This window comes from Bombina bombina, chromosome 5 (assembly GCF_027579735.1).
Source record: "Bombina bombina isolate aBomBom1 chromosome 5, aBomBom1.pri, whole genome shotgun sequence".
Classification (NCBI taxonomy): domain Eukaryota; kingdom Metazoa; phylum Chordata; class Amphibia; order Anura; family Bombinatoridae; genus Bombina; species Bombina bombina.
The window spans coordinates 1,002,018,778-1,002,162,956 of NC_069503.1; positions in this window are offsets into that span (position 1 = coordinate 1,002,018,778).

Here is a 144,179-nt window from a genome sequence, read left to right on the forward strand (position 1 = left end):
ACCCGATCGTATTCAATCGGTTTGAATTGCAGCGATGTCTGTCCGTCTTCTCAGAGCAGGCAGACAAGTTATGGAGCAGCGGTCTTTAGTCCGCTGCTCCATAACTTGTGTTTCTGGCGAGTCTGAAGGCTCACTAGAAACACGGGCCCTCAAGCTTCATACGGAGCTTGATAAATGGGCCCCAATGCATGCATTGCGTTTTGTATGAATGTAAGTGGTTGTGCCTGTGCTCACCTCTCTAATTCATAGAGGCCTATTTATTAAAGGTCTGTCGGACCTGATCCGACAGTGTGGATCATGTCCGACAGACCTCGCTGAATGCGGAGAGCAATACACTCTCCGCATTCAGCATTGCACCAGCAGCTCTTGTGAACTGCTGGTGCAACACCACCCCCTTCAGATTTGCGGTCAATCGGCCGCTAGCAGGGGGTGTCAATCAACCCGATCGTATTCAATCGGTTTGAATTGCAGCTATGTCTGTCCGTCTTTTCAGAGTAGGCAGACAGGTTATGGAGCAGCGGTCTTTAGTCCGCTGCTCCATAACTTGTGTTTCTGGCGAGTCTGAAGGCTCACCAGAAACACGGGCCCTCAAGCTTCATACGGAGCTTGATAAATGGGCCCCAATGCATGCATTGCGTTTTGTATGAATGTAAGTGGCTGTGCCTGTGCTCACCTCTCTAATTCATAGAGGCCTATTTATTAAAGGTCTGTCGGACCTGATCCGACATTGTGGATCAGGTCCGACAGACCTCGCTGAATCCATATTCAGCATTGCACTAGCAGCTCTTGTGAGCTGCTGATGCAACGCCTCCCCCTGCAGATTCGCAGCAAATCGGCCGCCAGCAGGGGGGGTGTCAATCAACCCAATCATACTCGATCGGGTTGAATTGTGGCGATCTCTGTCCGCTTCATCTGAGCAGGCGGACAGGTTATGGAACAGCGGTCTAAAAAATCCAGAAACACGGGCCCTCAAGCTCCATTCAGAGCTTGATAAATGGACCTCATAGTATGAAATTCAGCCATTCCTCGACACACGTGTGCTCTGGATGCATAGATCATTAGTAAATACTGACTTACCCTACTCACAGCACAAAGGCACAGATATAAATAGAGGTAACCTGCCACCTAGTGCCCTCCCATAACTGTGCATTTATGATAGCACCGCATCAACATTTTTCATATCAGATCAGGGTCTTCTGCATTTTGTGATTTTTCAATTAATACAGGAAGAGAAAGAAGGAAGGAAGAAAAAAAAAATGAAGAGAGAAGAAAAAAAAAAGAAAGGAAGAGAGAGAGAATTAAGGAAGGAAGGAAGGAAGGAAGGAAGGAAAGAAAATTGGAGAGAGAGACAGGGGGGGCAGAGAAAAAGAGAGAGTGAAAAAAACTGTTCTTTCATGTGTTAAATCTAGAAAGAGTTGGATAGTTATACTTTCAATTATTAAAGTAATATCTCCATAATTGTTCGGAAATTATTTTATCCTTGTGTGAAATTGTGTGTGAAAAAGAATAATGAGCTATTGAACTAAATTTTAAATTGGTGACAGGCATTAAAAGCAGTAAAAACAGCTGCCCAGCAGAGATAAGAGTTATGATTTTAATCCTTTTACTTATGTAAATATGAATATGATAAATGTTGCCCTCAGAATGAGCATTATTTTGTCCATCCATAACTAAGTATTTATACATTGTAATAGGCTAAACTTAATGTAGCTTCATATCTGCTTTCTCATAAGAATTTTTATTGAAATTTTATCTAAAAAAGATTGCAGATCAAAACAGCATATCCAAGATAGTTACAGTAAGACACGGTCTGACAGATTACTGAAAATGTAAACAGCCCAGGAGTCAGAACTTTTCCAGTTTCTCTATAAACACATAATTCTGCATACATCATATATGCCAGTAACACACACAAACAGTGAATTAACCTTTTATGTTCCAGTAAATTAAATACAATAGTGCTTTAACCCTTGGTTGCCCGAACACATCTGAAAAAGTATTGCCTAGCAACAGACTCACAGCAGTGATTTAACCTCTTGACTGCCCAGCCCACAAGCAACAGTCAGTGACTTTTTGATTGTTTAGTTTACATTTGGATCCAGAGAGGCCATTCATCTGTATGGTAATCTGCCAATGCCATGCACAGGAAGTTTATAATAAGGCGGGGATACTTTGTCCTTCTGCCCCTGCTTCCTCCATACCAGTATTATTTATGTCCCCTTAAAGGGACATGCCAGTCAAAATATAAATGCACATAGATTTATTGTATCTTTGAAAAGAAACATATTTTCAATATACATGTATTGGCAAAAATGCTTCTATTAAGAGTTAACCACCTGTATTCCTTTTACCTGTTTGCTGTGATGTGATGTTTTAAACAGAAGAATAAAGATTTGTTTTTTACGCATACAAGGAATTGACTGCTGCCTCATCTTTTGGATACTATCTATTAAGAGTTATCAGTGTTTTTTTTTTTGCTAACATTTTTCTCTGCACATGCATGTGAGGCATAGCTAGATATTTTCACTGCACCCACATTTTAAATACTGCAGCTGCTTAGAGCATCAGTGGGACTTGTATCATGTCAGCAATTAACAAATTGAGTCGTAACCAGATGGTACAAGCACCTTAGGCTCTCCGAACAAGTGTTGTGTTTAAAATGCTGGTGCACGGTGCATACTTAAATACTCTTTTCAAACAGCTATGGCTTTTATTAGAAGCATTTTTGCTAATGCATGTATATTACAAAAATACTTCTATTCAAAACAGAAATGCACTCATGTGGTTTCCAATTTTGGCTGGAATATCCCTTTAAAAGCCTAGGACTGCCAGAACAACAAAATAGTGACATTTCATTTTCAAATCACTGCCCTATACATATATTGCAGGGACTGTGAATACAAGAATACTTGTGAATACCTGTAAAAGCTGCAGCTTTTGAAATGTTGGCATAACAGCACCATTCAAACAGTCAGGAATAGAATTAACCTTTTAAACCTTTGGCTACCAAGGTAAAATATGTATTAGTATTTCTCTCTTGAAGCCAAGTAGTTAACCTGATTTTACACTGCTTCATAACTTTCTAATTTAAAGGGGGAAACAAAGTTTACGTCATTGTATTTCAATATCCAACATTAATATACCAAAGAACATGGTAACTGGTTCCAATATGAAAAGAAAATTCAGAAGGAAAAAAGCTTATACAAATTCAGGTAACCATGCCAGAATGTGCTTGAGAGCAGACCACATGAGGTAAGAATTGTGACCCCACAGCTTACAGAAGGCATTGGAACTGAATGCAGGTGATTACATGCAAGGCAATGTTTGTTTTTCCTGTGGCCACTAGAAGACAGACAGATAACTGCACATAATGGGGCCGAATTATCAAGCTCTGAATGGAGCTTTATGTCTCTGTATCCGGGCGAGCCCTCAGGCTCGCTGAAAACAGTAGTTATGAAGCAGCAGTTTAAAGACCCCTGCTCCATAACTTGTCCGCTGCCTCTGAGGCTGCGTTCTTCAATCTGCTCGATCCTATACAATCGGGCAGATTGACACCCCCTGCTAAGGATTGGCCGCCAATCTGCAGGGGGCAGCATTGCACAAGCAGTTCACAAGAACGCATATGCTGTCTGCATTTATCGATGTGCGGCGGACATGAATACGCTACATCGTATCATGTCCGTCCGCACTTTATTAAATCGGCCCCATTGCATCTTTGCAGCCTATCAGAGACACTTGTTGAGTGGAGCTTACCTTGGCTACATTTGTTGTATCTAGGATGACAATTTCTTTCAAAATAATATATTCGGATACAATACTATATAGATGACATAACAGTAATTTGGAATAAAGAGGAGGAACAGCACATTCATTTAAAGGACCAGTAAATACAATAGATTTGAATAATGAACACATGCATGATAAAAAGACAATGCAATAGCACTTAATCTAAACCTCAAATGAATAGTGATTTTTTTTCTGACAAATTTCAGTTATCTCCACTCCTCCTGTATCATGTGAAAGCCATCAACCAATAACAAATGCATATATGTATATTCTGTGACTCAAAAAGTGTAAATATAAAAAGACTGCACGTTTTGTTAATGGGAGTAAATTGGAAAGTTGCTGATCTATCTGAATCATGAAAGTTTAATTTTGACTTGTGTCAAAATTAAATTGTGACTTTAATGACATATTTGAATAAAACATTTTTTACCAGGCATCACGATAAAAAAGATTTTCTTAATATGACATTGTTAAACTCCTTTTCCATAAATTAACTGTCTGACACCAATGAACATGTTGATGCTAGAAATGCACACAATTCAGTTTGGATAAATTATATTTATTGTGGTTAAAATTATAAACGTACGACAAAGAATCAAAATTCGTACAACCAAAACCTTTATAATACCAATAATTGCAGTAGAAGAAACTTACGGCTAGATTACGAGTTGTGCGTTAAGCTGAAAAAGCAGCGTTAACAGGTCCTAACGCTGCTTTTTCACTACCGCTGCTATTACGAGTATTGCAGGTTTAGGGGCACCGCACACTTCTTTGGCCTTACCGCAAACCGACTTACGTAAACTTCGCAAACCCTTTTTTCTATGGGACTTCCATAGCGCTGGTATTATGAGTCTGTCCTGGGAGGCCAAAAAGTGAAGGGTACACCCTCTACCTCCAAGATTCCTAACGCATTCTAAAGTCAGTAGTTATGAGTTTTACACTACAACGCTGTAGCATGAAACTCATAACTAAAGTGCTAAAAAGTACACTAACACCCATAAACTACCTATTAACTCCTAAACCAAGGCCCTCCCGCATCGCAAACACCATAAAAAAAATTTAAACCCCTAATCTGCCACTCCGGACATCGCGCCACAATAATAAACATATTAACCCCTAAACTGCCGCATTCCCGCCTCGCAAACACTAGTTAAATATTATTAATCCCTAATCTGCCACCCCCTTACATCACCACCACCTACATTATACTTATTAACCCCTAATCTGCCATCCCCAACGTCGCCGCCACTATATTAAATGTATTAACCCCTAAATCTAAGTCTAACCCTAACACCCCCTAACTTAAATATAATTTAAATAAATCTAAAGAAAATTACTATAATTAACTAAATTATTTCTATTTAAAACTAAATACTTACCTATAAAATAAACCCTAAAATAGCTACAATATAACTAATAGTTACATTGTAGCTAGCTTAGGGTTTATTTTTATTTTAAAGGCAAGTTTGTATTTATTTTAACTAGGTAGAATAGTTATTAAATAGTTAATAGTTTTGGGGCATTGCCCCAAAGTAATCAGCTCTTTTACCTGTAAAAAAAAATACAAACAACCCCACCAACAGTAAAACCCACCACCCACACAACCAACCCCCCAAATAAAATACTAACTAAAAAAAACTAAGCTCCCCATTGCCCTGAAAAGGGCATTTGGGTGGGCATTGCCCTTAAAAGGGCATTTAGCTCTATTACAGCCCAAAGCCCTAACCTAAAAAATAAACCCACCCAATACACCCTTAAAAAAACCTAACACTAACCCCCTGAAGATCGACTTACTGTTCTGAAGACCAAACATCAATCCCCAAGGAAGCGGTCTTTATCTATTCGACACGGAGCGGGTCCATCTTCAAGACATCCGACGCGGAGCATCCTCTTCATCCGGAGTCTTCTTACTGAATGAAGGTTCCTTTAAATGATGTCATCCAAGATGGCGTCCCTTAGATCAGCCATTCGGAATTAAGGTAGAAAAAATCCTATTGGCTGATGCAATCAGCCAATAGGATTGAAGTTCAATCCTATTGGTGGATCCAATCAGCCAATAGGATTGAGCTTGCATTCTATTGGCTGATTGGAAATTTAATATAGTGGCGGCGACGTTGGGGGTAGCAGATCAGGGGTTAATAAGTGTAGGTAGGTTGCGGTGACATTGGAGGCGGCAGATTAGGGGTTAATAAATATAATCTAGGAGGTGGTGATGTTGGGGGCAGCAGATTAGGGGTTAATAAGTATAATGTAGGTGGCTGCGGAGTCCAGAGTGGCAGATTAGGGTTAATAAGAATAATGTAGGTGTTGGCGATGTCGGGACGGCAGATTAGGTGTTAAAGGGACTGTCTACACCAGAATTTGTATTGTTTTAAAAGATAGATAATCCCTTTATTACCCATTCCCCAGTTTTGCATAACCAACAAAGTTATAATAATATACTTTTAACCTCTGTGATTATCTTGTATCTAAGCCTCTGCAAACTGCCCCTTTATTTCAGTTCTTTTGACAGACTTGCAGTTTAGCCAATCAGTGCCTGCTCCCAGATAACTTCAGATTGAGCTCGCATTCTATTTGCTGATCGGAACAGCCAATAGAATGCAAGCTCAATCTGATTGGCTGATTGGATCAGCCAATCTGATTGAACTTCAATCTGATTGGCTGATTCAATCAGCCAATCAGATTTTTCCTACCTTAATTCCGATTGGCTGATAGAATCCTATCAGCCAATCAGAATTGAAGGGACGCCATCTTGGATGACATCACTTAAAGGTACCGTCATTCGACGTTAGTCGTCGGGAAGAAGAGGATGGCTCCGCATCGGCTCGTCTGAAGATGGCTCCGCTCCAGATGGATGAAGATTGAAGACGCCGCTTGGATGAAGACTTCAATCGGATGGAAGACCTCTTCAGTGCCCCTTGGATGATGACTTCAATCGGATTGAAGACTTCTTCAGCGCCCCTTGGATGATGACTTCTGCCGCTCCGGATCTCTTCTTCAGTTCCATCGGTGGGTCGGCTGGCTGAAGACGGCTAAAGGTAGGATGATCTTCAGGGGGGTAGTGTTAGTTTTATTTAAGGTGGGTTTGGGTTAGAGTAGGGGTATGTGGGTGGTGGGTTTTAATGTTGGGGGGTTGTATTTTTATTTTACAGGCAAAAGAGCTGTTTTCTTTGGGGCATGCCCCGCAAAAGGCCCTTTTAAGGGCTGGTAAGGTAATAGAGCTGGTAACTTTTTAATGTAGAATAGGGTAGGGCATTTTTTTATTTTGGGGGGCTTTGTTATTTTATTAGGGGGCTTAGATTAGGTGTAAGTAGCTTAAAATGGTTGTAATATTTTTGAAATGTTTGTAACTTATTTTTTTTATTTTTTGTAACTTAGCTTTTTTAATTTTTTGTACTTTAGTTAGTTTATTTAATTGTATTTAATTGTAGTTATTTGTAGCTAATTTATTTAATTAATTTAATGATAGTGTAGTGTTAGGTTTAATTGTAACTTAGGTTAGGATTTATTTTACAGGTAATTTTGTATTTCTTTTAGCTAGGTAGTTATAAAATAGTTAATAACTATTTAATAACTATTCTACCTAGTTAAAATAAATACAAAGTTACCTGTAAAATAAATATAAATCCTAAAATAGCTACAATGTAATTATTAATTACATTGTAGCTATCTTAGGGTTTATTTTACAGGTAAGTATTTAGTTTTAAATAGGATTAATTTATTAAAGTATAGTGTAGTGTTAGGTGTAATTGTAACTTAGGTTAGTTTTTATTTTACAGGTACATTTCTCTTTATTTTAACTAGGTAGCTATTAAATAGTAAATAACTATTTAATAGCTATTATACCTAGTTAAAATAAATTGAAAGTTGCCTGTAAAATAAAAATAAATCCTAAGATAGCTACAATATAATTATTATTTATATTGTAGCTATATTAGGGTTTATTTTAAAGGTAAGTATTTAGTTTTAAATAGGATTAATTTAGTTAATAAGATAAATATTATTTAGATGTATTTAATTAATATTTAGGTTAGGGGGGTGTTAGGGTTAGGGTTAGACTTAGGTTTAGGGGTTAATAATTTTATTACAGTGGCGGCGGTGTAGGGGGGCAGGATAGGGGTTAATAAGTTTAATATAGGTGGCAGTGGGGTCCGGGAGCGACAGTTTAGGGGTTAATACATATATTATAGTTGCGGCGGGGATCGGGAGCGGCGGTTTAGGGGGTAATACATATATTATAGTTGCGGCGGGGTCCGGGAGCGGCGGTTTAGGGGTTAATACATATATTATAGTTGCAGCGGGGTCCGGGAGCGGCAGTTTAGGGGGTAATACATATATTATAGTTGCGGCGGGGACCGGGAGTGGCGGTTTAGGGGGTAATACATATATTATAGTTGCGGCGGGGTCCGGAAGCGGCGGTTTAGGGGATAATACATATATTATAGTTGCGGCGGGGACCAGGAGCGGTGGTTTAGGGGTTAATACATATATAATAGTTGCGGCGGGGACCGGGAGCAGCGGTTTAGGGGTTAACATATTTATTATAGTGGCAATGGGCTCCGGGAGCGGCGATTTAGGGGGTAATACATTTATTTAGTTGCAGCGGTGTAGGGGGGACAGATTAGGGGTGTTTAGACTCGGGGTACATGTTAGGGTGTTAGGTGTAGACAGCTCCCATAGGAATCAATGGGATATCTGGCAGCAGCGAACATGAACTTTCGCTATGGTCAGACTCCCATTGAAAAGTGCCGAGCGTACCTGCTAGTTTTTGATAACTAGCAAAAGTAGTCAGATTGTGCCGAACTTGTGTGCGGAACATCTGGAGTGACGTAAGAATCGATCTGTGTCGGACTGAGTCCGGCGGATCGAAGCTTACGTCACAAAATTCTTCTTTTGCCGGTGTGTAGGGCTTGATAACTAAGGCAAATCAGCCTCGCCACAAATACGCTGTGGAATTCCAGCGTATTTGAGGTTGATGGCTTGATAACTAGAGGCCTCAGGCTCTTAACCTAACCTCAAAGTTTTAGATATATACTGATTTCAACAGATTCCCCTGGCTCCTGTTTGTATAATCTGTCTTTTCATATGCAGTGAAGAGGGGAGGGGGGAGAGGGTCGACTTTCAGCCCCTTTCAGTCGGTGTCCCAGCCTAACCTCATCAACAGTGCTAAACTGGGAGTTCTAAGTAAGTTTTTAAATTTTAAAAGGTTTTATACTGCATTTGTATATCAGTATATGTGCATATTCTTATTTATAGTAGGGTCCTATTACATGCAGTTTTATGAAAATTGGTGTATACTGTCCCTTTAATTGTATGTGTTTTCTGTTCTTCTCAAATCCTTTCTACATTAAGGGCTATGTGAAAACAAAAAGCCTGTCCCATGGGACTTTAGAACTTTTTATAAAAACCTCCTTGTATGAAGTTATAGTGGCAGGAATTTTTCACACTATAAGGTATTTTCCAAATGTGTTCACGAGCAATTATGCACCTCTTTATCTCATACACACTCTTCCTCTATTCTCAGACCACTTAAATTTATGTCAAATTCAAGTCACTTAACCTTAGTTTTAGTCTGACATTCTATGCCTCAGCAGCCAAGATCTAACATAAGATGTAAAGGGTTTAGTTTCAATCTCTAGTGGCAAACATACTTGAGATTATGGAACATTCTGGAAATAATTAGTGAGGAATATAGATATTAGATAGCATTCAGATAGCATTCTTTGTTAGCCACTTTTTGGTCTTCCTTTCAAACTAACTGTTTTCATCTGTCAAATGATTGGATATTTTGTTATGTCATTTTGAAAATCTAAAAAAAAGATCACTATATTTTTTTAATGAAACTATCTGGTTATATGGTAAATTTATTTAATATTAGTATAGTATTAGTATTGGTATTTATTAGCATTTAAGGCCTACTGAGCTAATACATTGGTTGCATTTCTTTCACATTCTACATATTAATTTCTATCTTAAAGGTATGTCGGTAAATTACATTGTATGAAAAGCAAGGAACAGTTAGGGAGAAAATGAATCTGGTTTTTAAGAATAACCAAGTAGTGAAGTGTAATCCCTTGGTTTCATCACAGAGTGCTTTATGACTGTGTAATGGTCTTTGGGTGAACTCTTACATCTTTTCTTCAGTCATGTTGTCTCTGATATAGTACAGCCCCGGAGTGCAGCATCAGCACATGAATTGCCAACCAAATGGCTGTTTACTGTCTGTAATCAAATCATCATGGTAAACTTAACATCCAATGCTCTTGTTGTGCATAATATAGAGCTAACTTGATAACGTAAATAAACTCTGGCTGTTTAGAGAAAGGACCTCGCCAGTCCATCAACATGTTTAGAGGAAATTGTTCCAACAAACTGACTGAGGTGGACATTTGCTAAATGAGTCATCATCTATAACCGATTTAAAACATCTAATCCAATGAAAAACAAATAATGTGCTGTGTTTGGCAATGTCAAAAGCATATTGGTTTCAAATCTTGCACTGAGAACACATAATCCCATAAATCATATTGCATTGTTATGTTGTAATTTGTTAGGCTGAGCTGAAAGAGAGTCTGCTCTGAAGGATATTACTCCTACTATCTCTGTTCTTTGTCCATCTCAAAAGAAGCCACATGTCACATTTGACAGTTATATTTATTTCCATGGAGTCTTAGTAATAATAACAAAATATTTTAACTGGGCTACCTTAGATTGATTACAGATTATGCAAAGCATTTAGCTCCAAAAATTAAACACATAACGTGAATTGGTTTGATGTTCAAATTCTTCCCAACTCATCAAAATCATTAGTTGATCTTAGAGGTCCATGATTTTTTTTATCATCTTCTCAATGGCATCTACCAAACAACATCAGCCTCTATTACTGTTCATCAGAATTTCTGAGTGTTTTCTAAGCCAATAGAAAAGCCATCATTCAAATTGGTAGATTCTCTGGAATTATGTATGCAATATAACAATAGAATATAATAAAGGGAAAGAAAATGTTAATACAAAAACAAGATTTTTGTTATATATTACTTTTAATATGTATTTATATGTGTGATATACTATATTTCTAATATATTTTTCATGTGCTTTACATAATTTTATTCTAGCCCTAACACTTTACTTCAGGTCTCCAATCACACTAAATTTTTTAGCTCTGTTAAGTGTTGAGCTCCCTATGAGTAATGCTAGCACAACTGCGCTATCAATTGAAGGTATAGGACTTGCTAAAAAAACAACTGCTGCACTAACATTCTCTGCTAAAATGAATTTACCATTGACTTGGAATACCAGATTGTGTTCTATTCCTAGTGTATGGCTGCATTATGGATAGCGCACCCTGTGATACCAATAGTGCTCCGCTTGTAATCTGGACCTTAATCTTTCTTAATGTGGTAAGGTAATCATTGCCATTGTTAATGAGAAGAAACAACGGCCTAGATTTAGAGTTGGGCTGTAGCCGTCAAAACCAGCGTTAGAGGCTCCTAATGCTGGTTTTTACCGCCCGCTGGTATTTGGAGTCAGTCAGGAAAGGGTCTAACGCTCACTTTGCAGCCGCGACTTTTCCATACCGCAGATCCCCTTACGCCAATTGCGTATCCTATCTTTTCAATAGGATCTTTCTAACGCTGGTATTTAGAGTCGTGGCTGAAGTGAGCGTTAGAAATCTAACGACAAAACTCCAGCCGCAGAAAAAAGTCAGTAGTTAAGAGCTTTCTGGGCTAACGCCGGTTTATAAAGCTCTTAACTACTGTGCTCTAAAGTACACTAAGACCCATAAACTACCTATGTACCCCTAAACCGAGGTCCCCCCACATCGCCGTCTTTATTAAAAATTTTAACCCCTAATCTGCCGCTCCGTACACCACCGCCAGCTACGTTATCCCTATGTACCCCTAATCTGCTGCCCCTAACATCGCCGACCCCTATATTATATTTATTAACCCCTAATCTGCCGTCCCCGCTATCGCTGACACCTGCATATTTTTTTAACCCCTAATCTGCCGCTCCGTAAACCGCTGCCAGCTACATTATCCCTATGTACCCCTAATCTGCTGCCCCTAACACCGCCGACCCCTATATTATATTTATTAACCACTAATCTGCCGCCCCCAACGTCGCCTCCACCTACCTACAATTATTAACCCCTAATCTGCCGACCGGATCTCACCGCTACTATAATAAATGTATTAACCCCTAAAGCTAAGTCTAACCCTAACCCTAACACCCCCCTAAATTAAATATAATTTAAATCTAACGAAATAAATTAACTCTTATTAAATAACTTATTCCTATTTAAAGCTAAATACTTACCTGTAAAATAAACCCTAATATAGCTACAATATAAATAATAATTATATTATAGCTATTTTAGGATTAATATTTATTTTACAGGCAACCTTGTAATTATTTTAACCAGGTACAATAGCTATTAAATAGTTAATAACTATTAAATAGTTACCTAGTTAAAATAATTACAAAATTACCTGTAAAATAAATCCTAACCTAAGTTACAATTAAACCTAACACTACACTATCAATAAATTAATTAAATACAATATCTACAAATAAATACAATGAAATAAACTAACTAAAGTACAAAAAAAAAAAAGAACTAAGTTACAAAAAATAAAAAAATATTTACAAACATTAGAAAAATATTACAACAATTTTAAACTAATTACACCTACTCTAAGCCCCCTAATAAAATAACAAAGACCCCCAAAATAAAAAAATGCCCTACCCTATTCTAAATTTAAAAAGTTCAAAGCTCTTTTACCTTACCAGCCCTGACAAGGGCCCTTTGCGGGGCATGCCCCAAAGAATTCAGCTCTTTTGCCTGTAAAAAAAACACATACAATACCCCCCCCAACATTACAACCCACCACCCACATACCCCTAATCTAACCCAAACCCCCCTTAAATAGACCTAACACTAAGCCCCTGAAGATCTTCCTACCTTATCTTCACCTCGCCGGGTATCACACCGATCCGTCCTGGCTCCGATGTCTTGATCCAAGCCCAAGCGGGGGGCTGAAGATGTCCATGATCCGGCTGAAGTCTTCATCCAAGCGGGAGCTGAAGAGGTCCATGATCCAGCTGAAGTCTTCTATCAATGGCATCTTCAATCTTCTTTCTTCCGGATCCATGTTCATCCCGCCGACGCGGAACATCCATCTTCACCGACGACTTCCCGACGAATGACGGTTCCTTTAAGGGACGTCATCCAAGATGGCGTCCCTCGAATTCCGATTGGCTGATAGGATTCTATCAGCCAATCGGAATTAAGGTAGGAAAATTATGATTGGCTGATGGAATCAGCCAATCAGAATCAAGTTCAATCCGATTGGCTGATCCGATCAGCCAATCAGATTGAGCTCGCATTCTATTGGCTGATCGGAACAGCCAATAGAATGCGAGCTCAATCTGATTGGCTGGTTTGGGTTAGATTAGGGGTATGTGGGTGGTGGGTTGTAATGTTGGGGGGGGTATTGTATGTGTTTTTTTTACAGGCAAAAGAGCTGAATTCTTTGGGGCATGCCCCGCAAAGGGCCCTTTTCAGGGCTGGTAAGGTAAAAGAGCTTTGAAATTTTTTAATTTAGAATAGGGTAGGGCATTTTTTTATTTTGGGGGTCTTTGTTATTTTATTAGGGGGCTTAGAGTAGGTGTAATTAGTTTAAAATTGTTGTAATATTTTTCTGTTTGTAAATATTTTTTTATTTTTTGTAACTTAGTTCTTTTTTTTTTTTGTACTTTAGTTAGTTTATTTCATTGTATTTATTTGTAGATATTGTATTTAATTAATTTATTGATAGTGTAGTGTTAGATTTAATTGTAGGTAATTGTAGGTAGTTTATTTAATTTATTTATTGATAGTGTAGTGTTAGGTTTAGTTGTAACTTAGGTTAGGATTTATTTTAGTGGTAATTTTGTAATTATTTTAACTAGGTAACTATTTAATAGTTATTAACTATTTGATAGCTATTGTACCTGGTTAAAATAATTACAAAGTTGCCTGTAAAATAAATATTAATCCTAAAATAGCTACAATATAATTATTATTTATATTATATATATTATATTAGGGTTTATTTTACAGGTAAGTATTTAGCTTTAAATAGGAATAAGTTATTTAATAAGAGTTAATTTATTTTTTTAGATTTAAATTATATTTAACTTAGGGGGGTGTTAGGGTTAGGGTTAGACTTAGCTTTAGGGGTTAATACATTTATTATAGTAGCGGTGATATCCGGTCTGCAGATTAGGGGTTAATAATAATATACAGGGGTCTGCGATAGCAGGGGTGGCAGATTAGGGGTTAATACATATAATATAGGCGTTGGCGGTGTTAGGGGCAGCAGATTAGGGTACATAGGTATAATGTAGCTGGCGGCGGTGTACGGAGCGGCAGATTAGGGGTTAAAAAAAATATGCAGGTGTCAGCGATAGCGGGGGCGGCAGATTAGGGGTTAATAAGTGTAAGGTTAGGGGTGTTTAGACTCGGGGTACATGTTAGGGTGTTAGGTGCAGACTTAGAAACTGTTTCCCCATAGAAAACAATGGGGCTGCGTTAGGAGCTGAACGCTGCTTTTTTGCAGGTGTTAGGTTTTTTATGGGGGGATCGTGCACAAGCACGTTTTTGAAGCTGGCCGCGTCCGTAAGCAACGCTGGTATTTAGAGTTGCAGTGGCGGTAAATATGCTCTACGCTCCCTTTTTTGGAGCCTAACGCAGCCCTTCTGTGAACTCTAAATACCAGCGGTATTTAAAAGGTGCGGGGGGAAAAAGCATGCGTAGCTAACGCACCCCTTTGGCCGCAGAACTCTAAATCTAGCCGAACATTTTTGCTTACCTGATAAATTTATTTCTTTCCAGCTATGGAGAGTCCACGACAATTACTAGTGGGGAACATCACTCCTGGCCAGCAGGAGGAGGCAAAGAGCACCACAGCAAAGCTGTTAAGTGTCACTCCCCTACCCCTAATCCCCAGTCATTCGACCGAATGGAAATGGAAAAAGGAATAACACAAAGGTGTAGAGGTGCCTGAGGTTTAGTAAAAAATAACTTTCTTAATTAAGGAATTTTTTTTATCAGGTAAGCATAAATTTTGTTTTCTTTCCCTGGATATGGAGAGTCTACGACATCATTCCAATTACTAGTGGGAACCAATACCCAAGCTAGAGGACACGGAATGAATAGGGAGGGAGAACAAGACAGGCAGACCTAAACAGAAGGCACCACCACTTGAGAAACCTTTCTCCCAAAAGAAGTCTCAGCCCAGGCAAAAGTATCAAATTTAGAAAATTTGGAAAAAGTATGCAGAGAGGACCAAGTTGCAGTCTTGCAAATCTGTTCCACAGAAGCTTTATTTTTGAAAGCCCAAGAAGAGGAGACAGCCCTCATGGAATGAGCTGTAATTCTCTCAGGAGGCTGCTGACCAGCAGTCTCATAAGCAAAACTAATTATAGTTCTCAACCAGAGTGAAAGAGAAGTAGCAGTAGCCTTCTGACCTTTACTCTTTCCTGAGACACAAAAAACAGGGCAGAAGACTGGTGAAAATCCTTAGTCGCCTGTAGGTAGAATTTAAGAGCATGCACAACATCCAAGTTATGCAACAGACGTTCCTTATGAGAAAAGGGATTAGGATAGAGAGAAGGAACAACAATTTCCTGATTAATATTTCTATCCGAAACAACTTTAGGGAGAAACCCCAATTTAGAACGAAGAACCCCCTTAGCCGCATGAAAGATAAGGTAAGGCGAATTACACTGCAAAGCAGAGAGTTCCGAAACTCTCCAAGCAGAAGAGATAGCAATAAGAAACAAAACCTTCCAAAATAACAACTTAATATCTATGGAATGCATTGGCTCAAACGGAGCCTGCTGCAAAACTTCAAGAACAAGATTAAGGCTCCAAGGAGGAGCAACAGGTTTAAATACAGGCCTGATTATGACCAGGGCCTGACAAAAAGATTGCACATCTGGTACATCCGCAAGACGCTTATGTAAAAAAATAGATAATGCAGAAATCTGACCTTTCAGAGAACTGACTGACAACCCTTTCTCCAGACCTTCCTGGAGAAAAGACAAAATTCTAGGAATCCTGACCCTACTCCAAGAGTGGCCATTTGATTCACACCAATAAAGGTATTTACGCCATACTTTATGGTAAATTTTACGAGTTACAGGCTTGCGAGCCTGCAGCATGGTCTCAGTGACCGACTCAGAAAACCCACGCTTAGCCAGAACTAAGCATTCAATCTCCAAGCAGTCAGCTTCAGAGAAACAAGATTTGGATGGAGGAATGGACACTGAGTTAGAAGGTCCTTCCACAGAGGTAACATCCAAGGTGGTAGAGATGACATCTTCACTAGGTCTGCATACCAGATCCTGCGAGGCCATGCAGGAGCTATTAGAATAACTAACGCTCTTTCCTGTTTGATACAAACAATGACTCATGGAAGGAGCGCAAAGGGAGAAAAGAGATATGCTAGACCGAAAACCCAAGGAACCACCAGAGCATCTATCAAAGCAGCCTGCAGATCTTTTGACCCTGAACCGTACCTTGGAAGCTTAGCGTTCTGCAGAAATGCCATCAGATCCAACTCCGGTACCCCCCCCCCCCCCCACTTGAGGGTTGACCTGGAGAACACCTCCGGATGGAGAGCCAACTCCCCTGGAAGAAATGTCTGTCTGCTCAGGATATCCGCTTCCCAGTTGTCCACTCCTGGAATGTGGATGGCAGAAAGACAACAATTGTGAGCTTCTGTCCACTGAATAATCCGAGCCACCTCCTTCATGGCTAAGGAACTCCGAGTTCCTCCCTGGTGGTTGATGTAAGCCACTGATGTGATTTTGTCCAACTGAAACCTGATAAACCGGGCTAAGGACAATTGAGGCCAAGCCATCAAAGCATTGTAAATCACTCCATAGTCCCTGCACCTTTAACGAGTCTCAGACTGCTCCCCAGCTTAGCAGGCTGGCATCCATGGTCAAAATCACCCAGGAAGGTATCCGGAAAAATGTGCCCTGAGACAGATGGTCTTGATAAAGCCACCATGGGAGAGAGTCTCTTGTTGACTGGTCTAGATCTATCCTCTGAGATAGATTCAAATGGTCTCTGTTCCATTGTCTGAGTATGCATAACTGCAGAGCTCTCAAATGGAATCAAGCAAAAGGAATGATGTCCATGGAAGCGACCATCAGACCAATTACCTCCATACATTGAGCCACTGATGGCCAAACAGTAGACTGTAGAGAGAGGCAAGAGGAGAGAATTTTGGATATTCTGACCTCCGTCAGAAAAAAATTCAAAGATAGGGAATATAATATGGTCCCTAAAAAACCACCCTTGTAGCTGGAACAAGGTAACTATTTTCCAGATTCACTTTCCATCCGTGGGAATGTAGAAAAGACAACAAGATCTCTGTATGAGAGTTTGCTTGTTGAAAAGATGGCACCTGAACCAATATTTCCTCGAGACTTGATCACTGTCAAAAGAGCCCCCAGAACTTCTGGGAGCTGTGGCAAGGCCAAACGGAAGAGCCACAAACTGAAAGTGCTTGTCTAGAAAAGCGAATCTCAGGAATTTGAGATGATCCCTGTGGATGGGAACATGAAGATACACATCCTTCAGGTCTATGGTCATCATGAACTGACCCTCTTGGACCAAAGGAAAAATGAAACAAATGGTTACCCTGAGAAAGTTGTTAAGACACTTCAGGTCTAAAATGGGTCTAAAAGTTCCCTCTTTTTTGGGAACCACAAACAGATTTGAATAAAACCCAAGACCCTGTTCCCTTACTGGAACTGGAACAATCATTCCCAGGGAGGAAAGGTCCTGAACGCAGTTCAAGAATGCCTCTCTTTTTACCTGATCTGCAGATAGTCTTGAGAGGTGGAATCTGCCCCTGGGATGGAAAGACTGAATTATATTTTGTAAAAATGAGACACTACGTCCACAGCCCAAGGTTCTGGGACATCTCATATACACGCTTGACAAAACAGGGAAAGTCTGTTCCCAACTTGATCCGATCCCAGACTGGAGGCAGACCCTTCATGCTGACTTAGATTCTGCTGAGGGTTTCTTTGATTGCTTCCCCTTGTTCCAAGACTGATTGGGCTTCCATGAGGACTTGGACTGCTCCTGTTTGAAAGAGGGATAGGAAGACTTTTGTCCTTTGAAGTTACGAAAGGAACGAAAATTACTTTGATGTCCTTTAGCTCTGTTCTTCTTGTCTTGAGGTAAAAAAGACCCTTTTCCACCCGTAATATCAGAAATTATTTCTGCCAGACCAGGTCCAAACAAAGTTTTACCCTTGTAAGGAGTCGTCCAAAGTAGCTAATACCTCCTTTAACAATACACAAAGGTGTTTAAGCTTAAATCTGAAGTTTACTCTTCAGTATCAGATGAAGGAATTATGCTGTCCGAATCTGAGATTTCACCCTCAGAGGCTACCGAGGTATCCTCCTCATCAGACTTATGAGGGAGGAGAAGTTGCGTAGAACAGACAGAACAGACACTGTAATACTCAGGTTTGACTGAGTAGGTTTTTCAGGATTTCAGGGCAGAATAAATACACACAACCTTTTACCTTAGAATCCGAACAACTATTACTGAGAAATTAAATTTATATAAACTTGTTTTAAAACTGTAGCTAAAAGGTAGTAATCAGATCTACCCAGGTGGTAGGGTAATCTGGCAGGCAGCTACTATGTAGCAAAAGTTAATATAATAAATAATAGTTGTAAATTATAGTGCAGATTTGAAAAGGCAGCAGCTGCAGTGTCTGTGTGCTTGTTGTTGTGAAGCAGGCAGATGAATCCAATCAGAGAGAAAACGTCTGGAACTACTTTCAGCATGTTCTGTGAGGAAGAGTAGTAAATATGGACAAGAAAAACTTATTTTAGTAGGATAATATTTTCCATAACCCGCAGACAGCTCAGAGAGGATCCGAATAGAAGTTAATCACAAGTAGATTGTTGGAACAGGCAACACCCGGTATCTGTAGGGGCTGTATTCCTACGCATCTTGAAAAAGTAGTTCCCCACAGAATCTGTGAAAGTCACTGAATACTAAGATTAGCAAACAAGGATCAACTACTAGGTTGATGGTGAAGTTATTAGACAACAACAATTAAAGGGATACTAACCCCAATTTTTTTTCTTTCATGATTCAGATAGAGCATGATATTTTAAGCAACTTTCTAATTTACTCCTATTATCAATTTTTCTTTGTTCTCATGCTATCTTGATTTGAAAAAGCACTACTGTAAGCTTTAGAGCCGGACCATTTTTTGTTCAGCACCTGGGTAGCACTTGCTGATTTGTGGCTAAATGTAGCAAACCAATCAGCAAGCGCTACCCAGGTGCTGAACTAGAAATGGGCCGGCTCCAAACCTTTCATTACTGCTTTTTCAAATCAAGATAACATGAGAACAAAGAAAAATTGATAATAGGAGTAAATTAGAAAGTTGCTTAAAATTGCTTGCTCTATCTGAATCATGAAAGAAAACAATTGGGGTTAATATCCCTTTAAGGCTTGCTTTGAGAAAAGAAAACAATTTAACATCCACAAAGAGAGAGATCTGGAGGAGTTAATCTCAGGTAAGGATTTGCAAAACTGCCTTAGCTTGGAAATCATGAAGCAATGCATCTGTATGGAGGTGGTGTTAAAATAGCATGGTGATGTCATAGAACAAACCTCACAATTAAAGGTACAGTACTAGTTGGAATGTGACAGACACCTTATTGTTTAGATTTCATCTTGCACTTCCCCAACATGGGAAAATCAGATAATGCTGCAGATATCGCAGACAAAATTTGTGCGGCAAAATCTGATGGCAAAAAAACTCCTCCAGGAGGCTGAGAGGAATTGCAGGGCACTATATGTATAACCATTGATGCTTGGGACATTTGTGGAGAAAGCTGTGGCATTGCCTGAACAGCATCATCCTGAGAGACATGAGGCTCAATAAGTTAATCTTTACATTTTAAAGTCTTTTGTAAACATGAGGAACAAAATTGCAAAGGGAAAACAATATGGGCCTCAAGACACAATAAGCATTTATCCATAGGAGCAGACCCCTCCCATGTCCATGATAAAAATAATGCCCAATTAATTGGAATAACCAGAAAATAAAATGACACTACGTCTTAAATCTTTTTTTTTTTTATTTAATTTTTCAGAAAAATATCACAGAAAATTTTGATAAGTTTATTCGTTATCTTACAAATAAAACGGTACCTCTACACCTCAGATTGAGTGAGGTGCCCTACCTGACCCTTCGATCTTAACATAAACCTCTCACCACCAAGAAAGAGCTGCACAAATGATCGATAAACAATCCGACATTCAGAAGCAGCTTAAAATGGCACAGTTCCGTTCAGGAACTAAGTCGGGTGAAAGGGGAGAGTCACGTGACCGGCATAAAAATGTAAATGCACAGAGAAACAAAAGCGCGCTTTAACACAACTGCCGAGTAAATAATACAGTATGACAGACCTAGATATAACGATCTTGCCAAAATAACGGTCCCAAAGTTTAATTGTCTTATTTTTAATTCCTCAGACTAATTAAAACGTATATATACAGCCTCAGGGTAAATATAATAATAACTAGTATTTATATAGCGCATTTCTCCCAGTGGGACTCAAAGCGCCTTTTCAGCACTTGTTCTCGGAATTAACCAAATCGGCAGCTGAATAGTAATAGTTGTTATTATTACCCAATTTAATAGTACTCATTTTATTGACCTCGGAAGGATGAATGGCTGAGTCGGCCCTGCCGGGATTTGAACCTGTGACCTTGGATCTTTTAAACAGGCTTTTGTTGTAGTCAGAGCATTCACCAACTGAGCTACCTCACCGGCCTCCCGTAAATGTATGAAAACTAACCCCTCACACATATACCAAGTGCCTGCACACTGCCAATTATAAAATCCTTTCTAAAGGATTAATATGTCCCAATAAATACTGCAGTAAAAATTATCACTGCAAGTCTCCATTGACACCTAGAAGACAAAAGGCACTTACCTGCTGTCTAGCTGTCCGGCAGGAAGACAGCTCACAAGGTGTGAAAGGACACATACTCCTTACAGAGACCTGTGAGAAAGAGAAAGAACAGAGTAACCAATTTTGGCTTTCTATAACTAGGACAGCAATATGTTAGGAAACAAAGTAAGGACCACCTCACAACTTCCTAACTGCTTAAAATCCACCACTACTCTACTGAAGAGATTGACGTGGACTCAGCTAAACCCAAATCCTTGCTTTCAGGGAAAAGTACCCAAAAAAGGAATTCATTTCTTCAGACACCAAACTTCACCTCCTCCATTGACAGAGGCAAAGAGAATGACTGGAGATTATGGGTAGGGGAGTGACACTTAACAGCTTTGCTGTGGTGCTCTTTTCCTCCTCCTGCTGGCCAGGAGTGATATTCCCCACTAGTAATTGAAATGACGTTGGGGACTCTCCATGTCTTGGGAAAGCTATACATTTTATTCTCAATCCAAAAAGCTCTCCTGACCACTTGGAAGCTCTTTAGCTACTCTTGAGTCTAATCCAAGACTGTGCTGTTAATTAAATTACTTTGTCAAATGATTTACTAAAATTATAATACTAAAGTATTTGACACTGTCTCACACAACAAATAAATTCATAAATTGCATTGACTTGGATCAGACCCAAGGGGGTATTCAAAATTAATAAAAAAATACATGTAGGGGGGCGGAGCCAACTGCCGAAGTGGAAAGATGCATCTTTTCAGAGCTCCTGTTGCTTATATAAAAACTTTATTATTTTGAGCACATTAAGGAATCTTATTTTCAGCTCTAATCTTTATTAAGCCCTGAAGAGTGTACCGAACCCTAAAATGGCTCTGAAAACAGCGTTAGACTCTACACTAGCCCAAGACTCTTTTTGGCCCGCTACATCTGCTGTGTGAGGCGATACTCCATCTTCTAGAACATGCACGCACTGTGACTCCCATTGGATATACATAACACACAATGGAGGGGCAAATTATCTCTATGCTGAACAAGTTGATGCTCTCTATGGATGCCCACCACGATGAACTAGTAGCAGTGCTTAGAACAGCTATGAGTGAGAGACAAGCTGCGCTGACAACAAGTGAGGAGGTAGAGACAATTAGAAGACATATGCCGGACGCGCCGCATGTGAGCTATGACACCCTTCAGTGTTCAGTGTTTGTACACATGGACGATAAAAGGTATCCTGGGCCCCACATAGGGGAATCAACTGGGCTGAACACACAGTCGGGTCAATTGCTGCCTATCACCGCTAACGCGGAAGAAACATGCCCTCAACAGCGAGAAGCGGGGCCTCTACTAGCACCACTAGCAACTCCCGTTTGTTGTACCCTACCAGTGGAGCCATGGTATGAAACTGCAAGTACGTCGTCACCAGCTACTGATTTATCTCCAGATGGCTCTCGGGCTGAAACAGTGCCGCTCATTTGTCTCCCGCCTGTGGTCTGCATGGTTACTCCGAAGGCAAAGTATTGCAACACTAAGTCCAGTATGCCGCGGTTACCCTGCGATCTGACTCCACAGCTACCTAGTAGGACCTACATACCATACGATCCAGCACCACAGCCTGCCTGTATTCTGCCCCTAAGTCAAAACACAAGGACTGGAGTAGGGTAATGTAGCCGCTACAATATAGAAGCCATAGCTGCCCGCTCTTGCATAAGGCTTCCTTACAAGTGTACCTGCTGGACATTTCCATGAGTCTTTCACAGTGGGCTGCAAACATTGGGTGATTGTACTTTACTTCCATTACATAAACTCCCAGTGCTTCGATCTAGCTATGGTAGTCTGGACTAATTATACAGGAACTAAAGACACAGGCGCCTTAATGAGAATGCTCATGTTTGATAAGGGTGTATGTCTTTCTATGTTTGTTAGTGGCCTGTTATATATTTGTTGAATTTAATGTAAATTGTGCTCTCTCCTGACATTAGTTACTCCTAGTACAGTTTAAGTAATAGTTCTTTTATTCTTCAATAGCCACTTAGCTTTTGAGCCCTCTCTGACCTTCAGAATTATCTGTGACCACCTCCTCAGCTGCAGAGTCAGGGGTTATATTGAGGTAAAGCAGACGAGTCTTTCACCCCATAATTACTTAGAGACTAAGTTGGCCTTATGTAATGTGATTCTTATGGAGCCCCAATGTCTATTATGTGTTCACTAACCTCCCTTGTTCTTCATTTCTATATATAACCAATTTGTCATATTAATGAGGTTTAATCCGCCTATAAATAGAATGCTTCCTTTTTCAGTGGGGCCTACACCTATTCCCTTAATTATTCAGTTCATAACTGTACTAATGCCGCTCTCTTATGCTTTAGGTAGCTCCATAGAGAATGTGTGAGTTCACAGTTTTATCTAATGTTATTATGTCTTATTTGTAATACCGCACATAAGCCTACCGCCATTTGCTACCGTGGCACATCTAAATATGTTTTATGACTCTCACTACCTAAGTGCAGCAATAAATATATTAAGCAGTAAAACCATAAGTCGCTACACAAGGGACTTTATGTACATTATATAATACCTTCAGTTTCCCTAATGCATATTCTCTGACAATCAGGATCTAGTCCTTATTATAGTATAACTATGTCAGTTTCCTATGCTTAAGGTTTAGTGTTACATGAGTTATTTACCTGTCTCAACCGAAATATGCTAGAAGTTTTGTCCTTAATGAGACCTTTCCACTCCTAGCCTTAACTACCCACAGGTACTGCCCCACTTGCAGAGCCCATATCTCTGACTTGGCCCTCTAGTTGCCCCATTCACATTGCTGTCTTGGAATTAAGACAACTCCGCCCCTCACTCACTCCCTTTTCTTCTCATCTCATTTTCTCTCCCCCTTTTTCATCTCTTCCAAGCAGCTCTGACCTGCTGTTTTTCCCCATCTTGCTTTCTTAAACACTAGGTCCAAAAGTGAGCACTCTCAACGCCAATTTCCTCTTTCAGTGTCCATCAGCTCCATTGGGTTCAAAAGTAGCCCGTTGTTTTCATAGAGGAACTCATTTCAGAAAATAATATAAAACAGAGGTTTCAGATGATAAGCCATACAGATTTAATGTATCTTTTTTTATGGTCCTCTTTTTTTTCGCTTTATTCCAAATATTTCTGGTTGTCATGTATCTTGATATTTATATTATATGGCATTTCACACATGTTGTATCTTTCCATAACCTCAATAAAAATACTAAATTAAAAATAAAAAAATACATGTAAAGTGTTTTGTACATCCTTTTTTCTTTAAATGTGAGGTCACTACAACCTAATAACGTAGTTGTAGTGGATTCACACCAGGTAAATTTCCCCAGTACTTTACATTGAACATATTCAATAGCACAATTTAAATAAGTCATGAAATACATGTTGGGTCTATTTTTCCTCATATTTCGTCTCACAAGTAAATAACACAACTGTTTCCACCTTTTTTTTTTTAATAATAAAGATACAAATATCACTCATATCTAACTTTTAAACTAGAAAAAAATGTACACAACTCATATATGATGTAATGCTTGGAAGTTAAACAAAAGTAACATAATTCAGCACATAGTACATTTTTCCCAAGGTTTATTGTCTATTTCATAATACTCTCTATTAATGCAACAGAGGATGTCTCACCTGTCCCTGAATTTATAGCCCTAGACAGACCAGGCTTAATATTTTAATTTGTGCCTTTTGAATCACTCATCCTGCCGCCAACTCTCTCCTCTAATTGTATTTTTAACGTTCTACTGTCCTTTTAATTATTTGTTAATACTGTAGATTAGTTATGTGCAGCCCAGAAAATTTTGTTTCGGTGAAATTTTCATTCCAAATATTCAGGGAAATTAATTTCCCTGAATATTCTGTAGCTGCGCTATTCAGTTTTCGTTTAGTTTAAAACGAAACAAAAACTGAATTTTCATTAAACATTTACGTAAATGTTTCAAAGCTACAGGTGAAAAGTTCACCTGTAGATACAATACTTACCTTAATATGCTCTGGAGAGCATGAAGAGCACGTTAAGGTAAGTATTAAACCCTTTAAAAAATGTAATTGTAAATAAATATTGACAAATTTCTTCAGTATTTTTTAATTTTCCTTCAGTTTTGTTGGTGCATTGTTTTGTGTCGAAACATCTCTACTGAATATTAAAATGTAGCAAAAAATGCCTGTTGTCATCACTGTTCTGTCTATCTGATCGTTACTTTGTAAACCCTTGTTTAGGTTTCAATGCCACAATTAAATATGAAATGCATGAATGTTACACATTATCCTTATGTAATCAGAGTAGCCTACGGTCTTTATGGATGACTTGTCTAATTTGAGTGTAATATGTGCTCTCTCCCTTTTCCTTTCATTTGCTTCAGGCGATAAAAAAAGTGATGGATCATTGGTTAATGTAAAAATAAATATTTGATAGGAGAATCCTGTTAAATAGACTTGTGTGACTTCAGGTTGAGGTTGCTTCTGCAATGCTGAAACTCATTAAGTAGATATAATTAGCATGATAATCACTTCTGATACTTGTGAACTCTACTGATTGATTTAGAAATGTGTTTCAAGAAGTTTAAATAGAACTGGAGCTACGAGCAGAAAATCATGCAGTATTTTACAGCCTTGTGATGAAGAGCACATAGAACAGACAAATGTGCATGTCACATATGATTTTTGTTTTCAAGGAACCTGATGATGTAATATCGGAGCACCTGATGAGAAAATACATTTTATTCTATTAAAAGTGAAGGAAAACACAAACTTGCTGTTCCCCTTAATCGTCTTGGAGACCATTTGTACTTATTCAAAGATATAGCATAATATATTAACACCACGATAGAGAGATCTAAACCTTCCAGCCTATTGTGTACTTTTTTTTCTTCATGTAAAGAGAAAATATGGTATAAGTACAATGTGGAGGATACAGAGTAGACATGATTTTATTTGATTGAATTATTTATGTTTTACAAATGTTACGTCAGATTTCCCATACTATCTGTATTATCAGTGGATCTCTATGTACTGATTGGCAGATATTAAGACGGTCCCATTCCCCTTTAACCTGTAATGATAGTATGGGATCAAGTTGAAAGACATTTTTTCATTTGCTCTGCATAAGGAAATTGAATACCACAACAGTGACCTTATGTAAAACACACACCCACACACATATACATATATACAGTATATAAATATATATATATATATATATATATATATATATATATATATATAAAACGCTCAAATACCAGAGTATTGCAGTATGCAGTGATACCTTTTTTATTGGACTTACATAATATTTCAAAGACAAGCTTTCAAGAGTTTTCCTCCCTTCCTCAGGTTTAAAACAATACTGATCAATCTGATATAGAAACACACTACACACAACAGATGGAAGGGACGGAGGTAGGGGGGTGAGAGGGGTGTCATAAATAGCAGAGGATGTGTCTGAAGGAGAATATAGATGAGAATAGCCAGAAAGAGTAAATAAAGGAGAGTAAATAAGCAAGATGAGAGGCAAAACAAAAGGAAAAAAGGGTGGGGGGTGGCATGGCATGCACAAATAGAGCTACAATAATGAATGAAAACAAATGGATATAATAAAGGTGAAACGAGAATGTAGAGAAAAAGAAACCAATATAAGACAATAAGATGAGAGATTATAAAAAGTTTTGGTAGTGTGTGAAAACTCGTGTTTAGTCCTGACTGACTGACTCATCAACGCCCAGTTCAAACCGTTTAACCTAGAAACGTGAATTTGGAAGGTACGTTGTTTTTATGACGTAGGCATCCACTAAGGAAGGATTTTTGGAAATTACGTCCCTAAGGGAGGTGAAAAAGGGGGGTGAACTTTTTTATGAGAATACCTATCTCTCACAAACCAGCAATGTTACAGACGGGAAAATTGGTATTTATATTCTCCTTGAAAAATAAAGAAACAAGTGTTTTACCATTTCCCCAAAATTCACTTAAGGGGGGTCAAAAGAGGGGGGCTGATTTGATACCTATATCTAAAAAACCAACAATGTTACAGACGTGAAAATTGGTATTTAGATTGTCCTTGAAAAATAAAGAAACAGGTATTTTACCATTTCCCAAAAATCCACTTAAGGGGGTCAAAAGGGAGGGCTGATTTATGAGAATACATATATCTCAAAAATCAACGACATTACAGACGTGAAAATTGGTATTTAGATTGTCCTTGAAAAATAAAGAAACACCTGTTTTACCATTTCTCCAAAATCCACTTAAGCGGTCAAAAGGGGGCTGATTTATGGGGATACCTATAGCTTAAAAACAGACAATGTTACAGACGTGAAAATTGGTATTTAGATTCTCCTTGAAAAATACAAAAACAAGTGTTTTACCATTTCCAAAAAATTCACTTAAGGGATGGCCAAAGGGGGGGCTGATTTCTGAGAATACATATATCTCAAAAACCGATGATGTTACTGACGTGAAAATTGGCATTTAGATTTTCCTTTAAAAATAAACATGTGTTTTACCATTTCCCAAAAATTCACTTAAGGGGGATCAAAGGGGGGCTGATTTATGAGAATACATATATCTAAAAAAAGGAAATTTATGCTTACCTGATAAATTTATTTATTTCTTGAGACGGTGAGTCCACGGATCATCTTAATTACTGTTGGGAATATCACTCCCTTACCCACAACCCCTAGTCATTCGACCAAAGGGAAAGGAGAAATGAAGTAACATAAGGTGCAGAGGTGTCTGAGGTTTATAGAAAAATGAACTGTTTAAAAAAATACAGGGCGGGCCGTGGAATCACCGTGTCAAGAAATAAATAAATTTATTCGGTAAGCATAAATTTCCTTTTCTTTCTAATGACACGGTGAGTCCACGGATCTTCTATATTACTGTTGGGAACCAATACCCAAGCTAAAGGACACAGGTGATAAGGGAGGGCAAAGACAGGTAACCTAAATGGAAAGCACCACTGCTTGAAGAACCTTCCTCCCAAAAGAAGCCTCAGCTGAATCAAAAGTATCAAACTTGTAAAATTTTGAAAAAGTGTGTAAAGATGACCAAGTGGTAGCTTTGAAAATTTGTTCCACAGAAGCTTCATTTTTGAAGGCCCAAGAAGAAGAAACAGCCCTTGTGGAATGAGCCGTGATTTCCTCATGAGGCTGCTGTCCAGCAGTCTCATATGACAAGCGAATAACACTTTGCAGCCAAAAAGAAAGAGAAGCAGCCATAGCTTTCTGACCCTTGTGCTTCTCAGAGAAAACAACAAACAAAGAAGAAGACTGGCGAAACTCCTTAGTCGCCTGTAAATAATATTTCAACGCACGAACCACATCCAGGTTGTGCAACAAACGCTCCTTATGAGAAGAAGGATTGGGACACAAAAAAGGAACAACAATCTCTTGATTAATATTCTTATCTGAAACAACCTTGGGAAGGAAACCTAAGGCAATACGCAGAACCACCTTATCAGAATGAAAAATAAGGTAAGGAGAATCACACTGCAGTGCTGAAAGATCCAAAACTCTTCGAGCTGAAGAAATAGCAACCAAAAACAAAACCATCCAAGATAACATTTTAATATCCAAAGAATGCATAGGTTCAAACAGAGCCTGTTGAAGAACTCTAAGAACCAAATTAAGACTCCAAGGAGGAGAAGCAAACTTAAAAATAGGCCGGATTCTAACCAAGGCCTGACAAAAAGACTGAACATCTGGCACATCTTCCAGACGCTTGTGCAACAAAATAGATAAAGCAGAAATCTGACCTTTCAAGGTACTTGCAGATAATCCCTTCTCCAGACCCTCCTAGAGAAAAGACAAAATCCTAGGAATCCTAACTCTACTCCAAGAATAACCTTTGGACTCACACCAATAAAGATATTTATGCCATATATTATAATAAATCTTCCTAGTCACAGGCTTACGAGCCTGAATCAGTGTCAATCACCGACTCTGAAAACCCACACTTAGATAATATCAAACGTTCAATCTCCAAGCAGTCAGCTTCAGAGAAATGAGATTTGGAAGGGCCCCTGAAGTATAAGGTCCTTCCTCAATGGAAGTATCCAAGGTGGAAGAGATGACATCTCCACCAGATCTGCATACCAAATCCTGCGAGGCCACATTGGTGCAATGAGAATCACCAATGCCCTCTCTTGATCTGAGCAATGAACCGAGGAAGAAGAGCAAACAGAGGAAACACATAAGCCAGACTTAACTCCCAACGCACTGCCAGAGCATACCCGTACCTCAGGAGCTTGGCATTCTGACTAGATGCCATGAGATCCAACTCCAACTGTCCCCATCTGAGAATCATGCTCTAAAACACCTCCAGATGAAGTTCCCACTCCCCCAGATTAAAAGTCTGTCTGGATCGCAGACAGACAGCAGTCGTGAGCCTCCACCCACTGAATAATCTTGGCAACCTCTGTCATGGCCAAGGAACTCTGAGTTCCTCCCTGATGATTGATGTAAGCCACTGACGTTATATTGTCCGACTGAAATCTGATAAACTGGGCAGAAGCTAGCTGAGGCCAGGCCAGAAGAGCATTGAAGATTGCCCTCAGCTCTAGAATATTTATGGGAAGAATCGACTCCATAGACCTTGAGCCTTCAACGAGCCCCAGACAGCTCCCCATCCCAGCAGACTGGCATCCGTGGTCACGATCACCCAGTTTGGTCTGCAAAAGCAGGTTCCCTGGGAGAGAAGATCTTGAGACAACCACCACGGAAGAGAATCCCTTGTCGCCTGATCCAAAACAATTCAGGGAGACAGATCTGCATAATCCCCATTCCATTGTCTGAGCATGCATAATTGCAAAGGTCTGAGATGAAACCGAGCAAACGGTATGATGTCCATAGCTGCAACCATCAGACCAATTACCTCCATACACCGAGCCACTGATGGCCAAGGAGAGGACTGAAGAGCAAGACAAGAGTTGAAGATCTTTTTTCTTCTGACCTCTGTCAGAAAAATCTTCATCTCTAGAGAATCTATAATGGTCCCCAAGAATACCAATCTTGTGGCAGCAACCAATGAGCTTTTTCCTAAATTCCCCTTCCATCCGTGGGAGTGCAGAAAAGACAACAACTCAGTGTGGGAGTTTGCTTGTTGAAAAGATGATGCCTGAACCAGAATATCATCCAGATAAGGCGCAACTGCAACACCCCGCAACCTGAGCACCGCCAACAGCGCTCCCAGAACCTTCGAGAAAATTCTGGGGGCCGTTGCCAGACCAAAAGGAAGGGCCACAAACTGAAAATGTTTGTCTAGAAACGCAAACCGTAGGAACTTGTGATGATCCTTGTGGATGGGATTATGCAGATATGGGTCCTTAAAATCCACAGTAGTCATGAACTGTCCCTCCTGAACCAAAGGAACAATGGAATGGATAGGGTCCATCTTGACCGTTGGAACTCTGAGAATTTTTTTTACACATTTGAGATCCATAATAGGCCTGAAGGTTCCCTCTTTTTTGGGAACCATGAACAGGTTGGAATAAAAACCTAGACCCTGCTCCTGAACTGGAACAGGAACTATCACTCCCAGATCGGAAAGATCCTGAATACATCTTAAGAATGCCTCTCTTTTTATCTGGTCTACAGATAATGTTGAAAGGTGAAACCTGCCCCTGGGAGGAAAACTTTTAAAATCCAACTTGTATCCATGGGACACCACATCCACCGCCCAGGGATTTGGAACATCCCGAAACCAAGCCTGAGTGAAAAAAGAAAGTCTGCCCCCACAAGATCCGCTCCCAGACCGGGGGCAGACCCTTCATGCTGACTTTGAGTCAGAGACAGGCTTCTTAGACTGCTTCCCCTTGTTCCAAGACTGATTGGACTTCCAGGAGAACTTGGACTGTTCCTGCTTGGAGGAAGAGGAGGAAGGCTTGCCTGCAAAGTTACAAAAGGAACAAAAATTACTCTGACAACCCTTTGACTTATTTCTCTTATCCTGGGGAAGGGTCTGACTGCCATAGATAATAGAAAAAAAGCCGACAGCCACACACGCAGCAAAACACCGCTGCGAACAAAGAGCCTCTTCTCAAGTGTCACAGTGCCCAAAACATACTGCCAATAAAGTAAACCCCATATAGGAATACAAAGTCCCAGTTCCCAGAGAAGTGCCATAAACTTTTCTTGTTAAAATAAGACAAAACAAACAGACACTTACCTGAGATCAATCTGCCCAGCAGCAGGGCAGCACATTGATATAGAAAGGCTTCCTCCCTCCATTGACCCATGGAACAAAGAATGTCTGACTAATCCTAATCAGGCATACAGGATAGGGCAGCACCAAACCTGGAAGGCACAGTGAGAGAAAAAACCCACAAGTTTCCAGATGCTCAAAAGCCACCACAGCTCTACTGAAGAGACTGATGTGGAACACAGCTATACCCCAGAAAAAACAGAACAGCCAGTTCTGCTTTAAAAATAACAAACTCTACCACCTCCTTGCACAGGCAAAGAGAATGACTGGGGGTTGTGGGTAAAGGAGTGATATTTAACAGCTTTACTTTGGTGCTCTTTGCCTTCTCCTGCTGGCCAGGAGTGATATTCCCAACAGTAATTAAGATGATCCGTGGACTTAACCCTTGACTAGTAAACTGCATTGATATTTTCCACCCCTATATGTATGCATGTATGTATGTATCTATCCATCCACATTTATACGTATAAAAATACATTTAAAAACATATATAAGAAAGCTGATATTTTCCTATTTTTAGCATACACAGAAGCAGATCACACTGACAAAAACAAAAATCACATAACGTATGTCACATCTAATTAAAGTATGGGCACCCCTGTGCTAATTATATTAAATCTTCTGCCTCTGTGGTATTTTACTGTGGTATAATAATTTAAAATGACAGCAGATTATGTTTTATGTTTGTGTACATAGAAGCACGATTAACTTAATTATGCATTTAAAAAGAAGTGTTGTTATTTTAGAGACTATAGGGAAATTCTTTATTTTATTGGTAGAAAAATCATGATTATTATTATTGCATTCACATAGTAACAATGCCGAGAACAAAGTAGATTCCAAAAAGAACAGAAACACAATATATTATAGAAAGTCAAATTTGCAGGGGAAAAATTAAACAGCAGTTATTTCCGGGAGGTAAAGGGGAATCAGAGAAGGGCAAGCAATGAGGTAAGATAATCACACTATTACTGTTGTGGTAGATAAGATAGGCAAATAATAAGCAAAAGATGCAACTGTAAAAAAGAGGGTTAAAGTAAAGTAAATACCGGAGGGAGACACAGGGTGAAGAGTTTGTGTGCTTTTCGAGAAGAGAGTTGCCACTTTGGCCATGTTAAGTTGGAGAGTTATGAGTTACACATGCTGCAGGGTGTGCAGGGAGGAACAGGACAAGTGCTGTCCAGCATCAATATTCATGTGCTATTCAGAGGTACAATACATGTTCCTCCCTGCAGACCCTGCATTACTATGTGCATTATTGTACTTTGTGAGCTAATTAAGGCAAAAGAAGGCAGCAGCCTGAGATCACTTTCACAAGAATGAATCCAGCTCCGAAAAGAACCGAATGCGACTTGCTGCTGCCTTCTTCCACCTTTGTTAGCTCACTAACGCCTAGATTATGAGTGGTGCGCTAACTGTAGCGCAAGTGCAATATCTTTTTTATATATATAGATTTATATATATATTTTTATTGAATTTTTCAAAATACAACAGAGTAAAGAAGAAGACATCTCTTACATTGGTTGTTGAGTATTTACACATATTACAATTACACTCAGTTCTTAAATGATATCTGTTTACACATTCTTATTCACTTGTAGACTTTATAACATTAACACCTAGATTTAGAGTTTTGCGTTAGAAGGGGTGCGTTAGCTACGCATGTTTTTTTTGCCCCGCACCTTTTAAACAACGCTGGTATTGAGAAATCTCTGAAGGGCTGCGTTAGGCTCCAAAAAGGGAGCGTACAGGCATATTTACCGCCACTTCAACCCTCAATACCAGCGTTGCTTACGGACGTGGCCAGCTTCAAAAACGTGCTCGTGCACGATTCCCCCATAGGAAACAATGGGGCAGTTTGAGCTGAAAAAAACCCTGCAAAAAAGCAGCGTTCAGCTCCTAACGCAGCCCCATTGTTTCCTATGGGGAAACACTTCCTAAGTCTGCACCTAACACCCTACATCAACCCAGAGTCTAAACACCCCTAACCTTACACTTATTAACCCCTAATCTGCCGCCTCCGCTATCGCTGACCCCTGCATTACACTTTTAACCCCTAATCTTCCGCTCCGGACACCGCAGCAACCTACATTTTAGCTATGTACCCCTAACATCACTGACACCTATATTATATTTATTAACCGCTAATCTGCCCCCCCCAACGTCGCCGCTACCTACCTACACTTATTAACCCCTAATCTGCCGACCGGACCTCGCCCCCACTTTAATAAATGTATTAACCCCTAAACCGCCTCACTCCTGCCTCAAAAACCCTATAATAAATAGTATTAACCCCTAATCTGCCCTCCCTAACATCGCTGACACCTAACTTCAAGTATTAACCCCTAATCTGCCGACCGGACCTCACCGCTACTATAATAAATGTATTAACCCCTAAAGCTAAGTCTATCCCTAACCCTAATACCCCCCTAAGTTAAATATAATTTAAATCTAACGAAATAAAATAAATCTTATTAAATAAATTATTCCTATTTAAAGCTAAATACTTACCTGTAAAATAAACCCTAATATAGCTACAATATAAATAATAATTACATTGTAGCTATTTTAGGATTAATATTTATTTTACAGGCAACTTTGTATTTATTTTAACCAGGTACAAAAGCTATTAAATAGTTAATAACTATTTAATAGCTACCTAGTTAAAATAATTACAAAATTACCAGTAAAATAAATCCTAACCTAAGTTACAATTAAACCTAACACTACACTATCAATAAATTAATTAAATAAACTACCTACAATTATCTCAAATTAAATCAACTAAACTAAATTACAAAAAACAAACAAACACTAAATTACAACAAAAAACCCCCCACTAAATTACAAAAAAATAAAAAAAGATTACCCCCCAACATTACAACCCACCACCCACATACCCCTAATCTAACCCAAACCCCCCTTAAAAAACCTAACACTAAGCCCCTGAAGATCTCCCTACCTACGCCGGGTATCACCAATCCGTCCAGAAGAGGCTCCGAAGTCTTCATCCTATCCGGCAAGAAGAGGTCCAGAAGAGGCTCCAAAGTCTTCATCCTATCCGGCAAGAAGAGGACATCCGGACCGGCAAACATCTTCATCCAAGCGGCATTTTCTATCTTCATCCATCCGATGAGGAGCGGCTCCATCTTCAAGACCTCCGGCGCGGAACATCCTCTTCTCCGACGACTAGACGACGAATGAAGGTTCCTTTAAGGGACGTCATCCAAGATGGCGTCCCTCGAATTCCGATTGGCTGATAGGATTCTATCAGCCAATCGGAATTAAGGTAGGAGAAATCTGATTGGCTGATTGAATCAGCCAATCAGATTCAAGTTCAATTGGATTGAGCTTGCATTCTATTGGCTGTTCCGATCAGAATTAAGGTAGGAAAAATCGGAATTAAGGTAGGAAAAATCTGATTGGCTGATTGAATCAGCCAATCAGATTCAAGTTCAATCGTATTGGCTAATCCAATCAGCCAATCAGATTGAGCTTGCATTCTATTGGCTGTTCCGATCAGCCAATAGAATGCGAGCTCAATCTGATTGGCTGATCCAATCAGCCAATCGGATTGAACTTGAATCTGATTGGCTGATTGAATCAGCCAATCAGATTTTTCCTACCTTAAATCCTTAAAGGAACCTTCATTCGTCGTCTAGTCTTCGGGAGAAGAGGATGTTCCGCGCCGGAGGTCTTGAAGATGGAGCCGCTCCTCGTCGGATGGATGAAGATAGAAGATGCCGCTTAGATGAAGATGTTTGCCGGTCCGGATGCCCTCTTCTTGCCGGATAGGATGAAGACTTCGGAGCCTCTTCTGGACCTCTTCTTGCCGGATAGGATGAAGACTTCGGAGCCTCTTCTGGATGGATCGGTGATACCCAGCATGGTGAAGATAAGGTAGGGAGATCTTCAGTGTTTTTAAGGGAGGTTTGGGTTAGATTAGGGGTATGTGGTTGGTGGTTTGTAATGTTGGGGGGGGTATTGTATGTTTTTTTACAGGCAAAAGAGCTGTTTTCTTTGGGGCATGCCCTGCAAAAGGCCCTTTTAAGGCCTGGTAAGGTAAAAGAGCTGTAAACTTTTTATTTTAGAATAGGGTAGGGCATTTTTTTTATTTTGGGGGGCTTTGTTATTTTTTTATGGGGCTTAGAGTAGGTGTAATTAGTTTAAAATTCTTGTAATCTTTTTTTATTTTTAGTAACTTACGGCTAGATTTAGAGTTTTTTCGGTAACGACCCGCGTAGCTAGCGCTGGCTTTTTTCTGGCCGCACCTTTAAAATAACTCTGGTATTGAGAGTCCACAGAATGGCTGTGTTAGGCTCCAAAAAAGGAGCGTAGAGCATATTTAACGCAACTGCAACTCTCGATACCAGAGTTGCTTACGGACGCGGCCAGCCTCAAAAACGTGCTCGTGCACGATTCCCCCATAGAAAACAATGGGGCTGTTTGAGCTGAAAAAAAAACCTAACACCTGCAAAAAAGCCGCGTTCAGCTCCTAACGCAGCCCCATTGTTTCCTATGGGGAAACACTTCCTACGTCTGCACCTAACACTCTAACATGTACCCCGAGTCTAAACACCCCTAACCTTACACTTATTAACCCCTATTCTGCCGCCCCCCGCTATCGCTGACCCCTGTATATTATTTTTAACCCCTAATCTGCCGCTCCGTAAACCGCCGCTACTTACATTATCCCTATGTACCCCTAATCTGCTGCCCCTAACACCGCTGACCCCTATATTATATTTATTAACCCCAAATCTGCCCCCCACAACGTCACCTCCACCTGCCTACACTTATTAACCCCTAATCTGCCGAGCGGACCGCACCGCTATTATTATAAAGTTATTAACCTCTAATCCGCCTCACTAACCCTATAATAAATAGTATTAACCCCTAATCTGCCCTCCCTAACATCGCCGACACCTAACTTCAATTATTAACCCCTAATCTGCCAACTGGAGCTCACCGCTATTCTAATAAATGTATTAACCCCTAAAGCTAAGTCTAACCCTAACACTAACACCCCCCTAAATTAAATATAATTTTAATCTAACGAAATTAATTAACTCTTCTTAAATAAATTATTCCTATTTAAAGCTAAATACTTACCTGTAAAATAAATCCTAATATAGCTACAATATAAATTATAATTATATTATAGCTATTTTAGGATTAATATATATTTTACAGGCAACTTTGTATTTATTTTAACCAGGTACAATAGCTATTAAATAGTTAAGAACTATTTAATAGCTAAAATAGTTAAAATAATTACAAATTTACCTGTAAAATAAATCCTAACCTAAGTTACAATTAAACCTAACACTACACTATCAATAAATAAATTAAATAAAATACCTATAATTATCTACAATTAAACCTAACACTACACTATCAATAAATAAATTAAATACAATTCCTACAAATAAATACAATGAAATAAACTAACTAAAGTACAAAAAATAAAAAAGAACTAAATTACAAAAAATAAATTTTTTTTACAAACATTAGAAAAATATTACAACAATTTTAAACTAATTACACCTACTCTAAGCCCCCTAATAAAATAACAAAGCCCCCCAAAATAAAAAAATGCCCTACCCTATTCTAAATTACTAAAGTTCAAAGCTCTTTTACCTTACCAGCCCTGATTCCATCAGCCAATCAGAATATTCCTACCTTAATTCCGATTGGCTGATAGAATCCTATCAGCCAATCAGAATTCGAGGGACGCCATCTTGGATGACGTCATTTAAAGGAACCGTCAATCGGCAAGTAGGCGCCGGGAGAAGAGGATGTTCCGCGTCGGATGGAAGATGATGGCTCCCGAAGATTGAAGATGCTGTTGATAGAAGACTTCATCCGGATCATGGACCTCTTCAGCTCCCGCTTGGATGAAGACTTCAGCCGGATCATGGACCTCTTCAGCTTCCGCTTGGATGATGACTTCAGCCGGATCATGGACCTCTTCAGCCCCCCGCTTGGGCTTGGATCAGGACATCGGAGGAGCTCTTCTGGATCGATCGGTGAACCTGGTATGGTGAAGATAAGGTAGGAAGATCTTCAGGGGCTTAGTGTTAGGTTTATTTAAGGGGGGTTTGGGTTAGATTCGGAGTATGTGGGTGGTGGGTTGTAATGTTGGGGGGGGGGTATTGTATGTTTTTTTTACAGGAAAAAAAGCTGAACTTCTTGGGGCATGCCCCGCAAAGGGCCCTGTTCAGGGCTGGTAAGGTAAAAGAGCTTTGAACTTTAGTAATTTAGAATAGGGTAGGGCATTTTTTTTATTTTGGGGGGCTTTGTTATTTTATTAGGGGGCTTAGAGTAGGTGTAATTAGTTTAAAATTGTTGTAATATTTTTCTAATGTTTGTAAAAAAAAATTATTTTTTGTAACTTAGTTCTTTTTTATTTTTTGTACTTTAGTTAGTTTATTTCATTGTATTTATTTGTAGGAATTGTATTTAATTTATTTATTGATAGTGTAGTGTTAGGTTTAATTGTAGATAATTATAGGTATTTTATTTAATTTATTTATTGATAGTGTAGTGTTAGGTTTAATTGTAACTTAGGTTAGGATTTATTTTACAGGTAAATTTGTAATTATTTTAACTATTTTAGCTATTAAATAGTTCTTAACTATTTAATAGCTATTGTACCTGGTTAAAATAAATACAAAATTACCTGTAAAATAAATATTAATCCTAAAATAGCTATAATATAATTATAATTTATATTGTAGCTATATTAGGATTTATTTTACAGGTAAGTATTTAGCTTTAAATAGGAATAATTTATTTAATAAGAGTTAATTAATTTCGTTAGATTAAAATTATATTTAACTTAGGGGGGTGTTAGTGTTAGGGTTAGACTTAGCTTTAGGGGTTAATACATTTATTAGAATAGCGGTGAGCTCCAGTCGGCAGATTAGGGGTTAATAATTGAAGTTAGGTGTCGGCGATGTTAGGGAGGGCAGATTAGGGGTTAATACTATTTATTATAGGGTTATTGAGGCGGGAGTGAGGCGGATTAGGGGTTAATAACTTTATTATGGTAGCGGTGCAGTCCGCTCGACAGATTAGGGGTTAATAAGTGTAGGCAGGTGGAGGCGACGTTGAGGGGGGCAGATTAGGGGTTAATAAATATAATATAGGGGTCGGCGGTGTTAGGGGCAGCAGATTAGGGGTACATAAGTATAACGTAGGTGGCGGTCGGCAGATTAGGGGTTAATTATTGTAGGTAGCTGGCGGCGACATTGTGGGGGGCAGGTTAGGGGTTAATAAATATAATATAGGGGTCGGCGGTGTTAGGGGCAGCAGATTAGGGGTACATAAGTATAACGTAGGTGGCGGTCGGCAGATTAGGGGTTCAAAAATTTAATTGAGTGGCGGCGATGTGGGGGGACCTCAGTTTAGGGGTACATAGGTAGTTTATGGGTGTTAGTGTACTTTAGAGCACAGTAGTTAAGAGCTTTATGAACCGGCGTTAGCCCAGAAAGCTCTTAACTACTGACTTTTTTCTGCGGCTGGAGTTTTGTCGTTAGAATTCTAACGCTCACTTCAGCCACCACTCTAAATACCGGAGTTAGAAAGATCCCATTGAAAAGAAAGGATACGCAATTGACGTAAGGGGATCTGCGGTATGGAAAAGTCGCGGCTGAAAAGTGAGCGTTAGACCCTTTTTTGAATGACTCCAAATACCGGCGGTAGCCTAAAACCAGCGTTAGGAGCCTCTAACGCTGGTTTTCACGGCTACCGCCAAACTCCAAATCTAGGCCTTTGTGTTTGTTTGTTTTTGTAATTTAGTGTTTTGTTTTTTTTGCAATTTAGTTTAGTTGATTTAATTGTAGATAATTGTAGGTAGTTTATTTAATTAATTTATTGATAGTGTAGTGTTAGGTGTAATTGTAACTTAGGTTAGGATTTATTTTACTGGTAATTTTGTAATTATTTTAACTAGGTAGCTATTAAATAGTTATTAACTATTTAATAGCTTTTGTACCTGGTTAAAATAAATACAAAGTTGCCTGTAAAATAAATATTAATCCTAAAATAGCTACAATGTAATTATTATTTATATTGTAGCTATATTAGGGTTTATTTTACAGGTAAGTATTTAGCTTTAAATAGGAATTATTTTTTTAATAAGGCATAATTTATTTCGTTAGAATAAAATTATATTTAACTTAGGGGGGTGTTAGGGTTAGGGTTAGACTTAGCTTTAGGGGTTAATACATTTATTATAGTAGCGGTGAGGTCCGGTCGGCAGTTTATGGGTTAATACTTGAAGTTAGGTGTCAGCGATGTTAGGGGGGCAGATTAGGGGTTAATACTATTTATTATAGGGTTTTTGAGGCGGGAGTGAGGCAGTTTAGGGGTTAATACATTTATTATAGTGGCGGCGAGGTCCGGTCGGCAGATTAGGGGTTAATAAGTGTAGGTAGGTAGCGGCGACGTTGGGGGGGGCAGATTAGGGGATAATAAATATTATGTAGGTGTCGGCGATGTTAGGGGCAGCAGATTAGGGGTACATAGGGATAATGTAGTTTGCGGCGGTGTACGGTCGGCAGATTAGGGGTTAAAAAATGTCATTATAGTGGCGGCGATGTGGGGGGACCTCGGTTTAGGGTTACATAGGGAGCTTATGGGTGTTAGTGTACTTTAGAGCACAGTAGTTAAGAGCTTTATGAACCGGCGTTAGCCCATAAAGCTCTTAACTCCTGACTTTTTTCTGCGGCTGGAGTCTTGTCGTTAGAGTTCTAACGCTCACTTCAGCTAAGACTCTAAATATCAGCAATAGAAAGATCCCATTGAAAAGATAGGATACGCAATTGATTTAAGGGGATCTGCGGTATGGAAAAGTCGCGGCTGGAAAGTGAGCGTTAGACCCTTACCTACATGACTCTAAATACCAGCGGCCGGCCAAAACCAGTGTTAGGACCCCCTAACGCTGGTTTGGACGGCTAACGCAGAACTCTAAATCAAGGCGTATGACCAAATAAACAAAGTCATGAAGCTTGGAACATCACAATCTTAAGCATCCCTGTAATAAAAACTGTTAAATTATAATCATGGCTAGTTTATACTATTTAAACAGAGTGCTCAGAGTTCTTTAAGGCATTAGGAGGTTATACATACCTATTAAGTGTAAGCTTTGTTCCCACAAGAATATGACATTAAGGCCTCTAGTTATCAAGCCGTCAACCTCAAATACGCTGGAATTCCGCAGCATATTTGTGGTGAGGCTGATTCGCCTAAGTTATCAAGCACTACACACCGGCAAAAGTAGAATTTAGTGACGTAAGCTTCGATCCGCCGGACTCAGTCCGACACAGATCGATTCTTACATCACTGCAGATGTTCTGAACACAAGTTCGGCACAATCTGACTACTTTTGCTAGTTATCAAATGACTAGCAGGTACGCTCGGCACTTTTCCGGCCCAGCGTACCTGGTTTTCAATCCGCCGCCCTGGAGGTGGCGGATACCATAGGAACGACCATATCGAAAGTTCATGTTCGCTGCTGCCCGACATCCCATTGATTCCAATGGGAAGTGTGTACACCTAACACCCTAACATGTACCCCGAGTCTAAACACCCTTAATCTGCCCCCCTACACCGCCGCCACCTATATTAAACATGCTAACCCCTAAACCGCCGCTCCTGGACCCCGCTGCAACTATAATAAATATATTGACCCCTAAACCGCCGCTCCCGGACCCCGCCGCAACTATAATAAATATATTAACCCCTAAACCGCCGCTCCCGGACCCCGCCGCAACTATAATAAATATATTAACCCCTAATCTGCCCCCCCTACACCGTCGCCACCTATAATAAATTTATCAACCCCTATCCTGCCCCCCCTACACTGCCGCAACCTATAATAAAATTATCAACCCCTAAACCTAAGTCTAACACTAACCCTAACACCCCCCTATCTTAAATATTAATTAAATAAATCTAAATAAATATAAAGCTTATTAAATTAATTATTCCTATTTAAAACTAAATACTTACCTGTAAAATAAACCCTAAGATAGCTACAATGTAATTAATAATTGCATTGTAGCTATCTTAGGATTTATATTTATTTTACAGGCAACTTTGTATTTATTTTAACTAGGTACAATAGTTATTAAATAGTTATTAACTTTTTAATAACGACCTAGCTAAAATAAATACAAAATTACCTGTAAAATAAATCCTAACCTAAGTTACAATTAAACCTAACACTACACTATCATTAACTTACTTAAATTAATTAACTACAAATACCTACAATTAAATACAATTAAATAAACTAACTAAAGTACAACAAATAAAAAAAACTAAGTTACAAAAAATAAAAAAAATTACAAGATTTTTAAGATAATTACACCTAATCTAAGCCCCTAATAAAATAACAAAGCCCCCCCAAAATAAAAAAATGCCCTACCCTATTCTACATTACAAAAGTTAATAGCTCTATTACCTGCCCTTAAAAGGGCCTTTTGCGGGGCATGCCCCATAGTAATTAGCTCTTTTGCATGTTAAAAAAAATACAACCCCCCCAACATTAAAACCCACCACCCACATACCCCTACTCTAACCAACCCAACCCCCCCTTAAAAAAAACTAACAATAACCCCCTGAAGATCTCCCTACCTTGAGTCGTCTTCAGCAAGCCGACCACCGATGGAACAGAAGAGGACATCCGCAGCGGCTGAAGTCATCATCCAAGGGGCGCTGAAGAGGTCTTCCATTCGATAGAAGTCTTCATCCATGCGGCGTCTTCAATCTTCATCCATCCGGAGCGGAGCAGAGCCTTCTTCAAACGAGCTGACGCGGAGCCATCCTCTTCCAACTACGCCTACCCGACGAATGGATATTCTTTTAAGTGACGTCATCCAAGATGGCGTCCCTCGAATTCCGATTGGCTGATAGGATTCTATCAGCCAATCGGCATTAAGGTAGGAAAAATCTGATTGTCTGATGCAATCAGCCCATCAGATTCAAGTTCAATCCAATTGGCTGATCCAAATGTTCCGATCAGCCAATAGAATGCAAGCTCAATCTGATTGGCTGATTGCATCAGCCAATCAGATTTTTCCTACCTTAATTCCGATTGGCTGATAGAATCCTATCAGCCAATCGGAATTCGAGGGATGCCATCTTGGATGACGTCACTTAAAGGAATATCCAGTCGTCAGGTAGTCGTCGGTTTGGGTTGGTTAGAGTAGGGGTATGTGGGTGGTGGGTTTTAATGTTGGGGGGGATTGTATTTTTTTAACATGCAAAAGAGCTGATTACTTTGGGGCATGCCCCGCAAAAGGCCCTTTTAAGGGCTGGTAATAGAGCTGTTAACTTTTGTAATGTAGAATAGGGTAGGGTATTTTTTTATTTTGGGGGGCTTTGTTATTTTATTAGGGGGCTTAGATTAGGTGTAATTAGCTTAAAAATCTTGTAATATTTTTTATTTTTTGTAACTTAGTTTTTTTTATATTTTAGTTAATTTATTTAATTGTATTTAATTGTAGGTATTTGTAGTTAATTAATTGAATTAAGTTAATGATAGTGTAGTGTTAGGTTTAATTGTAACTTAGGTTCAGATTTATTTTACAGGTAATTTTGTATTTCTTTTAGCTAGTTCGTTATTAAATAGTTAATAACTATTTAATAACTATTGTACCTAGTTAAAATAAATACAAAGTTGCCTGTAAAATAAATATAAATCCTAAAATAGCTACAATGTAATTATTAATTACATTGTTGCTATCTTAGGGTTTATTTTACAGGTAAGTATTTAGTTTTAAATAGGAATCATTTATTTAATAAGAGTTATATTTATTTAGATTTATTTAATTAATATTTAAGATAGGTGAATGTTAGGGTTAGTGTTAGACTTAGGTTTAGGGGTTAATAATTGTATTATAGGTTGCGGCGGTGTAGGGGGGGCAGGATAGGGGTTGATAAATTTATTAGAGGTGGCGACAGTGTAGGGGGGCAGATTAGGGGTTAAACAATTTATTTAGTTGCGGCAGGGTCCGGGATCCGCAGGATAGGGGTTAATAAATGTATTATAGGTGGCTGCGGTATAGGGGGGCAGGATAGGAGTTAATCGTTATTATGTAGGTGGCGGCGGGGTCCGGGAGCGGCGGTTTAGGGGTTAATAACTTTATTTAGTTGCGGGGGGCTCCGGGGCGCCGGTATAGGGGGTAGAACAGTGTAGTTTAGTGTGGGTGCTTAGTGACAGCTCATTAATAAAGCTGGGGAAAAGCCGAAGAGCAGCGAGATCGGATGAGTGATAACTATCACAGTCCGCTGCTCATCGCCCCATACTTGGTGCGCGGCTTTTTGACAGCTTTTTTTATAACTTTGGCGAGCGTATTCAGGTCCGCGGCGGCGATGTGAGGCGAGCTTAGGCAGGCATATTGGGGCCGGCGAAGGCAGGTAAGTAGACGGCTTGATAACTAGAGGCCTTAGTATATAATCTTTCCTCCCTGAATAGCTATAGTGTATATATATATATATATATATATATATATATATATATAGATAACACTATAGCTATGACAACAACACAGCCAGACACAATAACACATCATATAATATTAAAGGATCCTATTCGTGCCCATCTGCTAATGTGGTGTACATGATACAGCGTACAGCGTGTGACAGAGGTTGCTACATTGGAGAAACTGGCCTAAAGCTGCATTAAAGAATGAATCTACACAGACACTCTATCAAAAATCACAAGGAAAATGAATATTGTACCCCTGTTGGTCATCACTTCATCCAGACTGGTCACTCCATCCTTAAACTCAGGATTAAAGTTCTTAAAGGGAATTTCAGAGACTCTAAAGGAACGAAAGACGTTTGAGATGAAAATGATCACACATTTCAACACCAGAAATGAAGGACTTAATGTAGACTCTGGCTTTCTCACACACTACCATAACTTTCTATAATCTCTCATCTTATTGTCCTATATTGGTTTCTTTTTCCTTTTGTTTTTCCTCTCATCTTACCTATTTACTCTCCTCTGTTTATTTATTCTTTTTTTTTTTTTGCTTCAGACCTGAGGAAGGGAGGAAAACTCTCGAAAGCTTGTCTTTGAAATATTATGTTAGTCCAATAAAAAAGGTATCACTGCATATTGCAATACTTTGTCATTTGAGCATCATATATATATGTATATATATTATTTTTTCTCTAGATTGAGCACATGTGATACCTCCATTTACCATTGAATAAAAGAGGGAGACTGCTATTTTTTTCCATGTTCTAGGTATGAATCGTTTAGCACATGTGATCATGGTGACAAATAGTTTTCTACGATAAATGCATTTCAGATTGGGAGTGTGGTTGAGTAGTATTGTTAGTGGGTCAAGGGTAATGGTGGTTCCTAGCGTTTTATTAATACAGGAAGAGATCTGGTCCCAAAGAGGTTTGAGTAAAGGACATGACCACCAAATGGGAGTTATGGTACCTGGTTCGCCACACTGTCTCCAGCAGAGTGGAGATGCTCTAGGATATATAATATGCAGTCTTCGGGGTGTTAAGTACTACCTAGCTAATATTTTGTAGTTTAACTCCACTAGTGTTGGTGATATAGAGGATGTTTTTTGCTTCTTTAAAAAAAATTGCCTTGGCGCATAATTTATTTTAAGGTGAAGTCCTTGTTCCTCATTGTGTGGTATACAAGGGCCTTCTTTTGTTGGAACTGTGTCTCAAAATAGTTTCTCAAATGGCATGAGTGATCTTAGTAAGTCCCTTTAGAATCAATTAGTTAGGACAGCATGTCTCATTTGGAAATAAAAATACCATCTATTAAAGGAGATCCCAATGTCTCATTTAGTTCCATTTGTGTTCTGATTTAACCATCTTTTGTCAACTGGTAAATGAGGAAATCAGGTAAAATGCCGGTCAAGGGTGTGAAAAGGTGACATCCAGGGTTAGAAGAAAGGAGTTATTGAGTAGTGGTGGGAGGGGTGAAATTTGTGTAGAGATGATCTTGTTCTCTGATAGTAACTTGTCCTAAGTTTCTAGTGTGGCAGAAATGTATCTGTTAGTGTTGGCTCCAGTGGGTCTGTCTTTCATGGGTAGCCAGGGTAGGTGTGCTAGATTTGGGGTTGCACTTATGTGGGACTCTTATGTGACCCATGGTTTAGAGGGCACCTGTGGTTCCAAGCTCCAATACAGCCAGGTGTGCTGCCTTATAATAGTTTTTCAGGAAAGGGACTCCCAATACTCCCTCCTCTCTAGTAATATATAATGTTTGATATCATTTTTTTTTAGGCTCCCTAGAGCGTCTTCAGCCTCTCTAGTCTAACCAGTCCTTAGTATTTAATAACATAAGGACTGGTGAGGCTAGAGAGGCTGATGATGCTCTAGGAAGCCTAAAAAAAACTGTATCGCACTTGCGCTACAGTTAGCGCACCACTCGTAATCCAGGTGACAGTGCACAGATACACATATATACCCTGCAGCATTATAACAAAAATTCACAGAAAAGGATTGAGATCTAGTTCAGCATTTATTCCATTTGGATATAAAGTATAATCTAATTAAATTTCATGATACAAAAGTTTATTTTCATAATCCCCCCCTCATCTCTCCATCTTTTTTAGAACCCATAACTGAAGACCTTTGGCACTTTGATTATGCTCTTTCTTCAAATGTCCCTCAAAACAATTTTTAATGTTTGATAGATGTTCCCTAATCCGGTCTCTTAAGGGTCTTTGAGTTTATCCTGCATATTGTTTCTTGCATTGACACTGTATCAAACAAGCTATTGTTTTATAACAACAAGAATAATATGGTAAAACTAAAATAATCCCCGCAAGTGGGACTGCTGCCGTCTCACAGTTTTCTAAAAAAAAAAATGTCAAAACTTGTGCTCGAGTAAACAACTCCTTCGTAAAGAGTATTCACTTTTTATTTCCCAATGCGTTTCAACGGTGTTACGCTGCATAACACCGTTGAAATGCGTTGGGCAATAAAAAGTGAATACTCTTTATGAAGGAGTTGTTTACTCGAGCAATAAAACACTTGTAACTTATCTTGTGAGTACAGTATTATTTGTGCTTTCCCTTTACTAGCATATTACACCATTGTGGATTTTTCCTAGTGCCTTATCATCTCTAAGAGTGAGATTGGAAAGTGTCCCAAAGGAGTGTTTTCAAGACCAGATGTATGTACCCCTGGGTCCAGCGCCTCTTATAAGATACAGCACAGCTATTGTTTTATCAATACATCTTATGACCTCAGTTATATTAAGTTCCTGTTCTTTTACTGTTGAGAATTCCTTCTTAGTTTTATTACTATATTTGCACACTGTACAACTATAGCATGGGGGGAAAAACTTGTAATGCTTTACCCCCAATATCCACTATGAATATTGAATTCTATTGCTTGAATTCACTAAGGGCCACAATACTTTTAAGGTTATTTGCTTTTAAAAAAATATGTCTGGATGTTCTTTCACATGATCACCTAAAATATGATATCTCTTAAAGGAACACTCAAGTCAAAATAAAGTTTTATGATTCAGATCGAGCAAGCAGTTTTAAGACACTTTCCAATTTACTTCCATTATCAAATTTTGCACGGCCCTCTTTATATTCACACTTTCTAGGGAACAAGATCCTACTGAGCATGTGCGCAAGTTCACAGGGTATACTTATACTAGTCTGTGATTGGTTGATGTCTGTCACATGATACAGGGGGCCGTAAAATAGGAGAAAAAATACATTTGTCACGAAAAAAATCTATTGCTTATTTGAAATTCAGAGTAAGTGCTATTGCATTGCCTTTTTATTATGTACTTGTTAATTATGTAATTCTACTGCGTTGAGGGGTTCTTTAATTAAATTCTAATGTTTATTTAACATTGACTGTTCTCTATGACGCTCTCTTAAAATGACTGCTCTCTATATGGATATAATTGCTGGTGTCAACCTTTTTTTAAAAAAAAGAGTTTTGGTAACAATATTCTGATTTTTAAAGTTAAATTGAATGTCTAGAAAAAAAAATTATGTTTCATAAGAAAAAGTTAAACCCATTTCATTCATATCTTCAACAAAAATCTCTTCCTATTTCACATCCCCTAATATTCTTAAAAAATGGGTAAAATCTTTGAGATATGAGGGTAGAGATCCTACACATGTTTGTAGAAAGGTAACTGCATATTGTGAGAGGTTAGATGTTGAGTAGTCTATTCCCAATAAATTACAAATGGTGATAAGGAGAGCGCTAACTAATGTGCACAACATTTGCGCACTAAGTATTGAAGCCCCTAACATAAAAATGTAAGGATAAGGTGTATGTATATACATGTGTTTATATGTGTAAATATGTGTGTGTGTGTGAGTGTGTGTATGTATATATATATATATATATATATATATATATATATATATATATATATATATATATAGTATATACACACCCATACATATAAACACATATATAGACATACTGTATATATACACTTCTGAGCCCTTTCCAATCAAATACCTTTAAACATGACACATCATTTTTATTTTTATTAAATTTCAATGAGATTAAGGGACCGATTTATCAAGCTCCGTATGGAGCTTGATGCCCCTTGCTTCCGGCGCTGCTCCATAACAAGTCCGGTTGCTCTGAGGCAGCGGACAGAAATCAACCCGATCGAATACGATCGGGTTGATTGACACCCCCTGCTAGCGGCCGCTTGCAATGAAACGCTGTCTGCATTTATTGATGTGCAGCGGACATGATACGCTACATCGTATCATGTCCGCTTGCACTTTGATATATATACCCCAATATGTGTTTTACTCTGTGTTGAATGGAAATCGTTTATGTTCCAATGTTCTTCACTCAGAAGAAAATGTTTTTGTATTTTTAAATATATATATCTGTATTCTGTATATATACATATAGATCTTTAAGTATAGATATATATTTTCCAAAAAAAAAATATATATATATATATATATATATATATATATATATATATATATATATATATATATATATATATATATATGGAAATAAATATTTTTTTAAAAAAGAACCTGTTCTTGTATGTGAAGAACATTGGAATGTAAAATATTTATAACTACCTTCTGGTTTAGCACAGTTGGTATAACACAGTTTTGGTTTAGAGTGCAAGCAATAACTGTTGAAGTCTCTGGGGAGAAGAAGTTAACGTGGTCGCAATATCTAAAATCCTAAAGTTAGCCCGCATTGGACTTTAGCTCTTGAGCTAACAATACATGTGCCAAACCGGTGGTGTTACATTTTTTAGAGTGCATACAAAAAGAGGAAATTGAAAAAAATAATGTGCTTTATACAAAAAAATCATAACCACAACAAATAGGGTGGGTCTCATGGACTCTTGACAATATGAAAGAAATTAATTTATCAGGTAAGTTCTTACATAAATTATGTTTTCATTCATGTAAGTGGCAAAAGTCCATGAGCTAGTGACATAGGGGATATAATACCCAAGATGTGAAAGTCCATGAGTCACTAGATACGGAGGGATAAAATAAAAACAAGAAACAAAAGCACTCCCGGGCATCACAGGTATGTAAGCTTGACAAATATTCCAAAGTGTCCAAAAAGCAGCTTTCTATGTATAAATTACTCACAAAGTCACCATCAATATGAATGATAAAATAGCGCTCTTTATTGGGATACGATAAAAACAAAGAGGAGCCTCAGCCCCATAAGTGCACGGTGAGGGTCACAGCAAAAAGACTGCAGACATGTTTCGTGTGGTATTCCACGCTTGATCACTGCTATCTCTATAAAATAAAAACAGCTTTTTCCGCTGAAAAATTAAATCCCCAAACATAATTAAATTTTCTTAAAAATTTTATAAAAACTCAAATTAAAGGCATTAGAATAAAGTTGAGACAACTGCCTGAAGAACCTTTCTACCAAAGGCTGCTTAGGAAGAAGCAAACCCATCAAAATGGTAAAATTTAGTAAAAGTATGCAAAGAAGACCAAGTTACTGCTTTGCAAATTTGATCAACTGATGCTTCTTTCTTAAAAGCCCAAGAAGTGGCAACTGATCTAGTAGAATGAGCTATAATTCTCTGAGTCGGAGACTGCCCCGTCTCTAAATAAACTTTGTGAATCAAAAGTTTCAACCAAGATGCCAGAGAAATGGCAGAGGCTTTCTGACCTTTCCTGGAGCCAGAAAAAATAACAAATACACTAGAAGTCTTTCTGAAATCTTTAGTAGCCTCAACATAATATTTCAAAGCTCTTACCACATCCAAAGAATGTAAAGACCTTTCAAAAGTAATCTTAGGATTAGGACACAAAGAAGGAACAACACTTTCCTTATTGATGTTGTTAGAATTCACAACTTCAGGCAAAAATTTAAATGAAGTCCGCAAAACAGCTTTATCTTGATGGAAAATCAGATAAGGAGACTCACAAGAGAGAGCAGACAATTCAGAAACTCTTCTAGAAGAGATAACCAAAAGGAATAACACTTTCAAGAAAGAAATTTAATGTCCAGAGAATGCATAGGCTCAAAATGAGGAGCCTGTAAAATCTTCAAAACCAAAATAGAGACTCCAAGGAGGAGAAATAGATTAAATAACAGGGTTAATATGAATCAAAGCCTGAACAAAACAGTGAATATCAGGAAGTTTAGCAATCTTTCTATGAAATAAGACAGAAAGAGCAGAAATGTGTCCATTCAAAGTGTTTGCAGACAAAACCTTTATCCAAACCATCCTGAAGAAACTGTAAAATCCTAGGAATGCTAAAAGAATGCCAAGAATAATCATGAGTTGAACACTATGATATATAGGTTTTCTAAACCTGATAATAAATACTCCTTGAAACTGACTTACGAGCCTGTATCATAGTGCTAATAACTGAGTCAGAGAAACCTCTATGACTAAGCACTAAGCGTTCAATTTCCATGCCTTCAAATTTAAACATTTGAGATCCTGATGGAAAAACTGCCCCTGAAACCGAAGGTCTGGCCTTAAAGGAAGTGGCCAAGGCTGGCAACTGGACATTCTGACAAGGTCCGCATACCAAAACCTGAGAGGCCAAGCTGGAGCTATCAAAAAAACATAAAATCGTTCCATTATAATCTTGGAGATCACCCTTAGAAGAAGAACCAGAAGCGAAAAAATGTAAGCAGGTTGATAAAAACCAAGGAACTGCTAGAGCATCCACCATCTCCACCTGAGGATCCTCTAAATAAACTTTGTGAATCAAAAGTTTCAACCAAGATGCCAGAGAAATGGCAGAGGCTTTCTGACCTTTCTGAAAAAGATATCTGAAAAACGTCTTGTTTAGACGAGAGATCATCAGATCTTTTTCTGGAAGAATCCACATCTGTACAAGATGAAAAAAAACATCTGGATGGAGAGACCACTCCCCCGGGTATATAGTCTGACGGCTGAGATAATTCCCTTCCCAATTGTCTACACCTGGGATATGAATCGCAGAAATTAGACAAGAGTTGGATTCCATCCAAGAAAGTATCCGAGATACTTCCTCCATTATTGAAGGACTGCTGTTGTGATATTGTCTGTTTGAAAACAATTGTAAAAGTTCTCTCTTCAATAGAGGCCACGCCTGAAGATCCCTGAAAACAGCATGGAGTTCTAAAATATTGATTGGTAACCTCGGCTCCCGAGACTCTCAGACAGCTCCCCCACCTGAAAAACTTAAATCTGAATGAATGAAAGATGGTATAAGCGCCTACTATATACCTATGGCCTAGGGGAGGTGCACCTAGCATGCACCCGATGAACAACTAGAAAATGGATATGCCCAGGCGCCAACCAAACGGAGGCAGGTATTTGCATACACTAGAGAGGTAGATTTAAAATCAATTTATTACATACAATACATATATAAAACAGTGGAAACAATATAAACCAATACTTCATGGATCCATGATGGTTTTCACATTGAGATTAAAACATAAAAGGTATAACAAAATTGCGCAGAATAAAAAATATAGACGTGGTATAAAAACAATATAGAAGTGGTATAAAAACAATAGTAAACCCTCTGATTATGAATACGATGAATTAGTAGGGAAAACCTCAATATATAGAGTAATCCAAAACAAAAATGATGGAGTAATAAATCCTATGGATGATATGGTCTAATCGTGATCCTAATAGTGTTGAATTGATGTGCACAAAAGTGTAAATAATATGTTGTGGATTCCAATGGGTGCAAACAGTGTGGAAAAAATGAAAAAAGTAAAAACGAAAAAAATGATGAAAAACTAGAAAAAAAAACTGAGTCTTGAGAAAGGCCTAATACGGGCCGAAACGCGTAGACACTGGTAAGCCTTATTCTATTTGTTTTTCATTGTTGTACAATCTACACTATATTTATTTCTGTTCTTCTAGGAAGAGATCGTATTTGTACTCAAGCCCATTTTTAGACACATTCCTTCACTAACCTTGTGACATTTACTACAATCAAAATTATTTTGGTGATACCCACATCTATCAAGTTGAATAGACTTTTAAAAGGATTTCCGTTGTCAACACTATTCTTTGACCACTTTATATACAATGGTTTGATAAGTTCAACACTGTTTTTTTGCCTGTCTTTTTTGCTTGTTTGGACACAGACACTCATATTTGTTTTTTGATTTTTGTTATATTTGTTGTCTTTATACCAATTTTTATCTCCGTTTTTGAACACGCTAATTTGAACACGTCATTTTTTCTACATTCTTAATTTAGCATTATTGGCACCCTTTATTTTTATTTTTGTTTTTGTACTGACAATTTTTGATACTAACAAGATGGCCTAACACAGATTTTTTTCTAGTTTTTCATCATTTTTTTCGTTTTTACTTTTTTCATTTTTTCCACACTGTTTGCACCCATTGGAATCCACAACGTATTATTTACACTTTTGTGCACATCAATTCAACACTATTAGGATCACGATTAGACCATATCATCCATAGGATTTATTACTCCATCATTTTTGTTTTGGATTACTCTATATATTGAGGTTTTCCCTACTAATTCATCGTATTCATAATCAGAGGGTTTACTATTGTTTTTATACCACTTCTATATTGTTTTTATACCACGTCTATATTTTTTATTCTGCGCAATTTTGTTATACCTTTAATGTTTTAATCTCAATGTGAAAACCATCATGGATCCATGAAATATTGGTTTATATTGTTTCCACTGTTTTATATATGTATTGTATGTAATACATTGATTTTAAATCTACCTCTCTAGTGTATGTAAATACCTGCCTCCGTTTGGATGGCGCCTGGGCATATCCATTTTCTGTTGAGAATACAGTCTAGGTAGGATGAACAAATGAGCCCCCCTGAACAATAAGGTGATAGTCCAACCACCAAATCAGAGAGAAAAGAGTGTTGGGATTTAAGTATATCAGTTGTGATATCTGAAAATAATCCCTGCACCTTTGGTGCAACATGCAAAGCTATAGAGGCCTCAAACGAAAACGAGCAAAGAGGATCGCACCTGATGCTGCAGTCATGAGACCTAAAACTTCCATGCACATAAGCACTGAAGGAAATAATATAGACTGAAGGTTTAGACAAACTAAAATTAACTTCATTCGTCTCTAGTCTGTCAGGGAAAGAATCATAGATACTAAATCTTATCTGTAAACCTAAAAAGGTGACCCTTGTCTAAGGAATCAAGAAACTCTATTGTAAATTGATCTGCCAACCATGTCTTGAAGAAACCACACTAGTTGTCTCAAGTGAGATTCTGCTAAATGAAAAGATTAGAGCTAGTACCAAGATATCGTCCAAATAAGTAAACACACTGCAATACCCTGCTCTCTGATTACAGATAGAAGGGCCCCCGAGAATCTTTGAAAAGAATCTCTGAGCTGTCACTAGCCCAAAATGATGGACAACAAATTGGTAATGCTTATCTAGAAAAGAGAATCTCAGAAAACAATAGTGGTCTGAATGAATTGGAATGTGAAAATAAGCGTCCTGTAAGTCTATTGTGGACATGAAGTGAGCTTACTGAATAAAAAGGCAGAATAGTCCCTATAGTCACCATCTTGAAAGTTGAGACTCTTACAAAACAATTAAAAAAAATCAGATCCAGGATTGGTCTGAATGAATCTTCTTTCTTTGGGACAATGAACAGATTTGAATAGAAACCCAAACTCTGTTCCTGCAGAGGAACTGGACACATCACCCCTGAAAACTCTAGATCTGAAACACATTTCTGAAAAAACTGAGCTTTCACAGGGTTTGTTGTAACATGGGAAAGAATCTTCCCATGAGAGGTTTTATTCTGAAACCTATTCTATACCCCTGAGAAAACAATATTCTGAATCCACTGATTTTGAACAGAAATGGTCCAAATGTGTAGAAATAAAGTCATTCTGCCCCCCTCACCACTAGTTGAACTGGTTTAAGGGCCACACTTTCATGCAGTCTTAGGGGCTGAAATTAGTTTTATTTATAAGGCTTGGATTTATCAAAATTCTGAGTAAATAACAAATTAGAGCCCTAGGGGAATGAAAAAATAATTGGGAGCTTAAAAATTACCCTAAGGTTTCTTATCTTGGGACAGAAAAAAACTCCCTTTCCCCCAGTAATAGAGGAGATAATAATATCCAATAGAAAACCTAAAAAAATACTATCCTAAATAATAAGATAGTAATCTAAATTTAGACACCATATCAGAGATTTAAGTCATAAAACTTTTCTAGTAAAAATGGCTAAAAACAAAGATTTAATATCAATTAAAATTACATAAAATATAGCATCACAAATTAAATGATTAGCATATTGAAGTAAAATGCCAATGCTTAGAAAATTCAGAATCTGGTAACTAAACTGCCCAACCAAAAAGTTGAAACAGCAGCAACATCAGTCATAGAAATGGCAGCTTTAAAAATATAGCCAATATGTAAATATGCTTCTCTAAGATATGAAACAAATGTCCTATCTAAAGGATCCTTAAAAGAAGAAATATCTTCCATAGGATTGAAGTGCGTTCGGCAAGAGTAGAAATAGCCCCACCTTAGGCACTTTTACCCAAAAACCCTAAATTAGCCATAGGTAAAGGATATAGTTTTTTAAAACTAGAAGGAAGGTTAAAAGAGGTATTAAGTTTAGATTACTTATTAAGCATATGATAGATAGCATCTGGAATAAGAAAAACTTCACGAGTAACCTCAGAAGCTTAAAAAAACAGAATTGAAACATTTGCTATTCTTGTTATCAATAGGACTCTGAGTCAGTAATAGAAATGGCAGGTTTAAAAATACAGCCAATATGTAAATATGCTTCTCTAAGATATGAAACAAACGTCCTATCTAAAGGATCCTTAAAAGAAGAAATATCTTCCATAGGATTGAAGTACGTTCGGCAAGAGTAGAAATAGCCCCACCTTAGGCACTTTTACCCAAAAACTCTAAATTAGCCATAGGTAAAGGATATACCGCTATATTTAGAGTTCTGTGGCCAAAGGGGTGCGTTAGTTACGCATGCTTTTTTTCTCCCGCACATTTTAAATACCGCTGGTATTTAGAGTTCACAGAAGGGCTGCGTTAGGTTCCAAAAAGGGAGCGTAGAGCATAATTTACCGCCACTGCAACTCTCAATACCAGCGGTGCTTACGAACGCGGCCAGCTTCAAAAACGTGCTTGTGCACGATTCCCCCATAGGAAACAATGGGGCCGTTTAAGCTGAAAAAAAACCTAACACCTGCAAAAAAGCAGCGTTCAGCTCCTAATGCAGCTCCATTGTTTCCTATGGGGAAACACTTCCTACGTCTGCACCTAACACCCTAACATGTACCCCGAGTCTAAACACCCCTAGCCTTACACTTATTAACCCCTAATCTGCCGCCCCCGCTATCGCTGACCCCTGCATATTTTTTTTAACCCCTAATCTGCCGCTCCGTACACCGCCGCCACCTACGTTATCCCTATGTCCCCCTAATCTGCTGCCCCTAACACCGCCAACCCCTATATTATATTTATAACCCCTAATCTGCCTCCCCCAACGTCGCTGCCACCTACCTACACTTATTAACCCCTAATCTGCCGACCGGACCTCACCACTACTATAATAAAGTTATTAACCCCTAATCCGCCTCACTCCCGCCTCAATAACCCTATAATAAATAGTATTAACCCCTAATCTGCCCTCCCTAACATCACCGACACCTAACTTCAAGTATTAACCCCTAATCTGCTGACCGGACCTCACCGCTACTCTATTAAATTTATTAACCCCTAAAGCTAAGTCTAACCCTAACACTAACACCCCCCTAAGTTAAATATAATTTTTATCTAACGAAATAAATTAACTCTTATTAAATAAATTATTCCTATTTAAAGCTAAATACTTACCTGTAAAATAAACCCTAATATAGCTACAATATAAATAATAATTATATTGCAGCTATTTTAGGATTAATATTTATTTTACAGGCAACTTTGTATTTATTTTAACCAGGTACCATAGCTATTAAATAGTTAAGAACTATTTAATAGCTACCTAGTTAAAATAATTTACAAAATTACCTGTAAAATAAATCCTAACCTAAGTTACAATTAAACCTAACACTACACTATCAATAAATTAATTAAATAAAATACCTACAAATAAATACAATTAAATAAACTAACTAAAGTACAAAAAATAAAAAAAGAACTAAGTTACAAAAAATAAAAAAAATAATTTACAAACATTAGAAAAAGATTACAACAATTTTAAGCTAATTACACCTACTCTAAGCCCCCTAATAAAATAACAAAGCCCCCCAAAATAATGCCCTACCCTATTCTAAAATACAAATAGAAAAGCTCTTTTACCTTACCAGCCCTTAAAAGGGCCTTTTGTGGGGCATGCCCCAAAAAATTCAGCTCTTTTGCCTGTAAAAAAAAACCATACAATACCCCCCCCAATATTACAACCCACCACCCACATAACCCTAATCTAACCCAAACCCCCCTTAAATAAACCTAACACTAAGCCCCTGAAGATCTCCCTACCTTATCTTCACCCCGCTGGGTATCATCGATTCGTCCAGAGGAGCCTCCGAAGTCTTCATCCAAGCCCAAGCGGGGGCTGAAGAAGTCCATCATCGGGCTGAAGAGGTCCATCATCGGGCTGAAGTCTTGATCCAAGCGGGCGCTGAAGAAGTCCATCATCGGGCTGAAGAGGTCCATCATCGGGCTGAAGTCTTGATCCAAGCGGGCGCTGAAGAGGTCCATCATCGGGCTGAAGTCTTCTTCATCCATCCGGAGCGGAGCCATCTTCTTCCAGCCGACGCGGATCCATCCACTTCTACCGACGCCTACTCGCCGAATGATGGTTCCTTTAAATTACGTCATCCAAGATGGCGTCCCTCGAATTCCGATTGGCTGATAGGATTCTATCAGCCAATCGGAATTAAGGTAGGAAAATTATGATTGGCTGATGGAATCAGCCAATCAGATTCAAGTTCAATCCGATTGGCTGATTGGATCAGCCAATAGAATGCGAGCTCAATCTCATTGGCTGATTGGATCAGCCAATCGGATTGAACTTGAATCTGATTGGCTGATTCCATTTTATTTAATTTTATTTCATTAATTTATTGATAGTGTAGTGTTAGGTTTAATTGTAGATATTTGTAGGTATTTTATTTAATTAATTTATTGATAGTGTAGTGTTAAGTTTAATTGTAACTTAGGTTAGGATTTATTTCACAGGTAATTTTGTAATTATTTTAACTAGGTAGCTAGTAAATAGTTATTAACTATTTAATAGCTATTGTACCTGGTTAAAATAAATACAAAGTTGCCTGTAAAATAAATATTAATCCTAAAATAGCTACAATATAATTATAATTTATATTGTAGCTATATTAGGGTTTATTTTACAGGTAAGTATTTAACTTTAAATAGGAATAATTTATTTAATAAGAGTTAATTTATTTCGTTAGATAAAAATTATATTTAACTTAGGGGGGTGTTAGTGTTAGGGTTAGACTTAGCTTTAGGGGTTGAGGTCCGGTCGGCAGATTAGGGGTTAATACTTGAAGTTAGGTGTCGGTGATGTTAGGGAGGGCAGATTAGGGGTTAATACTATTTATTATAGGATTATTGAGGCGTGAGTGAGGCGGATTAGGGGTTAATAACTTTATTATAGTAGCGGTGAGGTCCGGTCGGCAGATTAGGGGTTAATAAGTGTAGGTAGGTGGCGGCGACGTTGGGGGCGGCAGATTAGGGGTTAATAAATATAATATAGGGGTCAGCGGTGTTAGGGGCAGCAGATTAGGGGTACATAGGGATAACGTAGGTTGCGGCAGTGTGCGGTCGGCAGATTAGGGGTTAAAAAAATGTATTAGAGTGGCGGCGATGTGGGGGGACCTCGGTTTAGGGGTACATAGGTAGTTTATGGGTGTTAGTGTACTTTAGAGCACAGTAGTTAAGAGCTTTATGAACCGGCGTTAGCCCAGAAAGCTCTTAACTCCTGGCTTTTCTCTGCGGCTGGAGTCTTGTAGTTAGATTTCTAACGCTCACTTCAGCCAAGACTCTAAATACCGGTGTTAGAAAGATCCCATTGAAAAGATAGGATACGCAAATGGCGTAGGGGGATCTGCGGTATGGAAAAGTCGCGGCTGCAAAGTGAGCGTTAGACCCTTACCTACAAGACTCTAAATACCAGCGGTAGCCCAAAACCAGCGTTAGGCGCCCCTAACGCTGGTTTTGACGGCTAACGCCAATCTCTAAATCTAGGCGATAGTTTTTTAAAACTAGAAGAAAGTGTAAAAAGAGGTATTAAGTTTAGATTACTTATTAAACATATGATAGATAGCATCTGGAATAAGAAAAACTTCAAGAGTAACCTAAGAAACTTAAAAAAAACAGAATTCAAACATTTGCTATTCTTGTTATCAGTAGGACTAGATTCCTCAATACCCAAAGTAAACAATACTTCCTTAATAAAGAATGAATACATTCAATAGAAAGGTTGATTTATCAATATCAGTCTCTGAAGTAGGATCCTCTGAGTCAGAGAAAACCTCATCCGCAGAAAAACTTCAGTATGCTGTCGATCAATACAAACTTCATTAAAGGGACACTGTACCCAATTTTTTTTCTTTCGTGATTCAGATAGAGCATGACATTTTAAGCAACTTTCTAATTTACTCCTATTATCAAATTTGCTTCATTCTCTTGGTATCTTTATTTGAAATGCAAGAAAGTAAGTTTAGATGCCGGCCCATTTTTGGTGATCAACCTGGGTTGTTCTTGCTGATTGGTGGATAAACTCATCCACCAATAAAAAAATGCTGTCCAGAGTTCTGAATAAAAAAACGCTTAGATGTCTTCTTTTTAAAATAAATATAGCAAGAGAACAAAGAAAAATTGATAATAGGAATAAATTAGAAAGTGGCTTAAAATTGCATGCTCTATCTGAATCATGAAAGTGTCCCTTTAAATTTATGAGAAGTTAGGAGAGATCCTTTACGTTAATTTGAAGTCAGAATAGCAGTAATAGCCTTCTCTGTAGCAATATAATCCTTTATATCTACAGGAATATCATGTACATTAGACTGTGAAGGTTTATCAGTAGATGTATTTGTACTATAGAAACATTATCAGTATGAAATAATATAACATAAAAAGTGCCACATATTTGAGCTGAAGAAATAAAATCAGCTAATTAACAATATACACACTTAGCTTTGGTAGAAATTGTGTACAGGCAGCTTAGTTCCTACAGTAACATCAGAGGCAGGATAAGTTTGAGACATCTTGCAAAATGAAACAAAAAAAGAAAAAACAACATTTAAACAAAATATCCAATTTCCTCAAAATAGCAGTTTGAGGAATGGGAAAAAATGCTTATGCTAAAATACTTAAATGAAAATAAAATCAAACGCAAACATCATAGCCCTCTGTAAACAAATGAGAGCAGAGAGCAAAAGAGCGAGAGACTTAATATAATTTTTTGTTAAAGATGACGTAAATGCAGAGAAAAAACTTTTGCCGCCAAAGTTAACAAGAAATTAAACGACTCCCGCCATAACAGGTGCGATTTTGCGGCAAAAAAATATGCGGCAACAAAAACGCAAGAAATTACGTGACTCGCGTTGCAACATCCTCACCAAAAATGTTTGCGCCAAGAATAACGCAATAAATAAAAGCATTTTATGTCATTGCGAGCCTAATTTGCCCGCGAACATTTGAAAAAACAAGTCCGAAGTTACTACTAGCTGGAACCCCAGGTAAGAAAAAAATTAAAACATTTCTCCCAAAAATATAATTTCCATGCTGAAATTGTTAGACTGCAAAGGGAAATAAACATAGACCTGACTCATGGCAAATATATGCAATATATATTAAAACTTTAAAATATAAAGTGCCAAACATAGCTCAGAGTGTCTTAAAAATATATATATACTTACCTGAAGACACCTGTGACGGTTCTTTAGTCACATACATGGACACAGGGGCGGACTGAGACCAACCAGGGCCCCCGGGCAAAAGTGTGGCAGGGCCCCCCACCCACCTACCTCCCCTGCCCCTCCCCCACCCTAATGCCCCTCCTACATATTGTGCTCCTCCCACCTCATATGCCCCACCCACATATTGTGTTCCTCCCATCCCATATGCCCCTCCCCCACACTATGCCCCTCCCCCACAATATGCCTCTCCCACATTTTTTATTGCAATATAAATAGACATTTTGTTACCTTAAATATTTTATTAATAACAAAATATGAATTAACAAGTGCTGCATTGTGCTCCAAAAATTAAATAATTTTTTTTAATCATACACAGAATTATAAAGTGCAATGTGGGTCATACAAAGAATTGTAAACAAAGTTCTATGCGAATCATACACACAACTATAAACAAAGTGCAATGCAAGTCATAAACAAAGTAACAACACTGCTAGTCAAACAGAATTATAACTTATAAAAACAAATAGCACACAACATTTTTAATAGAATATTTTAAATAGAAAAATCAAGTTTAAATGTATAAATAAATAAATAGAACAGGGGGTATTTCCTTAATTAAGTGTACTTTTAACTTAAGCTAAAATTGCTGAAATGTAAACATTAATATTTAAAACTTTTCCAATTATGTTTTTTTACGGTTGAACCCCAAAAATAAAAAACAGAACCTGTCTGCAATTTAAAAGATAAGCAAGGAGCGAAGCTCAGCAGATGTTTTTCCAAAGCGATCTATGATTTTCTCTTTGTCAGACTTTACCCTCAGTGCAATATCTTTTTCGATTGCTATCAGCATCAGTGTTTCCAAATTTTGCTGAGTGAGTGATGATCTAAGCCTGGACTTTAAAATTTTTAACTTTGAGAAGCATCTTTCACAGGTGCATTGTGTAGTGCTCAGAGTAATCAAATACTTGTATGCCAAGTAAAGATTCTCATAAGCTGATGAATACAGTCTGTACTGAAAGAGCAATTTAAATGCACAAGATGTACAATTTTTGCAAGTAAGCTTCTTGAGAGATGCCTTGCAGGTTGTTGATGATGACTCAGTGTCAGGGGTGTCCAACTCTTCTTCTAGGTCTGACTCTGAATCACTCACTTCATCACTGTCATCTAACAGTCCTCTTCTGATGTTTTTGTAGCTAGATGCAAATGATTTTAATTCTTCGTGAAGAGCAAGGCAGTCTATTTCAGGAACTGCAGCAGAAATCAAGTCGATTTGTATTTTATCAGGGGTAGCCAGTATTTCCTCAAATCGATTTGGGTCAAAGCATGCAATCTGTTTGTAAAGTTTGCCATGGCTAGCAAACCTGGTCTTCATTCTATCCAAAACCATATCAAGGATAACATTATGGCATGACACTTCAAATTTTTTCTTTAAATTAGGGAGTTCTGCACATCTTGTCAATCTAAGTTCTGAAAATGATTTTTGGATTAAAATGTTCTCGCAAGCAAGTTTTTCGTTTATCTGATCAACAAATGTGGTGGTTGAATTGAAAACATCTGAAAAGCCTCTTGAAATTTTTTGCAAGCGAGTTGTAGCATCATCAACCATTCGCCATGCTTGCATAAGATCAAGGTTTGGTGATTGCAAATAATCCGAAACAGGTGTAGTAATTGAAAATATTCTAAGAAAAGTAAAAGCGGTAAGGATGGTTTCAAATTTACAGAGATTTTGATTCAACTTCAGTGCTTCATCTCGAACTGAGCATCGGAAATCTGATGAATCACTTACTTCCTTAAGGATAAGTATCAGGTCTGAATACAATTCGTTTGATTGGTCTTCATAGCTTCCAAAAAGCTTACGAAGTGCTCTGGCTCGACTTGACCATCTGGTATTACCAATTTTCTCAAGTTTTTGCAGTTCCTGTCTTTGTTTTCATTTGGTTATCCCATATTTTCATTCTTTTATAGGACTCCCCAAAAAATGTGGATAGGCTACTGAGAAGTCCAAACAGACTTATAGCTGGAACACACACAGCGCTTACATCTCCTATGACCAGGTTGAGAACATGAGCATAACACCATGTGTGAATATGACTAGGACGAACCTCCTTCATCCGAGCTTGCAGTCCAGTATAGATCCCACTCATGTTAGCAGCTCCATCAAATAAATCTCCAACACACTGTTCAAGACTAAGCCCAATGTTAGACAATGATTCACGTAGCAAGTCATGCAAGCTGCTACTGCTCGAATCCTCGACAACCACTAGGCGTATCAGTCTCTCTCTCACTTTGTCTTCCACAGTATATCGCACAACAATGGCACACTGATCATGAGCAGACACATCTTGTGTGGAGTCCATTTGGATTGAAAACATGCCAGCATTGTTAATTTCTTTCACTATTTCTTCTTTTATCATGTCTCCAATAATGGTGAATATCTTAAATAATGTTGTTTTACTAAGGAATGTGACAAATTTTCCTCTTCCTTTTTGTGACCTATTACGTTTTTTTGCTATATCTTTGACCTTTTTCAAGTGCTCATTCAGAATTTGGTTGTATCCTGCAAGAAGTTTTACTGCTTCCAAAAAATTGCCCCGATTTTCTAAATGATCATCATCAAAGACATCAGCTGCAGACTCACTATGGCTGCTCCTATAAGGTAAAGCTTGAACTCCAATATAAAAGGCAATATCTATGATGCAGTTTAAAACAGCACGGCGTTTGAGTATTTGGTTATGTCGAACTGAAAATTGTTCAATCTGTAATTTGTGTTTGATTGATTTTCCTTGCATATTGATCATGTATGCCTCACTGGCAAGCTTGTGGCATTGAGAGTTTTCATGTTCTATGAGCCTTGATGTAATATGCCTCCATTCCTTGCAACCCTTTATCCACTGAGTATTACGGTACTTTTCAGAGGAAAACATCAAACAGATGGAACAGTGCAGAGTCTTATTTTTTTCATTGAAGGTTACCCATTTTCTGCTTATATCCTCTCCTTGTATACTTTTCCTGTAGTAAACTACATGGCTATTAAAAGGGATGTTGTGCTTTGGCTGGTTTGGATGAAATTCCCAGAACATTTCAGATGAGACCCCAGCATTATTCAGTTCATGGGAATGAAGAAAAAAGTCCTCTGTGGATGGTGATTTTGCTTGTGATAGTGCCCTCTCCTCCTGTGGCATTTGTATTTGAGGTGGTTCCATATCTTCTTCTGTTTCTAAAGCTTCAATGTTTGAGGGCACTTCTGGACTTTGAACCATTACTCCAGAAGCAGAAGCCACAACCTCTTCTGGAATTTGAACCGGCGTTACTCCAGAAGCAGAAGCCACATCCTCTTCTGGAATTTGAACCGGCGTTACTCCAGAAGCAGAAGCCACATCCTCTTCTGGAATTTGAACCGGCGTAACTCCAGAAGCAGAAGCCACATCCTCTTCTGGAATTTGAACAGCTTCAGCTTGCAACTGTTCAGTTTTCTTTTGAAAAAAAGTGTCAATTTTACTTGTAGAAGTTTCAAGTTTTCTCTGTTCTTCTTTTTTTTCTTTTCTTTTCTTAGCACCACTTTTATGCTTGTAAGAAGGCATTGTAGAATCTGAATCTAAAACAAAGTTCAGAATATGAAAATGAATGTTTTTTATAGAAGAAAGCTAGATATGCAGCTGCTACAGTAATCTTTTATAGATTCCATGCATTAGCAATGAAGGAGCAGAGAGGAAAACCTACAAGAAACAAGCCATTACTAAATCAGGACAGTAGGTGCATCATGCAGCTTTAAGTGAGCATAAGTAAATGCAAAACAATTACATAAACTGTCTGCTTTTCCACAATACAGGTGTAGCCTCTGCAGTACAGTGAACACCTTGTAATAGAAGACTTTGTTGTCTTGCTATAGTATAATCTATTAAGGAAAGAGTCAAAATATTTTTTAAAAACAAGCAAAAAAAGTGTTTCCTGCATTTGTTTTTCAATAGCCAATCCCCACCCACCATTTGACTTGGAGGAGTGAATCCTGTGTTTAGTCTGCAGACAACAAGGTGAGCCACAGTCATATTGTTTGTTTATTTAAAAAAAATGCATTTTTTGCAGTTCTTAAGTAACCTGCATTCTTTTTTTTTTTTCTTTTTTTTTTAAAGTTGGAGAATTAGAAAAGCCACAATTTTCAGAGCCAAGTTACAGCAAAAGGTGGTAAAGTAAAAAAACTAAAGTATATATTGCAAAGTTAGAAAACAATTGCACAGTGCACTGTCCATTATTATTATTATTATCGGTTATTTGTAGAGCGCCAACAGATTCTGCTGCGCTATTCCGCAGTCCATTTACTTATACAGACACAAAAGAAACATAGGCAGCCAAGAATCAAATGCCTAATAGTCATGCCACATGCAAGTGCATATTCATATATTATCCTGTGAGGCAGTGATAAAAAGAAAGATAAGCAGCCAAGAATAAAACAGCTAATAGTCATACATGCAAGTGCATATTTATATATTATCCTGTGATTAATGTGAACAATTTCATCACACAACTTCTACGCAGTTATTTGAGATGAGATGTTAACATTGATGGCATAGAAATATTGCATGCAGTGATTCAACTACTTCAACACACAACTGCTAGACACATTGTTCTAAATGGTAAAGCAAACATGGTAATATGGTAATTATATATAACATAGATCACACTCTTCAATTGTGTAAAAGGCAATAAATAGCTAGCCAAGGTGGAATAGGTAATTCTCTTTATTCACAGCTTATATACATGTACAACTTAGGTTGTCAGATGTTTAGTATTCAACTGGACTGTTCACTATATTCTGTTTGTTAGATTAAATATAATCAGTCTCCCATATCTGTATGCACTACAGTATACCGTAACCTATATACCCTACAGTATACCTATATGCACTACAATATGCCTACATACACTACAGTATACCTACATACACTACAGTATACCTATATACACACTACAGTATACCTATACACACTACAATATGCCTACATACACTACAGTATACCTATATACACACTACAATATGCCTACATACACTACAGTATACCTATATACACACTACAGTATACCTATACACACTACAATATGCCTACATACACTACAGTATACTTATATACACACTACAATATGCCTACATACACTACAGTATACCTATATACACACTACAATATGCCTACATACACTACAGTATACCTATATGCACTACAGTATACCTATATGCACTACAATATGCCTACATACACTACAATATTTCCTTTAATTTAGAGATACATGATCTTTCCTATAAGTATACGTCTAGCAGATAAAACTAGCATCATTTTAACTGACAACAGGGCAGGTTTAGAGAAATCCATTTTAAAGTGAGAAGAAATTCAAATAAATTCAAAATTAAACTTTAATTATTAAAATATAACATACCATTTTAAAGACCATTAGAATTTACTTCTATTATCTAATTTGCTTAATTGACTTGCTTTCATTTGTTGAAAAGCATACCTAGGTATGTTCAGGAGCAACAATGGACTACTGGGATTTAGCTGAAGATTGTCAGATACACATAAATGCCTCTTGTCATTGGCTCATCCAATATATTCAGCTAATCAGAGTAGAACATTGCTGTTTCTTCAATGGAGTCATGTGACCAAGGGAAGGTTCTAAATCTGGCAAAATGTGAATGGGCAACAAGAGAACAGTTTGTAGCTACTGAGACCCGGGAGAGAGAAGCTGCATAACCAGGGCACTCAGGGAAAAGCTGAAGGGTCCAACTGGAGAGCAGAGGAGAAGAGCCACAAGGGGAAGAGCCACAAGCAGTGCCAGTCAAGGGGCTACAAATCAGGTAATACAAGTGACCACAACCAGCAAAACAGAGGAGAAGATATACAGAGAGAGGAGAAGATATACAGAGAGAGGAGAAGATATACAGAGAGAGGAGAAGATATACAGAGAGAGGAGAAGATATACAGAGAGAGGAGAAGATATACAGAGAGAGGAGAACATATACAGAGAGAGGAGAACATATACAGAGAGAGGAGAACATATACAGAGAGAGGAGGAGAAGAGGACACAGTCATACAAGGAGTGAGCAAAAGGCAGCTGCACCTTACCCAGCTGGTGCAAAATACCCAGAGCACTTCCTTACCCAGAGAGGGACCCAGGAACAGCACTGAGGAGCACACATGAGACAACCATCATGAGTTCTCACTAGCTCTGCCCTCTGAGCACTCAGGGACATTTTGCCTCTTAGCTTATTGACAAGGTCAGACCAGCTCTCCTGCAACTCACTCACTCTCTCATCAAATGGACATTAGATAAAGGGGGAATCTTCATATCTGAGACACTGAGTCTAGCGTCTCTAATATAATTCCATTTATTTGATAGCATTAAAGGGACATGAAACCCAATTTTTTTTCTTTTGTGATTTAGAAAGAGCATGTAATTTTAAACAACTTTCTAATTTACTTATATTATCTAATTTGCTTCATTCTCTTGATATCACGTGATGAAAAGCATATCTAGATATGCTCAGAAGCTGCTGATTGGTTGCTGCACATAGAGGCCTTGTGTGATTGGCTCACACGTGTGCATTGCTATTTCTTCAACAAAGGATATCTAAAGAATTGAGCAAATTAAATAATAGAAGTAAATTGGAAAGTTGTTTAAAATTGCATGCCCTATCTGAATCATGAAAGTTTAATTTTGACTAGACTGTTCCTTTAACTTGACCCAAGAAGCTTATGAGTAAAGCCTTCCAACCCCCCCTCATGATGATGCAGCATCCCCTGGGAAGCAGCACTGCTTTCACAGTATAGACTCACTGATAGGTAACCCACCTCAGCCCAGCCCTGAGCACTTTGTGTACACAGGAGGATACCCCATGTTCATGCCATACAGGCCTGTGGTGTTGCCCCCTCCACCACCACCCCCGTCTCTCTCCCAGCAAAATCTTCCATCATCTCACCCCCAGCCCCACCACCAGATCCCCAGTCTACCCAGTGGTTTCTGCTCCAGTCTAGCACAGGGCATGGCTCTCACGTCCACCCTCATGGCTACCCTAACAATAGCTCTTTATACAAAACCATGACATTATAGAGAGTCAGATAAGCATATAAATTAGCATTGTTTTATATATAAATTATTTTCACATGTAATTAATAAATGGCGCTTTATAAAAAGCAGAACAAATAGTAAAGTGCATTTATAAATTTAGAAATCTAATGCATTATTTATGTTCCATATAATTTATAAATATTTGCATAAAATACTTAGAAATTATAAATAGGGGGGGCGGAGTTAACCGCAGCACAGAGTGGCAGCACATTTAGAGAGCTCTCCCTGACTATCGTTAAAAACGCTATTATTAACGGCTGAAACATTCTAGAAAAAGGGAAAAAGTGCTGCTTTATACTACTAGAAGTACCCGGGACTTAACTGAGACAGAAATCTCATCGGTACTTACTACCTTTAACCTCACATTGCGGAACGCTGCCAACCGCTTAACGGCCAGGCCTTCACAGGAGACCAGCATCTCAGGGACCTGAGACTTGGAAGGCTCACTGACCGCAACCATATACCACCTAATAATTCTGGACCTTACTCGCAACAGGGTGACCTGCACCATAACAGCGAGATCTGTACCTGCGGCCCTGCTGGGTGGTTACCGGAGACGGTTCACGCAACCGGGAGGAGGCATCTAACCCAGTCACTGCAGACACTTGTGAAAACATACCAGCTGCCGCACATCCAACCTACATCGGTGATCCGGAGGGTCGGGGCTCCGCTCCGGATCATACAGCACTTCATCCTGGGCTCAGGTAGCGAACATCGAGAGACCGCCTGGGGTAAGAGTACCTTTTTTTTTGGGGCCATAGACCCCTCCTCAGGACTGCTAACAAAAAGACAAGGGCGAGGAGGCTTTAAATTGAATTAAATCTCTGTGGACCTAAGGGGAAAACGGAGAAGAGACCCTCAACCTTAAATACGCCACGCATCTACCTTTGAGCGCGAATCTCCGCCATATTGAGGCCTATCTCTCGAGCTCATAGCAGGCCTACTGAGAGGACCACGCAGATTAGCTACAGCGGGTAAGGGACTTTAATACACACCCTGATTTACCCTTTCTTGAGAACCCCATTACCCCGCTTGCCACATACCAACTGCTGACCGTCTGATATCATAACCCCACAGACAACCATTATATAGACTGCTACTTAAAAGTAGATGCAAAACCTGTATACCTTATCATCACCCTGTCAGGCCGGCAGAAAAATACTGAACACCTTATTTGACCCTAATACAATCCTATGATTGAAATCAAGCTGCCTAGAGAAATAATAAGGCAGTTATTCACATACCGCACCTGAAAATGGGACACTACCCCACCAGTTCTACTGAGATAACCTGTGTCTTTTGAACTCACTAATATCTGAGGGTCCGCTGTTACGGTTGTATATTGGAAATTTTGATCTCTCTCCCTCCTTTCCCGCCGGTCCTTTTGCCTGCGGGTCATAACCCAAATACCCTGCCCCATATCGCCCTGCAGGGGCAACTCCCTGGGAGAGAGATTAGACACTCAGAAGCAAGGCCGCGGACCTTTCTGTGTTACCACAGCGACCAAGACCCTGCTACCCACTTGCAGCATTTTCCTTTTTACTAAGTAGCTCTAAGACACATTAATATGTGAGCTCCTTAGCAACAGCCCACGACCCCGCCAACCCATGAGCATCTAACCAACATACTAAAAGTAAGCGGATTCCCTCTAAATCAAGAATACAGAAAGTAAAACAGCTTAGGATCACATTTAGGAGCTCAGGCCCATAATGTCTCAACTTCAAAAAAGAAAGCAAAAGTCGCATGCTACCCCTAAAAGAACAGTTGTTGACCATTTCCAACACCCGGCCAGAATGACTCATACAAGATCTGAAGATGACGGTTCTGATACTGGGAGCCTGTCAGACACCCAACCTGGCAAAACCTTAACAAAAAGAGTTTCCAGATTGCCATCCATAGAAGGTGCCCCTAACAACCTGATGGACTCTATCACAGCACTGCTAGCATCCCACCATGATTCCCTGTCAAGGAAATTTGACAAATCCCATGCTGACCTTAAAAAAGATATAGGCAGCATTGGAGAGCGAACAGATGCGCTAGAGCGCAGACAGGAAGACCTTGCAGTGGACCATACGAATCTACTGAGTTACTCCCAATGCTTGGCTGGTCAAATAACAGACTTAGAACTAAAACTAGCGGACCTGGAAGACAGGTCGCGCCGCAATAACATTCGAATTAAAGGGATCCCAGAGACTGTTCAACCACAGGACCTAGATGCTTACCTACAAGACCTGTTTAAAGCAGCACTGGGCGCTGATCTGGGCAATGAAACCCTCATTGACAGAGCACACAGAGTGGTCAGACCTAGATCTGCAGATGAGGGGAAACCCCGGGATGTAATAGCCAAGCTACACTACTACACATTCCGAGAAAAGATCATCCGAGTTCTTGCAAGAGAAAAGTCATTACCAGAAAAATATGCTGATCTGCAGATTTACCCTGACCTCTCCCCACACACGCTTCAAATTCGTAGACACTATCATCCATATACTAAGATTCTCAGGGATAAAGGCTTGAAATATAGATGGGGCTACCCAGTACGATTGTTCATCACCAAAGACAGCCAACAATTTCTCGCCACGACGCCACAACAGGCCAGAGAACTTTTATTGAAATGGGAACTGCTCCCACGGGACTCGGGGGACCGTGACCCTGGCCCTGCTGCAAGCAGTGGACTTAGGGCCTCTGCACCAACCTGGAGACCACTACCACAACGGCCGACGCCCACTTCCAAAAGATCCCTAGACTCAGGGGACTTATCCTTAGCTGATGATACATAGGGAATCCGTTTACAGCTCTATTCATACAGTTTTGCATTGAACCAGAGACTTTTGTGGGCTTCCCCCACGCACGCTTTCAAAAGGAACATCAGACCACAGATGAAGCTGGGTGAGACATCCTGATTACATACTAACTTGAACTATGTACTTTCATACTTCCATAATTTTGTAGTTGAACTGATAACCTCACTGGGTGCTATGTTCTAAATACAAGCTGTTCTTGATCTCCCTGTTAACGTTCTAACCATAGAACACTCAATATGCACAATATATGCATTGATAGTACCTAGTATAATCAGACATGATTACCCCTATGTTTATTGCTGATTGAATGAAGGATTAACCGTAATATCTCACCCTAATTATGTTTTCTCTTTAAGTATGTTCCTTATGTTACTCTGAAATGTTTGCTCTGATTACTTAACTACAGGATACACCGATAGAGATCTGACCAGCTGACTCCACATCACTCCCTCTAGCTTTCCTCCTGACCCTTATACCCTACGAACCCACACACGACCTGTCCCTACATGACAATACACTTGTACCCGACTATAGGTGACACTAGTTATAATAAGACCACTTGAGGAAGGTAAGACTTGAGTATATAAGTAAATCAGAACTGCAACCCCCGACCTCACACAGAAGCAGCTCACTAACGCAGGCTTAGCTACCTGTCACTTTCTCATCTCTATAAGGCTGCCCTCTTAGCCAGAAAATCATATCCCCTCTTTGATTAGGATTTGCACTATGAGCTAGATAATTCCACAGCCCTAACTGACAGACATCTGACACCTCTCATTAAGGAGTCACCTGGTCAGATGACAGAGCACATTCCTCCTCTGGTTGGATAGTTTGTTTATATGTTTTTGTTTATTACTGTTTAACATGTTACATATCAATTTAAGTATGTTATGTTATACTTATGTTGTGTTATAAAAGCACTATTGTTATTGGGTTTGGCGGAGGCAATGGCTGACCTCTGCATACCTCCGCCCCACAAAAATAGTTGTGTCCCCCTGATAGACATCAGGAGAGACACTCATTGCGAAAGTGATTCTTTGACACTTTTTTTTTCCCTCACCCTTTCCTTACTCTTTTATAAGAGTAATATTTAGGACACCCGACTTCTTGACTATAGCAGACACCACAGCTTGATAGACTACCGTTTTCGGCTCCTCGATAACAGCCCCCACATTCCCTTTACTCCCCACTAGGGTAGTACCCTTCCCTTAGTCCTTAACTGACCCCAGTAATGGCACCGATCAGAATAGCTACCCTCAATGCGCAGGGACTCAATTCCCCTACAAAGAGGAAACTCTTGCTGAATTATGCCCGTACACACAAGATCCACATTCTGTTTCTCCAGGAGACACATTGGTCGGGAGAAACTCACACCATTAAGGGCACGAGACATTATCCTATCTGCGAAATTGCCTCTAATAACGCAGGGAAGACACGAGGAGTGGCAATTCTGCTCAGTAGAGACTTAACCTACACACTAGAACACGTTGAGAAAGATACAGAAGGTAGATTCCTCATACTAATCTGTAAACTTAATGGCATTCAATACACCTTAGCCTCAGTATACGCGCCGAACACAAAACAGATCCCCTTTGTAAGGCAGTTTCTAGCCAAGGTAGACCAACTTAAGAGAGGCCACCTAATCATTGGCGGAGACCTCAACATGGTATGGGACCCACATAGAGATAAGAGATCCCCCCTCACCACTCACTCAGACAGAAATATCTCGTCAACTTCTAATGCCTTCAGAAAACTCATGTTCCAGCACTGTCTATACGATGCATGGAGGTGTCTAGCCCCTAATACTACGGATTTCACACACTACTCCAAAGCACACAACTCCTCCTCGAGGATCGACTTTGTCTTATGTGACTCCTGGTCCCTAGATAAGATGACAAATCCGACTATCCAACCATGCACATGGTCAGATCATGACATGGTCTATTTAGACTTCTCTGAACTACAGACCTTGACTAGTAGGCCCCCTTGGAAACTCCCCGATCAGCTATTGGATGAGAGAGAGGTGCCCTCACTTCTCCGGGAATTAACTGACTTTTTGACACACAATGACACAGGCTCCACTGACCTAGATATGGTCTGGGCAGCCCTTAAGGCATTCTTGAGAGGATACTTCATCAAGACGTTAGCTCGCCGTCGTAAGACAGGATACCAATCCTTAGCCAAGCTCTATGGAGAGCTTTATTCTTTAGAGGCTACTAACAAATCATGTCCCGAATCCCTATTAGCCCAACAGATAAGCTGCATTAGAGATGAAATTGCCAGAAGGGAAACCCTGCGAGTGCAGGACAGTCTACATAAACTTAAACAATTATACTATTACAAGGGCAATAGGGCAGACAGGCTGTTAGCCAATAAACTCAGAAAGCGCGCACAGCAGAGTAGGATAGCCTTTATCACAACTCAGAAGGGACCGGTCCACTCCCCCAAAGCAATAGGAATAGCCTTCGCGGAATACTACTCCTCCCTCTATAACATCGCGTCAGCTGAACTGACGACTAAAGCCACACCAGATGACATCCGTCGGTTCCTAGAGGGGCTGGACCTACCTACGCTGACGGATGAGGCTAAGACTGCACTAACAAAACAGTTCACATTGCGGGAGGTCAGCATGGCCATAGCTGACTTAGCACCCCACAAAGCCCAGACGGCTTCACTGTCGCCTTCTACCAGACCCTTAGTCCCTCACTTTCTCCATTTTTGCTTCGTCTCTTTAATAGAGTGGCCCAACGTGGTGAGTTCCTTCCGGAATTTCTGGAGGCTAACATCACTACGATCCATAAAGAGGGCAAAGACCCATCGCTATGCTCCAGCTATAGGCCCATCTCCCTCATAAATGTTGACGCCAAGATTTACGCCAAGATCCTCGCCAACAGGCTGAGCGCACACCTCCAGACGCTAATACACTTGGACCAAGTGGGTTTTGTCCTTAATAGACAGGGCTCTGATAATACGCGCCGTCTTTTGAACATATATTCAGAGGTAGCAGATCTGGGCCTACCCATGCTCACTCTGTCACTCGACGCTGAAAAGGCGTTTGACAGAGTGAGGTGGGACTATTTAACCCAGACCCTGATGGCATTTGGGATCCCTAATGCTTATATCAAAGCTACCATGGCACTTTATTCATCCCCCACAGCGGTGGTGAGAGGCTTGGGTTTCTGTTCCCCCACGATACGGATAACGAACGGGACAAGACAGGGGTGTCCCCTGTCTCCCCTACTGTTTGTGCTGGCAATCGAGCCCCTAGGCGCAGCCATCAGGAAGTGCCCCGAAATACAGGGACTTCAGCTCCACGACACCATTCAGAAACTAGCTCTATTCGCGGATGACCTTACGGTCTTTCTCACGGAGCCTCTAGATTCTCTCCCTCCATTGTTCCATTGTTCCGCCTACTGCAGAAATTCGGCGAACTCTCATATTACAAAATCAATGTTAGTAAAACTGAGGTGTATTCCCTCAACCTTCCTATTGAAGAGGAGCGCAGCATTCGGCTCCTCTACCCTTTCAACTGGTCCAGAAAGGGCATTAAACATCTTGGGGTATTTCTGTCTCATTCCAAACAGATCACTATAAGAGAAAACTATGAGAAATTACTGAGAGATCACACTCGAATTGAATACCAATAGGTATGGCGAGATCTCATGGTTTGGCAGAATAGCGGCTCTCAAAATGATGGTCTTGCCCAGACTCACATACGCGTTCCGATGTATCCCCATCCCAGTTCCGGTATCTTTGATCCGGAAGTTCCAGACTCTCTTTAATACCTACACCTGGCGTAACAAGAGACCACGAGTAGCAGCCCACATACTGCAAGCTCCCATAGAGAGAGGAGGTGCGGGCCTCCCTAACGTGAGGAAATACCATGAGGCAGCAATGGTCACCCACGCCTCAGCTTGGGGTAACGACCTCCCAGAGACCAGATGGAGGGAACTAGAACAGGCATCCTTGCCGGCACTGATGGAACTGGAGGACCTTCTGTGGCTCCCCCCACATTGGCGAGCACAAATTTGCATTTCTAACAACATAGTTAAGGGGTGTCAGGAGACCTGGCTGAAATTGAGACACAACAGACTCATAGCCCCACACCCCTCACCCACACATTCTATCAGAGGCCTCCTTGTGGGTTTGCCTGATATCCCTACCAATTCATGGTCTGTCACAGAAGTGATCACTCTGACAGACTTTTATGATAATAAGAAACTACAAACCCATGCGGCCATGTTGGCCCTACCCTCTGTAACCCCGAGGTTCCACTTTACACTTCTACGCCTTTGAGCGCTGCTGCGTTCTTGGGGCTTTCTAGAAGATGCGCTGAGAGACCCTACCCCGTGGGAATTACGCTGGAAGGCCAATCTTCAACTTCATAAATCTCTCTCGGTACATTACCAGTGCCTACTGAGTGACCCTGTCCCTTCCAAAACTACCCATATGGAGGCTTGGGAGAGAGATTTACAACTTAACTACCCACTAGAGATCTGGGAGGAAGCAATTTGTATTACTAAAAAGGCCACCCACTGTGTCACCCTATATGAGCTTTATTTTAAGATGATTATGAGATGGCATTTAGTACCTACTAAACTGCAGAAGCTCTACCCTGATCACTCTCCCATGTGCTGGCGAGAGTGTGGAGAGAGGGGCACCCCGACCCACATCTGGTGGTCATGCCCAAAATTGTCAGGTCTCTGGAAAAGAGTGGAAGCCCTATGTAAGGATCTTGAGCTGGTGGAAACAGTAAGCCCGGCCTTGGCGATTCTGCATTTGGGAGTGGACCTGGTCCCTAGAGCTAAACGAAACTTACTAATATACATCCTCATCTCCACCAAACTACTAATAGCCAGAAACTGGAAGAAAAGCCAACCCCCCAGATGGCAGGGAGTAGTAGACTGTATAAATTACATTAGAAGTATGGAAAACTATGTATATAGAGAACGCAAGACACTGACTGACTTCTGCCTTATTTGGGAACCATGGGACACCCTTATGTCCCATAATGTGCATAACTAGACCATCTGACACCCAACACTGACACCATACCCTCATAGTCACTCCCCCACATTCTGCTATACGAGGAAGCCGGATAATGGACATTTAAGGGAGTCAGTGACGGCATTACTGTAGCCTCACTGGATTCCCACAAGATACGTGGTGCAATGAACCAAACCCACATATATATTCATCCTCACTGTACCTGCAATATTCCCCTACTGCATAGTCCTAACAATCCTATATGCTAATTTAAACGCCGTCCCAGTTGTATATCCACTAAAGAGAGCCACTAGGCTCCACATTGTTTAATAAGATCCTAATTGACGGCCTCTGTAAAAACGAGGTGCGTGTACCAATTGAGGCGGTAATTCGCCTCATGCTATGAAGTTTATGTACTATGTTATACTGTTGTTCACTTTGTTATGATGCATAAGCTATATGTCATGTGATTTACCTCAATAAAAACTATTTATTTTAAACAGAAATTATAAATAGATATAAAATATAAATAACATTTCTGATATGATAAAAAATTAAATTTAACAATTAGGACTTGTTAAGATTATTACGTTTAGAAACAAGAAAACAATGAATATAATTGCATCTTATTTGGGTCAGTTGAGATAAAAAGGTTAAGTGAAATAATCCTATAGTTTATGGTTTGGTTTATATCTCATATCTGAAAACAGCTGCACAAGGGTTACCTTACCTACAGATTTTATTTATTTTTTTAGTATCTCGTTTTGAGACAGATAAATTCTCTGGAATGATAAATACAGGAAACGGAGTGAGTTTTATATCCCTACAAATCACCCCCTAACCTGTCATTTTGTGCAAAAAAAACCCTCAAATCAGCCTCAGCCAAAGCACCTGAAAAAAATGTGACTCCAGCGGCTGCGATCTAGTACTACTACTTTTACTTTATATATTATAATTTATTTATTTTACAAATGGTAGTAGTAGCCCTCCGCAGGACTCATAAGAAGAGGTAGTATAGTACTGTAGACTACAGTACTATACTACCTCTTCTTATGAGTCCTGCGGCGGGCTACTACTACCATTTGTAAAATAAATAAATTATAATATATAAAGTAAAAGTAGTAGTACTATTAGTAGGCAGGCTGCAGGCAGGCAGGCTACATGTCACACACAGTCAGACTCACGTACGTACTAGTCAGCCCCCCGGGGCCCCCTCCAGAGTCCAGCAGCAACCGGCTCCTTCACAGTAGGCAGGATGATCATGTCACATACATACTCAGCCCCCCGGGCCCCCCTCCAGAGTCCAGCAGCAACCGGCTCCTTCACAGTAGGCAGGATGATCATGTCACACATACATACTCAGCCCCCAGGCCCCCCTCCAGAGTCCAGCAGCAACCGGCTCCTTCACAGTAGGCAGGATGATCATGTCACATACATACTCAGCCCCCAGGCCCCCCTCCAGAGTCCAGCAGCAACCAGCTCCTTCACAGTAGGCAGGATGATCATGTCACACATACATACTCAGTCCCCAGGCCACCCTCCAGAGTCCAGCAGCAACCGGCTCCTTCACAGTAGGCAGGATGATCATGTCACATACATACTCAGCCCCCAGGCCCCCCTCCAGAGTCCAGCAGCAACCGGCTCCTTCACAGTAGGCAGGATGAGCATGTCACACATACATACTCAGCCCCCAGGCCCCCCTCCAGAGTCCAGCAGCAACCGGCTCCTTCACAGTAGGCAGGATGATCATGTCACACATACATACTCAGCCCCCAGGCCCCCCTCCAGAGTCCAGCAGCAACCGGCTCCTTCACAGTAGGCAGGCTTCATGTCACATACATACTCAGCCCCCAGGCCCCCCTCCAGAGTCCAGCAGCAACCGGCTCCTTCACAGTAGGCAGGCTTCATGTCACACATACATACTCAGCCCCCAGGCCCCCCTCCAGAGTCCAGCAGCAACCGGCTCCTTCACAGACTCACAGTGCAGTGCACTTACCTGGCTTAGTCGACTCGTCGTACGTTGTTGCTGTTGTCGCCGCCTCAGCCGTCCTGTCTCCTGAGAGTCCTGTCGTCCTCCTTGGCTCTCACGTGGTCACACAAGGTCTGCTCAGCTCCTGCCGCCTCAGCCTCTTGCGCAGTTAAAATTGAGTGCGCACGGCGTGTGGAGGCGGAGCTAAGCAGCAAGACACAGCCAGGGCAAGTCACAGTGGAAGACGGAGTGTAATATGTGGACCGGATTTATAACACACCGGCCGGTCCACATATTAATTTGCATTGCAGCAGGCATTCCTTACAAGCTGGCTCGCATCGGAGGCTCCACTGCTCCAGTCCAGTCTTTCCAATCACACACACACTGACTGAGTGGAGAGACGGGAGCGGAGTGCAGAGCCAGTCACAGAGAGTGATAGTCTGTCACACAGGACTAGTAGTAGTAGTCTAAAATTCCCAATATGCTAAAACCCGACCCCCCCCCCCACCCCCCCTTGCAAAAAAAATAAATAAATAAAGGGCAAAAAAAAATCGTCACATTTTTTTTAATAGAAAAGAAAAAAAACCTACTACTATGATGCATGGGGCGGGCCCCTTTAAGAAGTCGGGCCCTCGGGACAGGGCCGATTTGCCCGACTTGTCAGTCCGCCCCTGCATGGACAATGTGTGACACAGTGCCATCTATTGGTGAACTATGCCAAAAACATAACACAGCTCCCTCTATTGGTTGCAAGTTCACCACCAAAATGGGTACAAGAGAAGGAATGACTAATTTGCATATATTTGCATAGGGTGAAAATACAAACAGATGGTTATTATTTTTACTGTTTAGAACTACCTAAATCCTCCATCCTGTTGGCAAAGTTATATTCCTTTATTATATTGTTTCCTATATGTTTTTCTATGTTTATATTTTAAGGAGTGTGAGTCACCATAAGCTTACTAGTGTGTTTTTAAAAGCTAGTCCTGGGTGAAATAAAGCACTAGCAGTAGTTCCTTCTGGAACAGTTGGTTCTGTCTGATTCTTTTAGATATACCAGTAGCAGAGGTTCTGGCCCTGCATTCTGGCTGCACTTTTCCCAGCAAGAGAGACCTGCTACAGAGTCTGTGGGCCTGTAAGCAAAGAGCTGGCGTTGTAAGCCCAAATTGTCTTTTTAAAGACAGTGCAGGGAAAGGAATCAATACTTCCTGAATAAAGCAGAGGAGATGTTACCTGCCTGAAAGGAGCAGTGAGGCAGAGAGATCTATTCCCGCCTAGAAGCAGCCATGCAGAGGGGATGATACCTGCTGTGAGAGAGCTGCAGGGCAGAGGGGATGCTACCTGCCTGCAAGCCCACTGAGACCAGACCAGCTGGGGGAGATACAGCCGCTGGTGGCTTGACCTTGGTCTCAGCGACTAAGCTCTGGTCGCACTATCTGGTGGCCATCCCTGGGTTTGGACATAGAAACATAGATATTGACGGCAGATAAGAGCCATAGGCCCAGCAAGTCTGCCCGACCTTACCTAACAGTATAAACTTATCTAGTTCGTAGGATAGCCCTATGCTTGTCCCATGCATTTTTAAAGTCCCCCACAGTGTTTGTTGCTACTACCTCTTGAGGAAGTTTATTCCATAAATCAATCACTCTTTCTGTAAAGAAGTGCTTCCTCAAATTACTTCTGAATCTACTACCCTTTAGCTTGAGCTCATGACCCCTTGTTCTTGAATTTTCCATTTTATGTAAAATACCCACAGCCTCAGTTTTACTAAACCCTTTAATGTACTTGAAAGTTGCTATCATATCACCTCTTTCCCTTCTCTCCTCTAAGCTATACATATTTAGGTCATTGAGCATATCCTGGTAAGTTTTATTTTTTAGACCATGTACCATTTTGGTAGCCCTCCTTTGCACAGATTCAAGTTTGTTAATATCCTTCTGAAGATATGGCCTCCAGAACTGCACACAATACTCAAGATGAGGCCTAACTAATGATCTATAAAGTGGCATAAAAACCTTACTATTTCTGCTGCAAATACCTCTACCAATACATCCAAGCATTCTGCTAGCCTTACTCGCTGCATTACTAAAAAAGAAAGGGAGACCCTTAGCAGAGTACCGCTACAACACCCATCCACATATAGCAAACAGTCAAACCAGTACTGAAACATATCAGTAGAGAAATATAATGTCGATCTGTAAAGGGAGATGGCAGATGAATCTCCACAACCGTATTTATTCAGAGCCTTAGAATAGATTTCCCATAGGTGAAAAAATAGCATCATTAGGCAATACTCCCTTCACATCCCTCAGACAAACACTGTACTTTGAGAGGAATTGAGCTTCAAAATGCTTAGAAGCGCCTTTCACAGAAGAAATCAAGCACGACTTGCTTCACCATCCTCCGATGAAGGCAAAGTTTTTAAAACTAAGGTATGAGTGAGGTGGGAGGTGTATTTATTGGCATTTTGAGGTTTGGGAAACTTTGCCCCCTCCTGGTAGGAATGTATATCCCATATATCACTAGCTCATGGACTCTTGCCACTTACATCAAAGAAATTGTAGTTAGTGTCACTTGTAATCTGGTCCATATTTAGGCGCCCTGGTGGATTAGTTAAGGATTTATGGATTTTGGGTAAAAAAATAGCATTTTTGGGAAATTTATACTTAAAGGGACACTAAAGTCAAACTAAACTTTCATGAGTCAGATAGAACATGCAGTTTTAAGAGACTTTATCATTTACTTCCATTATCAAATTATGCACAGTATTTTTATATGCTATTTCTTTTCCTAAATCTGGTTCCCATTTAGTATAAAGCATATGCTTATTTTTGTTTGCCCCTGTATGATTAAATATATATTTGATATAGCTTTCATAGGTCGAGTCCTTGTAGTGCATAATGTTTCAAGTTTAGTGGGGGTTCCTTTAGGAGATTTAGTTATACATTTCTGTATTGTAGATCACATCTGAAAATATTGGTACCAGAGCAATTTAATAGGTTCAATTTTCCCTTGTAGTGTGTTAAATGACATTATATTTCCTCTCTCCAAGATATCTGCTATACTATATAGACCCTTGTTTTCCTATTTAAGTATTACCGAAAGTGGAATTGAAGGTAGTATGCATTTAAGTGGTGTTTGAAGGGAGTTTTCAGATAAAAGAGTTAGTGTTGTTAGGCGAGTCCACTGGTTTATCATATATGTTGTGAATGGGTATTTCATGTGGTGTTTTGTCATCCTAGATGATGTATTCCAAATTATTGCCTCTGGGAAAGGAAATCCATTAAGGTTTGTTTAGCCCATCTGATCTCCTCCTCCTTACAGTTCACTAGCAAAGTCTGAGCCAATCTAGCCGCCTGATAATGTCTTAAATTGGGTATTCCTAGTCCTCCCAATTGCCTGTGTTTAGTGAGTATATTATGAGATATTCTGGCTTTTTTGGCACACTTAACAAATTTGTTTATTATAGATTGAATTTCGTCTAGTTCCCTAGCTGGGATCTTAATTGGGAGGGTCCGGAACAAATACAATATCCTGGGCAAGATTGTCATTTTGATCGCCAATTTTGCCCATTTTAGCAGGTCCTGCTTGATAGATTTAAATGAAGGAATATAATTAGTTTAAAAAAAAATTAAGGAGTGTTTGGGGAGTTTAATACCTAAATAAGTTAGATGTTTATTAACCCACTTGAAGTCAAATTTGAGTTCTAGAAGTTTTCTGGTGTGGTTGAGTAATTTAAGTGCCATTGCTTCACATTTATCTATATTAAATTTATAGCCCGAGATGGTGGAGAATTGTGTAAGGATGGAGTATAAATTTGGTATTGATATCAGGGTTTGGTAATTGATAATAGAATATCTTCTGCAAAAAGTTCTATTTTGCAATCCTCCCCCCACCCCAATACCTGAGATATCAGGAGAGTTCCTAATCTGTAAAGCCAGGGGTTCAATGCAAATGGCGAATAGCAACGGTGAAAGTGGGCATCCCTAGTTCCGTTTAATATGGGGAAATATTATGGATTGGTGTCCCATTGCCCTTACCCAGGCCGAAGGTTTGGAATATATTTTTGTTATTGCTGTCATAAATTGTCCCTCTAATCCTATGCCCTTCAATACCACTTCCATATATCCCCAGTCTACTCTGTCAAACGCTTTCTCTGCGTCAAGAGATGACAACAGAAAAGACGTCCCCGTGAAGTTTACCTAGTCTATTAAAGAGATCATGCGTCTGATGTTATCAGGGGCTTCCCTGTTTTTGACAAAACCTACTTGGACCAATTTCAGTAGAATATGTTTTAGCTAGTTCGCAAGTATTTTAGTAAAGATTTTTATGTTTTGGTTTATCAAAGATATTGATGGAAATTTTTACACATGGTCCTGTCTTTACCTAGCTTAGGAATAACTACTATTTTAGCGTATAGAAGTGCTGGGGGTAATTCATTACTCTGGAGGATGTGATTGCAGAACTGGAAGTGTGGGGCTAGTGATTTCTTAAAAAGTTTATAATATTCCCCTGGGAAACCGTCCGGGCCTGCTGCCTTTCCTTGTTTCAGATCTTTAATGACTGAAAGGACCTCTGAGCTGGTAATATTAGCATTTAACGTGATCATATCCTTCGCAGCATGAGTGACGGTATGGAGATATCTTTAATCTTGTCCTTAAGTTTAGATGCTAGGAATTTATCTGGTTTTCTTGCAAATATTAAATATCTTGTTTGTTTTCAGTCTCTGAGTAGCTCTTAAAAAAGATGTAGGATGAGATCCAAAGATTGACACTTCAAAGTTAATGCTTTAAGTACTGATGGTGACCTTGTGTCCTTATGTTGTTTTTCTAGTTGGATTTCCCTTTGTAAGCTGAGAAAATCATTTCTCCTTTTTGTTATTAAATTTAGATTTCAATTTGATCAGTAGTCCCCTTACAAAGGGTTTATGAGCTGCCCAAGAGATTACTGGATTTGCGGCGGACTCTGCATTAATCTGACAATACACCAGCAATTGCTGGAAAATTATGTCTTTCTGGCTAAGGTCTTTTAATATTAATGGGTCAAAGGTCCAGTTTTTGTGTGTGTTCTGGAGAAGGATGCCACTAATTTCTGCTGTTAGTATATAATAATCTGACCAGACGCATGGGATTATAGAGGAGGAGACCAGATTGGGGACCAAAATTTGATTTAGGAATATATAGTCCAGTTTAAAATATTTGTTATGAGCTGCTGAATAAAAGGTGTTATCTGTTGTAGTTCCATATAATACCGTCCATGAGTCAAGTATATTGTGTAAATGTTTCTGATACATTTTTAATTATGTTGTTATATCTAATTTGCGATTGGGAGAGATTCGTGTTTGGTAGGGTACAATGAGGTTGGAGGGAAACATTAAAATCGCCTGCCACAACTAGTCTTGTATGGTTCCAGGACGTCAGTAACTGTGAGAAGCAGCAAAGAATATTTCTTGTGTTTGTCCTTTATTGCCTTATTTTATCTTCTACTCTAAAGTTTAGAGAGGAGTGAAACAATATGGACACACCTCTCTTTTTGGTGTTTGTGGAAGCATGAAAGTGCAAGGGATATTGATGGGACCAATATTTGGGAATATGGTTTCTTACAAAGTGTGTTTCCTGCAAAAAGATAACATGTGCCCCTATCTGTTTATATTGGTTTAGTGCTTTTCTACGTTTTACATCTGAATTCAGTCCTCTATCATTGTGAGATAGTAGTGTAATATGCATTGTGTACATGTAAAGTAACAGGGTTGGTTATATTGCTTTATATGTGTATCTTCAGAATTACAGTATTGTATAATGTGTGTAATATTCTTACCCAAATGAGAGATCGGAAAGGGTCCCATCTTGTAGGTAGAGGGATGTAGAATAAGAAGGCGGGACCACCAGCAACCCACCAGGGAATGCCCCCCATGGAGAATGCCTGGTGTATGAGAGATCTTAAGTATGGTGTTGGCATCTAAGAGAATAAAGGATTAGAATTAGAAAGAACAAAGAAAAAGATAAAAATATATTTAAAAAATACATACAAACATTTTCAGTATTTGTAACTGTGGTGTAAACAAAGGTACACACCTCCTCTCAATTATACATTACTTTTCCCTTGATGGCAGTGGGAACAAACAAGAAAAACAAGGGAACAGATATAACTCAAAACCCTATTATTAACTGTAAAGAAACTGTCACGCCGCGCCGCACTAGCCGTTGCAAGTATAGGTGTTACTTTGTGTGCTTCTGGGTGTGATAGATTGCTGATTTCTGGATTGATATACTGTTGCTTGTCTGACCACTCTGCCTGTTAACCCCTAAATTGCTGGATTAATATACTGCTGCTGACCTCTGCTTGTCTGACCACTCTGCCTGTTAACCCTTAAAGTGAATGTCAATTTTGATGCTAAAGTGCCCGGTTTTTAAAAATTCGATTAAAGACAGGGGCACTTTAATTCATTAAAATTTACATTTCACTCCTGTTGAGAAAAAAAAACTTACCTTTTAATCTTCACAGCAGCTCTAACTTCCTCCGGTCGTTGCAAGCCATTTCTTACGTCAGAAATAATGGATAGGTCATCCTCCAATCACGGCTCCCCCCCCCCCCCCCGGGATCAGTGTCTGATTCAACGCCGTGATTGGAGGAAGCCAGATTCCTCATTTTAGACCCAGGAAGAGGCTTTGCGAAGGGCAGAGGAAGCTGGAGCTGCTGTGAAGATTAAAAGGTAAGTTTTTTTTCACAACAGGAGTGAAATGTAAATTTTGATGAATGAAAGTGCCCCTGTTTTTAATCAAATTATTATAAACCGGGCACTTTAGCATCAAAATTGACATTATCTTTAAATTGCTGGATTTATATACTGCTGCTGAACTCTGCATGTCTGACTACTCTGCTTGTGAACCCCTAAATTGCTGGATTGATATACTGCTGCTGACCTCTGCTTATCTGACCACTCTGCTTGATTAACCCCTATTGTTCTGGATTGCCTCTCTGTTGCCAAACCCTGCCTGCCTGACCATTCAAGTGGTTTACCTTTGGACTGCTTTACCATTGCCAAACCCTGCCTGCCTGACCATTCTAGTGGTTTTACTTTGGACTGCTGTACCGTTGCCAAACCCTGCCTGCCTGACCCTTCTTGTGGTTTACCCCTGAACTGCCTTTCTCTGATTCCTTGCCTGTTGCCGCCAAAGACTATCCTGCCTGTGGTGAGTGCCGCTTACCTCATCTTGTGAACTTTCTCTGCTCTGGGATATTCCCTATCATTCCGGCCAGATGCTGGGATAAGAAGACTACTGGCCGAGTTCAGTCTGATAGTGGAATAGCCCAAGAGCATTACAGAAACTTCTTCATTTAATGTAGGGACTTTTATAGTGCCTCAGCTTTGGCACATAACTAACAATCGGCTAACTACTAATTCTGAAACTTAGGAACCCCTGGGGGTTATATCTTAACTTAGGGCCTTCATGTCTAAAATGTCTTTAGATCGGACTTCCGGTGGGCGGGACCTCATAGGCAGACGCATCTCTAGAGAGCTCCGTACATCGGAGTTAAAGCAACTTAAAAAACGCTAATTTTTCCTGCCTAACCCCACTCTGATCAATTGCCAGGCTGTTTATGACAACGCTGGCTATCATTAGCAGAGTGCAGATCACTTCACTCAATCTAGCAACCGGGAGCCCACTGAAAATAAGGATCCACACTGCTGCGTCACGCCGCCATCTTGGCTCACATATCGAGCATACTGACAACCGCATGGAAAAGTTGGACCCCGCAAAGACAGCAAATTCTCACGGTGAAGCACAGCACCCACAAAAGTGCCGGAAGAATTCCCAGAATCTGATCGCATGGGGGCACATAACCTCGAATAGAGGAGATACCGGAGAACCGCAAGAGGACACGTAAGCGGTAATATACTATATGGGACACTCAAACACTTTTCCACTGTAAAAGCAGCACAAAACAGTTACACTGGGTTATATGACACATACCAACGAGTCCTTCTGACGCGCCTAAGCAACGCACAATCTTTAGGCATTATTCCCGGCTGTGACTATACGCCACTACACGGCCCTCTCTTTATGCTGGGAGACAAGTTAACAAGGAATCACTAGTAACGGCACACAGCACTAACATCTTCTGTGCTCCTGACGGAACTTTAATTTTCTTGGTGCCTATTTGGGAACAGGGGTGTGAGGGCCTTGAACCTACCATCTGTTATTTCAAACTCCTCCACACCCTAGTTGTCTGCTCCACGTCCATCTAACCCATCGGAGTTAAAGCAACTTAAAAAACGCTAATTTTTCCTGCCTAACCCCACTCTGATCAATTGCCAGGCTGTTTATGACAACGCTGGCTATCATTAGCAGAGTGCAGATCACTTCACTCAATCTAGCAACCGGGAGCCCACTGAAAATAAGGATCCACACTGCTGCGTCACGCCGCCATCTTGGCTCACATATCGAGCATACTGACAACCGCATGGAAAAGTTGGACCCCGCAAAGACAGCAAATTCTCACGGTGAAGCACAGCACCCACAAAAGTGCCGGAAGAATTCCCAGAATCTGATCACATGGGGGCACATAACCTCTCTTTATGCTGGGAGACAAGTTAACAAGGAATCACTAGTAACGGCACACAGCACTAACATCTTCTGTGCTCCTGACGGAACTTTAATTTTCTTGGTGCCTATTTGGGAACAGGGGTGTGAGGGCCTTGAACCTACCATCTGTTATTTCAAACTCCTCCACACCCTAGTTGTCTGCTCCACGTCCATCTAACCCATCGGAGTTAAAGCAACTTAAAAAACGCTAATTTTTCCTGCCTAACCCCACTCTGATCAATTGCCAGGCTGTTTATGACAACGCTGGCTATCATTAGCAGAGTGCAGATCACTTCACTCAATCTAGCAACCGGGAGCCCACTGAAAATAAGGATCCACACTGCTGCGTCACGCCACCATCTTGGCTCACATATCGAGCATACTGACAACCGCATGGAAAAGTTGGACCCCGCAAAGACAGCAAATTCTCACGGTGAAGCACAGCACCCACAAAAGTGCCGGAAGAATTCCCAGAATCTGATCGCATGGGGGCACATAACCTCGAATAGAGGAGATACCGGAGAACCGCAAGAGGACACGTAAGCGGTAATATACTATATGGGACACTCAAACACTTTTCCACTGTAAAAGCAGCACAAAACAGTTACACTGGGTTATATGACACATACCAACGAGTCCTTCTGACGCGCCTAAGCAACGCACAATCTTTAGGCATTATTCCCGGCAAGAGGACACGTAATTCCCAGAATCTGATCGCATGGGGGCACATAACCTCGAATAGAGGAGATACCGGAGAACCGCAAGAGGACACGTAAGCGGTAATATACTATATGGGACACTCAAACACTTTTCCACTGTAAAAGCAGCACAAAACAGTTACACTGGGTTATATGACACATACCAACGAGTCCTTCTGACGCGCCTAAGCAACGCACAATCTTTAGGCATTATTCCCGGCTGTGACTATACGCCACTACACGGCCCTCTCTTTATGCTGGGAGACAAGTTAACAAGGAATCACTAGTAACGGCACACAGCACTAACATCTTCTGTGCTCCTGACGGAACTTTAATTTTCTTGGTGCCTATTTGGGAACAGGGGTGTGAGGGCCTTGAACCTACCATCTGTTATTTCAAACTCCTCCACACCCTAGTTGTCTGCTCCACGTCCATCTAACCCAGAAAACCCTCATTAAACAACATTTGGCTCTTTGACTTCCTGAGCTTGATAAATCTCCAGAACCCTGATATCTACACAACCAATCTCCCCCCTTGTGACAGATTGCTATCACAAACTTTTAAATACTCTGGCATATCAAACGTGGATACAGTGGGGCTGATGAAAGTGGACAAGTTCTTCTTCAAGCTGCCCTCCCCTGCTGCTGCAGATATGTCACACAGGTCAAAAACGGCAGATAATAACAAAAGGCAACAAAGACACACAGTTGACATACATGTTGAAAATCCACCACTTATGGATCAGAATATGGGCCATAACCTAGACCACACTGCTTTATTACAAGAACTAAAGTCCTTTTTTCTCCCTAAAATGGACTCTCTGCAAACAGGGGTAGATACCTTAACATGTGAAATTAGGCAGTTTTCCTCACGGTTGACTGCGGCAGAAACCCACATATCAGATACAGAAGATAGACAATCAGAGGCTGATGTGGCTATTAAACAACTGACCAAGAAAACGCAGCAACTGCAAGATCGCATCGACGACTTAGAGAATAGAAGTCGTCGCAACAACCTGCGCATAGTGGGAATTCCGGAATCCATCAAGGGCAAAGACCTGCTAGAGTTTACAGCACTCACATTTCCTAAACTTCTAGGCCTACATGCAGACATCCTCCCGATAGATGTGGAAAGAGCGCATCGAATGGGTCCAGAGAGGGGCCTGGAGCAAATGCACTCCAAACCAAGGCAGGTCATATTCAAGTGCCTGAACTTTCAGGAAAAGCTAAAAATTCTAAGAGCATATCGGACACATAAAGAGGTACTCTACAAGGGTTCCAGATTATTCCTCTTTCAAGATTTTTCTATGGAAGTGTCAAAGCAAAGGAAAGAATTTGCACCACTGTGCTCCCAACTGCATGAGCAAGGAAGACAAGCCGCCTTACTATTCCCTGCAAAGCTACGGCTGCAGACCCCCCACGGGGTTAAATATTTCCACTCTCCACAGGCACTGAAATCTTATTTGGCTACAGAGCAACATCAACCACCACCCTGATACAGCTTTCCAGTGTCCCTTAAGAGGACTTTAAGTTCAGCTTTTTGAATCCTCAAAAGACAGGATAGATGGCTTTATCCTGTTTGACTGATGAGTCCACATGGTATGGTGGATTACCTGAGACTAAACAGACATTTGGTTCAAGGTGGAGGTCTAGACAGGCCTCCTGGGTAATGTTAATAAGTTATAGATTGTTAAGTTGTTATGCTATGTTTTTTTTTTCTTCTTGTTTTCTTTATCTCCCGCTTTGCATATCATTTTATGTGTAGACACAAATGACGCTTACTATTATGTTTGAAATGTTGATGTTTATTATTGTTATATACACTATATGCACTATTAGACCTACTACATATGGCTCTGGGAAACTACACCAAAAAGGTTACGAATTTCGAGGACCCCTCATAGGCAACAAAGATGAGCTTTATAAAAAGCAAAACTCTTGCGAATACAATCATATACTCCTTCACCACCTTAGAGAGGAGAGGAAAATATCCTTTGACACCTTAGATCTTACTATACCAATAACCAACTCCACGTCACTGGGTGGGACCGCTCATACAGAGAACACAAACTCTGACACTAGGAAACAGGGAGACATTGTCCATAGTGTTATTCACTTTTGTAAGGGGCATGACTTAGATACTCCACCCGACCCAACATGTTGCAAACCTTGTAGTCTCCTATATTGGAATGACGCCAATAGAATGCCGAATACCCTAACTGTCAATTATCATGGGACGGTCCAACTGAATGTATTTGTGGTAAAAAGTTATGAAATTGACCGCATTGTAAGGTTTTTCAAATATCAAAGTATGCTATCCCCCAGAACCCCACCCTCTATCTCCTCTCTATTATGCATATTGGTCTTATCTCTTCTGCTCTTTTTCTCCCTACACCTCCTTTCTTCCTTCCCCCCCCTTCCTTTTTTTTTTTTACGCTAAGACACATAAGAGCTTTATACTGTAAAGATGTCGCTTAAACTAGTGACATGGAATGTAGGAGGACTCAACTCACCAATAAAGCGCAAGTCAGTTCTAACACACCTTAGGAAGCTAGGAGCAGATATTGCCCTGCTTCAGGAGACGCACCTACTAGACCTAGAACACCAAAAACTGCAAAAGGATTGGGTAGGCCAGGTTACATTTCTCTCCCACACTAAGGCTAGCCGTGGACTGGCTATTATATTTGGGAAAAGGGTGGAGGCTATTATCCAACACAAGTATCTAGACCCTGACTGCAGGTATATGATAGTATGCGCCAAGGTTAACTCAGTAGATTACGTATTCTGCAATATTTATGCCCCCAATCACAGAGACATGAGATTTTGGCGTGATCTGTTGCAAAGATTGGCCCCATATCTAGGTCTTAACCTGATATTGGGAGGAGATTTTAACATCTCCCCTACGCATAGTATAGATAGACAATGGCTGGAACCACATAGTTTAACAGATCCTAGAAAAAACTATAAAGCCAACTATGAAACAAAAATATTTAACATGTTTGATAAAGACCTGGATGTTTGTGATATTTGGAGGCTGCAACATCCTGAGGCCAAGGAATTTACGTGCCTGTCTAAGGCCAAACACACTCTCTCTCACATAGACTTATTTTTAATAGCTAACAGATTAATTGACCAAGTGCGACGTAGCAGAATTCAAGACATCCTTTTATCTGACCATGCCCCGGTAGAACTGTGGTTGGGATCTGACGGACCGCACACGAACAGAAACATACTCAGGTTTCCTACTTATCTAACTACCTCAGAGATGTTTCATAAATTCCTACAACATTCATGGACAGACTTCATGATTGATAATGCACAGCACAGGGACAATCCCCTACTCTTATGGGAGACGGCGAAGGCGGTCCTAGCGGGTAACATCATTTCGTACACTGCTAAACTTAAACATACAACACAGTATAGGCTTAGAAGTGCATGCAAACAGGTGTATAATATGTATTAATACTTTCCCCTTCTGGTGAACCGCAGCCATCCCACAGTCTCTCCCAAGGTCTGTGTGAATATATCAGGTGTGCTAGCTGGAGGCGCTGGTTCAGCTTGTATCAGTCGTTGGTATCTTCCTTTCCTTCCTCAGTTGTATAAGTCTAGGTGCAAAATAGTGGTGCTGAAATATCAGACAATACACCATACAAAGGTGAATATCTACTCACAGTGTATATTGCAGGTTACCGGCTCCTTCCCAATATGAAAAGACAATATCCCAGATTCAGTAAAAAAGTTTGTCTTAGAAGCCTACAGAAACAATTAGGACAGACTTATCAAATCTACCTTCAGACTAAGACGAAACCCGCCTATCTTAAATACATTACCTCAAAAACAGACCTTGAGACGTTCAAAAAGCAACAGGCGGCTTCTGGCCTGTTGAAGTCAGCAGGCAGGTTCTATAGATTCGGAGGTAGAGCAGGTAGGATGCTGGCCACCCTGACGAAACCACAGACAGCAAAGATTAAGATAGCAGCATTACGCTGGAATAACAAAACCTGCACCACACCCGAAGACATTGCGAGCTGTTTTGCGCAATACTACTCGCAGCTGTACACGAGTCAATCTCCTTCGGCTCAGGAGATACAGGACCGTTTCTGGCATTCGGTACAGCTGCCCAAGATATCTCTAGAGCAAAGGAATATTCTAAATGCCCCCATCACAAAAGAAGAATTGACATTTACCCTGCGGACTTTGCCAATGGGTAAAGCACCGGGCCCTGATGGGTTCCCTGCTGAATTTTATAGGCTACTTCATCCACAGATAGGGAGCACGCTCACTGATCTCTACAATGCCTTTTTGCTTTCCGATACAACCCCCTCGACGAGCTTTACATCGGCCCATATCACTCTCATCCCTAAACCGAGTAAAGACCGATCTCTGCCTACATCTTATAGACCCATATCATTGTTAAACACCGATTACAAGCTCTTCACGAAAATTATGGCAAATAGAATCAAATCTGTCCTGCCGGATCTCTTACACCTAGATCAGACCGGTTTCGTAACGAAACGTACCTCGGTGGTCAACCTCCGTAGAGTGTTGCAGGTTATTGAACATTTTTGGTCTAGAGGGGAGAGAGGAGGCGGAAAGAACACGTCGGAGGCCTTCCTGTTATCGCTAGATGCAGAGAAGGCCTTCGATAGGGTCGAGTGGGCTCATCTGTTAAATACCATGCAGAAATTTGGTTTTGAAGGCCCCTTTCTGGATATTATTAGCAAAATATACAAGGCTCCTGTGGCAAGGATTTTGTCTGGTGGTTGCTTCTCGACTGATTTTAATCTACAAAGGGGCACTAGGCAGGGTTGCCCATTATCACCCCTGTTATTTAATTTGGCCATTGAGCCTCTCGCGCTTAAACTTAAACAAATTTTTCCGGGAATTATCATAGGAGAGGTACCTCTCCACTTAGCATTGTACGCAGACGATATGCTGCTATTCGTGGACTCTCCGCAGACCTATATCCCATGTATTCTTCGAGTAATATCTGATTTCGGTAGCTTCTCAGGATATAAAATAAACACCTCTAAATCGGAGATACTTTGGCTCCACAAAAACCAGAACTCTAGACATGCCTATCCTTTTACTGAGGCGACAGACGGCCTCACCTATCTGGGCATTCATCTGCACAGAGACCCAACAAAAATATATGAACTAAATATCACAGAGAAATGTGCACAGCTTTCTTCTCTTCTTTCCAATTGGGCCAATCTCCCTCTGGGACTGTCGGGCCGCGTTAGTCTGATAAAGATGTCAATTTTACCCAAAATCCTATATCCGCTGCTTATGCTGCCTTTTCTAATGACAAAAACAGATTTAAATAGGCTCACGAAAGCTATATCTCGCTTTGTCTGGAAGGGGGGCAGACCGCGAATTGCAACACATAAACTGCATCTCCCTTACACCAAGGGGGGACTGGGACTTCCGAACATACAATGGTATAACTGGGCGGCTTTAGCCAGACTAGTAACAGATTGGCAGCTGGGTACAGGACACTTTTGTGACCTGAAATTGGAAGAGGCGGTAGTAAATCCCATAGCTGTGGCCTTCCTGCCGTACGGAGACTGCAAAACGCTACCCCCCTCACTCACTAATAATGTGATGTATAGGGATCCGCTAAGAGCCTGGGGGAAGTTGCACAAGTACTTAAAATCGGACAGTCCTACCCCAAACTATATACCTATAGTGGGAAATCCCTGCTTCCCAGCCGGGAATGATCACGAACCATTTCATGTTTGGAAGAGGCTGGGCTTTGTAACCATTGGTGATATGTTGGACCCACTACAACACACAGTACGCTCCTTTCAGGAATTGAGAACTAAGTACCAAATCCCCAACCGGCATTTTTATGCCTATCTGCAGTTGAGGCATTATATTCTAACCATGCAGTCACGGTGTGAAAAATTCTGGGAGAAGTCGCCTTTTGCCGTTTCCCAGACGCTGTTTCGTATGGGCATATTCTCCTTGTCCCAATTCTATTCACGTATCGTGATGCAGAACGAATCCTTTATACTTACTGGCATACTGTCAAGACATAACCTCACTAACTCAATAGAACTGACAACCCAAGATATAGTGGACAGCTTAGAACGCACTAAACAGGCAACATTATCAGTACATCTCAGAGAAACACAGATTAGGACATTACATATGGATTACATCACACCTCATAGGGCAGCAAAATGGAACAAACAAATCCTAGATCGATGTGTCAAGTGTGGGATGGCTGCCCCATCGTTCCAACATTATTTTTACGCCTGCCCAGCAATTAGAAGATTCTGGGGACAAATTCAATACTGGCTAAAAATCACACTAAAACTAGACCTAGTGTTTACGATGACTGAAATACTACTGTTTAAGTGGGATGATGCGTGCAAACCACTACATAGACTTCTAACGGCCTGTGTTCTGCTGGCCAGACAATGCATTCTAAAAAGATGGATTAACAGACAAGCCCCTACAGTAGCGCAATTCAAACACCTGCTGTTAAAGCAACTCTTTATTGAGCAATACGATGTTAGACTAGACACGTTGCGTAGGCTGAAACCTTTTTTGCGTAAATGGAGTGTCTACTAAATGATACCATCCTCAACATTAGGATATACTTATCAGGTCTTCAGTATGTCTATCCTCTTCATCTGAAGTGGGTAGAGTGGAGTCACTTTCCATCATAATTGAGTGTGATTCACGTATTCTTCAGCCTTTTCCTATCTACCCTGGTCCAGCGGGTCCTTTGAGTCTGGGGTTCTCAGTGTTTAAAACTGTTGGTAAGTCTGGGATCTCTAGTCCCATAGCTGTACATACATCTGGGATATCCTGTGGATCTTTAAGGGTGTACATGACATTGTCCTTGTTGATGATTAGTGCGAAAGGATGTGCCCATCTATATGGGATCTGCTGCTTTCGTAATAAAGACGTCAGGGGATGTAGTGCATTCCTTCTTTGCAGTGTCCTTGTGCTGAGATCCTGGAACAATTGCAGCTCTTTTCTTTGAAATTTGAATGTGGGATGTATCATGGCTGCCTTGAATACCTTGTCTTTTTCTGGAAAGCGTAGGAATGCAACTATGACATCTCTTGGAGGATTGTTAGGTTTAGGTTTGTGTTTCAATGGCCTGTGTGCTCTATCCAGGTTGCACTCTAGATCAGGTGGTGCCACTGTCAGCGTGTTGAAAAGCTGTTGCATATAAGAGGGAAGTTCCTCTTGTGTAATATCTTTGGTGTCCCCTTAATGCGGATGTTGCATCTCCTGTTGCGATTTTCTATATCCTCTAGCTTGTCCATAAGTTCTACTATTGTCTGAGTCTGTTGGGATACTTGTTGTTGCGTGGTGTCTACCTCATCTGCCAAGTTATCTTTAGATTCCTCCAATGCTTCAACTCTAGTATCCAGATCTGTGATGTCCTGTTTGATTTCTACAAGACTAGCCGACGCAGATTGGTGCCTATTGTCGATCTTGTCCCATAGTTTGTCAAAACTGCGTGCTATATCTTGTTTAGATACTAAAAGACTGAGGTCCGCCTTAGTCAGGAGTGTCGAATCAGAAGGTGTACCACGTATTTGTGAGGTGTTTTCTTCTTCATCAGCACTTTCATGAACAGGAGGTTCCATCTGTCTCTTCCCTTTTGTTGATTTGAAGTACTGATTCATAGAGGAAGATCTACCCTGTCTGTCAGTTTTAGATAACTTCTTGGCAGACATTGCAAGATATAGTGTTTGGGGTGATCCCTTATCTTGGTCTTAACAGAGGTAGTTTATATGGTGAGGCAGAAACTAAGAGGGGAAGCACCCCAATCTGTTAGCTCAAATGTGTATATATCTCGGGAGTGTTACAAGATGAGGTTTAAAGGGCACTGGATGACAGTATTCAGTAGATTATGTATATTTATAGTTTTTTTTTATCCAATTAGTCCCTTTGAGGAAAACAGAGTGAAGCAAAAATCTAATTCAACAAAAATAAATATATTAAGGCCATTTATGTCACCTTGCATAGTCCATTAAATTAAATCCAGACTGATCATAACTGCTTTTGTGAGCTGTTTTCCCTTAGTAAACTTTTATCTCTTATCCTATATAAGAGCCATGTGGTCTGAAGCTTCCCGGTGTAGCTAGTATGTATATATATATATGGGTTGACAAGGGATCAGCTTTAGGTAGATTCACTATTTTGTGTAAATGTTTCTGGGAACCTTCAATGGCCATCCCATCTTTTAAACCCCTTTGCTATTATGTGGGCCGGAACCCCGAAAGTGACTTTGAGATGTGGAGTCCGTTTTAAATGCAGGCAGATCTGTGCCTGTATAAGCTGGGTACTCACTGTCACCTTTGCAAAACCGCTTGGATCTCCTTCTGCTTGCGGTCTTGTTGATGTCGCCTCTTACGCTGCCGCCATGCTGAGGCCTAGCCGTAAAGCAGCAATTGATCTGAAGAAGGCCACTTACATCTGCCGTTGTTCTCAGGAGCCTTTGATGACTTCTCTGTGTTCTAGGGCACCTCTCCCCTGACATCTGGGCCGAATCGGCTTAGACCTGAGGAGGTGGTGTGCTCGCAAGCCCTCTCTGGTGTAGAGTAAAGCTCTACACCAGCGCCTCCATCTTGGAACGCTGTCAGGCTCCTCCCCATTAAATTATATTTTATATTGTTGGATATATATCGCTCTAGCTTTTTCTTTACTCTTTTCTCAAGTAATCTAACAGGGGCACCCTTAGCATTTGCCGGACCCTGGGCAATACAAATTTGTGAGCACCCAGTCCAGTTTATATATATATATATATATATATATATATATATATATATATATATGAAATTCAGTTCTATATAGAAAATGTGCTATATATATATATATATATATATATATATATATATCAGATACAAGTGACCATTCGCACCTCTTAAAGTTACACAATCGCTTTATTCATGTAATGCATTTACTGTGCCGCTGGCGGACGACATATTTGAAAGTAATACATAATTAATACATTTATAGGGTTTGAGCTGATTATCTGATGATTGTTTCTACATGTCCAGGACACAAATACATTCGATTCCTTCTTTTTTATGACAAATGTAATATTTTGTTTTTTGATAAAGTTATTGTATCTTTTAGAATGTTCATAACATTATTGTAAATAAGGTTCCCTTAATTATTTTTTTTATTTTCTGGTGACATTAAGGTGGCATGAGTGTCTGTATGTGAGTGTCAGTTTTTGCAATCTGAATTTCAGTTATACATATTACATTTCATAATAAAGTGGAACTTGTAAACAAAAAAACTCAACAGTTGTTCATAAGCTAGATAATTTATTTTGTAGGCAGTAAATTTGAGCCCATAGCACTTATCCTATAAAAAGCTAAGCAGCACCATTTGTATGTATTATGGCACTGTGTGTTTGTTGTAGCTTGCGGTGAATAAATATTAGAGATATATGTGACTGGCATCAAGTAATTGTCCAATGTTCTCTGCAATTTAATGTTACATGGGGTTGTTTTGACATCTTGAAAAGCTTTATAAAATTGGGCTATACATCTTCTTTGTAAGACAGAGAGCTAATCTAGCATTTCAGTAATAAATAATAAAATATAATAAAGTTGAAATCAGACAGCACTTCCAAGTAAAATGTTTTACATATTAACATCTTAGGGCCAGAATACAAGTGGAGCGCTTTCGTTAGTGAGAGGAGCATAAATGCAATCGCGAGATTGCGGTGTTCTTTATGCTCAAATCCATATTACAAGTGGCGCGCTGTTTAAATTCCTGCAAATTAGTTTGCGCAAACTCGCAGTAATTTGCGCTCCCTATATTTTCTATGGTTAGCATTGAGTGGTAATATGCGCTTGTATTACAAGTTGAAAGTAAATGCGATCGCGCAAACGCAATCGCATTAACACTCATACTTTGTTTGTCTGGAGGAAACAGTTGCATTAAACTACACTATGAACCCCTAAACTCTCCTACCCACATCGCAAACTACCTCTTTACACTATTATTAACCCCTAAACAGTCATACCCCACATCACAAACAAAACATCTACACTATTAACCCCTAAATTGCCACCCCCCCATCCCAAAGTCCTGACTACACTATTAACCCCTAAACCGCTACTCCCCACATCGCAAAGTCTTCACTATACATATTTTTTGTAATGTTGGGGGGGTTTGTAATGGTAGGGTTTTTTATTTTTGTAATGGTAGGGTTTTTTGTTTTTGGTAATGTTAGAAGTTTTTTTGTTTTTTTTTAATGGTAGGGGTTTTGGTTTTTTTAATATTAGGGGTTTTGTTAAAAAAGGTAAGGGTAGATTTTTTTAAATTTCTCTCGTAAGTTTTTATTTTGTAAAGGTAGGGTTAGTCTATTTTTGGTTAACTTAGGAGGTGTTAGGTTAGGGGGATTATATGTTGGTGTTATGACTCCAGGTTGCCATGACACTATTTTGATGCCAGGTTGCTCCATCTTGCGTCGCCTGTGACGCATTACGTCTTCTTTGGTGCACTTTTTTCCATTCAGTTTCTCTATTTCATTGCCCTTGTATTGAGTTTATCTCTGGGTGTGTTTTGTGCTATATTTTTGGATATCGAACTTTGGCTTGTGACCTGGACCTACTTAAACTACTCTTCTGCCTGCTGATTTCACCTTATTTGTTGCCCGATTGGTTCTGACCTTGGATTTCCCTGACTACTCTTCTGTATTCTGATTCTGCTTCCTGTGACAGTTTGGTTTGACCCCTGGCTTGTCGGCTCTGCTTTGACCTTACCGGTCTCTTCCTGGTATTCAACTCCTTATTATTCTCCTATACAATAGTCATCTTCCTCCTGGGTCCTATCGCTACTGTCCTAATAGATTTTTTGTCATCACTCCACTTGATGCTGGGCTAACAAGACTACCGGCCAGGATTGGTTTGATAGTGAAATATCTGAAAGGATCGTAACAGGTAGTGGGTTACTTTGCGTTGGGGGGCTGACAGTTTAGGGGTTAATAATGTAGTGGGTTACTTTGCTTTTAAGGGCTGGTGGTTTAGGGGTTAATAGTGGAGTGAAGACTTTGTGACGTGGGGGTGGCGGGTTAGGGGTTAATAGTGTAGTCGGGACTTTGCTGTTGGCTATGTGGCGGTTTAGGGGTTATTAGAGTTGGTCGCTTATGGCGATTCAGGTTAGCGCGCAAGTACGTTTTTAGTTTCCCCCCCACACACACTTTTTTTCTCTATTGACTTCTATGGGGGAATAGGTGTAAGTTCGGCTTTTTGTGCATGCCTGGTTAGCACTGGAGCAATAACTTTTTACTTTCAACTCGTAATACCAGCGCAACCCGATGAGTGCAAAAGGTTTACTTCTGGCGCAGTTATCACTCTAGTGAAAGCGGTAATTAGCGCTCCACTTGTAATCTAACCCTTAATATTTTATCCAGTTTTCAATATAGGAAGGTTACACACAGCAACACTATACATACTGTTTTTCCTTAACCTAAGTTCTCCCAAGAAAAAAAAAATGAATATGCTTTAATTCTACAAAGATAAATAAAATATCACACAAATGATTTAACCATAAAAATAATAGCATACTTAGTTATATACACATCTGTATGTAGCAAATAAAATCCAACATTCAAGAATATAGCTTCTTAAAGGGATATGAAACCCAAACATTTTATTTTTGCGATTTAGACTAAGCATACAATTTTTTAAAAAAAAGTTTCCGATTTACTTCTGTTATTAAATTTGCTCTTTTCTCTTGGTGTTTTTTGTTAAAGAGATACCTAGGTAGGTGGCTGGAGCACTATCTGGCAGGAAATAGTGCTGCCGTCTAGTGCTCTGGTAAATAGAAAACATTCTTGCAAAACTGCTGCTGAGCTTATGTCCCTGCTTTTTAGCAAAAGATATTAAGAGAACTAAGAAAATTTGCTGATAGAGGTAAATTAGAAAGTTATTTAAAATTGCGTGCTCTGGGGCCTATCTATCTATCGACAAGCCAGGGGTCTTCAGACTCTTCAGACTCTGAGCAAGTTGTGTCCTACATGATATTGAAAATGTACAAATAAAAGTTCTAGTTTTGATTTGGATATCTGCACAGCAACTAGCACAATAAATCATTGAACTGCTTTACTGCTGAAGATTTAATGCAGAATAAATAGCCAGCATTATCAGCAAGCAGCGGAATCCATTAACACAACAATACAAAGCAGTTGTTTACAATCTGTAAAAGCTCTTTTTGTGTGTAATAAATATAGACTGTACTTATTATCTAAAAATGCAAAGCAGCACCATTTATTTTTATTATAATGTTGTGTGCGCCTTGTGGTTTGAAATCAATAACTATTAGTAATGTATGTGAATGTTATTAAATATTAATCCAGCGTTCTATGCAATTGTATTGCACAAGTTACTTTGCCAATGTAACTATGCACAAGGGACTTCGGCTAAATTCTCCCAAATGGCCCTTGAGAAATGCAGTTAACCTGGTAGACCATCTGGTGACATCAGGCTCAAAGAACCAGAATCAGAACTCGGGAACAGAAGCCTATAAAGGAAATGCAGCTGTTTGCTGTAAGGAAGATATTATTCCAAAACGTTATCTTGTAATTGGGTTTTGCAAGAAAATATATTTATTTATTCAAGCTATTGGCCCTTGTGGGAAAAAAACCTTTTCATTCAGCTTAAAGGGCTGTAGTGATCCTTAGTAAATTAATGTACAGGCAGGCGTACCTCAGTGATATTGTGGGTTCGGTTCCAGACCACCACAATAAAGTAACTATAGCAATAAAGTGATTCACACTATTTTATTTGTTTCCCAGTGCATATAAAAGTTATATTTAAACTATACTGTAGTCTTTTATATGTGCAGTAGCATTATATCTAAAAAAAAAAACAATGTACATACCTTAATTAAAATATACTTTATTGCTAAACATGCTAACCATTATCAAAGCCTTCAGCAAGGCATAATCTTTTTGCTTGTGGTGTATATATATAGGTGTGTATATATGTGTATTTATATGTATTTATGTGTTTATATGTGTATATATGTTGGAGAAATGGCTCCAATAGAATTGCTCAACATAGGTTGCCACAAACCTTAAATTACTAAAAAGAACAATATCTGTGAAGTGCAATAAATCAAAGCTCAATAAAACAAGGTATGCCTGTAATTATAAAAAGAAACAGATTGTTTTAAGCAGCAAATAACTTACTTGTTTTCTTGCAAAATAAGCACTCAGTGTAGCCACTGCCTGCAGGGAGATAAGGGAGCTATCACTTTAGAACTTAAGTTCTACTGTCACTACTATGCAAGAAACTGACTGGAGTGCACATCTTCTAGTAACCACTTAAAAGTAAAAGCTCCTCCTTTGCCTTCCTGTAGACCCCCTTGTAGGTATGTGACAGGAAGTAATAGACCCTGCACAAATGAAGATTTATACTAAGTATAACCTATTGCTTGATGCTATTATTATAACAATGAAACAGACTGCTTTTTATCCCTTTAATAGCTGTACCCTATATACGGATGGATTTAAAGAAATGTAGGGCGAGATAACATATGCGGCGATGCTGGTTTTTAGTCCGATATTGATATCACATATACGGCGCTGCCTATAAATGCGGCGCATATATTTCACCCGCCGTCCGCTAATTTTACTCCCATAAACTAACATAGAACCACGTTGCAAGTCGGTATCACATATTTAGCACAAGGAGTTATGAAGCAAAAATTGAGAAATTTTACTCCATTTTCACCTCGCCACACATAGGCAGGCGCAGCAAACCTTGCGCTGAATATGTGAGCACCGTAACTCCATGAAAGTATTAACAAACACCTAATGCATGAGCAATATCTACCTGTCAATCGCCATCCCCACCGCAATAACTAATAAAATATATTAACCCCTAATCCGCCAACCCCCACATCGCAAACTACCTAATAAATGTATTAACCCCTAATCTGCCATTTACCCACATCGCAAACTACCTAATAAATTTATTAACCCCTAATCCGCCATCCCCCACATCACAAAGTAACTAATTAACTTATTAACCCCTAAACTGCTATTTCCCCACAACGCATTAAACCGAATTAAGCTATTAACCCCTAAACCACCATCCCCCCACAACACAATAAACCTAATTAAGCTATTAACCCCTAAACCGCGATTCCCCCACAATGCATTAAGCCTAATTAAGCTATTAACCCTTAAACCGCCATCCCCCCACAATGCAATAAAGTTAATTAAGCTATTAACCCCTAAACCGGCACCCCCAAAACGCAATAAACCTAATTAAGCTATTAACCCCTAAACTGCCAACACCCCACAATGCAAATAACTAATTTAATTACTATGCCCCCTAACCTAACACCCCCTAAATTAATCCCAATTACATTAAATAAAAAATACTAAGTTACAATTAAAATAAAAAACTAATATTACTTAAAATAAACCAAATTATCAAAAATAAAAAAATTAAACCTAATCTAATACCCCTATGAAAATAAAAAAGCCCCCCAAAATAAAAACACCCCCTAATCTAAACTAAACTACCATAGCCCTTAAAAGTGCCTTTTGTAGGGCATTGCCCTAAGTTAAACAGTTCTTTTACATCAAAAAAATACTAAGTCCCCCCTAACAGTAAAAAACCCCCACCCACCAACCCCCCCCAAAAAAAACTAAACTACCCATTGCCCCTAAAGGGGCATTTGTATGGGCATTGCCCTTAAAAGGGAAATCAGCACTTTTACAGCCCAAAAAAACCATAATCTAAATAAAAAGCGACCCCAAAAAAAAAGCCTAAGTCTAAGCCCCAAATAGGTACTCACCGTTCCTGAAGTCTGGTGGAGAAGGTCTTCTTTCAGGCGGTGATGATCTTCTTCCAAGCAGTGACCTCTTCTATCTTCATCCAAGACAAGGTGATGTGGAGCGAAGGTGACTGCGGAACAGGACCGGCGACCGCAAAGCCATCCAGCGTAAAGCTCCTCATTGCACGATCACCGCCGCACACTGAAGATTGAATGCAAGGTAACCGTTTTATATTTGGGGTACCTTGCATTCCTATTGGCTGAAATTTTCAAATAGTTCCAATAGTTCCTGAACTCCGCTGGACTTCAGGAACAGTGAGTACCTATTTGGGGCTTAGACTTAGGCTTTTCTTATTTTTTTTTGGATGTCACATTTCTGGATATCACCAGTTTATCCGACTTATAGCAGTATATGAACTGCCGGCGGGGTTTATGTGAATTCCGGATGTGCAGGGTGAAATTACGGGCGACGCAGGTTTCAGCAGATGCGCTGAAGCCTGCGCCGCAAATGTAATCTCGCCCATAGCTTGAGCTTATTGAAATAGATAAATTTTAATAAAGAATATCTGATGTTAAGTCACACAACATTGTGAATATAGTCTGAGAAAATTTGATGTAACTATATTTTTGTATCTAATGTGTCAAAAAATAGACACAATATAATCATGCACCATATATTACACAACCTTTTCTTTATACAGACAGATAATATTACAGCTAGTGCTCCAAAAGTGGATTGATTATTATTTTTTTATCCTGCAGTTTACAACACTAGGCTTTTCCTAAATTAAAGGTAAGTTACAATTTTTGTCATTGTTCATTTAAAATAGGCAGTTAAACTTTCATGATTCAGATAGAACATGCCATTTAAAAAAAATAACTTCTGTTATCAAATTTGCTTTGTTCTATTGGTATTCTTTGCTGAAGACTAAACCTAAGTAGGCTGATAAGAGCTCAGGAGCATGCACGTGTCTATGGCAGCAGTGTTTGTAACTATGTATAACATTTCTATAAACAATGTTGCAAACACTGCGTCCAGGTGGCTTAAGAAACGTGCACGCTCCTGAGCTCACCTAGGATTACTCTTAAAATTAATAATAAAAGTAAATTGGAAAGTTGTTTAAAATGTTATGCGCTGTCCAATCAATTTAGGTTTAATTTCGACTTTACTGTCCCTTTAAAAAAAGAAAGATGTTCTTCTGCTGAAAAATAAAAATAAAAATCTGATTTTGGCTACTTTCACTTTCCACCAATATAACTTTTTGGGTTCTTCTTAGCCTGTCAGCAATCTGTCATACATATCAGATACAGACAACTATTTATATCTAACTAAATATCAGTTTTAAACAGATGTAACTTAAACATGCTTAAATATCCCTCTATCAACTTTATTTAAAGGGACACGAAACCCAAAATTGTTCTTTTATGATTCAGATAGAGAATACAATTTTAAACAACTTTCCAATGTACTTTTATTATTTAATTAGCTTTCTTCTCTTGTTATCCTTTGCTGAAAGGTTTATCTAGGCAAGCTCCGGGGCAGCAGAGAACCTAGGCTCTAGCTGTTGATTGGTGGCTGCATATATAAATTGATTGTGAGTAGTCAGTAGTGCATTGCTGCTCCTTCAACAAATAATACCAAGTGAATGAAACAGATTAGATAATAGAAATAAATTAGAAAGTTGTTTAAAATTGTATTCTCTATCTGAATCATGAAAGAAAAGTTTTGGGTTTCATGTCCCTTTAAGTTTAATGTCCCTTTAACTGAGAACTAAAAAGGTTTTCAGGAGTTATCAATTCTTGTTAATTAAAGTATTTAATTTAAAGCAACATTGATCTTCTCTTGTTCTTGTGTAAAAAATGTGTTTGGCCTCAATAGGGAGTGTGTGTGTTTTAATATTTTTGTTTAATATTCAAACAGTACATTGCAGTGATAAAAGAACATTCTGGTTTCTAGTATACAGGTTCTATTATTTTAAATGTTTGATACATATTTTAATTAAAGTTTAACAGGATTGTGATTATTGTCAACTGAGCATCCACAAAAATGTAACATTAAAAAAATACATGAGAACAGTCAGTATTTGCTGCCTAATATATGAAGGAAATTGAACTACATAAATCCCCAAATCCTATGAAAATTTGCTTGAAAAGTGTTTTCTGATGGACTTATTCAAATTCTCTGAATATAAAGTATTAAAGAAATTAATTAAGTGGAAATCCACTGGGAAATTATGTAGTAACCAGGTTTTATGATGGATAGAAATAAATGAATGCATTTGAAAACCATAAGAAATGTTGTGCAGTAACAACTAGGCACTCTGTTCCCTATTTATCAAGTGGCAAGACAACGTTCCCACTCAGGAAACTTGTCGAACTGCATTTGAGGCTACAGAAGCAGCGTCCGTCATCCTCATTTAACAAATTGCATGACAGCTGGGTTTGTGGCACAACATGAATGGAGAAGCCAGGATGATTCAATCTGTCACCTTTGATGTGGCTGATGGCTTAAGAACCACCACTCTTAATACTTCTGCCTCTGAACTTATGGTGCTCACTCATATATGTGACCCTACAACCCCTTTTTCACAGAATTGTCAAATAAACATGGTATCACTGTATATTATAATGCATACTACAATGTTCTATAATTTTTGTAAATAACACTAGGCAGAATAAGAAAATAAATTTAGTTGAAGTGCTGATACCCTGATAAAAAAGCCCCAGACCATTATCCCTCCTCCACCAAAGTTTACTCAGTAGGCAATTCTGGTAGATAGTGTTCTTCTGGGATTTGCCACACCCAGCTTCCATCAGACCGCCAGATATAGTGAAGTATGATTTATCACTCCACTGAACACATTTTTGACTTCTCCAGAGTTTATTGGCAGCATTTTTTACGCCACTCCAGCCGATTGCGCATGTTGATGTGAGTCTTGTGTACAGCTGTACAGCCTTGGAAACTCATTTTATGAAGCCCCTGACACACAATTTTTGTGATTATATTACTTCAAGCAGTTTTAAGCAACATAATCATGATGATTTTTTAATGATTTTTTTTCCACGCTACGTGTTTTAGCACTTAGAAGCCTCGCTCTATGAGCTTGCATGGTTTACAAGTTTGTGGTTGGGCTGTTGTTTGTCCTAGATGCTTCCACTTCACAATAATGGCCCTTACAGTTCACCAGGGCAGATCTAGAAAGGCGGGAATTTCATAAACTCACTTGTGACAAAGGTGGCATCCTATGACAGTGCCACATTTAAATTCACTGAGCTCTACAGTACAACCCATTGTATCTAACTATTTTGTGCAATATTTCTTTTTATAATTTTTATCAGATAGTGTTATTATGAGTGTGCAAATAACACACAGAAATTCATACTTCTAAGAACAAAATACAAAGCATAATTGTTGTTTTATCGTAAAATGGGTATTCCAAGGGCGTGTGTGAAATTGTCTCTCAAATCCCAGCCTAATTATCTAAACATTTCCACCTTACAGATCTCATTGTTTTTCTTGCAAACTAAAAGTTGGTGAGGTTGGGGCAAAATACGCAAAAAATACTTAATACCCTAACAGAAAAACCACACGCATACAAAAACAGAGGTGATTGTAAGATGCTATATGCAGAAAGCAGGAATATGTGATTTGTTTTTGATGCAGTTTAAAATGTGCACCCTGCTCACTGCAAACGTTGCCCTACCCAGTAAAGTTTCCCTTTTCCAGTGAGCTCTACTACTTTCTATAGGAGACATCTCGCCACTTGCAGAAACTGCCCCTTTTGAAAATAATTCCATGAGGGCAGTCCCTGCAAGGGTAGTTGTGAAAACCTCCATCAGAACTGGTGAAGTTTAGATAATCAGGCCCACAATCTCCATCAGTAGCTTCTCCACAATTGATGCCAGACGTCTGCTTTACACAAATTCTGTGGTATCATGCCTGAGGAGATTGAGTTAGAAAAAATATAATTTATGTTTACCTGATAAATTAATTTCTTTCGTGGTGGTGAGAGTACACAATCCATTACTCCTGGGAATTATACTCCTGGCCACTAGGAGGAGGCAAAGATTCCAAGACTCTCAATTCCTAGGAGTAATGTATCGTTGACACTCACCACCTTTATGAAAGAAATTAAGACTATAGCTTTGGCAATTACATATCTAAGTTGCCTTAGAACCATGTGATGCATCCCATATATATCTGAATTTTGTACCACAGCCTTTTAAAGACTCCATTGTTTTCATTCTTATATTTTTTGCCATTAATACACTTGAAAAACGTCTTAGTATTAACTGATTTTTTATTTTCTATTTAAATCAACCTTTTTCCACTTTTAGGGCTAGATTACGAGTGGCGCATTTACTGTAGTGTAAGAGCGATATTGGGGTTTTCTCTGCATTTTGTGGTATTGCATGTTATGTGATGACATGTCTACTTGTCATTTCTTTTATCCTCAGTGTTTTCATTGTCGCAACATGCATTTTAAAGATTAATTTAAATCTTTAAAATTTGCCTTATTAAAATTTAAGGTTTTGGTTGGACCTTTCTAATATTGTCATTGGAAGCTAATTCAAAATGTAACCATGTTATAATCAGCATTACCTACATGATCTTGGACTTCTGTATTTGACATTATTTCTGTGTCATTTGACAACACATGATATCTGATTTATTTGACATTATTTCTGTATTCTTTGACAACACTATATCCAGCATAGCTGTATTCCTGGCTAGTTCCTTTATTAACTGTGACATGTGGCTAACTTTCAGTGTGTTCATCATAAATATATCACTCTTATCTGGCATGCTGATCTTATTTGTCCTGATCTATTTCTGGATAATTTAAATCTCCCACAGTTACAACACAGACATTATTTGCAACCTTCACTTTTGTAATAGCAGTTGAATTTCCGACATGTCACTAATGTTGGTGACCTGGAACATATTCCTAACATTTGTTTTTTTTAATTTGTATCCCCCATCCTGTATTTCAACACAGAGGACTTGATTTATCAAGCCCTTCTCTCCCCTTCGACTGCAGGATCGTACAAGTAAACCTGCAGTCAGGATTTATCAAGTAATCAGAGCGCTACTACCCTGCCCTGTTCTCCACCACTTACTGTAGGTGGAAAATGTCAATCTCCCCAGTCTTTTCCAACAGCTCCTGCCCACGAGTGATTGACTGTGCTCGGGCAGGGGACGGGGTTGCACAGGAGCACTCATGCAGCAATGACAAATGCGGGCGGCAGATTGCTGCCCACCAGTGGAGAAGGTAGACGGACTGGGGCGAATATGTACGCCACTGTCCTCCTGTGGATGATAAATCGAGCCCAGAATGTCTACATTATCACTAGTCTTATCATAAATATCTTCCCTTACGGCAGATTTTTAAGTCAGGCTTAACATACAAGCAAATTCCTCCGCCTCATTTATCCTCCTGAATAAAATATAAACCTCAATGTTAACAGCCAAGTTTCATCCCATCAGGTTTCAATTGTACCAATATCATATTCATCCATCACAGCTAAGAGATCCAGCTCTTCCACTTTACCCACCAGGTTTCTTGCATTTAATTTTACTGTTCTCTCATTATATGCACTGCCATCCAAACCTCATAAGGTAACACCATTTCATAAAACGCAGTTCTTTACCAGACTACACTGTCTGTTCCATAATGTTCAAATTGTTCCTACCCTCTATTACTAGTTTAAAAGTTCCTATAACTTTATTACTATCTTCTCCTCAAATACATCTGCCCCTTTTTCATTAAAGTGCAGCCCATACCTTCTCTAGAAATTATACTCAACCTGTATTAGCTCAATGATCTAACAAACAAAACCCTCCTTTCTATTTAGCCATACTTTACTTCCCTAAGCTCTTTCTGCATTACCGGGTTAGTATGTGGCGCTGGTAGTGTTAAAGAAAATATTACTGGAACAATATGTGCCATGACTGCAGAATCAGTCACTTAGCTCTCCATGAACAAGCTGCCAATATGAGCTACAAAATGCTAAACCTGAATACTTGGCAAACAGCAAACTGTTTTTTGTTTTAAAAGATCTGGCTGGCAAATTGCCCTATCTTCTATCATATAATATCCCCTACCACTAGCAGACCCTGTCTGGTATGTCCCACCTACTGATCTGAAGGACCATTCATCAGAGGTATATGCATTATCTTACCTGAGCTGACATCCCTAACATATTCACTCATCCTGCCAAATCTAATGGTGTGTGTCAACTGAGGATTGGCCTGTCTTTGGGTCAAAGAAGGGGAAGCAGGAGCGAGACAGTTATTCCCAAAATATCCTCCTTCCACACCTGCTCCATTCCCGCAACCGGTCCCAACATGCATATAATAACCATTTCCCTTTCATATAGTGATGCAATTTATTCCTCTAGTATGCTAATACAGGCTTCTACAGAGACATTATATTTACACATGTAGCAAAGCTAGGAATCATGGAACAGCTGCCCCTGTAGTGAACAAAATATAAGTTTCTCACTCATACTTTACAAAATAAATCCCTCTTAGATATAAAAACACTGCACATTCCATCCCCTGGCCACATATGTAATGTTAAACAACTATTCATAGTTTATAGCAAGGATAAATTATAGAGTAATATGCCCAAATGCATATACTGACCATACCTCCTTACCCCTCAGCACAGACAACAGTAACACAAGCCTTTATACCAGCAGCTAATTTCACTCCCTGAAGACAAATACAAACACAATAGCAATTGCACAGCACCATCAATTTTACTAAACAAGGGAAAACAAAAAACAGAAATGTATGTATGTATGCAGTACTTGTAAAGCGCGGCTAAACACCAGTAAGGGTCTCAAGGCGCAACCCTGCAACCCTTGGGATGCTACAGAGCTTAGCCACAGTGCCTTAGCGTGCTGAGCTATCTGTCCGGCGGTACTCTTATCACATGCTTTTTTATTTGCTTTTCACAACAGGTGAGAGCTAGTTCATGTAAACCATATAGATAACATTGTGATCAAAACTTTACACCAGCAGCTAATAGCCCTCACTAAGCACAGGCACAAACACAACAGCAATTACACAGCACCAGCAGCCTTACTAAACAATTACACAGCACAACAACAACACACAACAGTGTAGCAAACAGTTACACAGCACTAGTGATCTTACTAAACAAGGGAAGAAACAGAAATCCCTCAGTCACACATATAATTTTACAACAGCAGCAATTGCCCCTCACTAAGCACAGGCACAAGCACAACAGCAATTATGCAGCATCAGTGATCTTACTAAACAAGGGAAAACAAGGAACAGAAATCCCTCCGTCACACATAATTTTAAACCAGCAGCAATTGCCCCTCACTAAGCACAGGCACAAGCACAACAGCAATTATGCAGCATCAGTGATCTTACTAAACAAGGGAAAACAAGGAACACAAATCCCTCCGTCACACATAATTTTACACCAGCAGCAATTGCCCCTCACTAAGCACAGGCACAAGCACAACAGCAATTACGCAGCATCAGTGATCTTACTAAACAAGGGAAAACAAGGAACAGAAATCCCTGCGTCACACATAATTTTACACCAGCAGCAATTGCCCCTCACTAAGCACAGGCACAAGCACAACAGCAATTACGCAGCATCAGTGATCTTACTAAACAAGGGAAAACAAGGAACAGAAATCCCTCCGTCACACATAATTTTACACCAGCAGCAAATGCCCCTCACTAAGCACAGGCACAAACACAGCACACAGAACCTAATTGAACAAAAGAATACTGAACTTACATGTCCAATAAAATTGTCATGTAGTTAACAATAAATTATTTTGCAGTCTAGGGAAACACCCAATAGAAGTTAGCTGTGTTTGTCTTACCAGCTTTTCTTTGCAAAAAATGTAGAGAATAATATACATAACGAAAGCATATTGCCTTTGCTAAATATGGTTACAGATTATTAATGTTGTGTTTCATGTTCCTTTAACTCGTATCTTTGGCCCACAGCAGAAGTTTGTTTGTGTGCATGTGTGTGTGTTTATTAACGAGAGAGGAAATTATAGCCATGTTCTGAGGGTAAAAATCAGACACTTTTCCTTCTTTAAATATATTAGATATGGACAGTGTGAGGAACTGAGTAGCTGTTCACAGTCATCTGACTATGGTTTTATAGTCTTCTGTCAGAAATAAACTGTACAGTGTGCACTCCATAACAATTTGGTAAGTAGAATACATTTTCCATAAATTTTATTGGTGCAGTATACAACTATACTTTAATAAACATGGCGATTTAACACTCTCACTAAATGACATAAAACCATACATTAAGAGGCCTACTTATCAAGCCGTCAACTTACTTGCATTCAACGGCACCAATACTCTCGCCTGACATCGCCTAACATCGCGGACGCAGACCTGAATACGTTCTCCATATTTATATAAAAAGCTGTCAAAAAGCAGCGCACCAAGTACGGGGCAATGAGCAGCGGACTGTTGTTAACCCCTTAATGACCGAGGACGTGCAGGGTACGTCCTCAAAAAAAAGGCAGTTAACGCCTGAGGACGTACCCTGCACGTCCTCGGTGTGGAAAGCAGCTGGAAGCGATCCTGCTCGCTTCCAGCTGCTTTCCGGTTATTGCAGTGATGCCTCGATATGGAGGCATCCTGCAATAACCATACATGGCCATCCGATGCAGAGAGAGCCACTCTGTGGCCCTCTCTGCACCGGACATCGATGGCCGGTATCGTTGGTGGGTGGGAGCCGAATTGGGAGGCGGGTGGGCGGCCATCGGTGTTGCGCGTGACGTCACGGGGGGCGGGATCGGGATCGGGACCGTCGGGGGCGCGCACGGGCGCGCGCGCATGCACGGGGGGTGGCGGGCGGGCGCGTGCACGGGGCGGGAGCGGGTGGGAACCGCTACACTACAGAAAAGTAAAAAAGTAAAAGTAAAAAAAAAATTAAATAAACTTTTTTTCAAAACCATCTAAGGGATCTGGAAGGGGTGGGGGTTGGTCTTGGGGGGGGGGAAGCTACACTACAGAAAAGGGACATATTTTATTTAAAAAAAAGCATTTTTTTTCACTAAACTGGGTACTGGCAGACAGCTGCCAGTACCCAAGATGGCGCACATTAAGTCAGAGGGGGAGGGTTAGAGAGCTGTTTAGTGGGGGATCAGTGAGGTTGGGGGCTAAGGGGGAGCCCTACACAGAAGCATATGTAAATATGCTAACAAAAAATGCACAAAAAAGCCCAAATATACCTTTTATTTTAGTACTGGCAGAGTTTCTGCCAGTACTTAAGATGGCGGGGACATTTGTGGGGTAGGGGAGGGAAGAGAGATGTTTGAGAGAGAGTCATATATGTCTGCTATTTCTGAACAAAGGGGATCCCAGAGAAGCATTTACAACCATTTGTGCCATAATTGCACAAGCTGTTTGTAAATTATTTCAGTGAGAAACCTAAAATTGTGAAAAATTTTACGTTTTTTTTAATTTGATCGCATTTGGCGGTGAAATGGTGGCATGAAATATACCAAAATGGGCCTAGATCAATACTTGGGGTTGTCTACTACACTACACTAAAGCTAAAATTACCCCAAAAAGCTCCTTACATGCTCCCTAATTAACCCCTTCACTGCTGGGCATAATACACGTGTGGTGCGCAGTGGCATTTAGCGGCCTTCTAATTACCAAAAAGCAATGCCAAAGCCATATATGTCTGCTATTTCTGAACAAAGGGGATCCCAGAGAAGAATTTACAATCATTTATGCCATAATTGCACAAGCAGTATGTAAATAATTTCAGTGAGAAACTGAAAGTTTGTGAAAAAATTTGTGAAAAAGTGAACAATTTTTTGTATTTGATCGCATTTGGCGGTGAAATGGTGGCATGAAATATACCAAAATGGGCCTAGATCAATAATTTGGGATGTCTTCTAAAAAAAAATATATACATGTCAATGGATATTCAGGGATTCCTGAAAGATATTAGTGTTCTAATGTAACTAGCGTTAATTTTGAAAAAAAATGGTTTGAAAATAGCAAAGTGCTACTTGTATTTATGGCCCTATAAGTTACAAAAAAAGCAAAGAAGATGTAAACATTGGGTATTTCTAAACTCAGGACAAAATTTAGAAACAATTTAGCATGGGTGTTTTTTGGTGGTTGTAGATATGTAACAGATTTTGGGGTTCAAAGTTAGAAAAAGTGTGTTTTTTTCCATTTTTCCTCATATTTTATAATTTTTTTTATAGTAAATGATAAGATATGATGAAAATAATGGTATTTTTAGAAAGTCCATTTAATGGCGAGAAAAACGGTATATAATATGTGTGGGTACAGTAAATGAGTAAGAGGAAAATTTCAGCTAAACACAAACACCGCAGAAATGTAAAAATAGCCTTGGTCCCAAACGGACAGAAAATGGAAAAGTGCTCTGGTCACTAAGGGGTTAACTAAACAGTCATCGATCTCGCTGCTCTTCGGCTTTTTCACAGCTTTATTTAAATACTGTCATTAAGCACCGCCACTATACTAAACTGTTTAACCCCTATCCCGCCGCTCCCCAACCCCGCCGCAACTAAATAAAGTTATTAACCCCTATCCCGCTGCTCCCGGAGCCCACCGCAACTCTAATAAACTTATTAACCCCTATTCCGCCGCTCCCCAACACCGCTGCAACTAACTAAAGGTATTAACCCCTAAACCTCTGGCCTCCCACATTACTACCACGTACTAAACCTATTAACCCCTAAACTGCCAGCCCCCCCATCTCCATAAACTAAATTAACCTATTAACCCCTAAACCTAAAAACCTGCTAACTTTATATTAAATATTAACTCATCCCTATCTTATAATGAATTTAAACTTACCTTTAGATTTAAATTAAACTATATTAAACTAATACTTAACCTACCCTAACTGTTATACTAAAATTACTTTAAACTATATTAAACTATTAATTAATCTACCGTAACTGTTATACTAAAATTACATTAAACTACAAATTAAATTAAATATATTATATATTTAAAAACCTAAACCCTACTCAAATAATTTAAATCTACAATAAAAAATTGCAAAGTTACAAAAAAATAACAACTAAGTTACAAAAAATAACAAACACTAAGTTACAAAAAATAAACACTAAGTTACACAAAATAAAAAAGAAATTATCAAAGATTTAAACTAATTACACCTAACCTAATAGCCCTATGAAATTAAAAAGCCCCCCCAAAATAAAAAAAACCTAACCTACAATAAACTACAAATAGCCCTTAAAAGGGCCTTTTGCGGGGCATTGCCCCAAAGAAATCAGCTCTTTTACCTGTAAATAAAAAATACAAATACCCCCAACAGTAAAACCCACCACACACACAACCAAACCCCCCCAAATAAAACCCTAACTAAAAAAACCTAAAAAAAACCTCATCAAAGCCGGCAGAAGTCTTCATCCAAGTGGCTGAAGTCTTCATCCAAGCCCGCAGAAGTCTTTACCCAGACGGCATCTTATTTCTTCATCCATCCGTCACGGAGCGGCTCCATCTTCAAGACATCCGACGCGGAGCATCCTCTTCGTTCGACGTCTTCTTGAACAATGAATGTTCCTTTAAATGATGTCATCCAAGATGGCGTCCCTTAGATTCCGATTGGCTAATAGAATTCTATCAGCCAATCGGAATTAAGGTTGAAAAAAACCTATTGGCTGTTGCAATCAGCCAATAGGATTGAGCTTTCATCCTATTGACTGATCCAATCAGCCAATAGGATTGAGCTCGCATTCTATTGGCTGATTGGATCAGCCAATAGGATGAAAGCTCAATCCTATTGGCTGATTGCAACAGCCAATAGGATTTTTTTAACCTTAATTCCGATTGGCTGCTAGCCAATCGGAATCTAAGGGACCCCATGTTGGATGACATCATTTAAAGGAACATTCATTGTTCAAGAAGACATCGAACGAAGAGGATGCTCCACGTCAGATGTCTTGAAGATGGAGCAGCTCCGCGTCGGAAGGATGAAAATAGAAGATGCCGTCTGGATGAAGACTTCTGCCCGTCTGGAGGACCACTTCTCCTGGCTTGGATGAATACTTATCCCGGGTTCGTTGAAGACTTCTTGCCGCTTCGTTGAGGACTTCTCCCGGCTTCGTTGAGGATGGATGTCGGCTCTTCAAAACTGTAAGTGGATCTTCGTGGGTAAGTGTTAGGTTTTTTTAAGAGTTTATTGGGTGGGTTTTAGTTTTAGATTAAGGTTTGGGCAGCAATAGAGCTAAAAGCCCTTTTAAGGGCAATGCCCATCCAAATGCCCTTTACAGGGCAATGGGGAGCTTAGTTTTTTTTAGTTAGGGTTTTATTTGGGGGGGTTGGTTATGTGGGTGGTGGGTTCTACTGTTGGGGGGTATTTGCATTTGTTATTACAGGTAAAAGAGCTGATTTCTTTGGGGCAATGCCAAGCAAAAGGCCCTTTTAAGGGCTATTTGTAGTTTATTGTAGTTTAGGGTTTTTTTATTTGGGGGGGGCTTTTTTATTTTCATAGGGCTATTAGATTAGGTGTAATTAGTTAAAATCTTTGATAATTTCTTTTTTATTTTGTGTAACAGTGTTTACATTTTTTGTAACTTACTTAGTTGTTATTTTTTTGCAACTTTGTAATTTTTTATTGTAGATTTAAATTATTTGAGTAGGGTTAGGTGTATAAATATATAATATAGTTAATTTAATTTGTAGTTTAATGTAATTTTAGTATAATAGTTAGGGTAGGTTAATTAATAGTTTAATGTAATTTTAGTATAACAGGGTAGGTTAATTATTAGTTTAATATAGTTTAATATAGTTTAATTTAAATTTAAAGGTAAGTTTAAATTTATTATAAGATAGGGATGAGTTAATATTTAATGTAAAGTTAGCGGGTTGTTAGGTTTAGGGGTTAATAGGTTAATTTAGTTTATGGCGATGTGGGGGGCTGGCGGTTTAGGGGTTAATAGGTTTAGTAAGTGCTAGTGATGTGGGAGGGGTTTAGGGGTTAATACATTTATTTAGTTGTGGTGGGCTCCGGGAGCAGCGGGATAGGGGTTAATAACTTTATGTAGGTGGCAGCGGTGTCGGGGCAGTAGATTAGGGGTTAATAAGTATAATGTAGTTGGCGGCAGTGTAGGGGCAGCAGATTAGGGGCTAATAACATAATGTAGGTGGCGGCGGTGTAGGGGGCGACAGATTAGGGGTTAATAAGTATAATGTAGGTGGCGGCGATGTCAGGGCGGCAGATTAGGGGTTAATAAGTATAATGTAGGGGGCGGAGGTGTAGGAGCGGCAGATTAGGGGTGTTTAGACTCAGGGTACATGTTAGGGTGTTAGGTGTAAACATAACTTTTATTCTTCCATAGGAATCAATGGGATATCGGGCAGCAGCGAACATAAGCTTTCGCTGCTTTCAGACTCCCATTGATTCCTGTGGAATTCCAGCGTATTTGCGGTTGACGGCTTGATAAGTAGGCCTCTAAGAGGCTGGTATCACTTTATTAAGCGCATTCATCACATTAATACATTTTTTATTGGTAATTACTTATGTCCAGATTACAGGTGGAGCGGTATTTAACTCCTCCAATAGAAGAAAGCTTTTGCACACGTCGGGTAGCGCTCGTATTACAAGTTGAAGGTAAAAAGTTTTCACTCTCATACTAACCCGATGTGCACAAAGAGGCAAAGTTAGAATATTGTGACCATGTTAACGTATTCCCCCATTAAAGTCAATGGAGCAAAAAATTGGGGGGGAAACCTAACACCATACTCGCACGTAAACCCGGTCGCATATTCTCAAGTGCTCTAACCCGACATTAAAATATGAATATTTCACATTCCAATGTTCTTCACATAGCAGAATATTTTCTATTTATTCATAAATACATATTTCTACATATATCTGATGGTATTTTGGTACAATTTCTATCTATCTATCTATCTATCTATCTATCTCTCTATATATATATATATATATATATATTGAGAGAGAGAGAGAGAGAGAGAGAGAGATGATTATATATATAGCTAAAGATATATACATATATAAATAGAATATCTATAAATACTTCAAACATATTCTGCTATGTGCAGAGCATTGGAATGTGACATATTTACAGTAAATACACAATCTGTCATATCATTACCCCTCTAGTAGCTTATATATGGTAATATCTGTCCCTTTAAGGCTTACTCAGAGACATTTCAGATCTTCTATAAAAGGAGGGACTAGAGCAGTGCTCAGGTGCTTGATAATTGCAAATGTATGGGTAAAGCAGACTTACTGCAAACGTTTACCTATTTCCTAAATTCAACAGATTGGATAAACTCTTTTCAGACAAACAATATCCTTACCAAATTCGTTATATTCATTCTACTATAATCTGAAACCATTCATCAAACTACTAAAGGTTTCACATTCAGATCGCATCTCACACCAAAGGATTTTCACAGCACTCTGACGTCATCTCTAATTCAGCGTGTGTACACGGAAGTCAGAACACGCTGTCTGCAGGGACGCTGAACACGGAGTGTTACCTCCGCTAACGGATCAACATCTCAGCTCCTCTCAACTATACCGGACCTGTTCCCAACTTTCCTTGCCTTAACAAATTATACGCAAGTATTTAGCATAAGAGACTGCCTTAAAACATTTATATATAAACTTCTAATAAGAATAACTACAAGTTCGAATGCCTAATTGAATTACTTACTACAGTGTTTTCCTTTCATATTAATACCTGCTATAATCTACAATTATACAGAAGAAACTGTTTACTACTGTGTTTGCCTGTCACATTATCTCTCTAATACATGTTGAACTCAATCAGAGACTTAAACTAGCGCTTAACCATTGAAGTGATATATAAAAGTCCAGGTATACATCATCATTAATACCTGTGACTACAAGCTCACTTTCCATCTCATTACTTGTACATGTTATTCCTAAGAGGTATCAGTTTTCACTCACCATTGATAACTGCATAAATAGGAATAACTACACACAAAATATTTGTTTATCCATAAGTGTTTATTAGGGATATTGCAGAATTATCAAGCCTTTAAAAAGGATTACAATGGATCCTGCGCAAATAACCAATGAAATTGGCACCCTTAATCAAAAGGTAGAATTACTTGCACAGGGTTTAACTGAACTAAAGACTGAAAATAACACGCTTAAACGTTTAATGAACGATTATTTTACACAGAAACCCACTGATCATCCAGAACCACAAATTAATCCACCCCACCCATTCACAGGGGTACGTTCTAAATACCGTGAATTTAAAAAATTCTTGCATGCTACTATTCAGTATGAAACCCAAGACATACTGTACAGAGAGAATTAAAGTCTGTACCACTATATCATATCTATCTGGAGAACCCAGGGCTTGGGCTGACAGATTTTTTGAGTCTGGTGATCCTATACTAGATTCATTAGAAAATTTCTTTGCTGCCATGTCTACACTTTATGAGGATACTAACAAACAGAGTACCGCGGAACAAAACCTGAGATCCATTAGACAAGGAAAGCGAGCAGTGGAAGATTATATTGCCGAATTCCAACTATGGGCTACTGACTCGCAATGGAATATAATAAGTCTGAAGAATCAATTCAGGTTGGGATTATCAGAACATCTCAAAGACGAACTTTCTCGTATAGAGTTACCTGAAACTCTTGAGGCTTTAATAAAAGTTTGTATATCGATGGATCGACGTTACAGAGAACGTAAGATGGAAAGACAACACCCCGAGACCTTCACAAAGAAGCATTATCCTGTTCATTACGATAAACCCAGCACACCAGCAGTGGCAATGGAAATTGGAACCATAAAAGGCCCTCTAACTCAAGAGGAAAAGACAAGACGTCGCTTAGCCAACCTATGTATGTATTGTGCGAACAAAGACCATGGAGTGTCTACATGCCCTCTCCTGATTCGTCAAAAGAAGGGTAAGACTTCTTATAGTATCACTAATATCTCTACCAAACTAAATACCCATTTGACTATTTCTGTGTCTTTACAGTGGGACCAACACCTCTACCAGAGCGAGGCTATGATTGACTCCGGTGCTTTCGGAATGTTCATAGATCAGAAAATTGTTAATACAAATAAAATACCTTGTGTGATGAAAGAAATACCAGTTTATGTTAAAGTTATTGATGGGTCTAACTATTTAAAAGGGCCCATTACACATCACACTATTCCACTCCTCACCACTACAAAAACAGGTCACAAAGAATATATTTCATACGACATCATTCCAGGATCTATACATCCTATTATTATGGGATATCCATGGCTACAAAAACATAATCCCACAATTGATTGGTCAATAAACAAGTTAAAATTTGATTCCTCTTACTGTTCTTCAACTTGTTTTCCTTATACACAGATTAATCATGCTATACCAGCTTTACCTCAAGAGTACGCTGAATTTTCAGACGTATTCAATTTAAAGGAAGCAGAAAATCTTCTTCCACATCGGCCATATGACTGCCCAATTGATACAAAACCTGGTGCAGTCATACCGTTTGGAAGAATATTTCCATTATCACAGAAAGAATTACAATTCTTGAGGGAATACCTAGACGATAATCTACGAAAGGGTTTTATCTCACCCAGTACATCTTCGGCAGCCGCAGGCATATTTTTCGTCACTAATAAAGATGGAACTAGACGACCCATCATAGACTATAGAGCTCTTAACTCTATAACTATCAAAAACCGATACCCCCTTCCTCTCATCCCTGAGCTTCTAGAAAGGTTGAGTGATGCCACCATATTCACAAAATTAGACCTTAAAGGTGCTTACAACCTTATCCGGATAAAGAGTGGGGATGAATGGAAAACGGCCTTCAGGACCCGTTATGGGTTGTTCCAATATAATGTCATGCCATTCGGACTCACCAATGCACCCGCCACATTCCAGTATTTTATCAATGATATATTTAAAGATCTCATGGATGTGTGCGTGGTAATTTACTTGGATGACATTTTAATCTATTCTCGTAACGAAGATGAACATATCAAACATGTCAGGTGGGTGTTAGCAAGATTACGTGAACATCAACTCTACGCCAAGATGGAGAAGTGTTGTTTCCATGTAAATACTATCAAATTTTTGGGATATATAATTTCACCCACAGGAGTAAAGATGGACCCTGAAAAGGTTTCTGCTATACTCAATTGGACTAAACCCACTTCGGTAAAATCGCTACAACGATTTCTTGGATTTGCCAATTTTTATAGACGTTTCATAAAAAACTTCTCTATGATTGTCAAACCTCTAACCAGACTAACAGGCAAACACAAATTCTTATGGAACAATGAAGCTCAAGAGGCATTCGAACTTCTAAAAAGGAAATTCTCATCCTCTCCAATTCTACAACTTCCTCATCCTGATTACCAATACACAGTAGAAGTTGATGCCTCGAATACTGGTATTGGTGCTATACTCTCCCAACAATCTCTAACTAATCCTACTTTACATCCAGTTGCATATTATTCAAGAACACTTACAAATGCAGAACAAAATTACTCCGTAGGAGACAAAGAATTGTTAGCCATCAAATGTGCTTTGGAACATTGGAGGCATCTACTAGAAGGCACCTCCAAACCCTTTTACATCTTCACCGATCACAAGAACCTTCAATATCTCAAGAATAACAAGACTCTTTCTTCTAGACAGGTTCGTTGGGCTCTTTTTCTCGACAGATTTGAATTTTTGATAACCTATAGACCAGGTTCTAAGAATATCAAGGCAGATGCTCTCTCCAGATCCCTAGAACCAACCACTGAAGAACCAGAGAAAAAGTTTATCATTGCTCCTCACAAAATCATTGCCTCTGCCACTACTTTACTCACTGAGATAATAAATGCTTTGCAATCTGATACTGAGATTCCACCTTCTTGTGAAAGGGATGAGAAGACAGGTTTATTTGTCCATAACAACAAGACCTATATTCCTTCCTCTTTACGCAAAGAACTCATACAACTGGTTCTGCCTCTCTCCCCAGCGGCAGAACCAGTTCCAGGGAGAGGAGGTAGCCAACCTCTCTCCCCAGCAGCAGAACCTGTTCCAGGGAGAGGAGATAGCCTATCTCTGTCCCCAGTGGCAGAGCCCGTTCCAGGGAGAGGAGGTAGCCAACTTCTCTCCCCAGCGGCACATCGGTTTCCAGGGAGAGGAGGTATCTGACCTCTCTTCCCAGCGGCAGAGTGGTTTCACAGGAGAGGAGGTAGTCAATCTCTCTCCCCAGTGGCAGCGGCATTTCCAGGGAGAGGAGATAGCCGATCTCTCTCCCCAGTGGCAGCACTATTTTCAGGGAGAGGAGATAGCCGATCCCTCTCCCCAGCAACTTGGCATCATCCAGGGAGTGGAGGTCAGCATCCACAACCCCCAGCAGCAGTGGCCAACACCCAAAATGGAAAGGAGTTTGGGGCTGGGCCATCCAACTAACTCAGGTCCATACCAGTGGGGGAACTATAACAGAAGTCTTCGCAGGCCAGCCTAGTCCCCACCGACTATGGACCCTGGAACTTGAGAGGATTCTGTGTTTTGGGAGGCGGGTGCCCAGGGGACATTTGGAGGGCTTCTGCCCTGGATTCAGGTTCGCCCCATTTCCCCGAGGTCTCAGAGACTCTGGGAGATGGAGGACCCTGTTGCAGAGTTCGGGTTCCTGTGGCTGTGGAGGCGACCAGGGGTGCCCCTGACATCACCACAGCAGAAGGGCTGCAGCTGAACCCTGAGATGGAGATTGATCGCTGCCCTCCCCCAACCCCACTGGGTTATACTGGAGAGGTAGTGGAAACTGTAAAGCTGGAGTTTCTTCCTGTGGTCCTGGAGGAGGCTGAGGTAGTCCCCTATATTAACCCAGTGGAAGAGCTGTCAGTGGGGCAGAGTGCCACTGGCCTCTGCCCACCCCTATTATGCATCCCAGAGCCAGGGAGGAACAGCCCTGGAATAGTAGCTGTTGGGTTATCCAGCAGTGGAGCTGGCAACTGGGCAGGCGGATGCTGATCACTGCCCTTTCCCCATCCAGGAGGATTATCAAGTGGGGGTGATTGAGACTACAGCCTCAACCTGTGAACCCCCGGGAATGCTGGGACTTGGCATTATGTGGATATCCCTGTGCCCTAGGGTGCAGGGGATGAGTGCCAGCAGGGAGCAACAGTGATGCCATGAACCCAGAACTTTATGTTTTATGTGTTTTTGGTGTTTTCTAGTGGGAGATGTTGTGGGGGATGAGATGTCCTCTCCCGGCAACCTAAAATTGGAGCACCATCACCGGACAGCCCAAAAAAAGCCGACCCATTGGGATCTAGCCGGGTCTTCCAGACTATAGGGGGGAGTACTGTCACGGATACCAGACTGCCAAGGCCACCCCCTGTCCTATTTTGATTGTTGTGTTTTCCCCAGCTCCCCTGCTATTTGTATTAGGATTACACTTTGTCACAGAAAGAGCTGATCTTTGCCCGCTTGGCCCCTTCCTGACTTGCCAGGCATATGGAACTACACGCCGGCTGGGCGTGCTTGAGATCCTCGCTGAACTTTAACCTAGGTCGCTCCAAAGGGCCTTTGCCCGAGAGCTCTGCTCTTTTGGGGATGTTATGCCTTTGATGGGCATGGGTTAGGGTGATTGCTGAGGGGGAGCTCACTTGGGAACTGGGAGTTTTGGACACCCCCACCTTGTACTGTTCCAGAGTACCTTTGCCAGGCTGCCACTCTGGTCCCCCAGTAAAGGATCATGTCGCTTTTTGTGGCATCTGGGGACCAGGAGCTCTCTAACAACACCCTGGAATAGCCACCGCTCCCTCTGGATCACCCCAAAATTACGACCTATCTATTGTGGGATCTCTACATTCGTATGGCTCCAATGGAGACACCAGCCTGTCTGGAGGTGGGGGGGGGGGTTCTTGATCAGATTAGGCTCTTATCAGATGGCAGTTGTGTATATAAGCTGTGTGTTTGTCTCAATAAAGGCTGTTCGTGTTTCAACTTAATACTGGTCTTATACTCTTTTCATACAGTTTTAAACAACTTTCCAATTTACTTCTATGATCAACTTTGCTTTGTTCTCTAGGTATCTATGTTGAAGAAGCAGTAATACACTACTGGGAGTTAGGTGAACAAATTGGATGAGCCAATGAAAAGAAGCATATATGCATAGGAACCCAAAAAAATCTTGGGGATAGCAGTTTTAAATGTATATATATATATATATATATATATATATATATATATATATATATATATTGTCCCTTTAAGGATCTGCACACACCTATTCATAACAACATCCCAGGGCACTCATACATACCAAAAGCCTTTATTACAAAAAGTTAAAATCAGCCATACGCAATAATGTTTCAAACCTCCCATTAAAATACCCCCCCTCCCTAATTACCATCTGAATCGCCCAGATCCATGAAGGTGTGTTCACATCACCACGTATGGCTAATGTTGATGTCAAATGACATTACCAACAATGGTCAAGTAGCCATAGTAACCACTAAAACAATAATAACATAGCACGTGAGTGTAGCGGTCATGAAAAGTTAGTGATCGGGTGGCAAACCACAACAATAGTGATACTTAAAAACAACATACAGTTCAGGTATATACAACTATTACATAACAATTTTGCATTAATCTGATAATAGGCAGTTTAAGATTTTATGAAAAATACTTATCAATTTACTAATTAATTCCCCAATATCATATAATTTATACATAAAGAAGGCAATGGAAAACACAGTATAACAATATATTGGCGGGGAAGACAACTCCCTTGCCTCAAGCACTCTGCATAGGCATTATGAACTAGCCTATTGTATACACAGTGCAGAGGTACAAGTTAGCAACCACACACACAGTATTCACCCTTGGTGTGGCCTGTGTCCACTGGCTCCAGTTTTCCTGTGTACAAGTTACTAATAACCATGAGTGGGGCCTGTGTGATGGGGAAGCAGTAACCTAACAGCTGCCTGCCAGAGACTTCCAGTCAGTGCAGTGGCGGCTAACCAGCTGTCGAGGGGGGGCTCTGATGCAGGTTTCCTGTTATCTGCCACTGCTCAGTGCACCTATACTAATATTGTCGGATCCTATGGTCCTGCAGAGGTGGCTCTGATGCTGCTTTGACTGCTAGTTTCTGATCCTGTCAGGAGTCGCTCTGGCTGCACCAGCACTGCCGGTATTGGTCTCTACTGGAGCGCACCGTGAGGTCTCTGCTTTAGTGAAGGCCTATGCTTGTTACATTTATGTAAAACGCCCAGGTCTAAAACTTGTGCATTTCCTCTGTAGCAGTGTTTGTTGGAGCAGGAGGATTGAGTAACGTGCTGGGTATGGCCGGCTGTTAACCAATCCTCCTGCCTCCTTTAACTGGGGGTATTTGTGCAGTATCTGCCACCCTCACATGATTTCCTGGAGGAGACACATCCACCAACTCCCCGTTTCCTAATCCCATACATATGTGCATCAGCACCTAGCTCCTAGTAGTGTATTGCTGTTTCTGAGCCTACCTATGTATGCTTTTCAACAAAGGATGCCAAGAGAATGAAGTAAATTAGGTAACAGAAGTCAAATAGAAAATTGTTTAAAATTGTATGCTCTGCATCTAAATCATGAAAGAAAAATATGGGGTTCCATGCCCCTTTATGTACACAAAATCCTTCAACATTAAAACTGTGTCGATGCTCTTTGCACTCTTGATACGCCACTTATGGGTTTTTTTCAGTTTTTCTTGGATATAAAGTTGATACATTGGGGCCTATTTATCAAATGTCTTGCAGACCTGATCCGACAGTGCGGATTAGGTCCGCAAGACATCGCTGAATGCGGAGAGCAATACGCTCTCCATATTCAGCATTGCACCAGCAGCTCACAAGAGCTGCTGGTGCAACGCCGCCCCCTGCAGACTCGCGGCCAGTCGGCCGCCAGCAGGGGATGTCAATCAACCCAATCGTACTCGATCGGGATGAATTCCGGCGATTCCTGTCCGCCTCATCAGAGCAGGCTGACAGGTTATGGAGCAGCGGTCTTTGTGATCGCTGCTTCATAACTGCTGTTTCTGGCGAGTCTGAAGACTCGCCAGAAACACGGGCCGTCAAGCTCCGTTCGGAGCTTGATAAATAGGCCCCATTATCATTAGCTTTTAATAAAACTTGTTCCTGAAAAAAGGAAACAAAAATTTGCCTAAGGTCAGTAAGTCTTGGCTTCTTCAACTTTGTTTAGGCAACTTTTTCTGAAAAACACAAGTGAGTTTAAAGGGACATAAAACCCAACATTTTTCTTTCATGATTCAGATAGAGAATACAATTTTAAACAACTTTCCAATTTACTTCTATTATCAAATTTTCTGTTTTCTTGTTATCGGAAGTTCAGAAGAGCACGTTTCTGCACCCTCACAATAGTGCTGCCATCTAATGCTCTTGCTATTTTATAGCATTGTTGCAAAACCGCTGCCTTATAATGCTGCAGGCTTGTGCACACTCCTGAAATTACCTTACTGCTTTTCAACAAAGTATCACAAGAAAACAAAGAAAATGTTATAATAGAACATTTTTTAAAAAAACATAATTTATGTAAGAACTTACCTGATAAATTCATTTCTTTCATATTAGCAAGAGTCCATGAGCTAGTGACGTATGGGATATACAATCCTACCAGGAGGGGCAAAGTTTCCCAAACCTTAAAATGCCTATAAATACACCCCTCACCACACCCACAATTCAGTTTAACGAATAGCCAAGAAGTGGGGTGATAAAAAAGGAGCAAAAGCATCAAAAAAATAAGGAATTGGAATAATTGTGCTTTATACAAAAATCATAACCACCACAAAAAGGGTGGGCCTCATGGACTCTTGCTAATATGAAGGAAATGAATTTATCAGGTAAGTTCTTACATAAATTATGTTTTCTTTCATGTAATTAGCAAGAGTCCATGAGCTAGTGACGTATGAGATAATAAATCACTAGAGTCACTAGAGAGGGAGGGATAAAATAAAGACAACCAATTCCGCTGAAAAATTAATCCACTACCCAAATCAAAAAAGTTTCAATTTTTATAATGAAAAAAACTGAAAATATAAGCAGAAGAATCAAACTGAAACAGCTGCCTGAAGTACCATTCTACCAAAACTGCTTCTAAAGAAGAGAAAACATCAAAATGGTAGAACATAGTAAAAGTATGCAAAGAAGACCAAGTCATTGCTTTGCAAATCTGATCAACAGAAGCTTCATTCTTAAAAAGCCCAGGAAGTAGAAACTTACCTAGTGGAATGAGCCGTAATCCTCCGAGGCGGGAATCCACCCGACTCCAAATAAGCATGATGAATCAAAAGTTTAAGCAAGATGCCAAATAAATGGCAGAAGCTTTTTGACCTTCCTAACACCAGAAAAAATAACAAATAGACTAGAAGACTATCTGAAATCTGAATAGCTTCAACATAAGATTTCAAAACTCTTACCATATCCAAAGAATGTAAGAATCTTACCAAAGAAGTCTTAGTAAAAGACAATAATTCCTCCCTAATGTTGATAGAAATCACAACTTTAGGTAAAAATTGAAATGAGGATAGCAAAAACCACCTTATCCTCATGAAATCAGAAAAAGGAGACTCACAAGAAAGAACAGATAATTAAAAATTGTTCTAGCTGAAGAGATGTCTAAAAAGAACAATACTTTCCATGAAAGTAAATAATGTCTAGAGAAAACATATGCTCAAATAGAAGAGCCTGTAAAGCCTTTAGAACCAAATTAAAACTCCAAGGAGGAGAAATTGGCTTAATGACAGGTTTGATAAGAACCAAACCCTGAACAAAATAATGAATAACAGGAAGGAACACTGCCTTACCCTGATGAAAAATCAGAAAAGGAGATCCACAAGAAAGAGCAGAAAACTCAGAAACTCTTTTAGCAGAAGAGATAACCAAAAGGAACAATACTTTCCAATAAAGTAATTTTAATGTCCAGAGAACGCAAAGGTTCAAACGGAGGAGCCTGTAAAGCCCTCAGTACCAAATTGAGACTCCAAGGAGGAGATATTGACTTAATGACAGGCTTGATACAAACCAAAGCCTGTACAAAACAATGAATATCAGAATGAATAGCAATCTTTCTGTGAAAAAGAACAGAAAGAATAGAGATTTGTCCTTTCAAATAACTTGCAGACAAAACCAACCTGAAAAATTGTAAAATTCTAGGAATTCTAAAAGAATGACAAAAGAATTTATGAGAAGAACACCAAGAAATGAAAGTCTTCCAAACTCGATAATAAATCTTTCTAGAGACAGATTTACAAACCTGTAACATAGTATTAATCACTGAGTCAGAGAAAACTCTATGACTAAGAATCAAACGTTCAATCTCCATATCTTCAAATTAAATGATTTGAGATCCTGATGGAAAAATGGGCCTTGAGATAAAAGGTCTGGTCTTAACGGAAATGTCCAAGGTTGGCAACTGGCCATCCGAATGAGATCCGTATACCAAAACCTGTGAGGCCATGCTGGAACCACCAGCAGTACAAACGAACGCTCCATTAGAATTTTTGAAGAACTAGAGGCGGAAGATATAGACAGAATGATAATTCCAAGGAAGTGTCAATGCATATGCTACTTCCGCCTGAGGATCCCCGGACCTGAAATAGGCCCCTGGGAAATTCCTTGTTAAGACGAGAGGCCAACAGATCTATTTCTGGAAGCCCTCACATCTGAAAAATTGAAAAACATATCTGGGTAAAGACCATTCTCCCGGATGTAAAGCTTGATTAACAGAGATAATCCGCTTCCCAAACATCTATACCTGGGAAAAGGACCCCAGAATTTAGATAGGAGCTGGATTTAGCCCAAGCAAATATCCGAGATACTTTGTCACAGTCTAAAGACTGATAGTCACACCCTGATGATTGACATACACCACAGATGTGATAATGTCTGAAAAAAACAATAAACGTCTCTTCTTCAAAAGAAACCAACTGAAGAACTCTGGGATGCACGGAGTTCCAAAATATCAAATGGTAATCTCCCCTCCTGAGATTTCCAAACCCCTTGTGCTGACAGAGAACCTCAGACAGCCTCCCAACCTAAAAGACTCGCATCTATAGAGATCATGGTCCAGGTTGAAAGAATCGAAGAGACCTGTAGAACTAAATGATGGTGATCTTAACCACCGAATCAAAGATAGATAAACATAGAATTCGAAGATTTAAAAAGTGAAATCCTAGAATCCCTGCACCATTATGCAGCATAAAAAACTGGAAAGGTTTTCTATGAAAATGAGCAAAGGAAAATGAATCCAATGCTGCAGCCATAAGACCTAAATTTCCATGCATATATAGCAACTGAAGGAAATAATAGAGACTGAAGGTACCGACAGACGGAACCCAATAAGAAAAAAATCACTTATCTGTTAGAGACAAAGACAGTGACACAATCTATCTGGAAACCTAAAAAAGGTGACCCTTGTGTGAGGAATCAAGAGCTTTTGATAAAAAGATCCTCTAACCATGTCTTGAAAAAACAAAATTGAATCATATGAGATTCCGTAGTCTCAGAAAATAAAAATAATCTGAATGAAAACAGAAATGAAGATATGCATCTATTGTATCGAATGAAAACAAATAATGCTATCACTGACCAAAAAAAGTCAAAATAGACCATATAAATACCAATCTAAAAGATGGTATATTTATATAATAAAAAGATTTTCTATCTTTGGAACAATGAATAGTTTGAATAAAACCCCAAAACCCAGATCCTAAAAATGGAACTGGAATAAATACCCCAGAAGATTCCAGATCTGAGCAGCGCTTGATCCTCAACAGGTGATCAACCGCACTTCAACATTACCCAAAATATATGGGACTGAAACACATTAAGGAAAGTGTTAGCCTTACTGGAATAGCTGGAATATAATAGAGAGAAAAAGACTTCTCACAGACGGTTTTACTTCAAATTTTATTTTGTACCCAAAATCTAAGAATTTTGGACCGAATAGAACCAAAAAAACTTCTAAATAAAAACATGTTACTTGGGTAAGAATTTAGAATTTTGTTCTTTAGTAAGAACAACCAAACTAAAATAAGCTTAAAGTTTTAGTCTAAGAACTTAATCTTGAAGCCCAGAGTAACAGTTAAGAATTGAATCCAATATGAATCAAATAATTGATTATCTTGGAAAAAAAGAAATAAGGATTTTTTAGAAATCACAAAATTTCTTCTAGCTAAAAACAGCTAAAGACATAGATTAAACCTCATTTGTGAAAATATTCAATAAAAATGAAGAAACAAATAAAATTATTAGCATGTTAATCCAGTTAAGGGACCAGAACACACCGGACTTGCATAAACAAAAATGCAAGACAACAAGACAAATGCAACAGCACCCAGTCTGAACCTCAAATGAGCAGTAGAATTTGTCCCTTAACAATGCTAAATAATACATAATCTGATACTTGATCTTTAAAGTAAACAGAAAAAAATGGAGCAAAAGCAACATCATCCAAATAAATTACAGGTCCAAGAAAAGTACCTGAAAATAAAAATTTTTCCTTAAATAGGATACAACCATTTAAAAAGAAAATAAATACTATTTTGCTATAGAAACAATAGCATAATTTAGCAGGAGTAGAGATAGCCCCATTAAATTGGAGAACCCTCAAAATTGAATTTAACTGCCGGCAAAGAATATAATTTAAAACCTTTGAAGAAAATTGTCAGCCTATTCCATTCCCTAGTATGAAGGAATGGAAAAAACCTCTGAAGACACAGAAGATAAAATAAGCAGAAATAAAATGTTAGCTAGTTTTGAAAAAGAACTAGTTACCTCAATATCCAAAATAATCAACACCTTTTCAACAAAAAACAAATGTACTCTAATAAAAAATTAAAAAGTAGATTTGTTAGTGTCAATATCTGATGAAGAAAAGTTCTGAAAGAGAAAAAACATCATCAGAGAAGGATAATTCAGTATGTTGTTGGTCATTTGAAACTTCATCAAAAAGAAGTTTGAAAAAGACCTAAAAATTTTTTAATAGAAGGCGCAAACTCAGACAAAGCCTTAACCTAGAATCAGAAAAATATTCTTATAAATTTTCTAAGTATATCTTGTACATAAGATGTAAAAAGAAAAGCAATATATAAAGCATAAATACTAATGGATTCTGCATGTAAAAGTTTATCATGATAACTTATTACAAACCATAGCTAAAGATAAAGATTCATAACATTTAAAATAAATGAACTTAGCTTTGGTAGGACTTTTTAGTCAACAGGAATCCCTCAGTATGTTCTAATCCAGGAATAATTTATGGAAAATCTTGCAATATGTAATAGAAAAAAACAACATATAAAGCAAAATTATCAAATTCCTTAAATGACAGTTTCAGGAATGGGGAAAAATGAAAAACAAACAAGCCTATAGCAACCAGAAGCAACAAAAAAGTGAGACTTAAATAATGTGAAAACAAGTGGCGCAAAGTATGGCACCCACATTTTTTGGCGCCAAGTATGACGCCCACATTTTTTGGCGCCAAGTATGACGCCCACACTTTTTGACGCAAAAAACGTCTGTAACACACATGCGTCAAAAATGACGCAACCACGTGTAAACTTCCGGCGTCAACTATGGCGCCGGAAATGACAACATTTTGCGCCAAAAAAGTTCGCACCAAGAATGACGCAATAAATTGAAGCATTTTCTGCCCCCGTGAGCCTAACAGCCCGCAAGGAAAAAAATCAATTAGAAAATTTCTTTAAGGTAAGAAAAAATATCTTATTCATATGCATTTTCCCAAATAATGAAACTGACAGTCTGAAAGAAGGAATACTGATTATCCTGAATCATGGCAAATATAAGTTTAAAGACATATATTTAGAACTTTACGTATAAAGTGCCCAACCATAGCTTAGAGTGTCACAAAAAATAAGACTTACTTACCCCAGGACACTCATCTAGATATAGCAGATAGCCAAACCAGTACTGAAACGAGAATCAGTAGAGGTAATGGTATATAAGAGTATATCGTCGATCTGAAAAGGGAGGTAAGAGATGAATCTCTACGACTGATAACAGAGAACCTATGAAATAGATCCCGTAGAAGGAGACCATTGAATTCAAATAGGCAATACTCTCTTCACATCCCTCTGACATTCACTGCACTCTGAGAGGAAAACCGGGCTCCAGCCTGCTGCGAAGCGCATATCAACGTAGAATCTAGCACAAACTTACTTCACCACCTCCATGGGAGGCAAAGTTTGTAAAACTGAATTGTGGGTGTGGTGAGGGGTGTATTTATAGGCATTTTAAGGTTTGGGAAACTTTGCCCCTCCTGGTAGGAATGTATATCCCATACGTCACTAGCTCATGGACTCTTGCTAATTACATGAAAGAAATTGTATGTTCTATCTGAATCATGAAAGAAAAATATTGGGTTTTATGTCCCTTTCATTAATTCATGTGAAAGGAAAAGGCTGTTTGACAATAAAAATGTTGAATTTGCAAAAATTGCTTCATTCTTAATTCACAGAGGTTCTCAGCAAATTGTGAATTATGAACAGGTATAAGTGAATTCCTTCTACCAGGGTTGAGATTCCAGGCCCGGTAAAATTAGATAATGTAAAATGATCCCCCATCACTGCAAGATCCCTCACAAGATTTTAGAACGGCAATTATTGCTATGCTTCTCTGAGGGGCGCACCCTGAATTTCTAGATGTGTTAGGGAGAGACAAGCCCAGTGCAGTATAGAATTCCATGACATGAGATTTCTGTTACAAATTTACACTTTGTGCTTTCTATTTTATATTATTTTAGACTTCAGATTTTGTTCTTTAAAGGAACAGGAAACCCAAAAATGGTCTCCCCTTTAATTTGTTCCCAATGATCCATTTTACCTTCTGGAGTGTATTAAATTCTTTACAAGTAGCTCATTTATCCTTATTTCAGCATTTGAAATAGATGATTTAGCCCATGTTATCCCCACCTGTACTGAAAGTTTCTGGACTTAAAGAGACATGAAACCCCAAAAAATGTATTTCATGATTCAGATAGAGAATACAATTTTAAGCAACTTTCTAATTTACTTATTTTATCTAATTTGTTTCATTCTCTTGGTATCATTTGTTGAAGGAGCAGCAATGCACTAATGGGTTCTAACTGAACACATGGGTGAGCCAATGACACTCGATATATACAGCAAAGGATAACAAGAGAAGGAAGCAAATTAAATAATAGAAGTAAATTGGAAAGGTTTCATGTCCCTTTAAGTCCATGCTATTGGCAGTAAATGTAAACACAGCCAGCAGAATAAATTATAGTCCTGATGAGGTGTAAGTATTGGGCTTTGGTTTACAAACAGATATGATAAGGAAGCAAGTGTGTGTACACAAAGTGATAACATAATGAGATATAATTTTGCCTGCAAGCTCAACCCATTGTGATAGGCTGTGGGGTCAAAGCACAAAACAAGCAATTTCATATACACAAACCTGAAAATGCAAATTTCTCATACATTCTGCAGTTGGTATAATAAGTCATTGGAAATACATTAAAGGGACAGTCTACACAAAAATTGTTATTGTTTAAAAAGATAGATAATGCCTTTACTACCCATTCCCAAGGTTTGTACAACCAACACTGTTATATTAATATACTTTATAACGTTTAAACCTCTAAATTTCTGCCTGTTTCAAAGGCTCTATTGACAGTCTCTTCATCACATGCTTTTGTATTTGCTTTTCACAACAGGAGTTCAAGTGGGCCATATAGATAACATTGTGTTCACGTACAAGGGGTTATTTAAGAGTTAGCAAAACACAGTTAATAGATAATAAATGCAAAGTCATGTGATCAAGGGGCTGTCAGAATATGCTTAGATGCAAGGTAATCACAGAGGTAAAACGTTTATTAATATAACTGTGTTGGTTGTGTAAAACTGGAGAATGGGTAATAAAGGGATTATCTATCTTTTAAAACAATAAAAATTATAATGTAGACTCTCTCTTTAAGGGAAGAAACAATTTTACAGTATACTTTGCCTTTTATTACATTATTTGCACTTTCTATTTTGTATTTTAATGCATTTAGATTTTGCATACAGCAATGTATTTAGGATTGTGATTTTACAAATTCTGATTATGCTTTGAAAGTTTCTGTATATCTTTAACAAATTAGGATCATACTTGTATTATTCTGTGTGTCTGAGTCTCTCGCACATCTAATGTTATTATATATTAGTATTTTACACCTGTAAGTCTCTTCAGCTGTATGCAGGTGAAGTTTACTCAAATACGCAACACAGTTATTAACCTAACAGAAAAGTAATGTGTACTAAACTAAAAGCAAATGCAAGTTAAACTGTAGTGAAAACATTTAATTCACTACCTGAGCGGAGGTTTAGTGCTAAAGCGATAACAAACATGAGTTTTTCAGCACCCCCTTAGAAGTCTATTATGTGAGGCATTTAGCACACCTGTGATTTCCTAAATCATGATGTTAGTGTACCCTAGACTATTACTTAAACACTATTGATTTAATATAAATTATATTAATACACAAAATTGCTAATATTTGTGCTACACTTGTTATCTAGCCTTAAATGTTTAATTGCACATAATTTTAAAAAAAAATTGCAAAGCACCTTCATGGTTTATTTTGCCAGATTTTTTCTGTAATTTATCTCTGTGTTTACACTCCAAATAAAAATGCTGGAGTGCATTCAATAGACTGCAGAACCCCAACACTCGTGCATGCTGTAAAGTGACTGTTTCTTTATGTCAGTCATTGATTGGCCAAAGCAATTAAAGTAAGTATTAACATTCAAGGGATGTGTCCTGATCCTGGAAAACAATTCTTATTTTTCCAACAAAATAAAAGTGTAAATATTTTTAAAATATTTATTTAGTTAGTGAATAATTTCTGATGCATAAATAAAAAAAAAATGCCTTTATTGTGTTTTGAAGCCTGAAATTATTTAGTCTCTATGGAAAAGCATGAAAATCATCTATCTGCCCTGATGGTAAGCAGTATCTATATGTACAGTATGTGATATGGGTTTTTCTTAACACTTTCTGCAAATTTTATCTGCAGAGAATGAAAAAATAATAATAAATGAAAAAAAAAATATATATATATATATTTATATATACATACACACACACACACCATCCGCAGGACTTTTTCCAGGATGGCCTTAAATACTTATATTGAAAAGTAAAAAAATAAATAAAAACAAACGCATGTATTTTTATCCAGTGTTGTGCATTTAATGTGGCTTTATGGCTCAGAAGATACAGCCTCTGATAGGCTTTGAAAACTGCTGGACTTGGTTGATAAAGTCTTAGGCGTTGGGCTTCCCTTCTGATGAAATTTACAAGTGCCATGCTCCCATAATAGATGTTACTTAACTTTTTTTCTCTTTAAAGAAAATTGTAATATATAATTTTTTGTTTTAACTTCTGATCCAGGGTTCATACACAGCCCTCAAGAGCAGACTCTGCTTAACTAAAAGAGTGCTTCACTCACATTTTAATTTGCATAACATGCTACTTCTGGGTTAAACTTAAGTTGCTGATCAAGACAACAAGCTCAATCATTGAGCAACTTAGACCTCAATGCCATGGCAAGGAAAATGTAATTGCCGGTTCTTAAAAATAACAGCAAAAACAGCGCACCTCAGATTCATGTAGTAATTTATTGAAATCAAAGTCCCTGCTAATGAAATGCACTTACTTATAAGTGAATAAATATGTGATCCTCCTCAAAACCCATATAACAGTCCTCAACTCAAGTGCCTGTCTGTAACGTATTAGTACCACGAGTCTTAAACATCTAATTCTCCTGAAGAAGTCTGCATGGATACAGAAGACTAAACGTGTAGGGACATTTGCTGCCCCATCGACCCCATATGGTAATGATCTCCTCTAAAGGCTTCAAAGGAACACTGACGTGGACCGGAACCATAAAAAGTTGGTGGGACATGGCAGACTGAGGATTCTTATATGAGTTTTGATGATGATCACATATTTATTCACTTCTAAGTAAGTGCATTTCATCAGCAAGGAGTTTGATTTTTGTTGTTGGTGTAGATTTCATACATTCTTTGGAGAGAAAACGCTCCAGCTTGGTAACTAGCAGCACCCGATCACACCTACTTATTAGAAGATTACGGAGAGTTGTTTAAGAAATTGGAGATTGACCAGAGATTGACCAGGGATAGGCACAGACAAAGGCTGTGGCGGTATTTTCCAAAGTACAGACCTTCGTAAAGGACACCAAGGTACATTTGAAATTAAAAATATTTTTTTATAGTGCTTGGTGTTATTATACTGATGCAGATACCACTGATCCTATAACTAGCCCTCCTCTGGCTATACCCATGTGCCAGTGTCACTACTGTGTCATTATATAGTGCTGGGTGTTATTATACTGATGCAGATACCACTGATTCTATAACCAGCCCTCCTCTGGCTATACCCATGTGCCAGTGTCACTACTGTGTCATTATATAGCTCTGGGTGTTATTATACTGATGCAGATACCACTGATTCTATAACCAGCCCTTGTCTGGCTATGCACATGTGCCAGTGTCACTACTGTGTCATTATATAGCTCTGGATGTTATTATACTGATGCAGATACCACTAATCCTATAACCAGCCCTTGTCCGGCTTTAAGCATGTGCCAGTGTCACTACTGTGTCTTTGTATAGAGCTGGGTGTTATTATACAGATGCAGATACACATCCAGTATTTCACTCAGGCTTTATTTATTCCCTAACTTATCACCCAATATCGCTAGCAGTCTCTTGACAAGCCACTAACTTTATTCACACTACATATTTTTTTATTCCTATTATTTAATAAGAAAGAAAATATATACTAAGGTTGTGGCGGACACTGCAAAGGCTAGTCACGGACACCAGTGTCCGTGTACGGACACCTTGCCTATCCCTGCTTGGTATATAATTTGGGAACGTTCACTGCCCTTATCATTTTTTTATTGTGTATTTATTAACACTTAGATTCTCTGTTCATATACTCAAATATATACATAGTAGGTCAAAATCTTTTGTGCTAACATTTTTAGATTTTTGCGTTCTATGTTTTGCCAGTCAGCTGATGCTTGTGATTTCCATAGGATAGTGTGAAGTGTCACTGCTCCTGTGCCTCCCATTATATGCCCTAACGTCCCCCCCGTCCAGAGGCGGCTCTCTAATTAGGCAATATAGGCGGCTGCCTTAGGCCTTGTGCTTGCTGGGGCTTTGCGGCTGACTAGGGCTGCAACAACTAATCAATAAAAATTGATAAAAAACAATAATAAAATTTGTTGTCAACGATTTCCATTATCGATTAGTTGGTTATCGATTAGTTGTTAAGCCAGCCAGTTCGGTTGAACACTGTTCTTTTCGGCGCTGTGGCAAAATCTTACACCTCCACAACTCCCCCCTTGTGCATGCAGAGTTGTGCATCAACGGCACTGTGATCTTTCCCCCTCCCACAGCGTGTATTGTCTGCGCTGCAGTGGCGACGCAGGATCAACTAGGTAAGTAATGAAAAAAAGTATTATATTATTAATATATAAAATAAATGGAGGATACAGGCACTGCCAGGCAGGATTGACCAGGTATTAAAAAAATGTATATAATTTTATATATATAAAATAAATGGATACAGGAGCTATATTTATTTTTATTTATATATATATATATATATATATATATATTTATATTTATTTATTATCTGGTTGGTCCTGCCTATAAGTGCCTGTATCCATTTATTTGTATTATTATTATTACTATGCAGAATCACTTTTATAATTAAGGCCACTGTTGTGGTTCATGATATACTTGTGCTAAATAAATGTTTACTTCTATTAACTTCAGCCCATGCCTGAGAGGAAAAGGGGACATCACACAAGTCTTGTGATCTGTTGGTCAGCTGTAACACCACCTGTAGCATCTATACATGCAATGATGCTTTATTTTCTAATAAAAGAATACAAAATTCCAATGTAGGAAAACATTGCATATATAATTAACATCCTTATAGAGAAAAAATAGTGTGTGTAATACTGTGTGTATATATATATATATATATATATATATATATATATATATATATATATATATATATAGTAGTCAAGATGTGCACTCTCACTCCAAAAACAACTGCCAGGGTGCTAGTAAATATCAATATGTTCAAAAAAGGACTTGCACTCACTGGAATTTTCAAAAAACAATTTTACTTGTGATACGTGACGTTATATATCTGAGGAAGGGGATATATTATCCTCGAAACGTCACGTATCACAAGTAAAATTGTTTTTTGATAATACCAGTGAGTGCAAGTCCTTTTTTGAACATATATATATATATATGCAGAGGTGTCAGATCAATTGTAAGGAGTATTATAAACTCCTATATAGGGTGATAGGACATTAATACTTTTTATTATTTCCTTCTTGAGGGAATAATTGCTTTTAGGGGACAGTCTAGCCAAAATTAAACTTTAATGATTCAAATTGGGGATAAAATAACTTTCCAATATTCTTTTATCGTCAAGTTTGCTTTGTTCTATTGGTATTCTTTGTTGAAAGCTAATCCTAGGTATGCTCATATGCTAATTTTTAAGCCGCTGAAGCCCGCCTCAGTGCATTTTGACAGTTTTTCACAGTTATGTGACAAAAAACAAAAAGGTTATAATTAGTGTTACAAAAATGACTCCCCTTGGGGATAGTAGTAGCAGCCAACCTCAGCTTCTCCTTTTGGCTGTGTATAGACATATTGGGGGGTAGTTATCAAGCCGTCTACTTTTCTGGCTTCGCCGGCCCAATACGCCCGCCTAAGCTCGCCTACCTTCGCCGCCGCAGACCTGAAAAAATACGCCTAAGTTATCAAATAAAGCTGTCAAAAAGCCACGGGGCGATGAGCAGCGGACTGTGACAGTTATCACTCATCCGATCTCGCTGCTCTTCGGCTTTTTGACAGCTTTATTGCTAGCCTGTCACTAAGCACTCACACTAAACTACACTGTTGTATCCCTATACCGGCGCCCCCGGAGCCCCCCGCAACTCAATAAAGTTACTAACCCCTAAACCGCCGCTCCTAGACCCTGCCGCAACTCTTATAAATGTATTAACCCCTAAACCGCTGCTCCTAGACCCTGCCGCAACTCTGATAAATGTATTAACCCCTAAACCGCCGCTCCCGGACACCGCTGCCACCTACAGTATACCTAGTAACCCCTATCCTGCCCCCCCTACACCGTCGCCCTCTATTATAAAGTTATTAACCCCTATCCTGCTGATCCCGCACCTCTCCGCAACTAAATAAATAGTTTAACCCCTAAATCGCCGCTCCCTGAACCCGCCGCAACCTATATTAAACCTATTAACCCCTATCCTGCCCCCCCTACACCGTCGTCACCTATAATAAATTTATTAACCCCTAATCTGCCTCCCCTACACCGTCGCCCCCTATAATAAATTTATTAACCCCTATCCTGCCCCCCACTACGCCGCCGCCGCCACTGTAATAAAATTATTAACCCCTAAACCTAAGTCTAACCCTAACCCTAACGCCCCCCTAACTTAAATATTAATTAAATAAATCTAAATAATATTTCTCTTATTAACTAAGTTAATCCTATTTAAAACTAAATACTTACCTATAAAATAAATCCTAATATAGCTACAATATAAATAATAATTATATTCTAGCTATCTTAGGATTTATTTTTATTTTACAGGTACCTTTCAATTTATTTTAACTAGGTACCATAGCTATTAAATAGTAATTAACTATTTAATAGCTTACCTAGCTAAAATAAACTGACATTTACCTGTAAAATAAATCCTAACCTAAGTTACAATTACACCTAACACTACACTATACTTTAATAAATTATTCCTATTTAAAAATAAATACTTACCTGTAAAATAAACCCTAAGATAGCTACAATATAATTAATAATTATATTGTAGCTATCTTAGGATTTATATTTATTTTACAGGTAACTTTGTATTTATTTTAGCTAGTTAGAATAGTTATTAAATAGTTATTAACTATTTAATAACTACCTAGCTAAAAGAAATACAAAATTACCTGTAAAATAAATCCTAACCTAAGTTACAATTAAACCTAATACTACACTATCATTAAATTAATTAAATAAACTACCTACAAATAACTACAATTAAATACAATTACATAAACTAACTAAAGTACAAAAAATAAAAAAAGCTAAGTTACAAAAAATAAAAAAATAAGTTACAAACATTTAAAAACATATTACAACAATTTTAAGCTACTTACACCTAATCTAAGCCCCCTAATAAAATAACAAACCCCCTCAAAATAAAAAAAATGCCCTACCCTATTCTAAATTAAATAAAGTTCAAAGCTCTTTTACCTTACCAGCCCTTAAAAGGGCCATTTGTGGGGGCATGCCCCAAAGAAAACAGCTCTTTTGCCTGTAAAAGAAAAATACAACCCCCCCAACATTAAAACCCACCACCCACATACCCCTAATCTAACCCAAACCCCCCTTATATTGTAGCTATCTTAGGGTTTATTTTACAGGTAAGTATTTATTTTTAAATAGGAATAATTTATTAAAGTATAGTGTAGTGTTAGGTGTAATTGTAACTTAGGTTAGGATTTATTTTACAGGTAAATTTCAGTTTATTTTAGCTAGGTAAGCTATTAAATAGTTAATAACTATTTAATAGCTATTGTACCTAGTTAAAATAAATTGAAAGGTACCTGTAAAATAAAAATAAATCCTAAAATAGCTAGAATATAATTATTATTTATATTGTAGCTATATTAGGGTTTATTTTATAGGTAAGTATTTAGTTTTAAATAGGATTCATTTAGTTAATAAGAGTTAATTTATTTAGATTTATTTAATTAATATTTAAGTTAGGGGGGGCGTTAGGGTTAGGGTTAGACTTAGGTTTAGGGGTTAATAATTTTATTACAGTGGCGGCGGCGTAGTGGGGGGCAGGATAGGGGTTAATAAATTTATTTTAGGTGGCGACGGTGTAGGGGGGACAGATTAGGGGTTATTAAATTTATTATAGGTGGCGACGGTGTAGGGGGGGCAGGATAGGGGTTAATACATTTAATATAGGTTGCGGCGGGTTCAGGGAGCGGCGGTTTAGGGGTTAATACATTTATTATAGTTGCGGTGGGCTCCGGGAGCGGCGGTTTAGGGGTTAATATGTATAGAGTAGCTTGCGGTGGGCTCCGGGAGCGGCGGTTTAGGGGGTAATAACTTTATTTAGTTGCGGCGGTGTAGGGGGGGCAGATTAGTGGTGTTTAGACTCGGGGTACATGTTAGGGTGTTAGGTGTAGACAGCTCCCATAGGAATGAATGGGATGTCTGTCAGCAGAGAACTTGTACTTTCGCTATGGTCAGACTCCCATTGATTCCTATGGGATCCGCCGCCTCCAGGGCGGCGGATTGAAAACCAGGTACGCTGGGCCGGAAAAGTGCCGAGCGTACCTGCTAGTTTTTTGATAACTAGCAAAAGTAGTGAGAATGTGCCGCACTTGTGTGCGGAACATCTGGAGTGACGTAAGAATCGATCTGTGTCGGACTGAGTCCGGCGGATCGAAGCTTACATCACAAAATTCTACTTTTGCCGGTCTCGAGCCTTTGATAACTAAGGCGTATCAGCCTCGCCACAAATACGCTGCGGAATTCCAGCGTATTTGAGGTTGACGGCTTGATAACTAGGCCCCACTGTATGGAAATGGTGGTGCAGTTCTAATTCTTGTGTGCCATAGAGAATATTGTGCTCATCAATGTGAAAATCACACAGGTAGAAAGAGTATTAATATAACAGTGTTGGTTATGCAAAACAGGGGAATGTGTAATAAAGTCATTATCTATCTTTTTAAACAATAATAATAATTTGAATACCAGAATAATATTTTCTCTACACTGAATGGTTGCTAAAATCTAAATTTGCTTATAGGGACACTGACAAAATAAATAAAACAACAATACAAGGAAATTCCAAATGCAATATGACTGCTGCTTTTTTTGTCTTTCCTTTAAAAATTGTAAATTAGCATTGATACAAATGTGTAAAGATATTAATATTTACTGACAAGTTGCCTTTGCATCTCATGTTATATATAAAAGAATGTATTACAATTTTTTTTTAAATTAGCCTTTTATGTCCAAATGATTTTGTGTTTTGGTTCCTACTTTTCCTAAAATCCCCTTTCAGATTTTCCCTAAAATGTGCCTTACAGGCTGAAATGTTCTCTCACAAGCTCATTTTTTATTTTATCCTGAGCGGATATGTTCACAGACTAACAGAACACTTACTATGAAACCTGAATGTGAGCTTTTTAACTCATTTAAACTAAAGGTTTACACTATGTTAAGGGTTCAAACATAATAACAAAAGTTTTTTTTAGAATATATTCAATTTAAAGGGACAGTAAAGTCAAAACTAAACTTTTATGATTCAGATAGGGCATGCAATTTTAAACAACTTTCCAATGTACTTTTATCATCAAATTTGCTTTGTTCCCTTGGTGGTATTTTTGAAAAGCTAAACCTAGTTAGGCTGAAACTGATTTCTAAATCCTTGAAAACCGCCTCTTAGCTCAGAGCATTTTGAAAGTTTTTCACAGTTAGACTGTGTTAGTTCATGTGTGTCATATAGATAACATTGTGCTCACTCCCGTGAAGTTATTTAGGAGTCTTCACTGATTGACTACATTGCATGTCTGTCAAAAGCACTTAGATAAGGAGGCTGTCTGCAGATGCTTAGATACAAGGTAATCACAGAGGTAAAAAGCATATTAATATAACAGTGTTGGTTATGCAAAAACGGGGAATGGGTAATAAAGGGATTATCTATCTTTTTAAATAAGGAAAATTTTGGTGTATACTGTCTCTTTAATAACACTCTCCTATGGGTGTATTCTATCAGTTTTGTCAATGGGACGTGCATAACTTCCAACATTTGTGGCTGGGTATCCATGCAATTCATGGGTGTGTATGGGCAGTTCATGGGAAGGGTTAGGGGATATCCTGCAAATCAAGACATATGGCTGCCTCAGCAGGACGGCAGGAGAGAATCTGGAACTATCTCTCACAAATTGTGACAGTTGGGGGAATTAAAAGTGCTAGACAAATAAAGACATTGGTCTAGATTCATAGAATCTCCTATAGTTGCTGAGGGATCATATTGTAAATGCAAGATCAAGTTTCTATGTCATTGAGCATCCCTTTACCTATCTCTTCCAATATTTATTTAGTGGGCTTTCTGCTGTTAACATCTCTAGTTGCATAAGTTGTCAGATACATCCAACCTTCCACATAGCACAAGAACCAGGAACAACCATAATTACAACAGCAACACATAGCAAACACCCTTGATAAATAATGCATGTAAATGTGCGTAACTGTAAAATATCTGCATGTCATTTTGTTATGATAGAGTAGTGTTGCTGGATTGTTATGGTAGAGTAGTCTGGCTGGATTGTCATGGTAGAATAGTCTTGTTGGATTGTTATAGAGTAGTCTTGCTGTGTTGTTATATTAGAGTTGTCTTGCTGGATTGTTATGGTAGAGTAGTCTTGCTGGAATATCATAGTAGAGCAGCCTTGCTGGAATGCCATAGCAGAGCAATCTTGCTGGATTGTTATGGTAGAGTAGTCTTGCTGGAATTGCATGGCAGAGTAATCTTGTTGATTTGTTATGGTAGAGTATACTTGCTGGGTTGTTATGGTAGAGTAGTCTTGCTGGAATTTCATGGCAGAGTATTCTTGCTGGATTATTATGGTATAGTAGTCTTGCTGGAATGTTATGGTAAAATAGTCTTGTTGGATTGTCATGGTAGAATAGTCTTGTTGGATTGTTATGATAGAGTAGAATTGCTGTGTTGTTATATTAGAGTTGTCTTGCGGGATTGTTATGGTAGAGTAGTCTTGCTGGAATATCATAGTAGAGCAGCCTTGCTGGAATGCCATAGCAGAGCAATCTTGCTGGATTGTTATGGTAGAGTAGTCTTGCTGGAGTTTCATGGCAGAGTAATCTTGTTGATTTGTTATGGTAGAGTAGTCTTGCTGGATTGTTATGGTAGAGTAGTCTTGCTGGAATTTCATGGCAGCGTATTCTTGCTGGATTATTATGGTATAGTAGTCTTGCTGGAATGTTATGCTAAAATAGTCTTGTTGGATTGTTATGGTAGAGTAGTCTTGCTGGATTGTTATGGTAGAGTAGTCTTGCTGGATTGTTATGGTAGAGTAGTCTTGCTGGAATTTCATGGCAGAGTATTCTTGCTGGATTATTATGGTATAGTAGTCTTGCTGGAATGTTATGGTAAAATAGTCTTGTTGGATTGTCATGGTAGAATAGTCTTGTTGGATTGTTATGATAGAGTAGAATTGCTGTGTTGTTATATTAGAGTTGTCTTGCGGGATTGTTATGGTAGAGTAGTCTTGCTGGAATATCATAGTAGAGCAGCCTTGCTGGAATGCCATAGCAGAGCAATCTTGCTGGATTGTTATGGTAGAGTAGTCTTGCTGGAATTTCATGGCAGAGTAATCTTGTTGATTTGTTATGGTAGAGTAGTCTTGCTGGATTGTTATGGTAGAGTAGTCTTGCTGGAATTTCATGGCAGCGTATTCTTGCTGGATTATTATGGTATAGTAGTCTTGCTGGAATGTTATGCTAAAATAGTCTTGTTGGATTGTTATGGTAGAATAGTCTTGCTTTAATGTTATTGTAAAATATTCTTGTTGGATTGTTATCGTAGAGTAGTCGTGTTGGATTGTTATCGTAGAGTAGCCTTGCTGAATTGTTTTGGTAGATTAGTCTTGTTAAATTGTTGTGGTAGAGTAGTCTTGCTGAATTGCTCTGGTAGAGTAGTCTTACTGGATTGTTATTGTAGAGAAGTCTTGCTGGATTGTCATGCTAGAGTAGTCTTGCTGAAATATCATGGCAAAGTAGTCTTGCTGGATTGTTATAGTAGAGTAGTCTTGCTGAAATGTTATGGTAAAATAGTTTTACTGGATTGTTATGGTAGATTAGTCTTGCTAGATTGTTTAGTAGAGATAGTCTTTCTAGATTTTTATGGTAGAGTAGTCTTGCTGGATTGCTACGGGAAAGTAATCTAGCTGGATTGTTATGTTGAGTAGTCTTGCTGGATTGTTATGTTGAGTAGTCTTGCTAGAGTGTAATGTTGAGTAGTCTTGCTGGATTGTTGTGGTAAGTTGTCTTGCTGCACTGTTACGGTAAAATAGTCTTGTTGGATTGTCATGGTAGAATAGTCTTGTTGGATTGTTATGATAGAGTAGAATTGCTGTGTTGTTATATTAGAGTTGTCTTGCGGGATTGTTATGGTAGAGTAGTCTTGCTGGAATATCATAGTAGAGCAGCCTTGCTGGAATGCCATAGCAGAGCAATCTTGCTGGATTGTTATGGTAGAGTAGTCTTGCTGGAATTTCATGGCAGAGTAATCTTGTTGATTTGTTATGGTAGAGTAGTCTTGCTGGATTGTTATGGTAGAGTAGTCTTGCTGGAATTTCATGGCAGCGTATTCTTGCTGGATTATTATGGTATAGTAGTCTTGCTGGAATGTTATGCTAAAATAGTCTTGTTGGATTGTTATGGTAGAATAGTCTTGCTTTAATGTTATTGTAAAATATTCTTGTTGGATTGTTATCGTAGAGTAGTCGTGTTGGATTGTTATCGTAGAGTAGCCTTGCTGAATTGTTTTGGTAGATTAGTCTTGTTAAATTGTTGTGGTAGAGTAGTCTTGCTGAATTGCTCTGGTAGAGTAGTCTTACTGGATTGTTATTGTAGAGAAGTCTTGCTGGATTGTCATGCTAGAGTAGTCTTGCTGAAATATCATGGCAAAGTAGTCTTGCTGGATTGTTATAGTAGAGTAGTCTTGCTGAAATGTTATGGTAAAATAGTTTTACTGGATTGTTATGGTAGATTAGTCTTGCTAGATTGTTTAGTAGAGATAGTCTTTCTAGATTTTTATGGTAGAGTAGTCTTGCTGGATTGCTACGGGAAAGTAATCTAGCTGGATTGTTATGTTGAGTAGTCTTGCTGGATTGTTATGTTGAGTAGTCTTGCTAGAGTGTAATGTTGAGTAGTCTTGCTGGATTGTTGTGGTAAGTTGTCTTGCTGCACTGTTACGGTAAAATAGTCTTGTTGGATTGTCATGGTAGAATAGTCTTGTTGGATTGTTATGATAGAGTAGAATTGCTGTGTTGTTATATTAGAGTTGTCTTGCTGGATTGTTATAGTAGAGTAGTCTTGCTGGAATATCATAATAGAGCAGCCTTGCTGGAATGCCATAGCAGAGCAATCTTGCTGGATTGTTATGGTAGAGTAGTCTTGCTGGAATTTCATGGCAGAGTAATCTTGTTGATTTGTTATGGTAGAGTAGTCTTGCTGGATTGTTATGCTAAAATAGTCTTGTTGGATTGTTATGGTATAGTAGTCTTGCTGGAATGTTATGCTAAAATAGTCTTGTTGGATTGTTATTGTAGAGTAGTCTTGCTTTAATGTTATTGTAAAATATTCTTGTTGGATTGTTATCGTAGAGTAGTCTTGTTGGATTGTTATACTAGAGTAGTCTTGCTGGATTGTTTTGGTAGATTAGTCTTGTTAAATTGTTGTGGTAGAGTAGTCTTGCTGAATTGCTCTGGTAGAGTAGTCTTACTGGATTGTTATACTAGAGTAGTCTTGCTGAAACGTTATGGCAAAATAGTTTTACTGGATTGTTATGGTAGATTAGTCTTGCTAGATTGTTTAGTAGAGTTAGTCTTTCCTGATTTTTATGGTAGAGTAGTCTTGCTGGATTGCTACGGGAAAGTAGTCTTGCTGGATTGTTATGTTGAGTAGTCTTGCTGGATTGTTATGTTGAGTAGTCTTGCTAGATTGTTATGTTGAGTAGTCTTGCTGGATTGTTGTGGTAAGTAGTCTTGCTGGACTGTTGTGGTAAGTAGTCTTGCTGGATTGTTGTGGTAGATTAGTCTTGCTGGATTGTTGTTGTAAAGTAGTCTAGATGGATTGTTATGATGAGTAGTCTTGCTGGATTGTTGTGGTAAGTAGTCTTGCTTGATTAGTTTAGTAGCTTAGTCTTGCTGGATTGTTGTGGTAAGTAGTCTTGCTGGGTTGTTATGTATCAGCTTATTGCTACTTCATTATAATAAAATATTATGAAGTAGTCAATAATTACATTTTATTTCTAAACTAATAAACAATGCCCAGGAGAATATTACCTCTCTCAAAATATAGATGTTTTAATCAATCTGTGTCCATTAAATTGCAACATAAGCCTTATCTAATTATCGGCTAGATTACGTGTTTTGCGTTATGAGTGAAAAAGACTCATAACGCTGCTTTTTCACTACCGCTGGTATTACAAGTTTTGCAGGTATATCTGTACACTTTTTTGGCCGTAACGCAATGTAACTACCGCAGCTTTCAAAAAGTCATTTTTCAATGGGACTTCCATAGTGCCGGTATTACGAGTTTGCCTGTCCGGCGAAAAAGTGAGCGGTAGACCCTATACAGTCAAGATCTGTACCGTAAACTGAAAGTCAGTAGTTATGGCTTTTATGTTACAAAGCTGTACCATAAAACTCATAACTAAAGTGCTAAAAAGTACACTAACACCCATAAACTACCTATTAACCCCTAAACCGAGGCCCTCCCGCATCACAAACACTAAAATAAAATTATTAACCCCTAATCTGCCGCTCCCGACATCGCTGCCACTATAATAAACATATTAACCCCTAAACCACCGTACTCTTTTACCTGTA